Below are 144,179 nucleotides of genomic sequence, written 5' to 3'. Positions count from 1 at the left end.
GAGTTTATCTTTTTGTAAATTGCCCTGATATAGTTTAATTCTATCTTACAGAGAGCTTTCTGCACAGCAAGGGAAATCCTTAGCTCTTCCCTTAAGCAGGGCTGAAACTGCTCTTAGCTTGCAGTTACTTGTAGGTTAAAAAGTGAGAATTTAGAGTGGTTTTCCCAGTTTCTTTCAGTTAGAAGTGGGGAAGGGGAGCAGTGTAGCCTGTGTCAGAAATGTAGCATTTTAGGTTGGTTTGTTTCCAAGCAGCTGTTTGGGGAGATGCTCAGCTCCCTGGGCACCACAATGGTGGCAGAATGGGGTTTTGTGCCAGGGGAGGGTTCCAAACACCAGAAGGCTGTCACCACCCAGTGACTCTGCTGCTCCTCACAGAGACAGCAGACAGGATCTGAGCTGCTGAGCCAGCAGCCACAGACTTACACATGGCACATTCCCTTCACTTCAGCCCATGGCTCACCCCCAAATGACCTGCCCTGCCTTCAAAATGATAATTTTGTGCCCCTAGAGCACTCTGCTGGCCTGGCCCTTAGTGAGGCAGCAACACAGGGGTGGGGGGCTTGTGCTGTCCCATGGCTTTAAAGATTTGTTCTCAAATAACTGCTCACAGCTGACTGAGTTGAGGGCAAGTGAGGAGAAGGGATCCCATTCCTGTTTGCATCCAACCTGGCATTTAGCTTAATTTCCTGTAGTTATACTTTGTCATTTGATCCTGTCCCTTGATCCTTGCATGAGGGACTAAACAACAGTGGCCACCCCAAATTACAGTGCTGGAAGTGATAGAAACACATGCTTTGAAATGTACAGTTCTGCTAGAAATAGGCAAATAATTTTAAATGTGTTTTAAAGATTAGTTCAGAGTGATTCTAATTATCCTATTCTAAAGCATATTTGCAAAAATTCCTGGACATGGGTCTTTCAGGCCAAATTTTATCTCAAAATGAACTCCCACAGCACTTGATATCATTGTGAGACCATTAATTATATCTTGGCAGAAACTGAGCCCCTATAATTAGGCTGATGCATCTGACAGATTATTTTTCACAAAAAAGTTGACCACAAATAGTTCTCAATCAAGCTAACAATCTTCCCATTTGTGAACCCCTATGCAAATGTAAAAGATAGAGTCCATCTTGCCTCTCTAGAGGGTTTGATATGATTTGGCACAACTTCCAGAGGAGCTTGAAGCCAATTTGTTGGTGGAATGAGCTAAGAGGTGATGAAAGAGCTTTAGGTCTTGGGCTATGAGAAGGCAGCTGGCCACACACTTAGATAAATGGAAAATAAAAGACATTATTGGATGAAATTACAAATATTCCCAGAGGTTTAGTGTACCCTGGAGTGCCTTTGCTTTCAGAGTGCAAAGACAGCCAAATGTCCCTCAGGCTCAGCCTTTCACTTCACATCCTTGAAAAGTTACTTAAGAAAAAATTACACAGCTTTTTTAAGTAGTTCACCATTTTTTACAGCTGGCAAACATGGGGTGTTTGACCCAGTTTGCTCTCAATAACTGGAACTTGCTCCTCATGTGCCCAAATTAAGGCCATGTGCCCTGGCTTAAGCTCTGCTTAGTGAGGTTTAAGCTGAGGGGTGGAGATAAGGACATGCACAGGGGTACAGAGAGGGACTGAGCTGGAGGGAGCTGCAGCCACATGCCTGCATCTGCTCAAGAATATTCTGCCTGTCTCACCCTCCAGCACAGCACCCTGGTGTGGAGCCTACCCTGTCCCTTCCTCATGTGGGGCCTTCTCTCTCCATGGCAAAGGGATATTTGATGAATTGCTGGGCAGTTTCAGAGATTTTGTTTTCTTTTTGCAAGCTTTAGTTTAGATTATATTAAAATATCATTTGTGAAAGAGGATATTTCTATTGGAAAGATGCAAGTTTTCTGCACAACTTTGTCTGTTCTATCCCTACAGAAAGGCATATATATATATAGATATATATATATTTAAACAACCAACATAAAATCAAAAGTTAAATTGTTGAGGGGCAGGAAATGTGCTAGAATCATTGTCCAAGGACAATATTCCTACTCAATGCAAAATCACTAATGCCTTCTAGTTACTAACTAGAGCTGCCTCAATAATACCACAGGTTGGAAATGATCCTTGAGATTCAAAGACACTTTTACTTATTTCATTTGATTTGTCAGATAAATGTGATAAATATATAAATAGCTGCTGAAAGTGAACCCTCACATGGAAGAAAAAGAAAGTTGGACTGCACATAGACTGAGGAGAAAGTCTGGGCTGTAGTATCCACAGAGGAGCAGATGAACAGCTTTTGTGAATGAGACTAATGACAAAGGCTTTTTAAATGTATATTCCCATAACTGCTATGAATAATAAACATTTCTGTTGGTACAATGCCCACTCATTTCAGCCTGATGAGAATTCCTACAAGGCTCCACTGTGGTAACTTCCCTCACAGACCAATGGCAGTCTGTGCTTTCCATTATCCTGGAATACTTGATATATTTTCATTACACTGGATACCTTGGCATGACTGATGTGCTTCTGGATGTCTCAACAGCCAAGGCTTCTTTTTGTCACAGAGCTGAACATTAGGATGTTTGGTAAGAGGTATGAATTTCTTTGTACCTCAGTGATGTGCAAAGCAAGCTTTTTGCATAATTCCTGCCTTTTCTCCTCCCATGGAAATATATTTTCTAAAACTTGTGAAGCCGTGGGCTTATTTATTTCAGCCTCTTTTCTTCCAGACACCTTTGTGCCCCTTGAGAATATTTTTACTGCAATACCTACACCCGTGATCTCCAGATGAGCACTCTGAGACAGTGAAGTGTCATTACCTTCAACTTTCCAAGCAGATAGACTAATGCAGGAAAGGAATTCGTCTCCCTTAACTTCAGCCTCGTGAGAAAGTCGAGCATCTGCTACAAGCTTGTTTTACATGCAGTCCTCATGGGCAGAGATCCCTTCAGGAGGTGATAAATGCTGTGTCTCTGAGGCACTTTTCTCTAGAGTGGGACAGTTCAGCCTCTGGAGGTGCCTTGGCTCCGGCAGTCCCAGAACACTGAGAGAACAATGAGCACCACCAGGATGCCTCATTTCTTAATTCAGTGCCTCTGCCTCCCTGTACAAACACATAGGAGAATGAGAACATGAATTGTTCATTCCAACACTGTAGCTTTTGCACAATGAAGTTTTGCAGTATTTTCTGATATTTATTCTATCGTATTCATGCTTATTTCTGTATTGTGTGTATTGCATTGTACTGTGTGTCCAGTCTTCCACGGTGGCAACAGCACTCAGGAGGTTCCCCTGGAAGGTTTTCTGGCAGTGACCAAAGCTGGAGCAGGTCAAGAGCCGTGTGTTTTTGCTAGGAGCACTGTTGGTTCAGACGCTGCTCTGAAGTTCACAGATCAATTCTTATTTTGTTTTCTCTGTGCACAGGTATCATGGCTTGGTAAAGGTTGATACAGCTCTTGTCTCAATATGCCAAGACTCTGCAGAGTAATGTATGCACAACTGTGAGACCTCTGCATGCTGGGAGCATTTCTTATTCCTTTTATGGCTGTAATTCTGTATCTTCAGGTGTGGAAGAACTGCCTGCCAGCATCTGTTTCATTATCTGTTGATAGTTAAGAAAAGTTGAATCTTAAACAGTTCTGTGCCTAAACTTCTTTCTTTCCTAAGGAAGAGAACTGTATAAAAAGGAGACATATTTTTCAATGTATTTCTTTGATGGACTTAGAGATGTGAAAGACTTATAAGGCTTGGGAAAAGGCTTGGAAAACAACATGTTACCACTACTCTTCCACTGTTTTATAGATGTTCAGGTTTCTGAAGCCCATAAATACATACATTGTCTCCTTTGGGTAGTGATTTCAAATCAAATCAGAATTTGACATAGTTCATAAATACAGATTTCATTACCATTCATTGTTAATGGTACATATTTGAACTTTTCATCCATATTCCTGTTTATGTATTAGGGAAGCAGTGATTTCTGGAGTCCACAGAAGGCAATTTGCAAGCAAGGAGGAAAGAAGACTCTTCATGATTTCCAATCTGAGCAGGGTGACTTTCTAAAGATGGAACAGATTGGAAAAAAAAAAGTCACAGAACAGGCAGGATCAACAAACAGGCTCCAGACAGTGAGATCACCCCTGCCAACTCCAGCCTTGGCTCCCACAGAGCCCCTGGTTGTGCACCTTCAGATTAGAAAAGAAGCTAAAATCATAAAGCACTAGCTCAGCTGTGGAAGATTATTAATGGGCAACCTCTTCCTCTTCACTCACACTGAGTGACCCCTTGCTGAAAGGAGTGGGACTATTTGGGGAGAAAGGTAATTGCTCTAAGTGAGCAGCCACTGTAATTTTCCAGCCCTTTCTACACTGCAAAAATAGCCCTGTCTGTACAGTTATATAAATGGATTGCTGGGGTAAAGGGAGCAAGGGTCTGCTTCTGAAGCAGAAGGAGGAGGACCTAAAGATCCAAGTGCACAGAGCCCTCAGCACCAGTTGCATTTAAATAAAACGAGTCCTGTGGGTCAGTCCTGTATAAAATGTCCTCATTTCTGCTCCCCAGGTCCCAGCCTGGGAGGGTTGTGGTGATACAGCAAGAGCAGCCTGGCAATGCATGTTTGCTCCCAAAATACTGCTCCCTGTGGATGTCCAGGCAGCTTGACAGCTGCATTGGGATGTTTGCATGGTTTGTGATCTGGCTCAACAAAATTATTTGGGGCCTTACCTTTGCAAGGAGGTACCTTTTCCCAGGGCTCACTCAAGTTTAAAGGAGAACTGGGCCAGTTCCAAGTGTGACCATGGCCAGCTATATTCCCTGCCCAGGAAAAAGTAGTACTGGGAGTTTCTGTATTTTCCTGGTTAGATTGTAGTTGTCAGATGATACTTTTATCTGATATGTCAGTTTAAAAGAGAAAATATTCATCTTGTAATTTGGATAGTGACTGCAAAATAGGATGTTTCTTATAATTTCAGATGTGCTTTTCCCTTTTGTCATCTGATTCTGTTCTGCCAGTTTCTGGGGAGATGGACTGAGAAGCCATTCACTGGACTATGTAAAATGAGCCAGATATCTCTTGTCTTCAGAGATCGTTCTTTTATTCCTTTCAATCACTCAGGTTGGTATCATATTATTGTATCATGTTACCTTATGTTATACTAATTTCTGGTTTCTGGTGCTGTATCTCTTAGAGTGTTTTGGTGAGCTGAACAGGCACCTTCTTACTGCTGCCAGTGTTTGTGACAATTATGGAAAACATTGACTTCTGCTTGGCATTAAATTGCATTTCAAGGGTTTCTGCAGCACATAAAAAAGGAGACTTGCTTATCATGGGTTGCTTTTACAAGCATTGATAAACAAATGCTATTGGCTTGTGCTGAGACTGACCATGTTTCAATGAGAAAACATAAATAGTCAGAGATATTTATTCATTACATGGAGAGCTTTGGCTTGAACCAGCTGCCTATGAGACATCCACTTCACATCCTGAGGTTTCCCAAAGCAAATGTTCAGTCTCCTCATGAAGGCAGGGCATGATTAAGGGTCTCTCAAAAGAAGTGAAACAAAAAAAAAAAACAAAAAACCCAAAAAACAAAAAAAAAACCAAAAAAACAAAACAAAAAAAACCCAACAACACACACAAAAAAAAAACCAAAACCCAAAAAATCGAAAAACAACTCTACTGATATGATGTAGCCCTATGAAAATGGGCTGAAGAGGAGTCAGTTCCTTACACATCTAAAGGATTTAAGTATGAAAAACTGAGCCTGACTATTTCAACATGGTCCATGGATACCTGCAAATTGCCACAAAGTGAAGTCCCAGATACAGCTATAATGGCTTTCAGAATGGATGCCATCAACAATCCCTGACAGGTTTCCACTGCTGAGTATGTTTAATTTTACTCACAAGAAAGTGCACCACCCATGGATCTCATGCCATTTTCAGTTTGGCACCCTTATAGAACAAAACCAGTGTGTTTCATGTAAGCTCTGTCATGGAAGGAAAAGAGTTTCAGTACACCACTCATTAGCATTTCAGATAAAAAAAAAAAATCATACTGTAATTAAAAAGAATGGGATTAAGCATTAAAGCACACATTGTCCCTGTGAGGAGCTGCAGGGGCAATGGCAGCTATTGCAGCGTGGGGAGATGGCTCAGGCAGGGTTAATAATGCTCCTTATTAGTGTGAACCAAGCCCAAGTGACAAAACAGGACTGAACTCACCCACGTCAGAAGCAGGTGCCCCTGCACTGACTGCAGGCTCTCAGCCAGCCAACATTTGTCTCACCTCATCTCTCAGAAGACAGCGCTGCTGACAGATCCTTTTATACCCATCCCTTTCTACATGCAGAAGATCCCTTTTTCCAAACACAGGAGCATCCTTCTCAAAGTCAGCAGAGGCTGGCCAAGACCTCTGCTTGGTTTGACTTCATTTTCCCAAATCACAGCACAGGGGACACATCACATCATAATTAACCCTTTGGTCTGCTGGGACCCAGAGCCACACTCTGAACCCACTGTCAGCCCGAACCACCCTAGCAGGCACCAGCCAGAGCTTTTTGCTCTCTGAGGCAGGTGTTTCCAGCTTGCTGTTTGTGATCTGTGAAGAGGTTAAAGCCAGCTAATGCAATTTGGTTCCAGTTCAGCAGAGCTTGTAAACACGTGGCTTAATTTGATTGGAATCCCTGGGACTGTTGTGTTGTGTGTTATTTCCCATGTGCTTTGCTAGCACAGCAAAACACTTCCCAGCTTTGTAGGCCTCTAGCAGACAGTAGGACTGTCTAGACAACACCCTAAACAACCATTGTTTTTCAGCAGTTTTTTGGTGGGAGCCAATCTATCTTCCTCCATGCATTTTGCAATGTGGCTCTGCCTAAATGCACTTCAGGGAGCCCAAGAACAGGCTCTGAGTGCACAGGATTTACACACCTTACATCACTGGATCCTGAAGTCCCAAGCTCTGGTTTTTGCCACCTCTATTAAGAGAAGTTTCAGAGGAGGCTGATTTTACAGCTATCTCAACCAGACAGCTGTGTTGTATTCCCTGTTTCCTGCTCCATATTGCATGGAGCAACAGAAATTACCTACTCTAAGTTCATGAGAAAAATGAAATTTCTTCTGAGAGAACAGAATATAAATTAAGAATCATCAAAATCATAAATTTTTATCCAAAAATATTATTGACTTTAGACCACAGAGCTGCTTTGTTAGTACACTGCTAGAAACTGAACAAGAAAGGGATGCAGCTTTTAAATTTATTATTTACAACATTTTAGAAAAGCAGCACATTTTTCTCATCTCTGCAACAGAAATTGAGCAATCCTGTGTTCATTTTCTGGTTGGTTGTGCCATTCCAAAAGAGCAATTTCAATTAAAGGGACATATGACCTTCTTTTGTCCTCAAAGGAGACTCATTTAGTCCTCTGGTGTAATGCAGCTGGGAGCAGCAAACAAAACCTTGTAAGCTATTTATCTAAGTGTAATGTTGTCTACTAAACCAGAGAAAACTGTCTCTATCTGGGTGTGTCAATGTAGGGCACAGGGATCTTGTGAGAATATCAGAAGAGCAATCAACAAAACTTAGGTGGTTTACAGCAAAAATGGAAAGTGCTGCAAATATCTGCGGTTATTTTTCTACTCTTTGGACATAGTTTCCAATTCTAGGTTTTTCCTGGCATTAATCAATCTAGATCTTTGATTAATATATTTCTGATTTTCTATAGATACAAAGGACTGTTAAACTTAGTTCTTGGGCCAGTGCATCATCTGCACCACAAAAACTGCAAAGTAGAGCATGTGAAATGAGCTGAGGTCTGTGCTTGGGTGTGTGTGTACAGAGAGGGGCACTACAGATTGCCAAGGAACTCTGCAGCAGGATCACACAGTTCACCAGCTAAACTAGAAGGTCAAACTTTATTTATACCCACATGGGCAGGGATGGGGCCAGAAAAAACAGAAAGGAAACAATATAAGAGCTTTAGAATATATGAATCATAGAAATATAGAAAGTTAGGTAACTAAAATAAAATGACATGCCTCTGAAATGATGCAGAAGGGCTGCACTCTCTAGGGGTGCCCTGGAAATGCCATAAGCTCATGGAAATAGGAGAGCTGGAAAAGGCAGAGGAGGAAAAGAAAAAGAAATGAGTGCCTGTGTCAACAACACAGCCCATGGATTCAGGTAATTACTTTGCAAGAGTGAGGGAGGGATTCTCTTGTCACTTAAAGAGACACAAACCTTGAGGAAGTGGAGTCACAGTCTTTGGTCAGGCAGACCAAGCTATTGTCCTAATGCACTGAACAATCAGAAGTGATGAGAGATCTGTGGGATTTTGTCTTTACTTTGTCCTTCTAAATCAGGGGGGAAAAAAGTGACTTGCCTTTTATTTAGTGGGTTTTTTGAAGGAATTAGCTGAGACTGGAGCTCTTTATTTGTAAAGACAAGGGGCAGATGTCTCTGGAAAAGAAAATGTTCCCATTGTCTTTCCTGAAGGAATAACAAAATGGGGATGATTTCTTCTCTATCTCCTTGCCACGGGACAGGGGTGAAAAAAAATTAAATCTCTCAGTTCAGACTCCTAAGTGAAAAAGCTACAGAGGAAACATCATTTGACTTTCTTATGTTTTACAGCAAATTTGCAGGTTTGGATTTGCAATTAGTTCACAGTGCAGCTGCCTGAAACTAAACCTGCTGGGGGAGTCCAGCTCTAAACAAACCCTGCTGTAACCCAGAGAATCAGAGGGAGAGGGAGAGGGAGAGGGAGAGGGAGAGGGAGAGGGAGAGGGAGAGGGAGAGGGAGAGGGAGAGGAGAGGAGAGGAGAGGAGAGGAGAGGAGAGGAGAGGAGAGGAGAGGAGAGGAGAGGAGAGGAGAGGAGAGGAGAGGAGAGGAGAGGAGAGGAGAGGAGAGGAGAGGAGAGGAGAGGAGAGGAGAGGAGAGGAGAGGAGAGGAGAGGAGAGGAGAGGAGAGGAGAGGAGAGGAGAGGAGAGGAGAGGAGAGGAGAGGAGAGGAGAGGAGAGGAGAGGAGAGGAGAGGAGAGGAGAGGAGAGGAGAGGAGAGGAGAGGAGAGGAGAGGAGAGGAGAGGAGAGGAGAGGAGAGGAGAGGAGAGGAGAGGAGAGGAGAGGAGAGGAGAGGAGAGGAGAGGAGAGGAGAGGAGAGGAGCATCCTCCCTGCGGCGGGGGCCGCGGTTGCCATGGGAGCGCGGATGTTTTCCCTTCCATCAGCATCTCGTCTGCCCCCAGCGCTCTGCCCTTACAGCCCCGCGGACCCGCAAATGCGGCTGACGTGGCTTTGGGAGCTCTCCACGCTTGTTGGAAGGAGGACCTACGGTTCAACCCTGCAATTCCTTTCTGCCCAGCTGGATTCATTTTTTTCTTTTTAGAGGGGGAGGGGGTGAACCAGGGAGGATGCAGTGTCCTGTTCACCATTTGAGCGCACGCTGCATGTGCAGGGCTCTGCCAAGAGCCGGCTCTCGGTGCTAGGGAGGATGCGGGACGATGCGGGAGGATGCAGGAGGATGCTGGAGGATGCTGGAGGATGCAGGAGGAAGCGGGACGATGCGGGAGGATGCGGGAGGATGCGGGAGGATGCAGGAGGATGCTGGAGGATGCAGGAGGAAGCGGGACGATGCGGGACGATGCGGGACGATGCGGGAGGATGCGGTGGAGGATGCGGGACGATGCGGGACGATGCGGGACGATGCGGGACGATGCTGGAGGATGCGGGAGGATGCGGGAGGATGCGGGAGGATGCGGGGGAGGATGCGGGAGGATGCGGGGGAGGATGCGGGACGATGCGGGAGGATGCGGGGGAGGATGCGGGGGAGGATGCGGGAGGATGCGGGGGAGGATGCGGGAGGATGCGGGAGGATGCTGGACGATGCGCGGAGCTGCCGCGGGCGGCCCCGGCCCCGCTCCCGATCCCATCCCCATCCCCGCTCCCGCTCCCCGCCGCTCCCGGCGGCTTTCCCGAGCCGATGCCGCCCTCTCGTGGGCTCCGGGGAGCTCCGGGCACCCCCGGCTCCCGCAGGAAATGAAAAAAAGCCACCATAAATCCGGGCTGCCCGCTGCTCTCCAGGCAAAGCCCGACCTTCCCAAAGGCAGAACTGGCAGGAGCGGCGCTCCTCAGGTTTTCCTTTCTTTTCTCCATTCGACACTCTCTGGTGTATTTTCAGACCGGATTGCAGGAGATGCGGGTGCCTGATGGACTGCTCGCACAGGCAGAGAGCGCCTGCCCGGGGCAATCGGCACAGGCAAACCAACCCTGGGGCTGCTCTGCTGGTTCATCAGCGGCCTGAGGAAGCCAGCCAGCTCTTCCATCCAACCCAAGGCACTGGGTTTCCCCTCGTCTCTAGCCAAAAAACCCTGCCAAAGCTGTCCTGCAGACTCAAATTGCATGTGGTGTTAAGCAGTTCTTAGGAGAAGGAAATTCTCCCTCTGGTAGCAAGTCTCCAAGGGAGGGAATCCGGAGTCAGCCTGAGATTTCAGACACTGCTTTAAATCTTGTGACCTCATCTGGCCAAAGCTAGTAAGGCTGAGGGTGTCCCTGCCCTGACAAAGGTTTTTCCTGGTGCCTTAGGCAAGGTTTCTGCTGTTGGGACTTGACCTGAGTGCCTGGACAGCTCTGGGATGCTGAACAGCAGCAACAAGGATGTTTGCACCTCACCTGGCCCCAAACTGCAGGGGAGCAAGCAGCCTGGGGAGCCTAGGGGAGTGGACAATATTTTTCTCCCCTAAATTAATCTTTCCATGGAAAAGGAGTGCAGGAACACCTAAGATTTCATCTCAAGAGCAAATCCTATTTATTTGCTGTTATCCACAATCCCCCTGGATCAGGAGGACCCAGCACTCCATCCCCCAGCACATCTGTGCAGCCGCTCCCTGGAGCTTGACAGCAGTTTGGGCATGAGGAAACAGCACTGCAGGGCTGCTGGTCTTGGAAGGATGACACCCAAAAATTAATGAGCATTGCTACATAAGTCTGGAGGATTTAAGCATGGCACTAGAGGGACCTGTGAGCATTTTACACCAAATGTGAGGGGTAAGAAGGCACCACAGGAACAGCTCCAGTTCAAACACTCACCAGTGTAGGAAAAAATCTTCAAGTGCAGATGCTCTTCCCAAGGACTTTATTGCATATCAAAGGCAATAACAATTTATTTCAGTGTATTCACTGTTAGATATAATAGCCAAACAGAGGTATGAAAGACCCAAGCTGACACTCTGGTTAAAATCCATTGCTCTGCCTAATCATTGTACAGCTGAACAACAAATCACCAGAGTGGCTATAAATCGTGTATTTGCATAAATAAATAAACGTAGTCTTGTGCAGACAGGTTTCCCATTGCATAATGTGGCTTTTCTAAGACCCTTCTGGGGACTTCTGAGTACTGCTTGTCAAGCTCCCAGTTCATCCCAAAATGTCACTTTTCCTCCTGGTTGAAAAGCACCAACATTTTGTTTTACCTGGTCCAGAGAACATCTGTGTGCAATTGGGCTGACCCGTGATAGAAAATGGGATTCAGACAAAAAAAATAGAAGAGACATCCTGGACATTTGTGGCCATGGAATAATCAATTACTCTCAATACAAATTTAGGAGGACTCACCACATTTTTTGGGGCCCTGCCCCATCCTGCCTCTAAACTAAAATCTTTCCTGCAGCTTTTTTGTGGTGCAAGGCTAAAAAGTTCCTGCTTGCCATCCCACTGTGGATGTAATTATTGCTATATATTCTCATTTTAGCACAGTTTGGTATGTTTGGGAAACAAAAGTCAGCAAATGCATGTGGTGATTAACCAGAGAGTTCATATTTTCTGCATAAGCAGAGGGAGCAGTGAGCTACTGATCACCTCTCTGTGAACCTTTACATTCTGTTTGCTCTGTCTCAGTCTCTTTGGTGTTCATTATTGCTTTCTCTCTCTCCTGCTTGATACAGTGAAGTAGACCTGAATATTTTGTGATTCCTTTAATAGGCTCAGTGCAGCAAAGTGCTTCCAGTTCACATACACTTCTTTTGATTTCAGGGAAAGAAAAACAAAGTTAAGGGCATTTTCATTAGTGGCTGTTTGCTGACTCAGTCCCTTCTAATTTTGCTCACAATCTTTATAAGAGTTTATCCAATAGTTTTTAAAGTAACTTTGTAATCGTGTCTTCACCTTAGAAAGTTCTCTTTTGCCACAATGTGTATCTACAAAGGGTGAAGCTGCTTTTCCCCACACTCAGTGCCAGGATCTGCACTTTAGGTGAAAATAAAGAACAGAGAAAAACAAGCTTGAGAGGTCACCATGAGAAAGATAATAGGACAAAGGGATGAAAGACTTGGCAAACCTAAATCCCTTTTTTATTATTATTTAATATTTTAAATCTGATCATCTTGACTGTGTTTAGGTGTACGTGTTCATACTACACAGGTGGTTTGTTTTTTAATATTGCTCACAACATTAAACATCAATTGCCAAGTATCCATCCAAAATAATGAAATATGACATTTAAAAGACATCTCATTTATTATTCTATTTCTGTGGGCACCATATGGCCCAAAAAATAGACTCAATTTTTCTTCCAATTTTAAAAATGGGTTTTCCAGACTGTCCAGCCTTCTGGTCAGTGCCTGTTGTTCCAGCTTCTTCAATGCCAGGAGTCACAAGTCACAAAACCCCTGAAGACCTGCAAAGCCAGTGCTCAGGAAAGTGAGGGTGTTGCTTGTCCACTGTTAAAACATATTTGTGTGCTAAGCCTTGGATGTAGTGATGGAAATTTCAGAAGTAAAAGAATTTTTCAACAGTTATTTTTAAGATTTTCTAAATATTTTACCTTATCAAGTTTTTCTGTAGAGCTCTGGGTAGGTGCTGCCTTGCACATGTGTGACATCCCCAGCAAAATCCTACCTCACCCTGCACAGGGGGCATCAATAGCACCCCCTGCAGAGGTAATGGCAATTAAAATATCAAAGCAATAATTTGTCCAATCACTGGTAAAAGCCAAAAGAGGATCCTGGGTCAGCTTCATCTCATTGTGTCTTCCTGATGGTCCTCACCAAGGCCATTTGCTTGACAGATTATTTCAGGTCTCTTTGCCAACACTGGAGAGGTAGGATTCTGATCTCCTTTTAACTGCACAGCACATCTTCTCCACACACAGATGTAAAAATCTCATCCTGTTTCTTTTTATTTCAGAAAACTATTTCAGACTCCACTAGCAACTGTGTCAGACCATGACTTCTCTCAACCTGTCTTATTTTGCCTTTATTTCCACCTCTGCCCACCAGATGTGGTCTGATGCTGGTTTAGGGAAGCCTTTCTGTCACAGTCCAGCTTATTAATTCCAGCAGAAAAAGTCAGGAAGAATGCCAAACAAATTCTGCATGAGCTAGCCATGTCTCTAGAGCTCCCACTGCCCTTTAACTCTGACCTCATCTCTCCCCTCACAAGTCCTTCCAACAGAGGCCAACCACCACACAAGACTGACCTACCTTCAGTCCATGTCCTCACAGGAGATTACATGCAATAAATAGTGGCCAACACAAAGCACCTCTACACTTATTGATGTAGATGCAGATTTGCTGGGGTTTCGAGTCATTTCATTGCTTAACTGAACAAGGGATCTCCACCATCAGTACTTTTGCTTGTATCTTAAGCCCCAGCTTGGCTACAGCTGTGGAATATTTTATTGACTTTTGCATAATTTTTCCACAAAGACATTTTTGCTTTGGGCAAAGTCAAAGGCTTTGTGCAAAGTCAGAGGCTTTGGGTTTTTTTCTGTATTATTCCCCTGACTTGGTGGTCTAAGTCATGCATGAGAAATATGGGTTTCAGCATAATTGCATGCCTAATGAAGCTTGAAATGAATGGTGTTGTCCACTGATGAACGAATGGTGGACATTGACCCACATCATGGCTTTAAGCCTTTTTAGTTGGGATTGATTAGCAGCAATTAGCACACAGCATGTGGAGCCCCAGGTGTTCTCCTCTGCAGAATCAGATATCACAGACCCCCAGTGATGCCCAACACCTGGCCCCAGGGAGCTCTGCAGCACAGGTGTGTCTGTCCTGGGTGAGCCCAGCCCCAGGAGCTGAGGGCACTGCAGGAACCTGATCCTGCATGAGTGAGAGCAGCGCCACACAGCTGGCACTGTGCTCAGAGATGAGACTGCAGCTAATGCAGGGCACCCTGGACATGCCTTTCCTTGCTCTGCTCTTCACCTTGGGCTGGTCTGAGTGAGGAAACAACCCCACAGACATCCTGGGGTTTTCTGTGTGGGGACTCAGTGCCTGGCTGTGCTTTGATCTTCAGCAGATGTGTCTCCCACACTCACAGGTCAGCACAGCATAATTTACATTCCCAGTGGCAAAGCTAAGAAAATGAGAGGACTCATCTTTTCTTTGGTTCAACAGGTATGAGAGCAACTATTTCCCAAAGTGTTTCAACAGTGCTGAAGCATTTGAGATGTGCACAACAAGCAATGTACCAGTGCTTTTTCTAAGCTCTTTCCCAGCAGGGTCCTGCCCTTTAACCAACTTCTCTGAATATTGCTGTCTTCTTGGATCAACAGCTTGTCCTGTTGGGAATGTATACCTGAATTTTATTTCATAAAATAACTTCTTCTCAGTTAATGGCTTGGTTCAGCATAACCTGCCAAATGCCCATTTGTAATATTTACACCAGTTTATCCCAAATAAAGCTCTTCCCACAAAGCAAACATTATGAAAAACCTCTAAATAGGAGATCAGAGCAATTTAATTGACCAGTCATGAAATACAGACATCTGGGTGTGAAAAGTAGTTTGTTTCTTTGCAGAGGAGCCAGTAATTTCTCTCAGCACTGAAAGATAACCAAGCAGAAATGGCCAGCCTGTGCCTGCCCACAACTCCTCCAGACCCTTCTCCTTCCTCTTGTCTCCACTCACTCCTTGCACCCTGCAGCAGCTGGAATTTGGCCACCTCTGGAGAGGTGCCTCTCTCCAGACCCACACATTTTCCCTGGCCAGGGGCAATGCTGAGGCTCAGGGACAGAGCCCAGCTCCAGCCAAATCCAGTTAATTGCTTCTTGTCTGCAGCATTCACTGTCCTGGAGTATCCATCAGTTGGAGTGTGCAAATCTTGCACCATCGGCCTAAAATCCCCCCAGAGAGTCTCTGTCAATATTAAACATTCTGCAGGAGGTTTATCTTAGAACACATTGAAGTTGTAAAATAATGTCACAGAACATTAGAATAACACAGAAAAAATATATATTTTTTTTAATCTACAGGAATTAACTACTCAATTAATTCAGCATGGGGTTGAGTCAATGATATTGAGGGTGGTCAGATCCATCCTGTGAGAGGATATTTTTCTTCAGGGTGCTGCAGGTTGTGGATGGGTGGGACTCAGGAGTAAGAAATGCCCCCAGAGCATTGCTGTCTCCACAGATTGCTGTCCAGTAGAAGCTTTGAAAGCACAGGTTCCTAGAGACTGCCCAAGAGAGAAAAAATCATCACATCTTTCAAAAGGCACAAATATTTCTGGAGTCCTTGCAGCATTAGAAGCTGGGATATCTTTTAAAAGAGTTGGTGCAATTTTGGGTTTCGATACTTTTTATGTGATTTGGCTTTGAGCAAGAGCTGAGTTGGGGAATTTGAATATGTTATTCTAACTGGAGGTCAGGGAGAAAAAGGAAGCAAAGAAATAAACATCATGTCTGTTAATGTCTAAAATATTAATTTGAGCTTGAAGTCCAGTAGAGTTGTTAAAGATCCAGTACAGCTCTGGAGTTTTGCTTTTCTGGCTCCAGCTAAGCAGCAAGGAAGATGCTGGTGCCTTTATTGTATTTTAAAAGCCTCATTATAAAGCCCCATTCCTTATCCTTATCCAATGAACTGTCTGGTCCTGGGCTGGAGGACATCTTTCACACTTGAGAAGTGACCCATCAGGAAAGCAAATGCCTTGGCTTTTCCAGGCAGGCTGTCAGAGGTGGAATGGAGCTGGGTAACAGCCTGCTCCAAAGGAGGTGGCCACTCCAGACACAGCTCTGCTCTTTTCCCTGGAGAGGCTTTCCCACAGGGTTTAGGGGCAGAGTGCCCAGGGCATCCCACAAATTGCATCCCTAAGGAGTCTGCTCAGCAGGGAGTGGTGGAGATGATCCAATCCATCCCTGTTCCAGTTCGTGAGGATGCAAACTGCCCCAAAATTAATCAGGGAACAGCCCCAGCCAATCAGCCTGACAAAGTTGTGAGAGGAGGAGAGAGGAAGAGGAAAGGGGAGATTCCAAAGGTGCTGGTGCCAGAGGAGTCACTGACTCTTGGGGGAGAGCAGTTGTCAGGGTGGGAAGGGGAGGCTGCTGCGGAGCAGGGACAGCACTTACCCCTGCTGAGGGGGTGTAAGTCCACTGCAAACCACAGATAGGCTGCAAAAACTAGAAAATAGCTCTGGTAAACAAAGAGAGAGAGTCAGACAAGCTCTGAAACTGGGGAAATCATCTAAAATATTGTCTTTCCATTTTGTACCTTAGAGAGTGAAATGCTCAACAAAAAACTTGATCTTTTACTTTCCCAGAATGCATTTTTTTTTTCTTTTTGTTTTACCGCTTTTGAAAAGAAAACACCTGTCTTGAAAACATAGGTGGCATCTTTTACTTTTCCAGAGGTATTCAGTGCCAACAGAACTGGCATCTACTTTGCATGCCCATCCCTGGGCAAGCAGGGCAATCCCAGGATGGGATTGAGTACCCACCAAACTGGAGAATTTCAGAATTTCGGAAAACTGAACACAGTCCAGCCTGATCACAGAACTGTTTGGGTTGGAAGGGATCTTTACAGGCCATCTAGTCCAAACCCCTGCAGTGAGAAGAGACATCTTTAATTAGATCAGGTTCCTCAGTTCCCTGTCCAACGTGACCTTGACTGTTTCCAGGGATGGGGGATCCACCACTTCTCTGGGAAACTGATTCCAGTGTTTCACCACCCTCATCATAAGAAATTTCATTCTTATAGCTAACCTGAATCTACCATCTTTTAGTTTAAAAGCATTTCCTCTCATCTTATCACGACAGGCCCTGCTAAAAAATCTGTCTCCAGGTGTGGGAGTCAAGTACCAGAAGCTGGAGAGAAAGAGGCAGTGGAGTGACAGCCTGTTACTGTGTGACTCTTTATTGTCACAGTTTAGGCCTAGATATCTTCTTTACTTTTAATTGGCAGCTGGGGATTACCACCAAGTCTTTTATTTGTGTTTTGGAAGCAGGAGAGTTAATTCAAGCCAGCTGTGTGGGAATGTTATTTTTCTTAGCCTGTGAAATATCTGTAATCCACTATTTGAGGTCTGTTACAGCACCTAAAGCCCTGATGTTAATTCTTCAGGTTAAGCTTAGCCAGCTTACAGTTTTATCTCTGAATATCTACATGTAAGCCAGTGGTGCCTCAGCTGCAGTGGTGGCTGTCAGGGGTACACATCCTGTTCTCTTTCTCTGTCCAGATAAAACTGAGATTGTCAATTCCCTGGAAAACGTCGTGATCTGGGCTAAATCTTCGTAGCTACAACCCTTTCTGGCATGGTTATGAATATGAAGCCTGTCACATTCCTGCTCATTGCCATGCTTTCAAATGTCTCCATTAAATGTCACTGAAGTGAAGGAGCTGAACATCATTGTTTCAGTGAACAAAGGACCAGTGATGTGCCGTGCTGCCCGTGGGACCAGCAGCCTCAGAAAACTGATTCAGCTTCTGTGGCTTACAGTGTTCCATGAATTCAGGCAGAAACAGATGTGGAACTCCACCTGGTTCACTTTCCCAGCATCTCCTCTGTGCCTGGGCCACTGCCTCTGTCCTGGACAGCGCTGGAGCACCGGGAGGAGAAGATGCTGGTGCCTGTGGAACTTTCCTCCTCTGGTCTGTGAGGAGCTCATGAGGCTTGAGAAAAGGAGTCCCACCCCAGAGTGGGGTCAAACTCCTGGCAGCAGCATTTCTTCATGCAGTAATACCGGTGTAGGTGGCCCTGTCCTCTGTCCCAGTCCCATCTGTACAGGACAGTGTCGTGTCCTGCTCTCCATCGTGGTGCCCACAGGGCAGTGTGGGACCCAGCAGAGTGGCACTGGTGGGCCCCTGTCCCCCAGAACTGAGCCAGGAGCAGGTGAGGGACAAGGAGATAAATGAGCACAGTGACACATTCAGCACCCAGGGGGCTTGGCAGGCTGATCTTGCTAGGAGACAACGAGGAAAAGCAACACCTGATTTTCCTGTCAGGAAAGCAACACCTGATTTATACCACATCTTACAGTGCCAGCACTGTGGGTTAACTGGATTTTGAATAACTTATTTCCAAACATTGTACAAATATTTCATATGTCTCCCAGCCTGTGTTTTGGTGTGGAAAGTAAAAGAGGGAAAACATTTATTACAGGAGAGTACTAGCACAAGCAGCATGTAGGTGTGGAAGGAGATCTGTATTTCTAATTGTCACAAAACATCCTGTCTCCAGAAGCTTGTTCCTGAGGGTACCATGCATTTTTACATAAATCATTATTCTTGGACAGAAATCATAAATACACTTCTGGAAATACTGTAGGTTTGTACCAGCTGCCTCAGGCCTGACTGTAGAGAAACAAGAATAAAGAAAAAGACTACTGAAAGCCCAGGATTTCTTTTCCTAGAATCATGCCCAAAATTTCTGTGTTTTTCTCAAACTTACTACAGCTGTTGGATTTTCCGTACAACTGAGATGCAAAACTGCCAATTCTTCTGCCTCCACCAAGAACCCCACTTATGACACTTTGTCTTTAAAGCTTTGGATTGCAGGTCCTTAAGATTTATGGAAATCTTGGAATGTGCTGATTTTAAATGAGTGAGCTTCTGCTGTCCAGAGCTGCAGAGAAGAAAGTGCACCTGAAACTTCTCTAATACAGCAAAAGAAATAGCACAAATGCCTCTTTTCTTTCTATGATTCTCCTTTGTTCCAAAGAGTTTTAATCCAATTTTTTCTTTATACAGGGTCTGTGTATCTTAGAACATATTGAAGTAGCAAAATAATGTCCAGGCCTGTCTGATGGTATATATTATATATATATATATATATATATATATATATATATATATATATACATATGCTTGGCAATATGCCATCCCCCAGACCTGGAAGCTCTGAGAATAAGGCCATGTGTACCCCGTGGTTTGGGGGTAGCCACTGGCCAGGTTGTTTCCTCTATCCCCTGTCTGCACCTCTGGTAATCAGGTATAAACACCATAAACATCAGCAGATGGCTTCAGCCTTGTCCTCATGGGCAGCTGGAGAGGGGCTGCTGGGCACTGAGAGGTCACTTCTCAGGGGCTACAAAATGTCAGCTGGGTTTCAGAACTTCTCCTGACAACTCCCAGAGCATGATGAGACAGAGGTAAAGAGGATGCAGCATCCCTCTGAGACATCAGGTGTTTCTGATGGTGATCCTCCCCATCCTCCTCCTCCTCACCAAACCCACTGCTTGGAACTGCTACACCTCTTGGGGGGGGAAGTGCACGCTGGTTCTTGGGAGAATTGCCATCCCTTGTAGTATCTCAGCTTTATATCCCATCCTAATCAGATGGATTGTGGCCAGAGATGCATGAAAATGCAAAGTAATGAGGGACAGGTATGGCCTTTATCAATGCCAAAGGCTGAAACTGTCATAAAGCCTGGCTTTGTGTCACTTTGAGTGGTTTCACCAGCAGCTTTTCACTCCCATCAGAGCTGCACATCTGCTGTGGCCACGGGCTGTCCCCAGACCAGAGCTGTCCTCACAGGATCAGAGGTGTTCCATGGGCTGTGTTTGCCACACTGCCCAGGAAACCACGCTGCCCTGCAGCGCTGCATCACTGGATTGCAGTTTTGAATAACCATTTCCACAATTAGATCTTAGCCCTGCCCATCCTATGCAGTCTTCTGAAACCAGAAACATTTGAGAAGACTAGTTTTTTTCTTGCTTGCCTGCTTTTGCAGTAGCTGTTGCAGGCACCTACATGCTATTCATGGAAAGAAAAAAAAAAAAGAAAAAATTAAGCTAACTACTACATTAACTGTACTAAAAAAGTACATCAACTGCTAAAAAAATTCCTAGAATTCAGAAATTACTTTTAGGAAATTAAGTTATTACTTAATGCTTAACAAGTATTCCAGGATTTTGAAGTTTTCTATATTTATGCCACCATAGCTACAACCCTGTACAACTGAAAACATCCTCCCTCCTTTTTTTTTTTATTTCTTTCACAGGTGCTTAAAGATACCTGCTGCCTTCTGGAATTGGCTGCTGCTAGATAGTCAGAAAACATATTTGTTAAATACCTAAACATTCTGTTTAGTAATGCATTGGTTTATTTTTATTAGGTTTTTCCTTTTCTGAATTAGCATTTTCATTTTAAAGACTTTGCCAGCTTCTGGTGTGATGGATTGTGGAAGCAGCCTTAGCATGTGAACTGTGTTTACTCCAAATTCCTGATGGGCAGAGGCTGAGGTGTGCTTGAGCCTTAAGGATGTTGTGTGTTCATGTGTGTACATTTGTGTGGGAATTAAAAAAAAAAGTAAATCACATGCACACAATTCCTTTGTTAAAGGATCTGGGAACGAGAAGGAGATTTTGACTGCAGTCATCACTGGGAAGAGCTCACTGCACATCTTCCTGTCTGAGAGATTTTGTGCTGCAATTTTAACAGGTTGATGGCAAGCACAAAAATGCAGGTCAAACTAGAAGCATGAGAGCTGGATCATCACCTGAGCTGTCCACATGTCTCAAACTAAAATCCAGATGATCTTTTTTTCATTTGAACAAACTTAGTGATGGGCTCAGGAGGAAATTTCCCAGAAGGAACAAATACAGTCAGCACATCTGTCTTAGGAGTGATAGAATGGGATTTTTTTTCTCTTGGGATCTCAGCAATTCCCTTTACAAGTCTCAGCTATGCCAAAGAAGCACTGAAAAGTGCATAAAAATGTAAGTAGGAGCCCTGATCCTGTCTCCTGTGCTCGTGCATCTCATCATTCTGCAGTGATGGGCAGGAACTCATCTGGTCCAATTTCCTTTTCAGTTACAGTTTTCTCCAAAGCAAAGTTTCATTTTTTCTGTATTTTTCTGTATTTTATATTGCCTACCATTGTCACACATTTACCTCTAAATGCAATTTAAGCAGAATGAATTCTGCCTGTGAAATACACCCTGCTCCCTGAGCTGTACTGACAACTTAAATGTCATCTCATTAGACGAATCAGGAGAGCTGCATTGTACTCAGAGCCACTCCCTCCTTACTTGGCCTGACAAGAAGAGGTTCTCTTGGTTATGGGTGGCTTAGAAATCAATTAGTAATGTGTTTTCATGTCCACAGCCATGCAAGCAGAAGATCCAGCTTTTTCTCCAGGCTTGGAGAGGAAGACCCTGGAAGCCAGCACATCCTGTGGGTCAGCACCTGCTGTGCCAGGAGGGAACAACTCTCACCTGCAACTGGTTCTGCTTGCCCTTGGCTACTACACTGTGGCTTTTTACTTTTTTTCCAGAGGGAAAACTCGATGAAAACAAACAAACAAACATATAGATAATCAATATGTTTTGCTCCATAAGTATCTAAATTATGTGGCATAACACATGAACAGATCTTTTTTTTTTTTTCCTGTGGAAAATAAGATAAAAAGATCTAGCACAGTTCTGATAGAAGAATATTTAATGAGTGGGATTATTTCCCATCAGATTAGTCACTAAGAGATCTGGATGTGATCAGCACACCTCAGGCTTACCAGGACTCTGAGGAGATGGCAAACACACTAGAAAAGAGGAGCTATTAAAATTACAACAAGCATGTGTCACAAGCTGATGGTTTAAATAGGCATAGAAAAAACAAAGAAAACATATAACAAAGTATTCTGGGGGTGGTTCACATGTCCTAGCCCACAAATACACAGGAATTTTTATACCTAATACTTTCTTGTACTTCTGTTTATTCACTCTCTTTCCAGGGATCTCCTGTTGATAGTCATTCCCTTACCACATAAATGTTTTCTCAGTAAAAAAAATATGTCTAGGTATTATTTTTTAGAAATATATTTGAAAGCCACTCAAATTGCAGAAGAGATAAAATTCTCCTTTCAAAGGGCTCCATGATTCACCACTGTGTAAACTTCAACACCTGCAAACACAAAATGTCCTGGAGGTGAAAGGTTCAGGCAGATATCAAAGCACAAATACAGGAGGCTCCCACAGTTCAGAAAGTGTACTTTCACACTGGAGAGCAAACACAATGAATTGTTTATTGCTGTAGGCTCCTTCTGATAGCTCCATGATGTTCAAGATAGTAAAATTCAAACGTGTCAGAAGTCAAAATCTAAAGAGCACCAAATAAGATATTTGCTTACTTAAGCACTGTACAATTGATACACAGAAATTACCTTTACACTGAGGCATTGCATTAGGCAAGGCAAGCACCCCCAATTGCTAGAGACTGGGAAAGCTGCAGGAACTTGTGTCAGGTGGCTCTGTCGTGTAGAAAAGAGGAAAAGTCCAGAAAGAGAAATCAGAGTACAGAAAAATATGAAGTGAGAGCCACAGTCAGAGCTCTTGCTGGTGGTGCTTTCACCTCATGCTTGAGCACTTCAGCCTGTGCTGCGTCCCCCAGACTCTGCAGCAGGTGGAGAAGTCACAAACTTCCTCAGGAGGGGCAGAAAGCAGCTTTTGGGGACACTTTTTTCTTCCAGCAGCTTTTGAATGCATTGCAGACACACAAGAGAAGGTGCTGTGAATCACTCTCAGCCTCCACTCCCAAACCCCGGGGTAGAAATCATGTCACCCTGCACTGGCTGCTGTCCCCTGTCCCTGCTGCCACCCAGACTGGTGGGCAGAGGGGTTTCCCGGGGAGAGCAGCCCTGGTGGGCACTGCTGATGGAGCCACGCCTGTCCTGACCAGCACTGGGTGGCTCCAGTCCTGCCACCACAAAATAAATGTGCTTTAAACCCTCAGTTCCCTTCTCACAGGTGCAAAGTGAGGTTTGAACTCATAATGACACCTGTGGCTCATAACACTGCTCACAAGATTGAAAACCACTTCTACAGCTCCTTCAGAAATATCTCCAAAAACAGCTGGGGAAGTCTCACTGATCACCCTAGCTCTTAAACGACTCATTAAGGGGAGAGACATCAGGCCATGTGTTTTTCTGCATAAAGCTACCTGCAAGCCTGCCTGCTGCTGCTTCCCGTGCTCCCAGCCCTGTGCAGGAACGAGCAGCTTCATGGGCTGGTGACAGCAGGGACTTTGCCACCCTGTCTGGCACCTGTGCTGAGACAGAAGAGCAGCCCAGTCCTGGAGCCTGTGCCAAAGGCAGAAAGCAAACACATCTGCCTCTCTCTGCTGCAAATCTCACATCTGTGCCGGAATTTTGGCTGGAGATAAACCACCAAGGCAAGGAGCAGGCAGCTCAGTGTGAGAGCAGCTCCCCTGTCCTCCCTCCCTGCTGTCCTGGCACTACAAATTGAACTTTGATTGCTTTGCTCTGCTCCTATTGTGGATAACCCTTTGAGGCCCTGCACACTCACCCTGCCTGCTCTCTGCAGGTGAAGAATCCACATTTATTGATCAAGAACTTATGTGTAGGCAGGGGTTTCCATTTCCCTTCTGGGCTGTATGGTTTGTGGGGTTTTTTTTTGGAAGCTGGGGGTGACTACTGCTAAACAGAGCTCTGAAAAAACTGCATAAGGTGGTGCTGATGGATTTCAGCACTCAGTTGTTTTTCTTTCACAGGAAGCATGTTGATGGACTTGATCAGAGATTATTTCTGGTTTGAGGGGGTTTTTAAATGAAGATCCAGATTAAGACACTTTTTCTCTGAAGCAGTCAAAAAGGTTTAATATGTTTCTAAGTTGCATGAAGCAGAAGTAATCAATATTGTTTTAGAGAATGTTTGATATCACCAGATAAGCAATAGTCACTATCAAAAATACTGCTGAGACAGTATAGTTACACGAGAGGTCAATGAAGTTATCAACAATTCCCATGAATTTAACCAATTTATTCACATTTCCTAATTACAAAATCTGCAAATTCATTTGCTCTGGCCAATTTCTAATAATTGATCATCCAAATTTGCATGATTGTGTGAGGAAAAAAGATGTTCTAAGTCACTTTTAGGAATGAGCACGATGTCAGGATCTGAGATCCTCTGCTTGGATTTGCAAAAAGCAAAATAGTCAATTAACATTATTTACTTATTACTGGAATGTGATTCCTTGGGTCACACTAGAAAATGTCCTGCATCTACAGGGTACCATCCAGTGGAGGAGTTGAAAGAAAAGAAGAAATGGCACCTTGGGAATGACTCTTCTCAGCTCATCTGCCTGACAGAGGCAGGGAATTGTGTCTGTGTGACTGATTTCTATCTGGTGGAACCTGGGCTGGGGTTGCTGCAGGGAGAGGAGGGCTGGCAGAAAGGGTTGTTCAGCTCCCAAACACTAAATTTGCTTCTCAGGAGGAGTGCTGAGGGTTTTAGGTGTTCAGTGAAGCAGTCAATTATGTAGGAGAGAGATGAAACTGTGCTCATGGCTTCGGTTCACTGCATCCTGTACAGGATTTGCAGTGAAGAACAACCTTTATTTCTTTTTGGCTGCTTCTGTAGATTCCCAATGCTGTTTTACCTGATAGACAGTGAGGGCAGGACAAATTTCTCTGAGGTAGTTATAGCAAAGGTTTTTGATGTTTTGGGGTTTTTTGTTGTTGGCTGGAGTTTGATGGCTGTAAGTGGATTATTTATTTCTTCTGGTGTTTCTACCAGGGTTTTTTGCTCTCCCAGACCAAATCTTTTTTGCTATTTTGATGTCTACACTAATGATCTCCACTCATCTCCCCATATGCCTGTGATGGCAGGTCTGCTTCTAAAATCCTGCTCAAGCTGCAGCCAGGCTTTGTGATCTATAACAAACCTTTGTTCTCCAAAGGTGGTATTATGTTCTGATTGTTGTCATTTCTTATACAAGCTTTGATCTAACCTCAAGTGATACCAGCAATCCATCAGCTACATACAAGCCCCTCTTTTATGGAGCTGGTAATTAAAGGGACATTTCGTTAATACCACTGAAAGTTCATTTTTATAACAGGATGCATAAAAATTATCTGATATTGGGATGGTGGTGACAGAACAGAGAAAAGCTGATAGCAGCAATGACATTGCACAGTATAAATCTGCTTCAAGTGCTTTAAACAACATGAGCAAAGTTCAGGTGCTCACATCAAGTCCCACTCGCTGGCTGGGTCACACATTGTGCAACACCCACCCTTCCCCTCCAAAGGTCAGAGGGAGCCTGAATTCATGTGGGGTCTAAAACCTGGAAAGAGGGTCTGGGCAAACCAACAGGAGCTGCTAAACCAAGAGTGCCAATAAGTCAGTTTAACATGCTCCCAGAAAGACCAGGTAGGTCTGGTACAGGGACAACCTGAAATGTGCAGGTTGAGTGCTAAACCCATGCCCTGCTGGGGCTGAGTCCAGCAGAGGGGACACAGAAATTTCTCCCAATTTCCAGAGCCCAGGCAGCTCTGCCATGGCTGCTCCTTGCTGTCACCTGTACCACTTCTTGGGGTCTTTACAGGACTTTTGGACAGAAATCTTGCAGACATCTGTTGGCAGCTCTTTGGACAGCATTGAAAGCACCACGAGTGCTGCCCAGCAAAGTCTCTCACCACATCAAGATGGGATGAGGGAGTCCCAGAGGTTTGAGGAGCACCTGGAGCCCTTCTTCTAGACCTCCCTTGCAGGGTCTTCTCTACTGACTTCATATTGGAGTTTATATTGGAGCAGAAAGTGTCAGTCAAACAAAAGTTCCAGAAGGATTTATTTAAGTTTGTTGAAAATGTTTCAGGGCTTCTTTTACTTGAAAGCAAATACAGACATATACATTTTAAAAAATACTTATTACTACAGTCAGTTACTATATTTTATCCCATATTTATTACAATAAACTCCTTTTGAAGGCAAATGAGTCATGAAGATAAGTCAGAGAGAAAGGGAAAAACTTCATGTCTGTCTTGACACTGGCATTTGACTAATGCACATAATTAAGACAAAAAATAGAGACCTAAAGAGATTAAAAACAAGTTACCAGCATAATCTCTTTAGTCACACATGTTAACTTTAACTTGAATTACCTCTATTTTGTTAGTGGGAGATGTATCTGCAGCTATGTTTCTTTCACATCTTCTGGAAAAAAAACCACTCCCACACAGAGGGATTGTACATTTTTAAAGGCAACAATTCAGTTTTGTGATCATTTTGCCTTCAGAAGATGTTTGTCAAGATGTGGTCTGAAATCTGTTGTTGCCACTGAAATGTAACTTGACTAGCTATGAAACTGTACAGATATCTAAAAATCATTGTTTTCTTTCAGAGAGGCTGTGTGTGGGGGAAGGCTGAGTCTGGAGAAAAAAATGGGTTAATTGCACTTCACCTGCTGCTTCCTGGAGCATTGTGTTCGTATCTTCAAACACCTGCAAGAAAACTCTCCTCACTCTGAACCAAACAGGCACTGCTCTGTGTGAGAACTGCCTGGGCACATCTGGCTTCTGCTATTTGTGCTGTATTTCACCCACTGATGAAGCCTGCCTAATGCTCATCAGTAGGATGCTCAAATTTTGATGAAAATTGAAACATTTTCTTCATGTAAAAGTATTTGACAATTCTGAGACATATAGACAGGAGTATCTGATGCTGTGAAAGATCAATAAGTGTTTTAGTCAGACTGCACAACCATGCAGAGAAGTTACTTTAAAAATGTGAATGAGGCAATTCACTCTCCTTCTCAAACTATCTTCTGAATTTTCATACCACACATGCCTAATTCTGTTGCATTACACAACGAAATAAAGAGTTGGAAATATTTTGCAAAATGAAATTATTGATGCCACCCTAGCAAAGAAATAAAGAAAACATTTATCTAATTCTTTGGTGGCTAAAAAGTACTTAACATTTTATTCCACATGTCTGTAGAGCCAAAATATCTTTTGGCATCTTGAGGTAGCAAAACTTCATCCAATGAGTGCAAAACATGTTTCTCTGGGGGAACAGAAAGTTTCATTGCATGTAGCTGAGGGCACTGCTCTTGAGGGAGCAAGTCTCAAGCTTGTGTTTTGTTTATTCTTCCAGGTGTAGAGGAACACTCTGAAATTTTAATTAATGTTTTAAATATATTCTAGTAGATTTATCTACCTTTTCTTCATGGCTTTAAGAAAACTCCTGACCTGCAGTTACCTGTTTTCTCCACTGCAGAATCACTGAATGGGTCACTTGGAAGGGACCTTCCCCTGCTTAAGCAGGGTCATCCCAGAGCACACATGGCACAGGATTGTGTCCAGAGGGTTCTGGAATATCTCCAGTGAGGGAGACTCCACAGCCTCTCTGGACAATCTGTTCAGTGCTCGGTCACTGCACAGGAAAGAAATTCTTCTTCATGGTCAGGTGGAACTTCTTTCATTTTCTTCATTGCCTCCTGTCCTTGGCACCACCAAGAAGAGCCTGGATCTCTCTTCATGGCACCCCCCTTTCAATATTTATATCCCTCCTTAAAGCTTCCAGGCCCCCAAATGCAGTCACATAATGATGCCTTCTGCATCCAGAGCTGTGGAGGAACTGAGAGCTTTCTGCAGGGGAAGGAGAGTGGATAAGGAGGTCCTGCATCAATCAGTTGCTGAAGAGCTGGAGCTCTGCCAGTGTTGGGGGCTGAGTCAGAGCATCCCACTCCCCTCATCCCCTTCCATGTCCCACAGCCACTGTCCTGCACTCAGGACAGGCACTGCACCAGGAGGTTGGTGGGATGCTCTATAGATGAGTGAGAGGGAAACATGGGTCAGCAAGAGGGTGGACAGTGAATTTTTGTTGTCTGTGTTTGTGTATCAGAAGATTCCTGGTTGTGATTATAATGCAAAATGAACTAACCAAGTGCAAAAAGGCATGAGTGATGATAATTTGCTTCAAGGTGCTTATTCATTGATTTGAATTCTGCACAGTGCCTGAAAAGTGCTGGTCAGGAAGCATGAGATCACTAGGACTGTTGAAAACATGCCAGTGAAAATGAACACTGATGAGTAAATATTCCACAGCCATCTTCGTGTACAAACCCATTTTTCATACCAGTGAAGACTGTTCTGCAACATCAGACTTCTGATGGTTTTCAGATGGTTTTGGATACACATCTAAGGAAGAAAATTATCTTGAGAAACAAAGAATATATATCCTAGTCTATAAAAATGAAGATAAATACTCAACAGTGCCATCCACAGTTTACCAATTTGATTCTAACCAGTTTTTGCCAACATGTTGAACAATCTGTCTGTGAATCCCCAGCTGGGACTATTCCAGTGCATCAAGATAACTGTATTTGGGGGGCCAGAGAGAGGTGAAGTGATTATAGGAACATTCCCTAAGGGACCCACTGAGGGCATGGTATCGTGATGTTTTACTTTCAAGACCTACTCTGCCATGTCATGATTTTAATGCTTCTTGAAATACCTCCAACAGAAGTTCCAAAACACAAAAGAGCCCCCAGCACCCTGTGATGGAGCAGGGGCACCAAGCACAACCCAGAGCCACAGGAAATGCCAGCTCAGTGTAAGGAAAAAGGGATTCACTCTGAAAGTGGCCAGACCCTGAAGCCCACAGAGTTTATGGTTTTTCCATCCTTCAGTTCATTCAAACTACACAAGATCTGCTTTGGGCAGGAGGCTGGGTAACCCCTTCCTTGCTGTTACTGAATACGCATTTTCTCTCCTTCCTCTTGCACAAAACCCTTGAAGACAATGATCTGCCATTGTTTGTTTGGAATTTGTTTCAGAGGAAAATACTCTACAGCCTGGAACATTCTATAGAACTTTTTTTTTTTTCTTTCCATAGGTATGGTGTGCAACATTGTGTAATTATCATGTGCTACATGGTATTTTATAATCTCCTTTACTGATAAAGTCCTTGGGCAGGGAGAGAAGAACCGGAAGGGGAAGAAAACCGCAATCTATAAACATCATTAGCCATACAAAATACCTATTGACCCTAAATTTAGCCTAAGATGGTCTAAGATACTGTTCCAAAATAGAAAATTGTTATTTGAAAAGACAGTATCACCTAGAGCTGAGTTCTGAAGTTGCTCCACACCATTCCCTGTTGCCCCAAAAATGGAGTCCCAGTAGAACTACTGAGTCTGATGCCTGGGAGAGTTTCTTTTTCACATTTTTTTTTTCACATTTCAGCTTGATGCAACCCAGATTGCTAACCCTATAATTACCAGAATTAAAATACGTGTGAATGCAAATTTCTGTGATTTAGGCTTTGCAAAAGGCTCTGGTGCTCCCTGGAAAGCTCATCTTCATTCATGCAGAGTGCTAATCAAATCAGATGATGAGTTAATGGCAAAACTTTCAGCTGACAGTTACACTGAAGATGACAGGTTCTAGGGTATTTTAGAGGAGCTCTGTTGGTATCATTAAGATACAAGAATTACATTAGTTTAGAGGTGGCTAAGTGGTGCTAATTATGACCTTGATAATGACAATCAGTCTTCTAGGAATAATGCACTCTTTGCTTACAGCACTTATGTTCTATTTACCTTTCAAAATGCACTCATAAAACAAATAGATAACTAAAAAAACCTGTACTATGCACTCAGATGTAGAACAGATAATTTATTTTATTTTTACAAAAACAATTTATTTAATGCTAGAGATTTACCCTATGTTTGTGTTCTAATTTTTGGATACATTGGCAGAATAAGTAACATTGAAATAGGAAGGAATGCAAAATATCTGTGTCTTTCACAACAATTATGACTGATTTTACTCATCTTTTGGGGTATTGAGCAGACACAAAATAACAACTGTGACTCTTGATGGCATGACCTGAGAAGTTTGACTTCCTCACATTAACAGCTGGTCAAATTGAAAAGCAAAAGACTGGTAGTACAAGAAAGGGCTTGGTGGACTTGGACACTTATTTTTGGATACTTCATGTTCTTTCATCAACAAATTGATCCATTTTTGTCCATTCCTGGGGCAACCCAAAAATATTTGTTGTTGCTGACACAGATATGATCTCAAGTGAAAGCTTTGCTTTTAATATTCCACTGTATTTCTCAGCAACTTTCAGTCATTTTTCCCTGGCAAATTAGAAAGTCTGTGTCTGTGACTTTCTATACCTTCACATTTATGATCATGCACTTTCTGCAGGCTCAGCAAATTATTGCTACAAATCAATCACTGAGGCAGACATAAATCAACTAGAGAGATTGCTAGGAAATGGTTTCAGCAACAGAAGCTTCCTATATTCATCCTTCAGTGTTGTTCTCGTTTTTTATACTGCATAACAAAGAGGGCCCACTGGTGAGCATTTCCTTCTTAATCAACTCTCCTTTCTGAGCAAAAATTGATTTATTTCCAAATAAAATTTTATCTGCTTGGAATTTCCTTTAGTTTGGCATTCCTTTATTTTCTGTTGATTTCTCAACACATTTCAAGTCTTTATTTAAAAATGTGGTATCACATTCAGGAGGATCACTCTCAATATGACACATTAACTTTCTTCCCTACTTCTTGCATTTTCAGCAAATCTATTAGGTTTATTCTGTTGTTCTCAAGCAAGGCTTCAGGGTTTGTTTTTTTCCCCCAAATTCTAGATGTCTGCAGGTTTGAGTTAAGAGAGAATTATTGATGTAAGTGCTCTTATTGATGCCAAAGACTAAACAGTCACACAGCTCTGACAGGCATCACTACCTCTGGAATCTGCCAAAGCCCAAGGTAACCCTTGGTAACCCCTCAGGAATTTTTTCAGTCTTTACTACAATGGTTGAACCAATAATTTCTATAATTCACTCTTGGATATCATCTCTCATCATTGGAGCTGGTCTAGGTAGAACCATTTCAGTCTCCAGTGGCCTTTAACAAGATTCTTACAGCTCCTTTTAGCACTGGAGATTTGTTGGCAAGCTTATCTATCAGCAAGTTATCTAGATGCACACAAGTTTCCTGTTGTTATCACAACGGATGTTTTTGTTGCTTTCCTCCAAACTTTGCTTCTGAATTATGAGGGAGGTGCCCCTGAGTGAAGCTTTTATTCCCTGTGACCTGCCCACCGGAGCCAGCAGAGCTCTGGGAGTGGGTGTCCTTATCTCCCTGGAGAAACAGAGAGTTTTTTCCTGTTGAGCACAAAATGTTGGAACATTAGGTTTTCTGGTTCAGAATCCCAACCACTCTGGCAGCCTTGGTCTGTTCCCTCAGTGCTCCCTTTACCCTGGCGTGGAGCAGCAGCAGTGGCAGTGATAATGAGCTTCTGTGGCAGCAGATGATCTCCCAGAGCAGCAGGGACCTGTTGTTCTGCCTCACTACCGTGTCTGGCACTTCTGTGTCTGCAGAGATTGCAGCACTCTTACTGAGCTCTGCGTTTGCACTTTGTAAAGCACCTGTTCTGGTTGGTGAAGAGGATCCATTGTTCTGTCTCCCGCACCGTTGCTCAGTGATTTATTGATGTTTCTGCACTCAGTCACTGCTGCCATAGAACCACAGAATGGGTTGGGTTGGAAGGGACCTTTAAAGCAAAGCCAGTCCTCTCACCCTGCAACAAGCAGGGACATTTTCAACTGGACCACGTTGCTGGGAGCAACCTGACCTTGACTGTTTCTAGGGATGTGCCATCCATTTCCTCTTGGAGCAACCTGTTACGGTGCTTCACCACCCTCATTGTAAAAAATTCTTCTTTATAGCAAACCTAAATCAGCTCTCTTTTAGTCTAAGCTTGTTCTATTCTTTGTCCTGTCTAACAGGCCCTGATAAAAAGTACATCCTCATCTTTCTCATAGTCCCCTTTAAAGTACTGAAAGGCCTCAATAAGGTCTCTCCAGAGCCTTCTCTTCTCCAAGCCCAACAATCTCAGCTCTTTCAGATGTTCCCCACAGGAGAGGTGCTCCAAACATTTTTGTAGCCCTCCCCTGGCTCACACCAACAGGTCTACATCTCACCCATTTGGCACAATTAACAAAAAACAAAGGTCCTATATTTTCCTTATGGAAGAGAAATTTCCAAGAACACCAGCCAAAAAGTACTGCAGTCTTACTGGATTCATTGGTCATACCCAGGTATGGAATATGATTGCAGAATTGGGCATCTCTCAGAACTTACACCAATATTTAACATGAAACTGCATGAAGATTTCCTGTAATTGTGTGGACTTTAAAGGTCTCCTGTGCTTGCTTGGAAGGGGATGGAAGGGGATGGAAGGGGAAGGCTCTCCATTTTTTCCACTCCATAAGGATGACATTTACACTTTGGCAATAAAACCTGTACGCGCTGTGAAGCGCATGGCAAGGAATATCACAACCATCGTGTATTCCAGAGCAGTAATAGTAGCTAAGTACAAACAGAATTTTGACAGCCAAGTATTACTTCAGGCATTGTCTTTGGGAAGATATCCCGTGGAAAGGTTAACCCCTTGTTCCCTGGCTCATGGATCAAGTACGATTTGACTCGAGTAGGAGGTGAGGCTTGCGGGCTGCCACAACCGCTGGCTGCAGGAATCTCCTCCTGCCGCGGTCACTGCGGGTCATTAGCCCGGGGTTACGAGAGCGCGGCTGGTTCGTACGGAGCATCCTTCCCGAGACACCCGAGACACCCGAGACACCCTGCCCGGGACACCCTGCCCGGGACACCCTGCTCAGGACACCCTGCCCGGGACACCCTGCCCGGGACACCCTGCCCGAGACACCCTGCCCGGGACACCCTGCCCGGGACACCCTGCTCAGGACACCCTGCCCGGGACACCCTGCCCGGGACACCCTGCCCGAGACACCCTGCCCGGGACACCCTGCCCGGGACACCCTGCCCGGGACACCCTGCCCGGGACACCCTGCCCGGGACACCCTGCTCCAAACACCCTGCTCGGGACACCCTGCCCGGGACACCCTGCCCGAGACACCCTGCTCGGGACACCCTGCTCGGGACACCCTTACAGAGACACCCTTACAGAGACACCCTGCTCGGGATACCCTGCTCGGGACACCCTGCTCGGGACACCCTGCTCGGGACACCCTGCCCGGGACACCCTGCCCGGGACACCCTTACAGAGACACCCTGCTCGGGATACCCTGCTCGGGACACCCTGCCGGGGTGCGGCACGGAACGGGAGCGATGCGCGCCCCGGGATGCGGCAATCCCGGTGTTTATTCCTGGTGTTAATTCCCGGTGTTCATTCCCGGTGTTCATTCCCGGTGTTCATTCCCGGTGTCCACTCCCGGTGTTTATTCCCGGTGTTTATTCCCGGTGTCCATTCCCGGTGTTTATTCCCGGTGTCCATTCCCGGTGTCCATTCCCGGTGTCCCGGTGTTTATTCCCGGTGTTCATTCCCGGTGTCCATTCCCGGTGTCCATTCCCGGTGTTTATTCCCGGTGTCCATTCCCGGTGTTTATTCCCGGTGTCCATTCCCGGTGTCCATTCCCGGTGTTTATTCCCGGTGTCCATTCCCGGTGTTTATTCCCGGTGTTTATTCCCGGTGTTTGTTTATTCCCGGTGCTGCCGGGCGCCCCTCGCCCCGTCGAGCCGCGCGCCAAGCACTGGGGGCGTGGCCACACGAGGCCCCGCCCTCAGGCAGCGCCCATTGGTGGAAGCTCGGTGTGGCCCCGCCCAGGGGCGGAGCGGCGCTGTCCGAGCAGCGGGGGCCGGGACGGAGCCGCGGCCGTGGCCGGGGGTGGCACAGGGACAGCGGGGACAGCGCCATGGCCGAGAGATACGACGTGATCGTGATCGGGGGCGGCATCTCAGGTGGGCCGGCGGGGGAGCGGCGCGGCATCCCGCGGGGCATCCCACCGGGAATCCCATCGGGAATCCCACCGGGAATCCCACCGGGAATCCCGCGGGGCATCCCACCTGGAATCCCACCTGGAATCCCACCGGGAATCCCATCGGGAATCCCACCGGGAATCCCACCGGGAATCCCACCGGGAATCCCGCCCGCAGCGCTCCCGGAGCGGGGCCGGGCGGTGGCGCGGGGGTGGCGATGGACGGGCACAGCTCCAGGGCCACCGGGGCTTCAGGAGCGCTCGGGGAGGCAGAGGGGACACGATCCGTGTCGCTGTGTCAGGGACAAATCGCTGCTCCCGCCTCGCTGCCCGTCGGGAGGAGGCTGGAGGGAAAAGTGTCCCGGCAGAGCCCACAGGTGCGGGACACGGCAGGGGGACGGGGGCTGGGAGTGCTCATCCCCACAAAGATGCTGTTTTGACGTGGTTTTATCAGGCTGCCCATGCAGCGGTGGCAGTTGTTTTGTTTGGAAAAATGCTGCAGAATAAACATCTGGGAGTATCTCTAGGTTCGGTTTGGTTGCTGTGAGCTGTTCTGGAGGCAGCCCGATTCCCCAAGTGCCATGGGCTCCTCACACCAGGCAGAACTTCCCAAAATACTCTTCAGATCTGCTTTGACACCAGCAATTGCATCACGGCCTCTCATCCTTGTGCTTAAAAAAAAAAAAAACCCGTTAATGAATTATTTTTATGTTACCTACAATGAGAATGTTGCTGTCTTGGAGAAAATTGGTGTTTAGGTTGTCCCTCAGGTCAATTTTGTGTTGGCAGCTTTGGCCAGGTCTCAGGTTTTAGGCAGCCCTCACTACACTAATGCTTCAGAAAAGGTGAGTTTTATGATTGTGTGACTTCAGTGATATTACAGCCATTACTGGTGTGGACAAAGTTAGGTTTTACCAGTACTGAGAGCGATTCAGAGGCTTTCCTTTGGTGTAATCTGCGGTGAATTAATGCATAAAACAGTAGATGGTTTACATAATTATGTCATTTCATTTACTAAAAGAACAGTGTTTAAATAATTATTTGTGAATATGTAAAGATGCAAATAATCTGTAGCATCACTAAACAGAAAGGAAGACTTTGAATCTAGATTTCCTTGCTTTTTAGTTTTACCAGATGCCTGGTAATTTTCCCGCTAGCATGAGACATTCAGTCTTCATCCTTAGGGTTCCTGTAATGCACACACACAGTGTCCTTAGGGAATTGCCACCCATTCTGTGTGCAGCTGATGGCAACATCCTCTTAACACGGGTTTTAGAGCTCTGAGAAGCTCCTGTTCCCTTCAGGGTGCCTCGTTCCTCCAGGTCCCAAACCTGTTGCAGTGTTTCAGAAAATGCTTTGAGTATTTCTATGCGGTATCTTGCCTCACTAGTACAAAACCACAAAGTTACTTTGTAACACCTACACCTTGGACCAAAACCTGGTGTGGGGATTGAAATGGAGCCAAGCAGAAAATTTCATGATGCTCACAGTCCCCAAAAATTTGTCAGTGGCGTGAGAAAGGCAAATAAACATGTCACAGCAGTCCTGGGGTACAGGAGCATTTTTCATGCCAATGGAAACCCTATGCCAGTGGCATTAAAATTAGTGTTTGCCTGTTATGAATTAGAACAGGCACCAATTTGAGAAAACAGACATTGAAAAATAGACAATAAATGCCTCATTTAATAATTAATCCATCTTTACACTGCCATTCATAGCTGGGGATTAAAGTCTGATCAGCCTCTGGTCTGTTTTGCTTTTCTCACAGCTTCTCCGTCACTACCATTCCTGTACCAATATGCCTACACCTCAGTTCTGCAAGAGGTTAGACAGTGCTGCTTTCTGGTCTTAAAAAACAATAAAAAAGTAATCTTTATCTAGAATTCTGCTTCTGATGGAATAGACAGTAAATCATGCTCCAGTATGGACAGGATTTCCTCTCAACATCTCTGACTCCAGTTTTGACTTTCTGTTTGTAACTCTGGAATTGAATTTGCAGTTGACTCATCTGGTGAGATTTCTGTCTCCTCTCCTACTGTGTTTTAAATACAGGAAAGGATAGGAAATCTGTGATAAACTATTTCTTTACTAGAAATACGTGAAATCTGTATGAGGTGTAAGCAAGGTGCTTATTAAGTGTGAACATCCCAGTGCTGACACTGTGGCTTTTAAAAATATTTGTCCACTATTTGTGAAATGAAGCTCAAATCCTGACAGGCAGCTCTGGAGTTGTCTGTTCCTCAGAGCAAAGCATGGTCCTGAGAGGCAATTTCTGAACAAAGCCTGATGGATGTTCTGCTCATCCATGCTCCTGGCACAACCCAATATGGTCATTCCTGGGACACAGAATCCACTCTGCCTGTAGGGAACTGCAATTTAGGGGTGGAGGGAGCTTCTGCAAAAAGTGCTTTTGGAAGAACTCTCTGCTTGGGTGGCTTCTACCTCTGAGATTTTCCTGCTGTAATCCCCATGGAATTACAGGCAAACTGCCCAGGCTTCATCAGCAAGTGCCTTTGGATCCCTACAGAGAGGGAGCTGCAGAGGTTGGGATAGATTCCTCTTTCCTTTTGGTCTTGCATGTTAAAAATGTGGATTGTGGCCAGGAAAAGCCCCAGGCACGTTTGTGTCGCTCTTAATAGATAAGGTCCCCTGTAATACATTTAATATTGATTACAGCATTTTATAGCCAAGCATATTAAATAAACTGGTGCCTGAAGTTAAAGACTTTCCCCATACCCACAGGGAATTTATATGGCTTGAATATTGCTCCCATTTTCTATTTATAGCATTTTCTACTGAACTGAAGAGTGTTGTTTTGGATTGATTTTGACTTGATTGATTCTACTTGGTTGTGTGTTTGTTGAAACCCAGCAAGATGATGGCACAAAATGTTGTAAGGAGGTCCTGGATGCTCAGTCAGTCCTCAGGCACTGCTCATTAACAACTGGACAGCAATAAATGCACAGAGAGTTTTGAGAGAAACCTCAGATATTTCAGCTTGTCAGATCTGAAAAAGGATTGCTGTGACAAGTAATTTCTGAAAACTTTATAACTGACCTTATTGGGGCATATTTTCACATGGATAACAAACAAAATATGCTATGTTGACTCCAAGGTTACCTCCCTGCCAAATTTCAAGTTGCTGCTGCAGTGTCCAAAATAGGAATTAAAAAAAGGCATGATTTTTCAAAATCAAAGAATATGTTTTCCCTAGACATTAGGAAATAGATGGTCATTTTTGACCAAGATTTTCCAGCAGAAGAGAATCACAAAAAAACCACTCCCTGAAAAACACACCCTGAAAATTCAAGCTTAAATAGTTCCAAATTTGGGAAAAAAAAATAAAAAATGTAAGCAAAAGACCTTAAGTTTTTTCATGGGAGTATATTCATGTGCCAGCCTCACCTCATGTGGAAGACAAGTTTATCAGAAGATTGCATGGGGAATTAATAATGGTTTTCTACATAATGTAAACCAGAAAGGCAGCAGATATGGAGAAGTATGTCCAGAAGCAGAGAAGTCCAAAAAATGCTGTATGCAAATATCTTTTAGAAGAAATTTCAGCACATTGTGTTACAAGTACAAAACACAAGGGAAAAAGAGACGTAATTGAATCTTACACTTAAGACAATAATTTGCTGACATGGATAGTTCTAATTTCCACTGAAAAAGATGTTTGTTCTTATGTAGAAACAAGGAGATTGTGTGGGTACATGAAATAAAAGCTGAGATTTCCCAGCCATGTGCAGGAAACAGCGCTGCTTTCTGCTGAACTTAGAGGAGAGTCCAAGGGCCACAAATTGTTGGAAAACAATTGTATGTAAAAACAGTAGTGATTGGTCTTTATATAGAAATAAAACATATGATACATTTATTAAGACTTTTTTGTTTTTCTCTCTGTGGAGAAGCGCTCAGTGTTGGCATCTCCAGCTCCACAGAGTGTGATCGACAGCCTTACCCCTCGAGCTACCTACGCCTTGGCTTTGGGCTCTGAGAGAAAGACTGAATAATGAGGAAATGCAGATTTTCCTTGCTTGCCATCCTGGCAGCACCACTTCTGTTGTACACTGCCCTGTTTGTTTTGACAGCACGCCAGGCTGCTGGTGGGTGGTGGTGTCAGATAAACTGTCAAACACACAGTTGTTGGTGTGAGACAGAGTCAGTCTGACCTGTACAAATCTGGACTAGTTTTCAATAGATTTATTTTTTTCCCTCTGCTGTTACTTCTGTATTTACCTGGGATTTGACCTATAGGAATGCAATATTTGATTCATAAAATGTGTTCTCTGTTTGTCGCTTTGTGTTTGCCCTGTGCTGGGTTCCACCTACCCAGTTCCTTCCTCCCTTCTTTCTGGATCCAACCAGAAAGCTGATAATCAGTGATGATGTTGTCATTTAGTACCAGAGATTCCTAAAGACCATTTTTGGGGATGCAGAAATAAATAACAATGTTTCACAGAGCTCTGAGTTCCCAATGTACTCCTAGCAAGCTGACTGTCATTGTGAGAAACATTTACAGCAGGGACAAAACTCCCAGAGCCCTGTACAAAGTGTAATGGATGCTCTATACAATAATAGCAAATAAGCAGAACTATCAATTTCCATTTGCCTTCTTGTTCATAATGTGTTCTGCTGTTTTGCTACTGAAATCCTATGAGTGTTTTTTGCCCCAACCAGCAAAAGAAATAGCCAAGTGCTCATGACAGATCCCTGAAAATACCCTAACATTACAAAACCAGGCATGGGACAGGCATGATGTCTGTTCTGGGAATAACTGTTATTGGTATTTGTGGTGATGACATTAATCATAATTTAGCAGCAACACTTTTTCACATACTTTTTTAGTTGAAGGTCACCATTTAGGTAGCAGGAATTCTGCACAACACTGACTAAAAAAAATTGTCAGTAGTCATAAAATGTGTGTAATTACCTTGGTTGTTTCCATTACTAGGTGGCATCAAACTGTCATCATTTTAACTGCTCATTTTAATATGTAATGGGAGGAAAGGTGCTTCATATCCTACCCTGTGCTTATTAACTTTTGTCTGCCTTTGTTTTGGGGGAGGGCATGACTTTGGGGAAAGGATGTTAACTGCAAGAAGCTGTGGGCATGAAAATCCCAGTGGGTGTGTAGAGGAACAGATTCATTCTTAGGATAGAATTCCCTCTTCCTGCCCACTGTATTTCTGTTAACATTGTCCATGAGGAACTGTCTTTGTGCCTTCAGAACAAGGCTTGATCTGTAGGAAGCATTTAGACAGTGATGCCATTGAAACCAGTAAGTGGCTTGGTCTCCTTTGGACAATGTGCTCTGTAATAAAAAATATTTATTCTCTTTTGGTTAAGATCTTTGCTGAATCGAGTGGATTTTTTTTTTCCTAAAAGGGAAAAAATACTGATGAAAAAGAAATTAAATACATTTACCTGAAAATGACAAAATACATAAACTCAATCTCTCTCCAGTACCAAGTATTCTACAAGAAGGGGTGTGAAAGGAAGTATGGCAAGATAAAACATGGTTTCTGACAAGCAGAAAATGAGTGATGTTATGGTATTAGGCAGCACTGAAATAGAAATAAATGTAGGCTTGTGAACCACACTGTGCATTCTTGTGGATTTAAGATGCTGTTACTGAATTAATAGCATTATTGTTTTATTTTATTTTACACATATATTCACATATATTCAGTGGCAACTAAGAATCTTTAAATCCTTAGTGAACAGAAACAATTCTTTCATTCTCAGCTTTCTGTGTGTTGTTGCCCATTAGTGGCTGCTCTGGTCAATCTGATGTAACTGAGCACATTTTAACTGTATTTTAAAACTTAAATAAATGCTATGATGCACACAAAAATTCCAATGAAAGGGTAATTAGGGTTACAGGAGAAGAATAAAGAGGTGACAAAGGGAGATTTTACCTTATGGTCATGGCAGAAATGTTTTACATCTCTTATTGACAGGTTCATTTTTACTTGCCAAAGGGATTTCTAGCAGGAAAAATGAGAGCTGATTTTAAGGTGGTCATTGCCAGGTTTAATTACTCAACTGTGTTTAGAAAAAGTTAGGTTTTTCCATCAATGAAACAGTAAAAATAATCACAACATTAGAATGCCATTACACTGGAACTTCAATAGTAATATATTGCCAATTATCTTATTTTACTCTGATGCATATTAGAAAAATGAGCAAAAAAAATCTGAGAATTAGTTCCCTACTCAAGATCAGAAAAATGTTGGGATTTTACAGGAAGATTTTTCCCCATTTCCTCAATTAAAGCTTGCTAGAAGACTACAGTAATGAGTTAATCATCTTTCTCACAATGTGGCTATCCCATGCCATGTACACTAGGATGGATTAATAAGAATTTTATGAATTCTAATAAAGTTCTGTATTTACAGAGCCTAGATTTTGAAAAGTATGCAATCACTATGACATTTCCAATAAAGTAACTTTTTTAAAACTCTCAGTGTGCTGTAGAACTCATCTCTGCTCATGTGTCCTGTATCAACCCCAGCACTGAGACAACTTGGAATTATCCTCATAAATCTACTCTTATAACTTCCCTACAAAACAGGAAACCATTCTCCATAGTACAGGACTACTTTGAAATCAAGTTCAAATCTCTTAAGTCCCAGTGATTTTTGTGACCTGTGGAGGTGAACTTTTCTTCTCTGTGAGGTAGAAGTAGGGTTTTGTTGTATTACTAAATTCAGTATTGTTCAGTATCCTTATGTTTCAGTCATGGGGTGTGTCTTCTAATCTGCAGGCTGGCATCAATTCATTTTAGTTTCTTTTCTTTTTTTTTTTTTTTTACTATATACCCAGTGTTTTGATGAACTTCAAAGGGCTTTGCTTGTGGTAGGATTATTACAGTTTTCTGGGATGAAAGCAGCCACAGAATAATCTGTAGCAGCAGCAATTCTGAGTCCTTAATAGCACTGCAAAATCAATAGGAACAGAGCTTTCCTGCATGGCATCTTCAGAGGAAGGGAGCTGCTTGTAAGATTTCCATAGAAACCCTTGTGGAGAATGTCTGGTCTTGTTTGTTCTCATTTAACAATAAGTGAATTTCCACAGCCAGATACTGCAAATGAGGCATGGTTTTGGCAGGCTCCTTCCATTTTGCTGAGGCAAGTAGTGTATTTCTAATTCATGGGATTAGGGGGATATCTGGAAGGAGTTTGTCCAGTGGTTTGGGGTGGTTTCCAGCTTTCTCTCAAGGCTGCACTCGGAGGAGGTGGAGGTGACACAGCCCCAGGCTGAGCTGTGACAGGAGTGTCTGCAGCACGGTCACACACTGCGGTGTCTGACTGAGCACCGAGCCCAGTGCTCCCTTTGGCCTGGGATAGTGTGCCTGTGAGGAATGCTTTGGGCTGGAAGGAACCTTAAAGCCCATCTCATCCCACCCCTGCCGTGGGCATGGACACCTCCCACCAGACCAGGCTGCTCAAAGCCTCATCCAGCCTGGCCTGGAGCATTTCCAGGGATGAGGCATCCACGAGTTCTTCCCTGCTCCTTGGCAGTTGCTGAGGCTCGTGATGTCCTCTGGCATGGAGATGGTGTGGAGGAAGTGAGAGGATGGCTCCACGCAGCCTGAGGGGAGCTGAGCAGGCAGGGATGAGGCAAGGAGCAGGAAAGGAGAAGGTCTCACTCCTTCCTCTCTCATTCTTACCCCATCAATCAAATGGTCACTCTCTGGTGTCCAGTCCTGTCCAGGATACTGGAACAGCAACAAAAGTCTTGAAAACTCAAGTTATGGAGAAGATGAAAGGTAAATATGCAGTCAATTTAGAGTTTAATTGTGTGTTAAAAGCACGGAGGTTTCATGACCTGTACTTTAGACAAACCTGTGGAAGCACCTGGACCTGGTGCACTTCAGTCTCACCAGGATGGAGCTGAAGAGGTGGGTCCAACAGACAGAGATGGGGATAGACATGGAGATGCTGTGAATGGGTGTTGTTCCTAGTTCTCTGTTTTCAAAGAAAATAGTTTCCATGCTTTGAGCAAATAAATGTGCAGTAGTAATCTTAAATAAACATATTTTGTTTATTGTTTTTACTGGTGAGTCATGCCCTCTCCCAGTTCCCAGTAAGCCATTGCTATCTCATTTTATTTTTTGCTGTTTCCCAGCCCATGGAGCTTCAAAGCCTTTTTCTTTTTTTGAACCAGTTTCTCAGATGACCCTTGGGTTAACAATAATGAAACTTTACCACCTGTAAGTCTGGAGTACATGTTTAACAGGCAAGCAGGTTAGAGAACCTGAACATTACAACACGTTCTTCATCCCTTAGCAGCCCTTCTTTATTTGGATATATCCCATAATCAAGCTATAATCCAGTAGTGAACTTAACTTCCAACTCAGTCCAGTGTAACCATTATTCTTCCTAAACAATTGTGGCAGGAATAGAGCTGTTGTATTCAGCATGAAATTATGTTCTTAGGCACAAAGGTTTGCATTTAATTTTGGTTTTTTTCATACCTAGGCTGGACATTTTTAGGCTTCATATTCAATTTTTTCAAGGCATATATATCTACAGTAAACTTTCTTACAAAAGAATTACCCACTCATGTCTGAGTGTCCAGTGGTATTTGCACGGAATAGATAATGCAGCCTTTTATTTTGTGTATGTAGGTTATCCACTATTTTGTGACAAAACCCACTGTACATTTTAAAATCTCATTTTTCTGCATATAAAAAATTACATATTTGTAAGAAAATATTGCAGTTTGTGTTTTCAACATCACAGATTTGTGAGTTCTACATTTATGTTGGGGAGGAAGAGAAACCATCTCTCAACAGATTAAATAATTAGCTAGAAAATAATTGTTTCTAGAGTTTCATGGAGGAAAAAAATTAGATCAATTTATAAGATATCCACTCCACTGAAAAATTGCTTGCAATTAAAATTTTAGAATATTAAATAGATGGAAGAATTAAGTATACTTCTGCTCCAGCAGCAATCTGAAGAATATGGTTCAAGGGTGAAAAGTTACTTTTAGATGAGTATGAAAATTATATATATAATTTCTGCCTGTGTAAGACATTTGAACTTCCTCAGTTCTGTTTTCCAGTGAATGGCATTTCACTTTCCCATTAAAGGTTTCTATGCATAGAAGTTTATGGTCAGTTCTGCATTGCCCTTAGAATAAAGGAGCATATTTAACTCTTCCCAGGATGATTCCTCTCCTCTGGTCTTTTCAGACATGCCTTCTTTAGGCTCACAAGCAGTTGATTTTAATCACATTTCAAGGTAGTGTAATAAACATGAATTTAATATGGTTACTCCTGCCTGCAGGCTATCCTGGAAGTTCTGATCAATAGGGCTGCCTTTTGTGTACTTAAGGAGGGGAAACAACTCCAAAGAAACAATGCTTCAGTGCCAAATTGGCCTGCAGGGCTGTGGGATAATCTGATTTCACCAACTCATGATTGCTTTTTACAATTTCAGCTTGCATCTGTCAGAAGCAAAGAGGTCTCCTGTCCTATTGAATTTCAGTTGTCTCCAGAGTGGCTCCATCACAAAGTCCCATAATTAGATGATTTTTGCTGAGACCATAATTCCTTTTATAAAGTATCTACATGCAGCCTGTTTGATTGTCATGGTCAAACTCCATTGCTGAAAATGAATCCTGACAGTGAAGCAGACTTTCCTTCTGCATGTGAATGAGGACAAGGGACAGCAGAGGAGCAGGGGGTTGATGTGGGAGAGGAGCTTTATTGATGTCACTGTAGCACTGCAAGTCCCCCAGGCTGGCTGCTGCCTTTCCATAGGCTGCACAAATGAAGAGTAAGATGTGTGTCTGTCCCTTAATAATTGATCTTTTGCTGCTTTTAAAAGGCCAAAATGCCAGCCCAAGGAGGAAGCTTCAGTCTGTGAATGCTGTGAGTGGTTACAATGTGCAGCTAAGCAGCAGCCACATGATTTCTGTGGTGAGATGCCATGTGAAGTTCCTAACTTCTCCCAGGGATTTTTGGGAACAGTCTATTGAAATCTCTGACCTTGAAGCTTAGGTTCAGTTTTTTGACCATTAATGTGGCTGATTGCTGCCACTTGCTTTAATTCTCTTTTTTTTTGATAGGTTTGTCAGCTGCCAAATTGCTGTCTGAGGCTGGGGTCAGTGTGGTGGTCCTTGAGGCCCGGGACAGAGTTGGAGGAAGGACATTCACTATCAGGGTAAGTGCTTCCTGGGATGTGGACTCTCACTTGTGCTGGTCTACACAAGTGACAGATGTCACTCCTATTATTTTGACACAGGGAACTGCGATTATTTTGATTCAGAGAACTACAGCTTCAGCTCAATCCCTCAGAAGGTGACAGAGCTTCTTTGACTAGTCCAAAAGTCATCAGTCAGCATGTGTTCACCAAGAATTCCTGCTTGGCCAACCTGACAGCCTTCTAAGGTGCAGTGACTGGCTTAGTAGATGAGAGAAAAATTAATACTGTCTACCTAGACTTCAATAATGTGTTGAAAACCATCATCTGGGACCATGAGTGTCAGAAAATTACCCCTCTTTTTCCCATCTCCCTTTGCATTCTGTAAGAGGCATGATAACTTAAAGCCCTGTAAGAAGCAGCCTGAGCAGGACTCATCATTATGCTTAGATGTATGTTTTAAAATGTTTTAAAATTATCTGAAGTAACACTCCTTCTTCCAAAAATGAACTGCATCTCAATTGCCCTTAGAAAAAAATAAATGAAAGAAATGAAGAGTGACTTGTGGCACAGGGTAATGTAATACAGACATTACCTCTGCTTCCCACCCTGGAATTGAGGGAGGTGTAAATTATGTCAGGTGCCATTGCTGGGGAGCCAGAGATAAACAGTGGTGTTCCAGCAGAAATCATTGTGTGTGAAACATGGAGCATAAACACCATCCTTCTGTGACACTGAGAGTGCCAGGTTTAAAATACTCACTATAAACAGTGCTCAAAGGAGTTACTGTCTTGGGAGATCAGCCTGCTGTAATAGTGTGCATCCCTGAAACCTTCTGCCTTCTTCCCAGTTCCCAAGTGAGTGGGGTGCTGGTCTGAGGGGTGCATTGAGCACCTCTCAAGGCAGGCATGGCTGGGGGTCCCTGTCCAGACAGCAGCAGGCTGGAGCCAAGGAGTGCAGTGCTGGGAAGGAGATTAATGTCCTGGAAAACTGCAGTGCAGTGCTCAGCACCTGCAGCGTTAAGTCTAGGCAGGTATCTGGGGAGAGAAAACAAGCCTTGATGCTGGAGATGGTTTCAGCTGCAGAAATGTTTTGCAATGACAAGAAAAGCAACGTGAATTTCTTGAGTACCACCAGGGGTGGTGACTCCACCACCTCCCTGTGCCCATTTCCATGCTTGGCAACCTTTTCCATTAAAAAAAAAAATTCCTCCTGAATGTCATACCCATACATTCCATACACGTTCAGCATGGAATAATTCTTTCTGCTTCTAGATGTTTCTATTGAGGAGCTTCCTGCACAGCTTCTGATTCCTGTATTCTTTTCCACAGAATGATAAAGTGAATTATGTAGATGTTGGTGGATCTTATGTGGGACCTACCCAAAACCGGATTCTCCGACTGGCAAAAGAGCTGGGGGTGGAGACCTATAAAGTGTATGTCGAGGGCCATATGTTCCATCATAAAGGGGTAAGTGTTGCATTTCCATGCTGAGGGACCCAAATTTCCAAAAACTTGGAAATTACTGACAGTCATCAAAAGGGTTTCATTTAAAACTCACCCTTAGTAATCCAGAAAGCACCTGCTTGAAGTGTTGTTATTCTGTTTTAGCTTGTTGGGTGTGTGACAAATGGTTCTTACTTTCTTTTTAAAAGTGTTCAGAAAATGCAGCTGACAGCAGATCTGGGATGCCTTTGGCACATTGTCTTTGAACATACCCTCCAAAGAAGCTTTGCATGAAGTTCAGAAAATACTTGTTCTGAAATAAAAGCTAAATTTAAATTTAAAAAAATGATAGTATTGATGGATAGTATTGAATGATGATACTGGACAAAGTGTTATGGAGCTAGCCTGGGACTAGGACAATATATTTTGCCCACATGACTGGATTCTCATGAGATCTCTCCCAGTCCCGTGGAGTGGGATTCATCTCACAAATGGGTGTTTGGAATTAATCATCAATCTGAGACTCTGAGGTTCCCTCCCTAGCTAATGGTGACACAAGCCCTTCCCAAGAGTCACCAAAAGTTTCTCTGAGGTGTGGGGCAGCAGCAGTCCAGGTGGCCACTCTTGAGCAAGTACTGCTGTGGCTGAAGTGACCAGGAATGAAACCTGTCCTCAGAGCAGATTTACAGCCCTTGTGCCAGATCTTTGGCCCACTGATTTTTTTTGCACAGGTCCTACCCAGGATCTGCTGCCAAAACCAGTACAGGGTGAGAGCAGCAGGGAGAAGGACTAAGAAAGACCTAAGATTCATAGGAGTGAGATGTTACTGTCTGTATCCATAACTCAAAGTATTATTTTAATTTGCAAAGACTATCACTTTCAATTTTTTAAAAAATATTCTTTAGTTTTGGTGCTTAACAGACTTTGGCAGAACCAGACTTGAAGCCTATATGAGTCACAGTTGACATACTTGATATAGATAAGCCATCCTATATGGTGGATCCTTAATTGGTATCATTCCTATTACCTTCCCACTTTTTTCCTAAGAATTAGAGTAATGTGTTCATGCTGCAAAGTTTTACCATCTGCTTCTGCAAGCACTCCTTATTGGGCAGATTGATGCCATGCTCATAAAACAGGCACATCTTGAATAATTGCACAGCCACTCCATAATACTAAAAAAGTTATTTGTCACCCCCTCATGCAAAATTGATGTAATTCTACAGCAAGAAGGATGGGCTGGTTTGTACCAGCAGAATGTTTGTCCCACTCTAATTTAAGCTCAGGCATGTATCTCTCAGCATCCTAAAAGGCACTTATCTTCTTTATGTTAAATAAAAGCCTCTAATGGGTTACATTACTTTGAGCCCTTAATCCATTTTGACACCAAAGCTGCAGCTTTTTATTGTCCCACATTGCATTATGCACGTCCCCGCTAATGACCACCTAATTTTGTATGTTTTCTTTGAAGGGAAAGCGTATTTCTAAGCAAGAGGCAGCATTATGAGCTATTCAGCTGGATCACAGGCTGTGGATCAATTCTGGGTTTTTCATCGTGGTCCTGCTGAGCTAATCAGGGTCCCAAGGGAGCTGTAGTTGTTGGAGCAGGGTGAGAGCAAAGGGGTTTTAAGGTCTCCCAGATGTAAGCACTGGATGAATAATAATGATGCTTTTCTTCCTGTAGGTCTCATTTCTCCCACATTCCCTTCCCAAATTGTAGCCCTTTTCTTCCACTGTCTTTTCCTAAGGTTTCCCACTGCTTTTTCTCCTTCCTTTTTCCTTGAGACATTGTGCAGCCACCATGCCCTTTGATTTAGGGATGTGTTGTTGAACCCTCTCTTATATTCCACTTCTAGCTGAAGCTTTTAAACTCCAGCTGTGCAGTCCTGGCTGTTGGCTGGGCTGGTCAGAGCCCAGGGCTCTTTCACCTGCCTCTCTTTTACCTGCCTGCTGCACCCTGACCAGGCTGGCTGTGAGGTGCAGGTAGGGCTTTGTGCCCTCCCAGCTGAAGATGCACTCATCATGTTCATTACAGTTGCTCCAGGAACACAAGTACTTGTGGCATTTCCTAGATGGCAGAAAGGGTTAACGGAGAGATTATTTGATATTAAAGGATCATATCCACCAGAAATTAAATATTAATCTGAAAGATGGATGTTTTCAGCTTCTTGGGCTAATACACCATCAGCCATGGGCCACCTGCTGCCTTTCAGGTTTGAAAGGTCTGATTAAACCTTCTCCCCTTGTGTCTCAGCTGTTGTTTCTGTCAGCTGGTGGCTGCCCAGGAGTGTGTAGCCGGGGCCAGACAGGAAGGTCTCCTCCCAGGAGCTTTCTCCAAAGTCTGCAGTGCGGTGTGGTTTTGTCAGAGGGGAGAGGAAGTGCTTTTGCCATGACTAAGCACAGCTTTAAAAGTGTTTGTGACATCTCTATGTAATCTCTAGCACCCTTGGATTTAGAGATTTTGGGTCTTTTCTTTACCATAACAATCAGTTCAGTTTGTCTTTTTCTGAAGATTTCCAGGATACTGCTTTGATTGAGTTGGGAGAAAGTGGGAAAATGGTTTCTCCGAGCAGCGGAAGCAGCCAAGAGAAAGTGAAATTCCCCAGAGGGATTTAATGAGCCACTTCTTTCTGACAGGAATTTTTCCCATATGTGTGTGGAAAAATCCCATGTACTGCAAGCTTTAATAACCAAGTTTCTTCATTGGTGCAGGTTTCCTTGGTAGTTACAATTTCTTTGAAAATTCAAATATATAACTATTGTTTACCTTTTTTTTTTATCCATTTGTTCTTTCTTTTCCATCAGTTAGCATGGTAACATGGACTCCTTTAATGTCAATGAGGAATTCTTTTGATATCCTGTCCTTGTAAATCTGTAACTTAAATCTTCAGTGTTTGTTATGAGCCTCTATCCAGCTAAATTTCCCTGTCCCATAATTCAGCCAGAGTGCTTTTGGACTGAGAAAGGGCAGATGTGCTGGAGTTCTCCCTTCCCTGTGCTGGCAGACAGCTTTTTGTTTTAACAGAGGTCCTTGAAGCTCTGTGCTGTCTTCACCTTTTTAGAAGACTCTAGAAAGTCGAGGCATTGGTGTGCTAATAACCTTCTCCTGTAGCTGCACTCCTGCAATATCTGGCAGCAGCACATAGCTCCAGGATATACAGTATTACTTAATAAGGAATTATGATTTTCAGAGGGAAGGAACACTTGATAAAATATGAGGATTTCTATACAGTGCTTCAGATTAGCCATCTATCCTTTCTTTCCTTCATCCTGCCTTTAGATTAAGAGCTTGGGGTGCAAAAAGTAAGTCTGTGACTAAGACCCTGCACATCACCACAAACTTGCTGCTCAGACACAGGGATCAGACAGTCCCAGGCACAGCACTGCTCCCAGGGATAGTTTGATACCTGCTGGAGGTGGGGACAGGGAAGGATTCTCTCCTGAGGGATCACACCTCGGGGAGCTGCTGCTCTGTGCAGGGCACTGCCCCAGGCAATAACAAACCCTGCATGGGGGTGCTCCTCCTGTGCTTCCTGCAGTGTGTCCTGTCCCTGGCACAGCAGACAGGAGGCAGACCTGCCTTTCTCAAGTCTGGCAAAATTGTCTGCTCCTCTGGCACAATTTGAAACTTGGGGTGGTGTCACAACTTGGGGTTAATTCCTGTAGTTTTGGCTCCAAGCCCCAGCATGGTCCTGGGCAGGGAAGGGACCTGGCAGAGCTCATCTCTCGCTGCCCTCTTTCTAACCACTGAGGGGTGGTGCTTGAGCATCTTGTTTTCTTTGGATTGGTGTGGGGTAACTAATCCAAGCAGGCAGCAGGACTCAGATCTGACTTGATACACCAGGAAATGAAAATAAGAGTTTGATAAACTCTGTGGGCCAGTCAGGCAGCCATGTGCCAGCATGGGAACTAAGCCAGTGGGTTATTTGCCTTTCAGTTAAGAGAACAGTAGTTCTGAAAATAATACATCCAGAACACTATAAATCTGTTTAAAAATGGAAAATTGCAAGACCTTCCCTGTTTGCAGTGAGCTCCTCTGTGAAACTTTCAGCCAGAGCTCTTCTGCCTAGCAAGGAGACAATATTAAAACCAAATTAATATCTTACCAGCCCCAGCTCACTCGGGCTAGATTTACTCCCTGCTGTGGAAATACTTGTGCCAGAGAGAAAGCTGCAGAACTGATTCGTCTAAGGCTATTGGGCTCACACTGCCTGATGGGAAATGGGAGTTTCTCTCCTGGAATTTGCTAGAGCTGGCATTCCTCTGATCCCATCTCTGATAGGTACAGCCCTGCCACACAAGGATCACTGTGTCTGTGAACCATTTCAGCCTCTCTGAATTCAGTCTTAGCCTCTTCCAGGTCTGTTAGCACTGTTGTATTTTTCCAGCTTTTCCTGCCATTGGGTTCCAGTCTCACTGAGGTTGTGGGTTTTTTTGCATGCAGAAGAAAGCAACAAGTAACACAACTTTAGACTTTTATAATTATCAGTTGGCATTTCATAGTTCTCAGGGGATAAAACATGTATTCCCATTGATCTCCCAGGGCTATGCCATTGACCAAAGATGTTTTGAGCTAAGTAAGCTAAGGATAGGGGAGCTGTTTGCAAGTGACAGCACTCTGTACAAGTACAGTCACTTATCAGAAGGACTTTTGAAAAGAGATTTTCACTGAACAGTGAAAAACTGGGAACTTCTTGCTGCTGCTCCTGATTGGACACAGGCTTATCTTTTCCCTTTGCCCCCACGCAGTATCAACAGCACAGAACAGCAGTAATAACAACTGCTCCTCACCCTGATTTGGGTGGCCTGGCAGCACTGCACCTCCTCTCTGCTGAAGGGCAGAATTATTGGTGTTAAAGCATGTCAAGGAAGAAATGTGGATTGCACCTCCGTTCCCAATCAGAATGAAATGACTAGCAATAAATGGATTTTGAGCAGAAGTGTTTGATGATCTTTTAGAAGTGCAACACAGTGCTGCAGCCTGGCAGTGAGAAATTGTGCTCAAGGGAAAGGAAGAGTGTATTTTGGATTCCCTGCTGGGAGTTCACAGGAGAATTTACTCTTCTCTTGCCATGGCAGAAATGTTTTGCATGCACATGTGCACCTGGAGAAGGCTGGAGCAGCATCCCCCCTGCCACCTTCCTTCAGGGCAAGTCTGCAAAAGAACAAAATAGGGAGAAAAGAGAGAAAAAAAATGTATGTGGTACAGAAGGTTGAGATTACCTACTCAGAAATCCAGAGGCGACCAACCACCTCCTGGTGACTTGAAACATTTGTTGGAAATGAAAAAAAACAACCAACTCTAAAACATTGAATTTGCAAATCTCAGGCTGAACTAAGTGCTGAGACCACAACCTGATGCTTTGCTTGTCCCAGAGCAGAATTTGTTGAGTCTGGCTGGAACAGGAGAGTGGCTTTGCTGCTGCCCTCACTGAAGATGGTGAGGAGGAGCAGCACAGAGTGACCTGATGAGCTCCAGAGCTGGGGCACTGCTGGAGCCCTGCTCTGAGGAGAGAGGACCAGGCAGGTCTTGCTGTGGTCCCTTACCCACATACATTTGCCTCCCCTACTGTGCCTGTCCTGGGTCTGACAAAAGTTCACCAAGGTGTAGGAATTTTGGTATTTTACTGCTTTTGCCAAGTCTGAAAGCTCACTATGATCTCTGAGTTTCATCTTGCACCTTTTATCTTTGTTATGATCTTCGCAGAGAAAAATGTTCTGCAGAATCAGAATCAGAAGCCCACGTGCCTTTACACACAAATACACAATTGTCAGAGGGAAACATCAATGAATTCTCTCTCACCAAGTGTGAGGAAGGTGTGTTTGGCTCCTGCTTCATGTCCTCTGTCCCTGGGTCCCCTTTTCCTGCATTTGAAGCACTGCAGCCTCTCTCTTGGTCTGTGACTCCCACCTGTGACAGCCAGGTGTGATGGGTGGCCCTGAAAAGCAGATTGCAAACTGCTTTAGCACCACAGCTCCTACCTGTCGTGGTCAGAGTGTTCCCTGCATCCTCACTCCTACTTCTGACACATCTGGAAAGGCAGACAGCAGAGGTCTGATGGGAAATTCACACTGACTTACATGGGGCAAGGTCCAAAGCAATTTAATAAGAAAAAATGTTACCTGCTCATCCCCTCCTCTCTCAGATTAAAGTTATCACAAAGAAGCAGCTGCTGTTAGGTTGTTTCTCTTATCATTTTATCACATGATTATCTGAAACAGTTTCAGATAATAGCAGTTTCAGCCGCTGCTGCAGCTCTGTGTCACACACATCATAAGTACTGACACCATTTTTGCAAGTGTACAATATTTTTCTTCCTGCAACCAAAAATTTCCCATTCAGATGTTTTCTTATAGGCTGGGTTTCTTCCATGGAATGATAAAGAGGCAAGCTTGCTTTTAAGGTGAGGTGTACCATAAAGGTGCCTAAATAGTTTGAAATGCATTCAATTTTAGACCCACACAAATTTCATTATGCACATTTCAGCAGCAGGCAAGTAGTAGATTCATTTAAATGTAATAATGAAGGGTTCTTAGGAACAAGGAATATTATCTCTTTGGCCATGGCTTGAGTATCCTTAGCCCAGAATTTGACAACCTGCTCAGAACAAATGTACCCCTCCGCACCCTTTCAGAATAGTGGATATAAAAAGGTGTTATTGTCATTTTTAATGCCAGTCCAGCTGTTTTTAGCCCTCCTGCTTAGCAACATGCATTCCATTGCTTGATGCATACGCAGGAGAACGAAAAAGAAGAAAACAAAAACCCAGCCAGGTCTTTTGGGGCAAAAGGCCAAACATGTGATGACTCTGAGAATTTTGTGTTCTTGAGTAATGAAGATCTGCTCTGTTGTATTTCAGTTGTTTGTGGTTTTATGTGTATTTCAGGGAAAGTCACGAAATTTCACAGGAATTTGCCCTTCAACATGGAATCCCTTGGTTTATCTGGATTACAATAACTTCTGGAGAACCATGGACAAGATGGGAAAAGAGGTAGGCTGTGAAAATTCAGTGTTTCCTACAACGCTCACGTCACCGTGAATAAATCGAGTTTTTGTTTTCTTTCTGGCAGGGTTTTTTATTGCTTCTTTAAAATTAAAAAAAAACAACAAAACCAACCCTCAACAACAAAACAAAACAGAAAGAAAACATCCATCAGAATGATTTCTGTATTTCGCAGGAATTGTCAGAAATAATAGGTCTTCCTCACTGAGAGGGGGGTGGACTAGATGATTTTTAAAGGCCCCTTCCAACCCAAACTGTTCTATGATTCTGTGAGAGGAGACAAAAGGATCTGGAGGTATCTAAGATATCTGAAAAAAAGAGGTTGAACTCAGTGTAAGTATTTTCTCATGACAGGAAAAAATATCCCATGAGCTGGGAGATTAGAGGTTTTTTTTCTCCTTCCCTTGTGACAGCATTTTGAGTAAAGATGATTATTTTTTTTTTGTAGCTGCCTAAGCTAGGCTCCATTTTGACTTCACAGGAACTTTATTTTTAAAGTTCAAGATATAAGCAGTACAACTGCAGCCCCTGGAGCATTATGCTCTCTTTCAAATATTCATCAGCTCCCATATAATCTAGACATAAACCAAGGGCTTTACCTTACCAGAATCTTCAAGCATAACTCACTGCACTCCTGCAAATTCCAAATTGATTTTATGTGGTTTTGCAGAATCAAATTTATGTATTATGCTACACATTTTTTTGGTCAATAGTACATTTTCTAAAGTTTTAGGAATATGGTAGTATCCTCCACGTCATGTTACTTACTGCAAAGAATTATTATTAATAATTTAACTGCCTAAAATATTTGAAAATATCTAGATTTTTTTTTTTTTTTTTTTATTCTGCAATTAGCAGAGAGACATAGGAGCCTTTGGATACTCATTTTAGAACTGACTGGATAAAGAACTTTCCCCTCAACTTCTACAAGACACCAAGACAAATAAATTGGAATTGCTTCTGGACAACTAAAATCCAGATGAGTCCCAACAGAAGGATATGGTTCACTGGTCAAAGACAGATTTGGTGGTCATGGTACAATTCCTGCCCTAAGGTGTGAATGGAAACTATTCCATTTAGTGAATTTCCAAAATTATCCATGTGCAGGGGACAAAAGTAACTCCTGGCCAGCATATCAATTAAGTCTGTGCTACTAACTAGCTATGACCAGGCAATGGTGAAGTACTGAATAATTCCTTGGATATTTCACCTCTGTCTCCAGATTCCTCCTGATGCTCCATGGGATGCTCCACATGCTGAAGAATGGGACAAAATGACCATGAAAGAGCTGATAAATAAGATTTGCTGGACCAAGTGCGTAAATCTTTACCTGCTTTGAAGTTCCAGCTGTGGAATGACGGTGGCTTTTTGTCAGGTTCTGTGGTAGAGCTGAGCACAGAGCAGGAGGTGTTTGAGATGGGCTTTGGTTGGCTGGCAGGTGGCATCAGAAGTGCTGGGGGAGCCTGGGGTTTGCTTCAGCAGGTCCCTGCACACAGCAGTGGTGTGTGAGCTCTTCCCACCATCCTTTCACTTCAAACCATTGGATCATTGAACTCCAGCCAGCACTCCTGTGGCTCTTTGCCTTACACAGTAGTTTCCTATGAGACATTCAGGCCCTGGAGGAGGGTGAAACCTGCCCTTCCAAATTCCAGGGCTGCAGTTCTGCTGTTTGGAGTATTCCTCTCAGGATCTTAAACTCCACAGGCCACTGCAGCCAAGGCTGCCCTTCAGCTTTGCATCATCCCACAGGTCCTCCTTGTTTGTCAGTAGCAGATCCAACAGAACATCAACAAGAGCTGGTAGGAAGAGGGCTCAAGGTGTTGCACCATCTATAAAATGACCAATGTGTTTTCTGTGAGGGACTGCACTGTACAAATAAAAAAAGGAACAGTGTCCAATCCATTGAGGTGATGACAACTGGGAATTCTCTTTCTTTCCTTTCTCTGTTCAATCATTGCTCTTTATAAGGCAGAGAAGTGTGCTCTTGTGAGCACTCATGTCCCTGCTTGCTGTGCCAGCCCCTGTGCTGTTCTCTAACTCTCTCCTCCCTCCTTTTCAGTGTCTTTTATTTGTGTGGCTGTGCTCTGTTTGCCCTTTCATTCTGACTGCAGTTTAGTGCTGTGCCTGCAGCTTCCTGACCAAATCTTTCCATTTGAAATTCGTTTTTATGGCTTAGGTCTTGCTCCAGCTCCATGGGATATGCTGTACAGCCATTTGGACTTGCTTGTGCTCGCTGTGGCACTGGAGTTTTCTTTACAATTCATTTCATGAGCCTTTTGCCTGCAAACTTAGTTACTTTGAGCTGCTGTTGCAAATGCACTGACTCTTCCTCTTCTAGTTTTACTGCTGCTTTTAGCCATGGAGCTGGTGGAACATAAGCAGGACTGGGTTTGTGGAGATCCCTCCTTTAACAGACTTCTCTGCTGGGCAGCTTCTACTGCCAATATTGTCAGTAAAACATCCAGTTTTAATGGATGTGCTTATTCAAAAACTCAGTAAAAACCCATTTTAGATTTTTTAAGCCAAGCCACATTTTTCCACACAGTTAAAAAACAGTGCTTAAAGAGAAAAGCTCTTCCATAGCATTTTCTGTATGACTCAGGACCAAGATTACAAAAGATTTGTTTGTCCTGTGTCACAGATCAGCATCTACTGATCCTGTAGACTTCTTTCACATTTCTTAGGCTTGAACTTGCTGCAACTGCTTAGTGTCTTGGTGCTCTCAGAATTGTCACAGAGGGTTCCTGTGTGCAGGCTGCTTTCATATCCTGGCTAATGAAATAGGGGTGAAGGAACTTCATACTTAGGGAAATGAGGTTATAAAAGTTTATAAGTTACATATTTTAGCACAGATAACTTGCAAAGTTCCTTCCTTTATCAGATGATTATAAATTCATGTTGTTTCATGAAGCTTCATCGAAGTCAAAGTCCTTTTACCTTCTTTGCAAAATTATCTCAATTTTCTTAGTAATCTGTGGCCACAAATGCAAGTACTGTGAATAGCCAGATCCTCTGTTCCTGCTGCTGTTTCTCTATTTATGTTCTGGGGATGTACTGTGGTAGACAGGTGACCCTTCCCTTATTTTTATGGCAATGATTGCCAATTTGGTTTCTGTGTCTGGGTTATTTACCAAGTCTAATTCTTGATTTCACAAAAGATCAGTGCAGCACTGTTCCTGTCGGTGGGGAATGTCCAGGCTGTGTGGCTGCTTCAGTCCCTCAGGACCCATCAGACCCTGGAACTGATGTGCTCCCCATGAGAAATGTAGAAAAGTTTCACTAACAGATAACAAAAAATGTTCTTCTGCTGAGAAAAGTATTTATTCTGATGAAAGGAATAGCAGCTGGGAAACTATTTAACTAGAGGTGAAATCAGTGGGAATTCAAACTAAATGGGTAAATACTTGGGGAGGGAGGAAGATGCTGGTAGGAACCCATTTGAACAGACTCAGTACAGAATGAAAAATAAAACAGATATTAATCATCTTGACTTTTCTGACTTTGGGAAAGCAGCCCTTGTTTAGTGTGACAAATAAAATCCTGAAAGCAGTCAGGAAGTTGTATTTTCCCATAGTCTTTTCCTGGTCCTGTGTCTCATGCAGAGCTGTCAGAGACTTCGCCACCGTCTTTGTCAACGTCAACGTCACGTCTGAGCCTCACGAAGTCTCTGCCCTCTGGTTCCTGTGGTATGTGAGGCAGTGTGGGGGCACATCCAGGATTTTCTCTATCACCAATGGGGGCCAGGTACAAAATGTCTCATTTCCTTCCTCCTCTCTCGAAATCGTAATGAGCAAGTGCACTCTTGTACCCATGCAAACCCAGCAATTAATGAAAAGATGAGAGCATGTGGGCCCAGAGGGAAATGTGTTCTCATGGGGTGATACAGCCCTAATCCTAATTAGGATTAGCCCTAATTTTATTAGCTATGATGTGGAATAAATGTGGACTATTTAAACAGTTGGGGGTTTTCTGCATTCACTTCAGCACAGTACTGTTGTTGCAGTTGTGTTGCTTTTTTGCCAATTTATTTTCTGTGGGTTGCTTGGCACATTTGAATGTTTACAGAAGTTCAGAACAAGTGTACTCCAGAGTGAAATGTGGGTGTTTTTTTTGGTGTTGAAGCCTCTAATGACAAGAGTTGGTTGTAAATAGCAAAAGGCCCTTCCTTCTTGGGCCAGCTCACATGGCAACAGCTTCCATCAACCTCTGTCCATTGCTGTAAGAACCACGTGTCAGGAAGGATGTAAGCAGTGCTGATGCTCTCCTGTGGTAGGAGACAGACCTGACTAAGAGTCTTCCTCCTCAGGAGCCCCTCAGTCATGTTTTCTGTCCCACATCAGCAACTGCTGCAGCAAGAGTTAAAAATAAAATTAATCTCGAGATACTCATGGCTAAATGAAACGTGTGGAGAAGGGAAAGCTACCTGGGGAGAGCACTTTCTTTTCTTTGTAGCTGGATTGTAGCTGGAAAAGCTGTCTGTGTTCCTATCATGCTTCCTTCTTCCCTCACCCCAGTCAATTTTAGCTGAGCACAAGCACTGAGGAATTCTGGCTTAGTGGCCCTGGCAAGTCTTATAAAACCTGCTTGGGTAGCCATTTCAGTCTTTCAGCATGAAACTTTCTGGATCCTTTCCTCCCTGCCAGTACCAGCATCTTACACATAAAAGTGAGCTGCTTTATCTACTGCTGGTGGCTGGTAGATGAAAGAGGTTTTAGTGCTTCCCCTGACCCTCTGCACAGACATTGCAGGGAAATGTGTGTCACAGATTGTGACATTTCTTCCTTTTTTTCCTTTGTGTCTTCCTAGGGACAGAGAAAGCTCATTACCTCGAGACCAGACCCAGTTAAAGATCTGTTTTGCTTCTGGGCTGGCACAATGTTTCACTTTACAGTCGGTTTCTTTGTCAACACTTGGAGGTTTTGATAGCACCGTGGTGGGTAAAAAACTCAAAACCTGTTTTGAATGAAGTGATATGTTTATTTATGCTAGAAAGCCTGCATTAATGTTCATGTTCTCTAGGCTTAAAGAGTCTTTAGGCCAGGTCATTAGGGAAGCCATTGCAAAAGTGGTTCAGTCAGTGATCCCCACTGAGGCTCAGATTTATGCCCTCACTCTTCTGAAAGTCTGGGTGTTTTATGCACCCTTAGGACCTGAAGATTTGGCCTGGAATTTTATGATGGTGAGCAGAAGTCATATGCAATGTCATTGTGAATAATGCTGTTGATTTTTTGTTTGTGTTTCTTTTCTCTTTGGTGTTTAGGAGAGGAAGTTTAAAGGGGGTTCTGGTCAGATATCAGAGAAAATAATGGAACGCCTCAAAGGCAGAGTTAAACTGGAGAGACCTGTGATCAGTATCGACCAGACAGGTGATAATGTCCTTGTGGAGACTCTAAACCATGAGATATATGAGGTAATTTGATCAGAATAAAAGTGGAATATGCATTTAGTAGGGGGATACATTTGCTGTAGCTCTTGGCCAGATGTAATCAGGAGGTACCCATTTGTGTGTGTCTATTTCTTGGAGTGTGCTGACACTCCATGGACCCTGCTTTCCAGATTTAATGACTGCCTCTCTTCTTGGTGTCCTTCTACTTGGCTTCTGTCATTACTCTGACTTTTCTGCCTTAACTTTCTATGTCTTCATATATTTTTATGTTTTAGTTCTGCATTGAGACCATTTCAAAGGAAAGAAAAATAACCTTCCTATTTATTTGTGTCTAAGTTTGTGGTTCACAGCACAAAAAAAAAAAAAAAAAAAAGACATTTCAAGCACATTTAATAAGATTTTTCCTCTCTACCATGGTGCTTTGAAATGCTCCATCAGCACATGATTACCCACAGTGGCAGCCCCAGCCTGAGAGCACCTGGGAGCAGCAGTGTTGTGCCATAGTGTCACCCTACAGGGCCCTGCACTGCTCCAGTCAGACCCAGGGCCTGTGAGAATGATGGACCACATTCAGAGCAGCTGGAATCACCATCAGTATTCCTTGTCCTGAAGTAACATCCTGTGAATATGCACAAATGTGATTTTTTTTAGCATCTTATAATTGGGAAAAATGTGGGCCATATTTTCCTGGAGATGATAAAATGCAGTTTTACCTGAGCCATAGGATGTCTCTTGTCCCATTTCCCCACCTGTCTCCAGCCAGGTTTCAACTCTGATCTCTTTTTTCCAGCTCCTTTTTTCTGAGATGTCAGAATGACTTTTGTCACCTGGAAATAAGTGTGTGGGAAAGCCACCTAGCAGGGTCAGATGTGGGAAAGCTGTTAGCAGCTATTAAAGGTGTCTTTCAAACTTGTCCCGTGGGATGAGCTCGCGGGGAGGCAGCGCCTTGTGCTGACTTTGTTCTACATTTCAGGGCAAGTACGTGATCAGTGCCATCCCTCCAATCCTGACAACAAAGATTCATTACAAACCAGAGCTGCCACCAAAGAGAAACCAGTTAATTCAGCGTTTGCCTATGGGGAGTGTCATAAAATGCATGATGTACTACAGGGAAGCCTTCTGGAGGAGGAAGGGTAGGTGGGGAAAGTGGAGGACTTGGGAACTCTGTGCAAATTTTGAAGTTCTGCTGTCAGAGAATGGTGTCAGAGTGCTAATCAGGGAATAAATCCAAGGGGGAGTTAAATGTGCAAAACCCCAAAATCAAACATACAGAAAAGTGAAAAGGAAAGCTCCTTAGAGAGCAGAACTCTTTCTCTGAGCTTGAGTGCATGCCTTGTCCCAAGGGTGAGTCCAGATCCAAACAAGATCCCAAATCCTATTGCAGTTGGCTGAAGTGGGATGACCAGGAGAACAAGCAATGTTTCCCTGGGAAACCTTGCTGAAATCTACAGAGCACAGAAGCATCAGCCTCCCTGCAGCATCAGCTCCCCCCTCCTCCTGGCAGGGACAGTTAGGTCAGCCAAAGAGAATTCACAGCAGATGACAAGCAGAGCTTAAGGTATAAGCAAGACCTTTCCCTGATTTTAATCTTCTGTTCTGCAGACTTGATATCTCAGAGGATTGGGAAAAGTAGGTTAGCATTTTGGGTAGCTCAAGACATTTTTTCCATGCTGTAATATCTTGTTTTTCTCAGCTTTAACTGATACCATTTTCATAACTATTTGTATGAACAGATTAGTTCCACTTTCTTCCTACCAATATTGAGAGTGGTGAGAATATTTCTTAAAGTAATATAATTTTTGCATGTTTCAGGGCATAAACTGGCCATTGAGATTAGGCAGGAATGCAGTCAGGTGTATACATTGTTCTCTAGATGAGATTTTTCACATGTTCATCTGAATCACATCATGATGTGATCTGAGATTAGACAGCCCATGCTTCTGTACATTGCTGTTATGGAACACCATTCCTAACAATCTTATCACCAGAAAAATCAAAATAGTGTAAATTTGAGCCTGCAGTGACCAGATGCAATTACACTGGGTTTTGTTTTAGTCAAAGTTATTCATGGAATGAATCACCATAGCCCTGACTAGATCAATTTATTTTTAATGTTTATTGTCCCCAAAATAGAAAGCCAAAGGGACTTGCAGCAATCTGTAGAAATTCCATGTTAAGTAACAATGGAATTTTAAAGATTTTTACAAGTTTGTGTACAAACAAATCTTGATTTCCCAGAGTCAGAGAGAAGAGAATTGAGAAACTGTTAGAGAGACACTTCAGACATGTAGGTGTTTTTGGTAATAACAGAATTACTGTACAGTTCCTTTTATGGATAATTTCACTTGCTCATTACTATCAGCAACAATGATCATCAACAGGTTTTTCCAGCCATCATCTTGGGGTTTCTTTTCCCTTAGGTTATTGTGGTTCCTTCATCATTGAGGATGAAGAGTCTCCAATTGGAATAACCATAGATGACACAAAACCTGATGGAACTTTTCCTGCCATTATGGGGTAAAAGCTGCTGGCCCACACTCACAGATGTGTATTTCCTCTTGTAAGAGACAGTGGGAGCAGGAGGGAGAGGGGAAATGACCAGGTTACATCAGTGTTTGCCACTTCCACTGTTTGCACAGATGGAGAACACTTCTGCCAAGCCTCTTGTGCCTCTCTAGTCCATATAAACTTTCTGGAGAAGGTTCTAATAAAACAGCCTAATACAAAGGATGTGGTTGGGAAGGATTTGCTGAGTTTAGCTGTAGGTTTTTTTTAAGCATTCAGTTCATGGTTTTGTTTTGGTTTTGTTTTGTTTTTGTTTTTGTTTTTTTTTGCTTTGGAGTAGATTTAGAAATAACTCCCTCTCATACCTACCTGTGTGAACCTGTATTTGGCTTATGTTGGGCTTTTATGTTTAGTGCCTGGTCCAAAATGACACTGCAATTGTCCAAGAAATCCTCATTTGTCTCCACTGAGCTGAGGCAGGACAAGGAACATCAGCTACTGGAGCAGGGAGGCAGCTGTGCAGTGAAAAAATCAAGATTCTGTAGAAACTGACAAGTAAAAATGTTACAGTTTGGACAAACAGGGGGGAAAATACATGACAGCATTGACTGTCTTTCAAAACAGCTGAAACCAAATGAACAAACTATCTTTACAAGTCTTTCCACTGTAATCTGAGGTGAGACTGCCAAAAAAAGGCCAATATAAATAAATGTCAGGCAACTACTCCTGAAGTGTCTGGCAGGGGAAGCTCACCTTTTCTACTGAACTGTACATGTTTATGGGCATGTTCAAGGCTTAAAAAAGGCTTCCATGAGCTGAGAGCAGCAAGCCTCCTCCAAACCCCATATGGCAAACAGCTTCCAGCTTTCTTCCTCCTCACGGATTTATGTGACTTTCTAAAAGAGTGTAGGAACATACTTCATCCCCTGGATATCTCCACTAGGGTCAGATGAACTGACTGGCAAATCTGTTTCCTTCAAGATGAATAAACATTGATCCCAGTTCTTGCAGGAGTGATCCATGACACTGTGCATGCCTGTCAGAGCAGCAGGCTGCCAGCACTTGCTAACACCAAGTGGCACAGGCAGCTGCCTGCTGGAGTTCAAAAGCTCAAGAAAGCTCAGGGTCTCAGTCCTTTTGGATCAGAGCCCTCTGGGAATGCACACCCTCCCTTTCAGTTAACTCTGCAGGTTACCCTGCACAGGCTTTTTCATGTGTGGCCTGTAATTGTTAAATATTGAGGGATGATGACAAACATGAAGCTCATTACATACCAGAAAAGTGCTTTGCTTTTTTCTCTTTTTAGAGTAATTTTGAGCAAGAGCTTGCATATCAGCTGGGGTGATGTTCACATGCCTTATTTTTATTTTCAGTTTCATCCTTACCAGAAAGGCTGTCAAACTGGCCCATCTCAGCAAGGAAGAGAGGTAAGAGTTCAGAAGCTGTAGATTTTCAGAAACAAATTGTTTCTCTGGGATGCTTCCCTACAGGAATGTGTGTGAATTATGTGTGTGAATATGCACATTTATACATGCTCAGTGCAACTACCAGCACTGTAAATTGCGGCAGAAATTGACATTTTAGCATAAACAGGCCAAGATGCTAATGCTAATATTCATCCAGTTATGGATATTTCTAAATTTCCAAGTCCTGCCCACTCTTCCATGCTATGATTTACTAATTCTGGGTCTCAGTGTGAACAGAGAAGGTTTTTCTAACCATGTTCCCAAACTACATCTCCACTGAATGATGCTTTAACCCAGGGATACAGGAGTGCTGACATGTCTCCTTTTGGGTCTTCAGATTCAGACCAGGTGATAAAATTTTTAAACTTCTGTGTTTGCAAAAGCATAGTTTTCCCATTAGTCAGTGAAATGAACAAACAGTACTTTCTAAATGTGACTTTTGGTACTGTGCAAGTGAAAGAGGAGCTCTGCTTAGGAATGTGAGCAGCATTCTTCAGCTCATATTTTATTCCCAGCTATAGTAAATCTGTAGGGATTTAATTGATTTATATTGCTTTTCTTCTGGTCTTACACCAGTGAACATGAGAATGAATTGCCTCTGCATCCTAAAATAGCTGTACAAAGATTTATTTTTGTAGACCTCATTGCCAAAATCAACCTTCATTTCCCATTCCCTGAGTCCATTTTAGATGTAACTTTCAGGCATCAGCATTTGAAATATGTATGTTAAGAACTTGAAATCAGACTTAAAGCCTTACCTAATTTGCTTTCCAATGTGTTGCAATAAATTTTGTTTTTTTATAAGAAAGATGTGAGTGGGGAGCTTCCCCCTCCCACCCTTTTTTTTCTGACTCTGATTTTATTTTCATACAGGAAAAAGAAGATCTGTGAGGCATATGCCAAGGCACTGGGGATGAAAGAGGCTTTACAAGTAAGGAATTAATGTCTGTTTTTGCCTCTGTTGCACAATAATGTTTCTCCTTTGTTCTGGGTGATAAAGGCAAGTTCCTTCAAGTGACAAAGTTCCCTGGCACCTTGAAATGTGTACCTAGAATTGCATGTTGTGCCACAGTTTGTGTTCCCAAGGGGAGGGCAGCACGGAGTACAGGAAGAAAAGAACTGCCAGTCTCACCCTGCACAAGAAAAGAGAAGGCAGTGCATGTTTTAATTTGTCCTGTCATGTACCCATGGGAGACTGGTGTTTCTGTAAAAGCACAAAATTTTGTTTTGTGCAGATGGATAGGATTAGCCAGATGACATGGCACTCCTTTGTCAGGTGTTCTTAGCCTGTTTTTTCCCCCCTCTTCAAAAGAAATATGTTATTTCCAATTTCTCTGCCAGTGTTTCAGTGTTTTCTCTGTTGATACTCACAGCCTGTGCATTATGAAGAGAAAAACTGGACCATGGAGCAATATTCAGGGGGCTGCTACACAGCCTACTTCCCACCAGGCATAATGCATTCCTATGGCAGGTAAAACAGAGAATGCTTTGCTTTCAAATTCACGTTTCTTAGCTCACGTATATACCTTATGCAAAAAAACCTATGGCATATTTAGAATATATGGGGAACTTCAACACTCTTTCCACTCCCCTACTCCTACTCTAACAAGGATCTTACTATTTACTTTACTAGGAGCAGAATTTCCCTTGTGCCTTTCAAAGAAACAAAACACAGTCACAAAGGGAACCTGCTAAAGCCACAAAACTTTTCCCCTCTGGATTATTTACAGTAGTTTGTGCTGTGCAGAATTTGCAATGGAACCCTCTGGAGACCCCCAAGCCCATGAGGACACATACCTTGGACAGATGAGGGGTCTCCACTGACTGTGTAGGTGGTCCAGGAGAAGCCCAGGAGCTCCTCCCCATGTCCATCATGAGAGCGTGTGGGGAGGAGTCGTCACATGTACAATCCCTTTTCTTGTCACTGATCCAAACACTCAGGCAGTGATGGGTGGGGTGTCTGGCCTCCAGCAGCCTCTGGTTGTCAAGCAGACAAGGAGAACCTACTGGGGGATTAGATTATTAGATTATTCCCGGTGGAGGAACACTCCAGCTGGGCTGGCTGGAATGCTTGTGCAGCACTGCAGGGCTGAGGGACTGGCTTTATGACCCTGTGGGGTGAATGCAGCTCCCTGAATGCCAGGCCTTCAGCAGCCAGACAAATCCAGCCTCCAAATAGAGGCTAATATTAGTGATCTATCACTGCAAAAACATCATTCACATTCCACAGTAATGGCAGGATAACAGCAAGGCTGCCGTGCAGAAGACAAATCTATCAGCTGCACTGCATTGCTGGAGGCTGTTAGGATTATCCCTTATCTCAGCACTAAAATAAGGCCTGTATTACTTTGCATGGGAAAAGCTGGGAACACTGATTTATGCCTTAGGTTTTTCTCTCTCTCAGATCTTTAATTCTGGGTGCAGAAGCGAGCAGGTGGTCCTGCAGGGACAGCAGGTCTGCAGGGACTCTGGAGAGCTGAAGCCACACACTCCATCAAAGCCATAGATTGCTTTTAGAAGGATCATTGCCTTCCTGTCACTTGTCACCTGACATTCTCCACTTGTTTTGAAGGATCATTCGCCAGCCTGTTGACAGAATCTACTTTGCTGGCACGGAGACAGCAAGCCAGTGGAGCGGATACATGGAGGGGGCCGTGCAGGCGGGAGAGAGAGCAGCCAGAGAGGTACACTGCTCTGCTTCCAACATCTCTAGCAAAAGGCTACAAAGGATTAAGTACAGCTGGGAGGGTCTGATTTAGTGCAAAGGCTCCTAGAATTGACAGGGAGGAATCCCAGAAAACAACGTGGCCAAAGTATTTTTATTTTTTTTTTAACTTACTTAATTAGTTGTTGAATAAAGTGAAGCCAAGAATCTCAACTAAGTCAGAATGTTACTGAACTGGAGACTTAAAATAAAGCTTATGCCATGTGCTGCATGTCTAGAGGAAAAAAAAACCCAACCTGATCCTGCTTGTAGATACACTACCTCAATTTCTAATAAGTTAATCACTGCATGTTTTAAAACTAATCTAAGTAATTTCAAATGGTCACAGCTATTTCCTGTGCAGAAATCTGAAAATCTGAACATTGTTCTCATTTCTGATATATCCCTTCTGCTTCTATTTTTACAAGACAGTCCTGTTAGCTGAGCTTTATGAAATTGTAATGTGCAGCTCTGATAATGTCTAAATCTCCTCAGAATGACACACAGTGGGCTGGGTTCCCAGTCACAGTGAAATCCCTTTACAACAATCTGGAGGGAGGGGAAAAAAGCATTAAAGGATGCACATTGCAGTTACAACTGCTGCATTGCAAAGCCACAGAGTTGTTGTTTAAGAGAAAATCTTAAAATCCCTTTCACTTCCATTTGACAGAATGTCACATTTGCCTTATAATCCTTATTACTTGCTTCGTTTCAAGTCACCTAATTTTTCTTTTCTCCGTGCCTGTGAGCAGTAGTTACAAAGACAGTGAGCTGTCTTCTGGAGGCATTCATTCGCCCCCAAGAATCCCCATGATTGATACAATCAGTTTATTCTCAAGAAAAATCCTTGATGAGCTTTGTACTGCCTGAATAGGAGAGGGAGGGCTCCGTAATTCTGTGCCGTGAGAGCCTCAGGGCTGCATCTCTCCTCTTTCTATGTCCCAGAAGCATCACTCCTAACAGGTTTTGTGTCCCATGGTAGTAACCTCACCTTGGTATTTCTCAAACTGCCTTGAGAAAAAGCATTTTAACTCAGAAAAAAACCCCAAAAGTAAAAACCTCCCACAGAAAATATTTAGAGACGCTCTAGTAGAAATCACTGTACGTTTTCTGGTTCAAGAGACATTCATCTTGTCATAGTTACACTTTTATCAATGTCACCTTGCTCTGACTTCCTCTCCTTCTCTAAAAGTGGAAGAGTTGTAAGGGTTATAATTTTTTCACATAGTAGAAATAATTTTTTTTCTTCTAGGTACTGCACAGTATGGGGAAGATCTCCAAGAGTGAAATTTGGATGCCAGAGCCAGAGTCAAAGGTAAGCCAGAGTATCACTGTCACCCAGTCAGGCACACACCCCTCAGTCAGGTGTGTCCTTATTTCAGGTATTCCCCTGCACCCTGCTGCCAGACAAGGCTTCAGCCACCTCACATGCTGATGGTATTAATTTCTGTGTCCTGTCCAAGGAATAATATTACCCATGTCTGAAGGGTGGGTGACTAAGAGCCAAGGACAATGATCTCAGAGCCTGGGGGACTGAAAAATGCAGCCTAATTCTGCCCAGTCCCAGGCCATGGTTTAAAGCAACTAGAACCTCATTCCAGCCACAAGTAACTCCATCTCCACTGTCCCATGGCTGGTCAGGATGACAGAAAACACATCTCACAGCCATGACTCTTCCCTGCACAATCTGGTCCTTGATAAAAAATCCTCATGGAGGGTGTTTGTCACCTCCCTGCTCTTGTGGTGAGGGGGGACCTTGTGGAGTCACCATCTCCTCTCTCCCCCAGGATGTCCCAGCCCGACCATTCACCACCACCTTCTGGGAAAGGAACCTGCCCTCGGCGCCGGGGCTGCTGTGCCTGCTGAGCTGCACCCTGTGTCTCACCTCTGTGGCTGCTGCGGGGCTCTTCATCTGCAAAAAGGGACTTGTCGCTCGAAACTAGCGGGGACCACGTGCCCAGTGGAAGCTGCACACCCCCTCTCCTCCCCTTTTACCAGATGAGTGTTATTTTGGAGAAAAGTGGCATGGACATCTGGAAAGAGCAAAAGTTATTCTCCTTGTGATTTTTCTTTTTAGTCTCATAATTAATGCATCGAATCCACTGCAGTTGCTACCAGCTAAACAGGAATAAATCAACTGTGGGGGAGTTTTTCAAATTTGTCCATTTGTTTTTTTGTTAGACATAATAATATCAATGATATATTCCTAATACAGGCAAGGCAAAATGCAGATCACATCTTTTCTGAGTTGCAGAGGGGTCTCAAAGAATGCTTCTGTTTCCACTCAGTGTTTTATTTTGCACCACATGTGACAGTAAATGCCCTCATGCATTCACCTCAGTCAGCAGCTCAGAACATCTGAGATTATTCCCATACCATCCCTGCTGCACAGAAGAGATTACCATGCCAGTCAGTTGTAGAATTGCCAAATTAATTTTCAAATGCATTTGATTAATGATTAATCATTGAAACGTGAAATTTAACCCCGAGCTGGGTGAAAGGAGGTAATTAGCACAAGGCACAGCACTGAAGAGGGAGAGGGGAGGCATCAAGAAGACTTCATTCTGCCCACTGCCAAGGAAACATCTGTGCACATCGGCTCCATCCATCCATCCATCCATCCATCCATCCATCCATCATCCATCCATCATCCATCCATCAATCCATCCATCCATCCATCGTCCATCCATCCATCCATCCATCCATCATCCATCCATCAATCCATCCATCCATCCATCTATCCATCCATCCACATCCATCCATCATCCATCCATCCATCCATCCATCCATCCATCCATCCATATCCATCCATCCATCCATCCATCCATCCCATCCATCCATCATCCATCCATCCATCCATCCATCCATCATCCATCCATCCATCCATCCATCATCCATCCATCCATCCATCCATCCATCATCCATCCATCATCCATCCATCATCCATCCATCCATCCATCCATCCATCCATCCATCATCCATCCATCCATCATCCATCCATCCATCATCCATCCATCTAGCCCAGCCTTGTGCTGCCACAGCACAGTGAAATGAATAAGTGAAGTTAAATTCCCCTGACTTGCAGCAGGTGCTGGCTGTTATTTTCCAAATGGCAGCAGCTTCCTGGCTCCCTGATCATTCACTGCCCCTCGTTTCACTGCTAACCATAGCCCCTTCTTCCAATAAGGAGAAATGTGTTTGAGGTTCAAATTATTGCAAATTGTATTGTAAATTACAGCAATTGGATGCATCTGCCTGTTCCGCTCTTATTATGTACATGAAACACTTAAAATAATCACTTTAGTATTTTACTAAAGTCTGGAATGTATGTTTCACAATATATCATCATTATGTGGTCTTTTTGCCATGAATTCTGAGCATTGTACGTGTCCATGAACTCAACTGTCGTTCAGCATGGGTGAAATGTGCCTTTCAATAGTCCTGAAACTTTGATCTTCTTATAAACTTTTCTTCAGATTCTTTCTTGCTTGTTTTCTTGTGAGTTACATGAATTGCTGGTTGGCTGGAGGGCTCCCTGCTCTGTGTGCTCTCCCCAGCTCCAGCTGTTGCTGAGCAGGGATTCCTGTGCACAAGGACTGCCCCGTGCCTGGCACAGCCACAGTGCCTCCTGAGGGAGGGAGCACGGGCTGCTGATGAGCCTTTTGTGGTGTGAAGCAGTTCTACACTGCCACATGCTCCCCCCACGGGGACATTTCCACCACCTGAAAAACACTGCCTGTACCTGTTAAAATATAATTTATCCATAGGTATATTTCAGAGCCATTCATTTTCAGGCTTTCTATAGACTTGACATCAGAACTTCTGTGTGCACATGAAAAAGGGACCCCAAATCATCTGCAATGTACCCGTGAGCCAACGCTGTCCAGCTTCACTTTCCGCCTTATCCACGCACATTTCTGTTGAAATTAGTTTGGGGTTTGAAATTCCAGTGCAATTCAGCTGAACTCATCTCAAATTGTGAAACAGGGCCAGGTACAACATTCCCCCCTTCCCAGGGAAGGGCATATCTCACTGCTGTGGGATTGGCAGGCGGCAATTGAAATGAGAGAGATTGATTAAAATTGGCATTTCTGAAACTCCTGCAGCTCCCAGGCACCAGGCTGCTGCAGAGAAAGGGCAGCATTTGTCAGAAATTATAGACCAGTTCCCATCCTGCTTTAATGCCCTTTCTGACAATCAGACCAATTTCCCTGTTTAAACATTAAACATTTTGCTTAAATATTAAACAGCCAGGCATCTTTCTTAAACCAATTTTGGAACAGAATGGGACCGAGTTTATCACCACTGACAACTCCCCAAGGGAGCTGCTGCTGGTATTAAAGCCATGAGGATGAAGCACCAGGGAAACACCTCTTTCTCTTGGGGACCAAGCAGAGCCCTCACCCAGGCTGGGGAGTGGGAAAGCCTTTGGACACCTTCCCTAACCAGGGATGCTCAGTGCTCCAGTTTTTGGAGGAAGAGCTTTGCACTCCCTTGGCAGAAATAGGAAGTGTTCTGTCCTCTTTAAATACAGGGAGAGATGGGAGAGGCTGAGGTCCACACCAAGTCCTTCATCCCCAGGGAGGGAGCTAAATTGCATTGACACCCTGGGAAATGGGAAAACCTTAGGTGAAAGGGCTGCTGGAAGTAAAGCAAAGACCAGAGCAAGCACTGTCAGAAGGAGTGGCAGAGGGAGAAAAAAGCCCCTAATACTCCCCAGCAGCAGTGAAATAGGAAGCACCACAGAGCACATAGATGAGGCAGTCCAAAATGAGCAAGTGGGGATGATACATGTGAGAAGGTCTCTGTTTAATCAAGTTGCTGGATTTGCTTACAGATAGCACAGCAGCTTTGCCCTAGCCCTGGGGATGGAAAAACACTCCTGTGAGACTCTCCCTCAGCTTTTCTGGCTCACTCCCCTTGGCTGCAGCTCCTGTCTGTAAAGGCTGACACAGTTGCTCCCCCCTGGGTGCCATCATCCACCCCATGGGGACAGGGACCCTGAAAGAGGATGGGCTGCTGGGTCAGCAGGAGCTGGATGGGCAGGAGGTGCAGAAGAGCCACTGGCTGGTTTTTTAGCACCATCACCCTAGCAAGGCTTTCCTTCCCTCATTACCTGCCCAGCCCACAACCTCCTGGCATGGGAACTGACAAACCAAACCCCTCTGGTTGGAAACTATGTGACAGGTCTGGGAAAGGGCAACCACTCCAAGGAAGCAGTGCCAGGTTGCAGGGGCTCCATGTTTTGGAGCAGGGAATGTGGATGTCCCCCAGGGCACACTGTGGCCCTCCAGTCATGCTCCTTGTGTGAGGCAAGGGGGAGGCCTGACAGACACACCTAGGTTGTTAAAAAGGTACATCCAGCCTCAAAATGCTGAGGGACAGGGTGCCCAGAGAACTCAGGCATGCCCCATTCCTGGAAGTGTTCAAGATTTCCTTGGATGTAACCCCAAGCAGCTTGTTTTTGGAACTACAGGATCTTTAAGGTTCCTTCCGACCCAAAGCATTTTGCTGCCTTCACTTGGTCTCTTTGCTAGTCCTTCACCAGCAGTACTTCTCAATTCACATTTCATTCAGCCCCCAGGTTCATACTTCATCTCTTTTCCCAGGGTCAAACATAAATCCCAATTACTGGCAAAATTAGCATTATAAATTTGAACAAAAATACCGCACAGGGGGATGTGCCAACACAGTCTGACACATCTCAACATCCAGGTTTCCCACCTGTTGGTTCCCATGTCCCACTGACCAGGACTTTGCCTGACAGCAAAGGCTTTCCTCAGCCAGAAACGACACTGGGGTCAAGCTGGGGACTGGTTTTATGCTCTCTGCACAGAGTTCAGCTCCCAGCTCCAAACATAGAACAAACCAGACAGTCCTCTACTGTGGAAACATGGCTGTAGTCAGTTCTCTTCTTTGTGGGCTGTTTCTCCCCTGCAATAGTTGCTTTTCACACACACACAGAGAAAGGAAATTTCATCTTGGTGAAAATCCAGGAGGGGAAATCAAATGTGCTCTTTGTGAGTGAACTGTAACTTTTTATTTTCCCACTCAGCTCCTGCACTTGCCAGCAAATGCCAACAAATGCTTCAGGCTCCAGCTGCAATTCCTGTTCTGCTCTTTATTTGTAGCATTTGGCTTTCCAGGTTCTGTTCCCTGTTCCTTGCTCTCTTTCTTTTGGTTTTTTTTTCACTCATCTTACACAACAAAGACAGAATAACCCAGGACACACAGAAGGAGCAGGGAAAAAGTTTCCCAAGCGAGAGCCCTTCATGGCTGAGAGGAGAGGGAAGCTTTAGCTGGCACCTTGCTGGGTGCCAGAGGAGCCAGCAGTGCCTTCAAGCCAACATCTCTTCTTCCAGAGTCCCAGTGATATGGTTTTCCCTGGTCTATAATGAACAGATCAGACAGGGGCATGAATTTGCACTGCCTCTAACCTTATCAAGCACAAGAAAATATAAGACAGATGCCCTTTGCCATCTGTTTCTTCCCACAGTTCTTCTTTATGAAATATAGAACTGCCACTCACAGTACAAGAGGACAGCTGCCACCTAAGATGGGGTTGAAAATGGAGCAAAGGATGCAATTATTGTTTATGTTGGCATTTGGACTTCCATGACCAGACCACACACTTGAAAACTCCTTGGATTATAGCCTGAGCCCCATCATTTTCATCAAGACCTTGGTTAAATCCAGGACACCTGGCTGAATTCCAAAAGGCAGAGGCTGGCATTTCAGGACTTCTGTCAGCAGCCACCAGATGCAGACAGCTGAGCTGAAGCAAGGCCAGCTCAGCAGCATGGCACAGCAAGGCTCAAGCCTGAAATAAAGGCTGTCATCTTCTGGGCTACCTCATAGCAGTTTTTTATCACTTCATGAAAAAAAATGTGTCAGGAACTTCACACTTTGGCTTGTAGAAAGGTCTCTGTGGGCATTTCTGCACTGGTGTTTACCCTTCCTGTCAAACTCTGGAAGAAATGCACACTAAAGGAAAATGATGCAAGTCCCCAGCTTTAAGCATAAATTCTCAGCCTTCTCCAAGCTCTGATGTGCCACTGGAGGAAGCAGAGAAAGGCAGGCTCCATCCCTCTGCCTCCTGGCTCAGGCCAGTCCCTGGCAGAAATCAGGGCAGTGAAATGGCTGAGGCACCAGGCCCCTGCCAGCACTGCAAACCTTCCTCCAAAGGCAACTTGAGTTATCCTGCTTGGCAGAACAAAGGAGCTGGAAGAACAGGGTGAGATCAGATCCCCTTCTCAAAAAAGGGAGTTTCTGTGGGGGCAATTTGCTTTGCAGAGATGGATAGAGGTGCTGGATCAAATATGCACGCTCTGAAAAATTGCTCTGGCCAAACTCCATCTCATAAAGAATTATTGGGAAATAATACAGCTTCTAATTAAGTTAAATATTCTTGTTCCACTTTGGACTGAATTGGCAAGTGGAGGCTGGAGTAATGTCTTCCCTTGATTTTGATTAAGTACAAGCATGCATTTCAATTGTTTAAGATAATGACTGCACAGCCCAATGGGACACCTCCCTGCCTCAGACCTGGAATAGAAATTTCCACATCTGAAATTATAATGTAATTTCTGCTAAATGCAACACTGCTGTGCAAAGTGTTTTCTTACAGCTTGGAGCATATGCAAATTTGGCACAGCCTGAGGGCTGACAAGGATGCCTCAGTGCATTATTGATATGTTTCCTTTTGCCTGCTCCTTCCCAGCCAAGCACCAGAGCATATTCAAGATAAATCCCAGCAGGGAGAGGGGCAAACAGAGCCACTCAACAAACCAAACCATCCAAAGGCTGGTGTTTCTGCTGGGTACCACCTCCTCAAGTGCTTCTTGGAGTCTCTGCTGCTGCAGGGAAATGGCACTCAGAGACACTGCCCCTCTCAAAGGTGCTACTAAAATTCAGTGACACCGTGCCCTTGGGCAGACAAGGCTGGTCTGTGTTTGCTCAGCCTCTTTCTGCTGTAGGTCAGATGAATGGCTCACTTAGAGTTGGAAGGGACTTTTTCTCCCCCAGAAAGCTGGAGGGATGGTGGAAAGGAGTCTGCAGAGCCTGTAGATGTCACAGTAAATGGAGTTGGATGCATATGGATTATTTTGTTAGGGTCATTCCGCTAAGAAAGGATTAGAAACATTGCTATCAGAAAATTCACTGTGCACACAGCAAAACCAGCCCTGGAAAAAAGCTAATACCCTTTGCTTCTAAATTAGAAATGGCATCTCACCTTCTGTAAAAACACAGAGAGACCAGCTTGGACTCAAAACAACTTGGTTTGCCTCGTTCAGCAGTGCCAGGAAGAGTGGAAAACTGGGATGAGCCAGCATGGCACTGGGTACAGTCCCAGTGGACGAAGCAGTGAGTGTTTCACAGGTATTTGGACAACAGGAAAGACATGGACCTGCTGGAGTGGGTGCAGGGGAGGGTCACTGAGCTGATCACAGGGCTGCAGCACCTCCCTGTAAGAACAGGCTGAGAGAATTGGGGCTGTTCAGCTTGGGGAAGAGAAGCCTCTGGGGAGACTTCAGAGAACCTTCCAGTACCTGAAAGGCGTGGAAAGGGACCTTTTAGCAGGTAAAATTGTCTTGTGATAGAGCAAAGGGGTTAAAACGAAAATAAGATAGATTTAGATAAGATATAAGGTGAAACAATGGAACTGGTTGCCCAGAGGAGTTGTAAATGACCTGTTCCTGGAAATGTTCAAGGCCAGGCTGGATGGGGCTCTGAGCACCCTGGTCTAGTTGAAGATGTCCCTGCCCATGGCAGGGGGTTTGGACTAGAAGACCTAGTAAGATCCCCTTTCTACATCCCCTCCAACCCAAAATATTCTGTGATTATTTTTTAAATTATTTTTTGAGCTTTTCCTAGCCTAGCTTCAGAACAGCTTATTACTGCTGACTGTACAAGTCATGCACACTAAAATCAGCTTGCAAAGTCTCTTACTCAGGTGTCCTTTTTTTACAGCTTATCTTGGCATTAAGCTGCTAACTGAAGGCTTCTCTAGCAAACTCTGCTAATATTATGACTAGAATATCATGGTTCTGTTTCCAATGACAAACAAATCAATCTCTAGCCTGCCTGGGTAAGGGACATCTGTGTATTAACACATTAAATATGTGCAGCTACCTATTAACATGCAACATTAACTTGCAACGTGTTAGATTCATAGAGCCCACATCATCCCTGGTGCATTTCTTCAAAGCTAAACACCCCAAGAAGTACCTAATTGCCATCAGCTGTTGCCTGGTTTGGTACCCAAAGATCACCTGTGCCACAGGGCAGGCTGGTTTAGGACATCTTTCCCTTGGGCCTCTGGAAGAGCTGTCTCCTTTTGGGACAGCAGCTGGAGGCTGAACAAGGTGCTCTAGAATGTCTGAATTTTGGCTCATGAATTGCCTTCCAGGTGGGTAAATATGTGTTCTTTGCAGAAAAAGTGTGATGCAAGTAAATTCCATCCAATTACTGAATTTCAAAATCCCATCCATCCCACTTCCACAACCACACCACAGTGCAGAACCAACCTGAGAAAAAAGTGTCTTTTTTCTAGCAGATACCAAATTGTACTTTGGTCCCACCATCCGAGGCAAATTTTGGCTATCATTCTTGGATGCTTTTTTTTTTTATTTATTTTTCTCAGGCAATTCCACAGACTCAGGGAGAATTTATCCTGTCTTGACCCAGAAGGCAAAACTCACCAGTCCCTCCAACATCTTGGGATTTACCCCAGATGAGCAATTGGTATAATTACACAAGACAAGAAGAAAAAATTATCCTCATCTCTTGTAGTAGCACAGAATTATGCATGATGTAGCCAAATAATTTGCACACACATCCTATCCTCTTCTAAACAATGAGTAGGATTTCTAATTGGTTTCTTGGGAAATCATATTTGTATCTTTTATAGATGTTAAACAAAATGGATTTCTTCTGTATTAATCTGTCCACATTAATTTTCTCTACACTGGACTGATGGAAATAATGAAGTATCTCTTGGCTGAGTCTCTCTGAAATGCACACTGAAAGCTTTGTAAATAACTAAATTAATAATAATACCATTTCAGTTATGTCCTCTGGGATGCTCCAGGATATGTCTGAACAAAGACTTAAAGAGGTAGGTCAAATCTGACTCCACTTTCCACCCCTAACCTCTGTGAATCACATATTTAACTATGTAAGAATTATCATTAAAATCTACATCCATCATACAACCTTCACTCACATCAATAAAACCAACCAAACAAAGCAAGACAAAAATTGCCCACACAAAAATCAAAATAATATCATCACAACACAGAACAAAAATTGGCAATTCAAACAAAATCCATCCCTTGTGCCTTCACCACAATTACAGCAGAAATTCATCATGAACATTCAGCACTCTAACATTGTTCAGTCCATGTTTTCCCCAAACTTTCCTAGCTACTATCCTTATCTCAAAACCATCATGACCCCAGGTTTCAGTACCAAAAACACTGTGGTGGGTTAACCCTGGCTGGATGTCAGATACTCACCAAAGTCACTCTGTCACTCCCCTCCTCAGGTGGACAGGGGAGAGAAAATATAACAAATGGTTCATGAGTCAAGATAAGGACAGGGAAAGATCACTCATCAAATACTGTCACGGGCGAAACAGGCTGAACTTGGGGATATTAATTGAATTTATTACTAACAAAATCAGAGCAGAATAATGAGAAGTAAAAATAAATTGTGAAAATAACTTCCTCCCACCCTTTCCTCTTTCCCAGCCCTCCCTCCTCCCCCCCAGTGGCACAGGGAGATGGGCAATGGGGGTTATGGTCAGTTCATCACACCTTGCTCCTGCCACTGCTCAGGGAGAGGAGTCCTTCCCCTGCTCCAGTGGGGGATTCCTCCCATGGGAGATTGTTTCCATGAACTTCTCCAGCATGAGTCCATCCCACAGGAAACAGTTCTCCATAAACTGCATCACTGTGGGTCACTCTTCCACAGGGTCAGTCCCTCGGGCACAGCCTGCTCCAGCCTGGGTCCCCCACAGGGTCACAAGTCCTGCCAGGAAACCTGCTCCAGGGTGGGCTCCTCTCTGCACAGCTCTGCAGCTCCCAGCCAGGACCCTGCTCCAGCACAGGCCTCCCATGGGTTCACAGCCTCCTCTCAGCATCCCCCTGCTCCATTTTGGGTCCCCTCCACGGGCTGCAGGTGGATCTCTGCATCCCTGTGCCCTCCAGGGGCTGCAGGGCACAGCTGCCTCACCCCGGCCTCACCAGGGGCTGCAGGGGAATCTCAGCTCCAGCCCCTGGAGCAGCTCCTGCCGCTCCCTCTGCTCTGGCCTTGGTGTCTGCAGGGCTGCTCCTCTCATGTTCTCACCCTGCTCCTCTCTGCCTGCAATTACATCTGCACTGGAACTTGTTTTCCTTCTTGAATTTGTTATCCCAGAGGTGTTACTGCCTTTTCTGACTGGCACAGCCCTGGCCAGCAGCGGCTCCATCCTGGAGCCATCAGGGATTGGCTCTGCTGGACTTGGGGGAGGCTTCCAGCACCTTCTCACAGAAACCACCCCTGTAGCCCCCTGCTTCAAAACCAGGCCATGCAAACCCAGCACAGAAGCAATGCTTTAGTCACAACCACTTGCTGGCTGCTTTGAGGGCTGTGCAGTGCATTGCTGCCTCTGACACGTTTCTTAGGGGACAGATGCTTTAGAGAGTGTGTGAAGGATTAGTTGAGGCTGTTTGCTTTCATTGTGTTTGTGCTCCTTTATAACTTGTAATGCTGAAAGTTAAGCCTATACAAAGAGCACTGCACGCTTGATGTTTCTCACATGGATGGTTACACTTTCTCCAGTATTCATGGCCAGCAGTATTGTGCAACTCAGGTCCCTTCCCAGGAGCAAATCTGTTCTTCAGTTCCATTATCTCTCTAGTACTGACACTGAGCTAGTGGGTGGAATTAAGTGATCTTGGTCTCCCTTTTCTTCTAGGGTTTTTATGTTTACATCAGCAAACATCAATACCCAGTATTTAGTACAAGGTCTACTGTTCAGTTTGAGCCACCTGCCCTATAGTAATAAAAAGCTAATTCTTAAGTGTAAGAGAGTCGGTCATTATACTACTACCAACGTAGTTTGATTTTTTTTTTATATAATTGTGTATTTAAGAGGTTGAGTGGGATTTTTTTGCACTGTTTTGGGGGGTTGCTTGGGTGGCTTTGTATTTATTTTTTTTTTATACTCTTCTTTTCTTTACAGAGCTTTCTTTACTAATACAAACTGAAGTTACCTCACAGGTTTCAGTATGAAATGCAAAATGCTCTATCAGTAAGTAATACCACTACAACCAACTCAAAAAGGCTTCCACAAAAGAAAAGTCTCAAACAGCATATGTGACATGACAATATTTATTGATTCTAATTAAGGTTAAAAAAATTTCACAGCTGTCAGATAAAAATATCTGCAGAGCCTATTGAAAAGGGAGCAGAAGAAGGAAACCAAGTGAGACAGTCACCACAGAGGCACTTTAGAAAATGCTACGGTTATAAAAGGCACAAATTCATCACACACACAGCATATATATATACTCCTGCAAAGTGAATTCACTCTTATTTAATTTTTTTTCCAAAACACAGAGGCAGGCACCACAGAGCACTGACCTGCACACGACCACAGCAGACATGCTATAAGCGGCAGTCTATGACTACGCCTAAACAAATTCACTGGAGAGACACTTGGAAAGCCAGGCTGCTTTGGCCATCCCATTTTTACAATCTGTTCTTCAACAGAAGGAAGATCACCTTGATCTTGAGGTGGTAGAGACAGGAGAGGGACTGTTAGATCACCTGGACACAGGTCAGGTTTATTTGTGAACGTTTGTCACCTGTGATTTGAGGGGGTTTGCTTCTTACCCAAGAGCAGATCTGTTATTTAATCTTGACTCCCTAGTACTTCTGGAGGTCACCCAATTCCTTCTTCCTCAAAAATATTACTTTTTCATGTCTCAAAAAAGGTAGAAAAAAAAAACCTTAAAATTTCTGCACATCTGTAAAGCCTACTTCAGTGAAACAACAGTCCCACTGTGGGAACAAAGATTTCTTTAAGCCTCATAGTTTCTTGTTCAGGCCATGGGTTCCACTGATGAACAGTGCTCAGCGAGGTACTTAATTACCTGATTAATGTCTTCTTATTGAGAGCAGATGTGCTATTTGGAATCAGATTTTGTGATTTGGAATCAAGATCTGCACTGGGGGAAAAAAATGCACAAATTAAATGGAAGACAAGGGGGCTGCCTCAGATTGCTTACATCCTTGTTATTGTTGAGTAGTTTATACAATTAGATTTCAAGTACTTTTGTTAACACAGATTTCTATGCCATGACCCATCATTCCTTGCAAAGTACAGTGGCTATCAGAACAGTGTACAAGAAAGTAAATTTCCTTTTTTTTTTTTTTTTTAAACTCTTAAGAGCATTACAAAATCTGCATGGTAACACAGTTCAGTCCGTAATAGACAAATACAGTTATTTCCATGGTTGTTCCTACTGTATATTTTACAAAGCTGGTAAACTCTTGGAACTTTCATGATACCAGTTGTTTCATCAAATGGGTTAATAAATGAAGAATACAGCACAACTGGTTATCCATTAAAACAGACTTCATTCCTCTCTTCAAAGGGTTGGCATGGATTTTAATTTCAAAATTGTAAGCCGGTGCTAACAGTTCCCTCTACCCATAGGGAAGCAGCTTGATTCTCTGCCTCAATTCCCTCATCACACTGGCATCCATGTACACAAGGTGCTGTGTATTTCTTTTGTGTGGAAAATGTTGAGAAAACAGTGGCAAATCCTTTCTTTAATCCCATAGTGGTGGCAAGGTCCTCAGCACAATCACAGCAAGACACGGCTGTAAAGACAAAGAGAGCTTTCCTAAAGCTTTGGCAGTCTGCAAGGAAGAACACAGAGACTTCAGAGTGTTAATACAAATGTCACAATTCAGACCTCACAGCTCCAACCAGATTTGATTAGAAATCTCAGGGAATCCAAAGTTATTTGGAGATTCCCTGCCTCTCCTACTGTGGCAGAATAAGATGAGAAATGTTTTGTGGGTTTGCTTTATTTGTTTTTCCATTTCTCTTTTGCTTTGAAACTAAGAATAAGAAAGGTAAGTATAGAAACTTTTTGAGGTTGTTTTTTTGTTTTAAATTGGCCAGTCTCATGGAAAGCTTAGGTTATGATTCAGTTCAGTTCTAACTATCTAATTTCTGGTTTTGATTGGAATTTCTCCCCCTGTGGCACAGAACATGATTTTGTTAAACTGGGAAAAATTTCTGCCAGATTCAGGAGCAAAGAAGAGAGAAATGCATTTTGAATGTGAACAAAACTGATTTATCCTCATTAGTTTCATGAATTTGCTCCCCTTTAGAGAATGTGGAGTATTTCTAGGGCAGAAGCAGGACCTGAATTCCAAGCAGTTTTGGCAGAAAAATCATCTGCAAATACAACAACTCTTTATATGTAATGTATGCATTCACTATCTAGCACTTAAAAATATTGGGGCCAAGAATTTAAAAATGTCTTCCCAAATTTAGGTTCCTGTGTTTATTTCTAGCCTGAGAATTGTGTTAGTTGCAAAAGCTCTGAACTTCCCATTCAGCTTTCAGTTCCTAATTCATCTAGTAAATAAATCACAGGGAGAGAAAGCCACGCAGAAGCTCTGCAGTAGGCAAATGTCCCAGCAAATTAGAGCTCGATGTGATACAATGAGAGAGGCCATATGTACACTGCTGCACTCTTCTTCTGCCTTAAAGATCTTTATGCCTGAAAAGTTCCCCCATGCATTTTAAAAGGCTGTTATGAGGCAATTCATTTGTGATAAAATCCAAGCTGCTGCTACAAGATGATGTTTAACTGGCACATCAAGTTAAAAAGAACAAAACCTAAGGGCCAGAAAGCGAGGTGCTGCTCACAAATGTTACAGCTTTCCAAGCAGTTCAGTAAATTTCCATGGGACTACTTGGAGAACAAAGTACTGCTCTACACAAGCAAGATCAGCCCAAAGAGTCTGCCTGAGACTGGTGATACAGCTCCTCCACCGTCTGCTCACACCAGTTGCTGAATTTATTATTATACTTCCCTCCACGGCTCTTTACTGCAATCCAATATTTTTTACATATAAATTGCTACTCCTTGAAGGGAGAAGTGCAGCAAACAGGCTCTGAAAAATTCCAGACATCTCCAACTTCATGTGCACCAGATCATGCTCTCAGCCATACCTGTGTGCTCCTTTTTGTTTTGTGCACAGGTAACACACCAGAAATATCTAGAACAAGGTACCAACACGCTGACAAGCAGGCTCTGAGGTTTTGGAAGGCAGAATTTTTTTACTTCTCCCCCAGCCCTGCATACTGCCTTCTTTACATCTTCCCTTTTTTTCCTTCCATTGTCTGAACAGTACTAAGCTATGGGGAACAGAAGCACTTGCATGTGACTCTGAAATCCACAGTTCTCTTTGATGTTACTACATCTAGATCCCTGATTATTTATCAAAAGTGCATCGTCAGTGCAAGCAGCAGGCAGAAGTGGAAGTGCTAATCCCATCAATATGCTTGTTAGGAAAGACCAAAACTCTGAATCAGCAAATCTGTGTTCAGCATGAAGGAAGAGTTTGGGGGCAGAGAAGGTGGTTTTTTGTTTGGTTTTTTTTGTTGTTTTTTTTTTGTTTTGTATTTCATTTTATTTTATTTTGTTTGTTTAATACTAACACTAAATTTTCAGGCCCATTGTGCCCTAGCAGGCAAGAGACAGCCTCAAGGTGCTCGCAGGGACAGACCCCACTGGACAGGAGCTCTGCTGTGCCAGGCAGCTGTGAACACATCTGGGGAGCCTGAAATTCACCCACATTGCCAAACACTGTCTTTTAGCTCACTGTAGGACATATATGGCACTGGAAATGCCAGCATCCTGTGGTTGCCCTTGCACGGTTCAGATGGATAAATTAAGCCTGGCTTGTCCCTTATGTGCTCCCTGGGCTCTGGACATCTGGGTAAGAAATAAAAACACTAAGAGCTTCTTACCAGTGATTTGCATGAACTGTCTGGTTATTCTGTAAGCTATGGATTTCTTTTCTCAGCCTACCACAGAGGAAGGCAGAAATCCTTTGTTTACAACTAGAGATTTTGTTGTACAGTACAGTACAAATAGGGCCTGTGGAGATGTGTAGTTCGGGGTCTGGTTCTGATGTAAAACAACCAGAAATCTCATCAGAATAGGTTTTAGGGAGGTATTTTTTTCACTTCTGTTCTGAGATCTGGAACAAGACCTCAAGGTGATAACACTTGGTACCCTGGAAATTCAACAACCAAAAAGGTATTGCTAGAAGTAGGCCTGGACTCTAGGGGTTCTTTTTCCCTTTACTATATCCCTTCCCTCCAGCCTATTTTCTCTACTGTTTTCACCTCTTCCTCACATTCTGGAGACAGAAAGTACATGACAAAATAAAACCTCTGAAAAAAAAAAAAAAAAAGAAAATCCCTCAATCATGAGGCTTTGAGTCAGCACCTTTTTTCAGTTTCGAACCAGAAGTCCCTTTTTGAAGGCAAATAACCCAGCTGCAGCCACAGAGGTGAAGAAAGTGGAAAATCCAATCAGCTTTAGCAGTCCTGGCACAGATGGCAAGTTCCTCTCCCAGAAGGTTGTAGTGATGGGCAGAGGTGGCACGTCCTGTGGGGAGAGCATCCATTACCCACATAACATCTCCACTGTGAGAGGAGGGATATAAATGGAGAGATTCTTGCAGCAGGAGCAGAACTGGGCTGAAGCAGTTATATCTTATCAAGAAGAAGCATATCCAGATTTTCTGCTCAGTTAAAGGGAAGAACAAACACATGGAAAGGATCCATAGCCCAGTTAAGAAGTGCAGATCTTTCCAGTCCTGCCTTACAGATTTGTCAGGTGGGTTTCTAAACTCTTCCTTTTTCAGGGAAGGGAGATTTTGGTGAATAAGGGGAATTTTATTGTGGCTTTGATTTAGTGAACTTATATAAAAATAGACAAAAAAAAATTATCTCATCAGCAAAACAGCAGAAAAAAAACCCGATCTATTTAACTACATAAATACTTACAACTGATTCAGGTTCTGGCTTCCAAATTTCACTGTCTGGGATTTTTCTCATAGCAAACAGTATCTGAAAATAAATGACATTCTCAGTAAGTACCATTGATTCTTCAAGACAGAAAAAAAGCAACCTGGCTTCAACTGTTGTTTAAAAATGGCATAATGACTGAGTACATAAATCACATACAAATCACATTCAAATTTTAGAAGAAAACTCAACCTTTTAAAACTTATTTCTGGTGAGGGCTGATATTTCATAAGACCTTCCTCCTGGTGGAACATAGAAACAGTAACAGAAAAATCTCTTTATGCTTAGCTAGTCCATGCAAGATACTGGAATTTGGCCAGTCCCAGGGGAACAGGATAATGTGATTATGACTAAGAGTTAAGCAGACACTCATGGCAAAGTGAGGCATGAAGACACCAGCTACAAGGAACAGCTTGTTTTCTCAAATTTTATCATGATGTAGGAAGAGGAACAGCACCCTGGGAGGGATGACAGACCACTACTCTCAGACAGAGAAAAGCAAAAACCAGAACAAAAACCTTCACAATGAGAAAATTACCAAAGTATCAAAGACAGCAGAGATGACTAGCAAAGACTATTTGAAATTATATTCAGTGAAGACAGCAAGATTAGCTGCTTCTACAGTGAAGTAGAATGGAGATGGTGATAATAACGTTTTTTCTATTCCAGGGACTTGTAGATTTAACATCTTTTATGAGGAGCTTTTAGTGTAGACAAGATTCATGGGCCCTGTCAACTCTTCAAAGAAGGAGAGTGAGAAGCACCGAATTTTCAACATGTTTTCCTTTCATAAGTAAATGAGGAAAGAAAAACATCAAATTTTTTACCAACCAAGTGTACTTATCTGCTCCTCTGTGAGGCCTATGGAAGCTCTGCTGTAATGTCCTCACATTAGAGAAGTCTTGAGGCCTCTGGAGCTTTTCAGGAGCACCTTAGGTATAACTTTCTCAAATGGGATCATTTATGAACAATTGATCTCTGTCTCTTGGGGCAGGGGTATGGGCTAGATGAACTCACCACATTTCTCCCAGGATAATTTGTGTTCCTTGAATAGTTTTTAACCACAAGGTTCCCTTCACCTCATAAAACAAAGATTAAATTTCCTTTGCTGCTCAATAAACTGTAATGTTCCTGAAAATACTCGGGGAATTGGCATTTTCTCAGAAGAAAAATGTCTAAGTCCTTGTTTAGTGACTCTGTGTCAAGGCTGTCTCAGTGGAACATGACTGTTGTGTTGGAAAGTCTGAGGAAGGACCAGGCTTGCTGTGCAGAGCTGCAGCACTGAGCTGTTCCCATGCTCCATCAGCCAGGATCTCACAGCATGATGATTCATAGATTTGGGAGAAAAATGACTGGGGTAGAATTTGGGATTTTTGTAAAAGAAGAAATTATTTAGTCCTAGAAACAAGGGGAGAGTTTGACAAAATAGCCAGAGCCCTTCCTAGCGTTCCAAATCTAAGTGCAAAACCTTCATTCTTGTTGAAGTCAATCCCCTTTGCAGGGATTTGCATCAGGATTCAGAACACCTGAAGCTGTCAACACTTCTCATTTCCCCCCCAACCACAAGATCTTTCCTTTTCCACAGGACATTTTACAGTGTCCCCTGAGCATCTGTACCTCTCTGGCTGCTCTTTCTCCAGCCTGGACAGCCCCTTCCATGTATCCACTCCACTCAGTGGCTGTCTCTGTGCCAGCAAAATAGATCCTGCCAACGGGCTGCCGAATGATCCTGGAGGGGGACAAGCAGAAACTCTCATCAGCTGTATCAGGAAAGAACTGAAATGTTAATGTTGGTATTAAAGTGTTTTAAATGACAGCAAGCACTTGAAGATAATAGCACTGGCTGAGTGGAGCTGGAGGAGGAGTCCGGGTTGCATTTAATTTCTTACAGTGAACACACCAGTGTTCATATTTTTTAAATGTTTACACTGTTCATAGGTGAAAATGACAACTGTAGGTGAAAAGGACAGCTGTTTTGAGATGAGATTTATACTATCCCACAGTTCCAGCCCATGGCATAATATCAATGCCAGGCATTACTGGCACAGTGCAGCATTCTGAAATATATCACCATAATAATTGAAGTAATAGGTAAATAAACAAAAAAATATTGTTTTAACTCTGTTTTTGCCAGAATCTGCAGTAATTATCATTTTAATTACTTCAAATACTGAAGCCTCCATAAGATCGTTGTCACAACTTCTTTATTACTCTAAGTTACTTTTAAATTATAAGAACTTAAATATCAAAAGTGCAGCTCTCCTACCACATTAAAACTTGTGCATCTAAATCAAATCACCAGCCTGAAGTAAGTCTTTTTCTTCTTGGTAAATCTTATTTTCACGCAAAAACTTGAGTGGGAGAGGACTGTATACAACAGCACCCTGATCAGTATATTAAGCTTCCACTGCTAAAAAGAAAGGTCCAAAGAAATTGCTCATTGCTAGCAATGTTGGCAAGAACTAACTCTCTGTCAGTATTTTTAAATCAGCAGCTAAAGGCATGCTTGAAATGGTTACACTGATGTCAAACACCCAAAGCCATTTTTGTAAGCAGGCTGGGGAAGCTTCCCAACTCCCTTCCCAGAACCTCCTCAGCTGAACTCACCCAATAACAGGAGTGGATAAAAGCTCTAATGATACTGTACTCATCCATCATAAAGCCCAAAGGAGACAAGTGGAAGGTTATCCCATCTGTTTAAAACATCCCCCAGTGATCTTAAAGGTATAAAGCGAACAGTGACAGAGGATTTATGACCCTTTCTGAGGATATTTATTAACTTGGTCTTATCTTACCACTCCAAAGCCCACTATAAATAGACACTGTACCTTCCATACTGAGTCATTATGCCTGGTGGGAAGTAGGCTGTGTAGCAGCCCCCAGAATACTGCTCTTCACACCAGTTCTTCTCTTCATAATGCACGGGCTGTAAAACAGAGATTAATTCACTCAGGGAAAGGACAAAGTCACGAGGAAGTTAATAACAGAACTGAGGAGAGAGCAGAGAAGAACAGCTCATCATTTGTTGCATTTCAATGTCTGACAAGATGAGCACATTTAACAAGTCTCTTAATGCAGCATGAACGCAACACAACAAGCCCTAATTTTTTAAAAATGGGAATACACTGTCTAAAAAAATAGTTAATATGGCCATTGTAGAACATAATCCTCTTAATCTGTCAATGTTAATTTATGCTTTGTGCACACATTTATGCTTTGAGCCACGTGAAGCAAAATTAACCTCTGGTGTATATAATTGTCATACTCGTAATGTATACATTGGGTACAAATGTACACAGTTAAAAATGCAAAGTGTGACATTGGGTACAAATGTACACAGTTAAAAATGCAAAGTGTGGCACTTGCATGGTTCTGTGTACAGGATCGTTGTGTGGAAAATCATGTGCTCTCCAGATTGGTGTCTACAACTTTTAACCCTGTAAAATTGTTCTTAAAAGTGTAAGTAGCGTTAATCACATAATCCAAGTGTGAGATCAACAAGGCCTAACAATCATTTACATTTACAGGGAAGAGAAGGCAAGAGAAAGGCAAAAGAAAAACAACCCAGCACATGAAGCAGTGGATCTTAACAACTAGTAAGAAAGAAGACACAACAAGGACAGAGAGGGAAAGCAAGCCTGTCAAAGTGTGACAGCAGCTGAGGTTTATGGTGACAGGCACTGAGAATCCCACCCAAGGACCAGGACAAGAATATATTAACAAAAACATCTTTTAATGTTCCATCAATCTTTACAATGCTCATTCTTATCCTCACTGTCAAACACAGCACAATAATTGCCATCTCTTCTCTCCACTCCTCTAGTGAGGGCAGCAAGTGCTCCCATAGCAGGTACTTTTTCCAAAGGTACTTTTCCCAGAGATTTTGTGCTTACGTGTAAAGCTTCCTCTGATCCCAGCACCTTTGCATAGAGCTCACACAGCCTCGTCTTCCTGCGAGACAAATGCAACAGAAGATTTCAGTGTGAGGAAAGAGAAAACAAATCACTTCTAATATACCCTACTTCTAAGAGGACAAGTATTATATCTGCTTGAATTTGAGGTTCCAGCTTTTTAGGATCTATCCCAATTCATCAGCCTCTGGAGCACTAGAAATAACCAAAGCTCCTGTGCTGCATAAGTGCTGGTTTTCCAGCAGTTTTACAAGCTGTTCTCTTAAGATAACTCCAGCAGCCCAAACCCCCAAATTAGCCAAATGGTCTCCAGGCTGCCAGGAAAAAAAGTAGTAAGGCATTGCATTTTTTTGTCTTGGCACATAGTCTAACTTACAGTCTGTTCCTACAAAGATGCAGGTCTTAACATACTGTGGCTCTCAGGGAATCAGTACTTAATTTCTGTTTATATAAAATTTCCTCAGTTTTAAGTTTAGGAGTCTATAAATCACTGAATATACTTCATTCTGTAGCCAACGCAAAGTGCAATTAAGTTTGTTCCTACAAGCCCTTGGGTCTTACTCTTAGCCATGCTGCACCAATTCCCAAAAGATCAGGATGAAATAAGCATTATGGAAAACAAACACAGCTCTGGAAAGATGTTTACTTCTGGAAGAAAATCCAGTGCTCCACAAAACGCCGTGCTGGGGACAGAAATACAGGAGTCCCAGCTCTGTAACTGTGAGGGGTACCCTTTCAGCTAAAAAAGCACATGGGGAAACCATACATAATTGCTGTAAGAAGCAGCCCAGCTCTACAGGAGCCCAGCTATACCCATGAGCAGCTGAGGATGAGGGGAAGCAGGATGACTTGAAGGGCTTTGAAGGTGTTCTCACATGCAGGTTGGAGCTTGAGCAAGAAAGAGAAGGCTGCTACAGTTCAGGAAGAGCCGTGGCCCTGGGGTGGTTTTGCTGCTGGCAGGTGTCAAGCCCAGCAGCAGAAGGGGAAAAGGAAACGACCCCTTCCTTTTGCCCTGGGGCAGAGGACAAGGGCCAGACTGCTCCAGGAGCATTCATGGGCCAGAAAGGCTCAGAGAGCTCCAGGATCTGAACATGAACAGTCCTCTGCACTCAGGGGTGACACAAATCCAGCAACTGCCATAAGGAAAAGGATTATTTCCCAATTTCTCTGTAAGTGTGGTGAGCACTGTGCCCTGCAGATCACCAGCACCTACCCAGTGCCTGAACAGAACCAAACCATTTCAACAGCAGGACCCAGACAAGCCCCTGCTGAGGCCTGCCCACCACCTCTCAGAAATGCCATCAATTCCTCCTTTCAGGACAGGTCAGAAACACCACAGGGCTCTACAGGAAAGTGAGTTATCACCTTGGGACCCATCTGCTTCTGCTCCTCACAGCACCATGGCAGGGATGAGAAGGACCCCTCTAGACCTGCCTGTGCCCTGTCCTTTTTCCACAATGACTTTCAGACTCTCCAGGGAGCCTGGGAATGGCATACCAGTGACAGGCAGGTATTGTCACTTGTGGCCAACTGCAGGGCTCCACAAAGGTGCAAGTTCACAGCTGTGTGCTGAGTACATTGCAAACACAAATTACTTAGTTTAAGTTAGCTGTGCAAAGGAAAATATTAAGCTTCAGGTCAAGGGCATCTTCAGACTCTTAAGAAGTGTAGACATTGGAAGGAATTATTCATCAGTAATGGGGTATTATTTGACAAGGAAAAAACCCAAATGAGCAAACAAAACAAAAACCAGACCAGCAGTTTCTAAAGGATTGAATTGTATCAAAATAAATCAATCACTGAGGACATTACCCCTAGAAAGAGCAATCTTTGCTTCTTGCAGGTCTCCCTGCAAGATCTCCACTTTTTTCTAGAGAAGTTTAAAGAAATTCTTATTAAGAGATTTATAGTTAATGCTAGCATGGAACATAATAGTACTACATGGAATATGCAGTGAGTAAAATCCTCATTTCTTGGCTTTGGGCTCAGCTGTGAAATTGCTACAAGCACTAAATAAGAGGAATGTTATTCCTGGAGCTCCCAAAATTGGGTCCTGTTAGGAGTCACACTGTGCCCAGTGTGGAATAAATGCACATGCAGACACTCAGCTCTTTTCTTGGTCTCTTACTCCACAGCAGTGAGAGGCAGGGCACAATCTCACCACTGGCACCTGGCCTGGGAAGACCAGCTGGAAGGCAGCAGTGAAATTTACTCCCTTCAGCCTGGCTTAGCTGTAAAAATATTTCCATTTTCTCCCACAACTTCCAATTCATGACTTAGGATAGCTGTCACAGACTCTACATCCTACTCTTCATAGCCAAGGATTGCCCAAAGCCTCACCCTGTCCTCAGCACAATGGAGAGCCCAGGTTTTGTTAGTAGGTGAGCACAGCACCTCAGCAAGGTACACCCTCTGCAGGGTGTCACAAGAAGCCTGTGCTCCAAAGAGATCCCTCCCTGAAGCACCACAGCCCTCTCCTAAATTACACAAACTGGTTGCACCATGGGGAGAAGGTCTGGGTTCATGTTCTGCCTTCTTCTGGACCCCCAATTCCACTGGAAGGAGAGTTGTGCCCTAGGGGAGGACAGGAGCTGCAGGCTCCTGCCTTTTCTGGCTGTGGCCAAGGCCACTGGAGCCAGAGGCAGCCCTGCACCAGGGGACAGCCAGCTATTTCAGAACCATCCTTTACCAAAGCAAAGCCCCTCCTAGTCTAAGGTTTATTCTGCTAGATTTCAAAACTCTCGTATAAAACTTGGCTGTTGGCAGCAGCAGAGTCAGATAATTGTGGCAGTGCTTTCAATGCCCAGGGAAAAGGTTGATGCCTTGCAAACAGACAGGACAACCCTAATTTCATAGAAAGAAAAGCTGTTCTCAAAGACTGCAAACACTCAGCTGTATCGAGGGTATTCACACACAGTGTAAGACACCATTTGGTGTTTAGGATGGCTCAAAATTCTGGGCACGCTGGGTTTCAGAATACCTATGTGACTTTTATTACCTGGCACCTGCTGGGCCTCTGTCTCAAAGCCTCAGTTCTTGTCCACTCCTGCCAAAATTAAAAGGGCTCTGTGGTACCAGGCTGTCGTTTGAAAAGACTGGGACATAAACAGCTCCGTTCAGAACCATTATCCACAGACTGCCAGACTATCTGAGATGACTGCATCTTTAGTTAGACCAGCTATTACTGTAAAAATGTTTACTTGGGACCAGTGTTCCTTTATCATACCTCAAAATCAAATGCATTTTCTCCCTGTCAAACCAAGGCTCTCCTCACAATCCACAGTTTCTACTTGCAGCTTTGATTTAATCAGATACAGTGAATCAGTGAGATGGAAAATAAAAAAAATCATTACTTTATAAATTCTATTTCAGTAATATACCAAAGAGCACTACTCCATGCAGAGATTTGTTTCAAGACAGTAAAATGACCTTCATCTGTGCCTGAAGGGCATTTTTTTCCCCACACTGAGGGTGCAGAGATGGAGGCAGCTTTCTGATCCCTTCATGATGCTGAAGTTTGCTCATGGCAGCTCCAGGTTCAAGTTGCATTAAGTTACAGATACTGAAAAGACCCTCCAGGGTGAACAGAAAAGAAAGATAAAATCAAACACAGAGGGCAAACCTTTCCCTTCTGACAAGCTTTCCAAGAGCTCAGGGCACCTGCAGGAAGCCAGGGAGGCAGCAGTGGAGGGAGGAGGCTGGTCCTGCACAATTTCCAGCAGAATATCTACACTGCTTTCATATTCAGCACCTTAGAGCTGTTCCTTAGCAAGAGCCACATGAACAGAGAAGCCTTGTTGGACAACAAGAACCAGGACAGAGAGTTTCAAAAGGGCAAGAGCTATGTGGGAATTCCGTGGGTCATTCATCCAAAACCAAGGTATCTTCTTCCTTAGTGTCAGCCTACTGGCACAAGTTACAGACAACTTCCTTCAAATAAGGGCATTTTTTTTTTTTTTCCTGCTCTGGTCATTTAAAACAAAATTTTAACTTGAATTCCACACAGATCTCCAGGGTTTGTACTTACCTCTCTTCTCTTGTGAGACCTGTCAATCTTCTGCACTTCCGAGCAAGAATGAAGCTGTAAGACCACAAACAATTTATCCCCATTATGCTGCTACATTTCCTGCATTATTTAAAATGCCAATAACTTATGATGAGATGCTGTGATTCACAGTAATAGCTTTAGGTTCTCTAATAAAAACATCCATTTCACCTCTCTGCATAATGCTCTACCTGCTGCTTGCAGGACTCATTTAGGAAGGAACCACTCTGAAATTCATGTTAAAATATTTGCATGAGCTGTTTCCCATTACTTTAATTTTATCCAGCCTTGGGTGCAGGCACATAGCAATGATGTGAAACCTGGGATTGAGCTGGAAATCATTTTTTAATAAAACTTTTAAGACTGATCATAGTCTCTAAATCATAGATCATATTGCTAAAATAACCAGAACAAAATAAAATTTAATTCTAGAAAACAAATTTTCATTTAAAAAACTGAAGTACTTGGAGAAAACTTTACATTTTTGCAATCATTCTCTTTTTTCTTCTCTTTCCTTTCCTCTTCTCCAAGTTTGTACTTTGCCACACACAGAGGCAAAAGATAACGGTGATAAAAAGGAGAAAGAGAATTTAATTTTTTAAACTGGCAATGAAATCACAGAGGAAATTTCTGAAGTAAAACAATCATAAAACATTATCATGACCTGAGAAACTCAACTTTTAATTATTTTTAAAGTATTTTCTTTCAAAAGTATTGGGTTTTCTGCTTCAATTATTTCCTCTAAGACAAAATAAAAAGCATTAACTAGACAAGACACTTTCTTTGTCCTCCCTTACCCTATTATGGCAGGAAAGCTGCCATCAGGCTTAGTGTCATCAAGTGTTAGACTAATTGCAGCATCCTCATCTTCAATGATCATGGTACCACAATACCCTGGCAAGAACAAGGTGGAAAAGCAGTCAGGATCCATGAATCAAAATGCAGGAGCTTACAAGAAGTTGTAAAATACTCAGTCACCTCCTGCTGATCCATCCCAAGACTAATAGCCAGCACATGACAGGATCCAGAACCCTCAAATTCATGGTTCTTCCCCAAAGATGGGGGTGGGTTATATTTGTAGGCGAACAGATGTGGCCTCATTATAGCAAATAATGAGAAGTGGATGTTACTGCATTGCAGTTTGCCTTGGATTCAGTAAATTCCAAAGAGGACTCATGATGGAACCATTCAGCATGTTAAAGGAGCCCAGGATGACTAGGCCAGCTGGGGATGTCTGTGTGAAGACACCTTCAATCAATGCTGACCAGTCCATCCAGAAATCAGAAGTTTTACAGATCCAGCCATCACACATCACTTGTACCTTTACATCCCTGTACAAGTGAGAGAGGCTCATCTCATACCCAGGTGCCACTCAAGGAGAGGATAACAGAACAACCAAGGCAACAAGCAACAGGCATGAACTCTCCCTTCATGACTGACTCATTTTTTTATTCCCTCATCCACCCTCCCAACCAGTCTCTCAAGTTTCTCTCACAGGGGAAAGCAAAAATGGCATAGAAGAATATGAAGTCTCCTTCTAAGGCTTAGCATGCTCTGAACAAAGAGTCTGTTCTGTTGCCAGGTACTGTCTTCCCTCTCTCTGTCACTACTGCTCCTTTCAATTAAAATGCAATACCCTTCTTCCTCCAGAAAGTTTCCTTGTAGTACACGATGCACTTGATGACTGAGCCCATGGGGAGTCTGTTGATGAGCTGGTTCCTCATTGGGGGCAAAGGTGGGTTGAAATGAATCTTCAGACAAAGAGCTGGGGGAATGGCACTGATCACATATTTGCACTGGAAAAGAAATTATCCATAAGCCAAATACGTCCTCCCCTACTTCAGCACAAGCGTACTGCTCTAATGGTCTTAGCGGACATCTGGGGAGGCTGCAGGGTGTATCTTGTGAAGCAATTTTGGCATTTAGCGTAAGAATTGCAAAACTAAACCCTCAAAAAATCCTACTCATTAGATAGCAAACAATCATTACATAAACAGCCATCTGTTCCAATGATGGGCAGCAGCCCTTCCCCTGGTGTTTAAAAGAAAGTGCTGTGCCCTAAGAGTCCACTTGTCTCCCTTCCATCTGGACTCTGTTACAACTTGGAAACCAAGCTTGCAATGTCTTGCACTGAAAGTTTGTTGCTAAATTACATTTTACACCTTACAAATTACCCTCTAATTCAGAAGGTAACTGAACACAAAGAGATGCCAGGAAAGGAAAAGTCTGAATCCACACTTTGCTTTTAGGCATCACTTTAAAGCTCCTACGCTACTGTTACTTCAGGACAATGAGAACGTGTGACTTTCTGTCACAGCCACTTAAATCTCTGCTGCATTTTCGTACAGGGCTTTGGAGAAGTCAAAAAGGAGAAGCCAAAGGTTTTGTAGCCACCCATCCTACCAGTAATGATTTCTTAGTGGATATGCCATTACCTCATATAACTCATGGTCCAGGGTTTCCACGATGACGCTGTCCCCCGACTGGTCGATGCGCACCACCGGCTTCCTCAGCCTCACCCGCCCCCCCAGGCGCTCCATGATCTTCTCACTGATCTGCCCAGAGCCCCCAACAAACTTCCTCTCCTGAAGCACAAAAACAACAGCACAGCAGAGCAGTGCTTATGGACGTGTACCGCGACAAGCATTTCTCTTGGCATTGAAAACACACCCCCTTCTTCCATTGTTATCAAAACATTTTTGGGGAATTTTTGCACTCTCACCTGGAAATGTACTCATTTTACTTTCTCTTTCCAGCAGCTTCTCAAATCCTTCCCATATCTGACCACCATTTGAACTCTAGTCAAACTAGAAGTAATAGTAACCTCATAAGAAAATCCCTTCTCCAAATGTGGTCTCCAAAAAGATTCTACAGGTCTGTGTGAATCAGCAAGACTTCTGAAAAGTGCTTAAACCTTCAAACCTTTCTCTGAGTTCACTCATCCCTGCAGAGCTCTGTGCAGCAGAAGCAGGAAACCTGATCTTCATAATAAATAACAAAATGTAAGAAGTAACATAGCTCACATCAAAAACGTCTGCTGCAGTATGTAATTCAACCCAACTTAAACTCAAATCATCTCTAACATAATACAGAATTCAGATAATATTAAACATACTTAATTTATCTACAGTAATTGCTTATCTATGCATAATTATGCATTTTCATATGGTTAAAGTATTTGCATTTTTATTTATGATTAAATAATCAGCATTTCTAAAAATATATCTTTTTCTAACACAATTAGTGAAATTTGCACTTCTTAAGTAGAAGATGGTTAACAGTCTTTACTTTCTTCAAATGCAAAAGCAGCTCTAATGTAGCAGATTGCAAACATTCCAAAGCAATACCATATTTAAGCAGGGGTGTTAATTTTCTTTAGACTGATTTTAAAATCTTAATGGTGTTAATGTTCAGAAATTTGCATCTTAGGAACCTAGCTCTGGGCTACAATTTCAGTATTAACTTGCAGCTGACATTGCCATCTCCATGAAATGCTTCTGCAGTGCTAAGGATGCCTTCAGCCTCATGACAGAAATAGGCGTAAGTAAAGTTTTCTCTTTTCAACGTGGATAGATATGTTAAGCACATGTTTTAATCTGTATCCAAAAAAAAGCCAGATACAAATCCTCTGATCCCGGGGGACAATGCCTTCAGTAGGCAGCAATCTTCAACACTAGTTTTGCAAGATCCGGGTTAAAGAGGAAATGAATAAAACTAGTTATCAATGTGCTACTGTCTCAAAAGTCATGGATGTCTCTGGAGTAAAATAAACCAGCAAAAGGATGAAGTTAAAGCAGGGCCTGCCAAGAGCTGCAGGAGGTGACAGTACCTGTCCCCCGTTGGTCGTTGAGAATATTCTTGCTGTGCCCCCACACTGCTTCACGTACCACAAAAACCAAAGGGCAGAGACCTCGTGGGGTTCAGAAGTGACATCCACATTCACAAATAGAGTTGCAAAACTCTTGGCAGCTCTGCAACAAGGACAAGAGAGCTGGTTAATCTAAAAACAGAATAATGCTGACAAGATTGTTCTTGAGTAGGCAGGAGCCTCTCTTTGGCAACCTTCTCTTCCACTGTGGGGGCAAAGGATTCCTTCAGCTGAAGTGAGGAATTATCAATTCCTTTTATGCAACATTTTTCAAGTAATCCTGAAAAAAAATATTAATGAAACACTCCTGTATTCCAGAGAAAATGGGGCATTGAGAGACACAAAAGCCCAAGATAATATCACTTTATTCTACTAATGCAAAGTTAGGCTGTCATCCTAGCCACAGGATAAAGCACAGCAAGCCCTCCTGTCTTCACTGGACTCCAAAACCACCCTGTCCCCCGTTCCTGGGTCACAAACCAGATCTACAGCTCTGTCTGCCCCTGCCTGTCCCCTCAAGAACACAGCACAGAGTTATTATTCAAAACTCATGGGAAAAAAAGTTAGAGGTCTTTTCTAAGCTAACTATCTATTATTTAAAAACCTATGGATTAGTCAGCATCTGTTCACTGCCCACTCCTCTGCTGTGCCCAGGGAGAGTTTTGCAGCTGGAACACAACAAGGAAAGAAATATAAGTAGGAAACCATAGCAGAAGAGACATCACTCATGCCAGAGTCTGGAAGAAAAAAGAAGTGAAAGGATAATTTTGGTAGCTCAACTCAGTATTTTAAAGTGTCCAGTGGCAATGAACACAGAAGCAGAAAGTTGATCTGTGTCTGAAAAGGGATCACTGCTTTATTTCATAGCAGCTCTATTGTAAATTACTGTATAAGCCTCTACAAGATTTTGGGGTGCACTAAGACAGAGTTAATTCATGCTCAGGGAAATATTCCTCCTGTTCCAAATAAATACTTCCCTCTGCCTTCACTCTGAGGAGGAGTTTAAAGAGACATGAACAGGACCAGAAGCTGCTCAGTTTAACTGCATTATAACTGAGATAGGGATGAAGATTCTACGGATAATTCATGTGTAAGGCGTCAAAGGCAGTGCAGAATTCACTTCTGGTTGCTTCTTTCTTTTGGTTTAGTCTTCAAACTTAAGAAAAAAAAAGTAACTCTAACATGGTATTTCAAAGAGCTCTAGATCTATATAGAAAAAAGCATCTTCTTTCTTTCCAAAAAATGCAAAGTTCCACTCAAGTACAAAGCCAATCCATTTTCTGAAAAATAGGTGAATTCTGAATTCATTCTTGACAGCCAAAAATAATACAGAAATTTTTTGTGAGTTTTTCATCTCTATAAACACATACTGTAAAAAACTCTATGAGATGTTTTGCCTAATGTATGTAAATGTATAATTAATGTATTTATTAATATTTTATTAAAAGATGCTATTACGTTGTGGTTACCTTCTACCAGATTCTGCCACCTTCTCCCACTGCTTTTCAGTTCCTGATGTTTTATCTAGAAATGGCAGTATGATTTCAACCAAGAGCACTCAGGATATTTCCAGCACACAGCTCTAGCCTGTACAGTCTGTTAGATAAGAGGAAAGAGTAGAAGATTGCCCTTCTGGATCATTACCTGCCAGGGTGGGAAGTTTCTTCAGCATGTTACCTCAATCTTGAACAAACCAAGCAGATCAAGCCAAGATGCACATATAAAATCTGAAAAGCATCTTTAGCTGATGCCAATATTCAGGTAAAATGTCAAGTCTTATATTCCATCAGAGCTGGAAAAAACACAACTGGGGTCACATGGGCTATTGGATACTGGGTGAGCACCAGTGTGTGGTGTTTTGCTCCCTTGCACAGTGCTGCACCCTGTCTGAGGCTCAGCACAGCTGTCAGCACACATTTCCATCTGGTTTTAGTCAGAATGAGCCATGGTACAAATGAGAAAGGTTTTCTGTAGGCTTATGTGCAATTGTCACTCTTGTGGAAGCAAAATCTGAACCAGAAGATTTCAAGTGTTTGGACAACAGTCTGTCCAACACAAACCACAAAGGCTGTGTCACTCTCTAGAGGTTGCCTGAAGCCATAAAAATGCCCCATAAAGATGTCACTGGCTGCACCAGCTGTAGTGGGCACTGACAGGTTTCTTCACTCAGCTCCAGCTCCTGGCAGCCCTGTGCTGGGTGCTCAGAAATTCTGAAGAGGTTGCTGTAGAAATCAATCTGCTCTACAGCAACCAGAATTAATGGTTTGTTTTTGGTTTTTGGTTTTTTGTTTTTGTTTTTTTTTCCTTCAGTGAGAAGAAAAACAATCAAATTGCTGTTGAATGGCAAGTAAAGAAAAATTGCCTTGAAGTATACATAAAAACAGGAAGCATTTTCAGTTTCCCTGGGTGGTATATAGTGCAACAGTTAAACAATAGAATGATGAGTGCTAAAGTGATTTAGTGCTACTGAAAGACAAAGGTTATCTTTACAGCACCTTGGTAAAATCAGCTGGCCCAGCACAGAATAAATGTGCATTGTTCCATCAAGAGTTTGATTCAAAAACCTGCTGCAACCATAACATTTTTCTCTTAAAGGCTAAACACACAGTAAAGAGCAGGGAAGTGCACATAACAGATTAGGGTACTACCCATCTCTTCAGAAATAACCCTTCCCAAATATACTTTATTTTTATTGTTATTTTTGTCTAAAAAGTTAAGGAAATGTATCAGAATCTACTGAGTGTGCTGACAGGTGTCGTGGTCCATTATTACAGCACTTTCTCACCCCTTTTCTTTAAAAGGGCTGTATTTTGGTGATAGCTATACCTGTTTGCAAAGCAGTAATGCTTATTTGGAGCTCTAAGGTATATAAATTAAAGCCATTATATTTCATATAAAAAACCATTTCTTACTTTGTCCAGCATATTTTATCTATGAAATCTTGCATAGTCATTTTGTCCCATTCTTCTGCATGTGGAGCCTTCCATGGAGCTTCATTTGGAATCTAAGGAGAGACAAAGAAAAGCATTTATCAGCAAGTGAAAGAGTGGCAAAGAAATACAAATAATCTTGTCTTTAAATGCTAATTCAGCCTGAAGATTTCTGGCAGGTAGCATAGTGAACTTAAGAGAGAATGCTTTCAGAGGAGGGGCTTGTTTGTTTGCTTGTTTTAACATTTTTATTTTTTTTAAGATTAAAAACTAGTGAACAATTTTAGAGGTAACAAATGTCTCTAAGTTATTCCATATCTTTCATATTTATCTCAACAATTAAGAGTCTCAAATTTTGTAGCTCAGTCAATGGAAAATTGGTAACAAACTAGAACAGACAAGTTGAATTTCAGGGTAGAAAAGGGCAAATGTTTAAGTTCTACAAGCCTCTTAAAACATTAGTTACAAATCATCAGGAAAAGCAGTAAAAATCCATCACAGGCATAAAACCTTGACATTCCCATAACCAGAAAAACAAAGGGATGTGTGCAGACAGCCTCAGCAGCACAGGACTCAGAAGAGCTTGCCAGGAGGCCACTCTCAGATGTGCTCTGGCCATCAGTGTGTACCAAAACGTGTGGCTGCCCTTGCCAACACTGGGTTTGTTCAAGCCAGAGCAGCTTTGCCTGTCTGCACCCTAATCCCTTCCCTCTGCCCCTCGTGGAGACAAGCTGAGCTGATTCAGCTCCATACCTCCTTCCCCATTTCATCCATGGTCCTCCATAGGTTGTTGTAGTCCAGGTAGGCCAAGGGATTCCACATGGGAGGGAATGGGCCTTTAAAGGGGTAAGATTTACCCTACAAGACGAAAAACAAACAAAAACATCATAACAACCCCCCAAAAGATAACCATAACCATGGATTCCAGGAGTGGGAAGAGGCACCAAAAGGCTAAGTGTCCACAAAAAGCACAAATTTAATCAATCCATGTGACAGCTTCTGATGGGCCATTGTGTGTGTGTGCAGGACACAGGACAAGGGGCAGAAAGTGAAACACAAGACTTCTGAACATCAGGAAATGCTTTTTTACCATGAGGGTGCCTGAACACTGGCAGTGATTGCCCAGAGAAGCTGTGGGGTCTTCCATCCTCAGAAATACCCAGAGGTTACCTGAACATGATCCTGGGAAACCAGCTCTGTGTGGTTATTCTGGTTATTCTGGATGTGCAATTTAGGTGTGATACACAGCTGAATTTGCAAGTCAGACTTTATCAAGTCAGTGCAGAACTGATACTTTACCTTTGAAGCCTCTTATTCAGCACTTCTGGGCAACCAAACTAACACCCTGCAGAAGAGTCACTAATATCAGAGCAATAAAATGAGATTAAACAGCACTGTTTGACTGATGTCAAAAAACAACAGCAAAAAAATTTGTCTATTTGCTACTGAAAAGGAGATATTTATTTATTCATTTATTTATTTCCTTTTCCCTCCAAACTTTTAATGCAAACACTTAATTGCATTTAGCAGTTTGGGTTTGTTTTTTTTTCCTTTTGAAATCAGGCAAAAGTAGTTGTAATAAGCTTTATTGTATGCTAAAAAAAAATAGTTTCAGGTAACCTAAAAATTACTAGCCCTGCAGAAAATGTAGCATTTACTAATTAGACTTATTGTTCCAGTCCAAGACCCCTAGCTGTAAATTAAGGTGGGACACTGTGATCAATACCAACATCCTAATTACATAATTCCATATTTAATAATCAGATTTTTTGTATCTAAATCTCCATTACTAGATATTCAGAAAGTCTAGCTTAATTAAGAGTGGAAGACAATGGGTAATTTGTAGAGCTGCTTTATTTACATGGGATTTCCCTGGCTGACTATATGGATGGCAGCCTAATAGCTTTAAAAATTCACAAGGAAAGGCTCATTAGCTTTATGTGGGCACTTTTTTTTTTTTTCACAATGCATTGTGGAGTCCATAAGAAAGATAACTAATAAAGGCCATATTGCATGCCACAGCTGATTTTTCAAAATTTGTATTAAATTATGCATTTAAGTGTGCACTGTGTGAGCATGAATGTCAAGCAGTAGAAGTACTAACTTTTAGTAGATATTTGAGGCAGTGCCACACCAGTCCATCATTAAAAAAGTATTTACACTGGCTTAACAAAATCATACTGCACCAGGATTTAATATTTGTAATCAAGTAACAACAATAACAGTGTCTTTTTGAAGAGAAGTATCCAAAGACCACTTACTCAAAGAAATGTCAGGTCTGGTTTGGTCTCTTTATTAATACAGCGAAAGAAGGGACAGAGAGCACATTATTCAAATTTTCAGGTGTCTGCAGGCACCAGAAAATACAGTAAAAGGGCACAAAGGGATCCTGAAAGACTCAAAACTTGGTCTGAAAATAACAAAATGAGATATAACTTCTAAAAATGCCGGCTAATACCTTTGAGGACTTTTAATTCATAGAGAAGGATACTCAGAATCAGTAAGAAAAACATCAAACCTATGAGTAAGAGAAAATTAGTTTACAAAATTCCCAAACAGGTCAGAGAAACTGAAGAAGAAACTGTTTTTTCACCTATTCTTTATGGACAGAAGTCTCCAATGGAATCCTTGTCAAAAACACCAAGGCAATGAAAGTTAGGAAGAAAGCAAAATGGAGAGGAAAGTATTTAATTCTTTGGTAAATGGACAAGAAGTAGCTACAAGGCAACAAATTAATTCTGCAGTGCTTTGGAGGATAAATTATGTTTTTTACAATGCCAAAATCCAATTTTTTTAAGTTTTCAATCAGAAGTTCTGTCACAGCTAGAGTACATCTCCGGTCACTTCATGTGCCAGAGGCACCAAAGTTGAAAACCTAGCACTTCCAATTTAAGGATGGATATTATGGCACAGGTTCACCTAGAAAACAGAGGCTTGTCTTTATTTTTTTTTCATTCAAAGTGAAACCAAAGTGCATTTCTGCATCTTTTGTGCTCAACTGTATGAAAATATTTGAGTCAGGAAAACAAAATCATGAATTGGGAAAATATATCCCTGTAGATGGAGATGAACCAAAAGTTTGTTTCATTAGAGGCATTTGGTCCAAGCATGAACATCTGGGTATTATTATGGAATCTCTTCACACGGAATCAATTTACAGCAGGGCATACATCAATTCATATGTGGCTGCCAAAGGGCTGTGAGAGAAGAGCAAAACCTCTCCTGTCCCAGGTGATAACATCTGAACCATGTTGGAAATTGCCTTTTGGGGCACATTAGAATTCCATAACTGGGCCTGTGGCCTCAAGAAGTCAATTTTACTGTGGCTTCTTCTGAACTCTGGAGCCTTCATTATAAATATTCCAAAGCCAGAGCTTAACAGTTTGGCTTCAAGTATCTGCTATTTCCCAAATTTAGGTTTATGAAACAAGCATACTGCTGTGCTCAAGAAAACCAGGACAGCATCAGAATGGGTTACTCTAATTATTGATTTTGTTCTGAGCCTCCTGGTCTGCCAGAGGCAATCCTAAGCCAGTTATCCCCTCTGAGTTAACTCAAGTCCTGTGAATTCCCAGCAGTGCTTCCTCATGAGCGCACGGCTAAGAGACACACAGACCATATTTCTGTTTTACTGTTCTTCTATTTCACTGCATTTGAACTGCCAAAAGGAAAACCTTGGGTATGTCTCTTGTGTAGGAATCTGGGGTGGTAAGTCTCATAAAGAACAGGAACAAACTTCTCCCTGAAAAAAAAATAAAAACAGCCATCAAAGGTAGCGAGCTTGCTGTGAAAGTTACTCTCAAGAGCTCCTAAGGCAGCTCCTAAGGCCTGATCCTTATTTCTTGCACAAACAAAACTCCAGGAGCTGTCAATCAGAATTTTGTTTGAGAAGAGACTGCCAGACTAGGCTCTACACAGAAGCAAAAATAGCAGCAGCAAAGAAAGACTACAGATGGCTCTGAGTAGCTACCAGCAAACCAAAACATTTCAGCTTCACTTGTGCTGAATTTGCATTTTTGCAAACACAAAAACTTTTCTTGTATTTGGGCAAAATTTGCTTATTTGCTAGGAATAGCATTCTCTGTGCCTCCTGGTGGTGTGTAATCTCTAAAGAATAACAAGGCACTTGCATGCCCCAAGATGCGCAAAACATTTCCTTTTCAAATATTTTTATACCTAAATCAGAGCTGTATAAAACCGTCAACAATAACCATCCCTTCCAGTCATTTGACACGCTATTTCAACACCAGTCCTATGATGCTCAGAAGTATTTCTTGCCCTTCTTTTATTTGCATATAAAATTTCAGAAATGGTTTCATGATGCCACTTGCACAGCTTCAAAAATCCGCAACAGCAGCATCAGCACTTGCACATCTGCCTGCCATTGCATGGATCACTCGCTGCTCACAGAGGCTGTTGCTGCAGAGGGGCTGAAGCTCACTGAAGAAGCTGAAACTAAAGGGGGAAAACTCGTGCAACCCAGCTCTCCCAGGAATAAACCAGCAGGGAAATGAGAAACCTGGTGTTTGTCACAAACTTTACAATTCCCCATAGATTTTTCCTCAGCCATCTGCTCCACGTCAACCAGCACTTGGCTGAGTTATGATGGAGCTGTGCAAGTCGTGCAGAAATAAGATTTCTTTATACATCAGGTCTGTTTCAGGTCACATAGCTGACATAAGAAATGGGTTATTACAGGGGGAAAAAAATCCCACAACATGACAACTGAATATCAGTAGCCCCTTGAATATCAGCCCCAGCACTCAGGAGGGCGCAGGGAACAGATCTCATGCATCTCCATGAATGTGACAGTGAGGAAATGCTTAGCTGAGAAAGGACTGCCAGGAAATATCAGGATCTCAATGCAGAGTGGGATTCTCAGGAGAAAACCTGCTTTTGCAGGCCCAGGACAACTTCAGGCTCCCCTAAACACTACATACCCAGGTATGTAGTGAGATGCAGCACGGTGAACTGAAGCCCCTGCTGACAATGATCCATGCATTTTTCATAGCACAGTATAAACATCTTATAAATAAAGTCAGCTCTCGCTGAGCACTGATATTCCCTCAGCTAAACCATCTAAACCTTGGACTGATGCTCACTTCACTGAGGCTGTCAATGCATGTTAATTCACAGCCACACAGGTTTATTGGCACGTAGTGCCCTCTGCTGATTCACAGCACTGGTACCTCACACCCCCTGTTCTCTCAGTTTAAAATCCCAGGAATGTCATTCAAACAAAGCTCTGCAACTGTAAGACCCCAAGCTGTGACAAGGAAAATCAGAAACAGAAAAGCATCACTTCAGCCTGTAACTCTGTACCTGTCTCAGATCCTGTTTCTCATCTGCTGCTTTCTCTAAAACTATAATTTTGGTTTGGTTTTTTGGGGGGTGCTTTTTGGTTTTGTTTTGGGTTTTTTGGGGGGAGTTTGTTTGCTGGTTTTGGGTGTATGTGTTTGTTGGTTTTTGGTTCATTGGTTGGGGTTTTTTTTGTTTTGAATTCATAACATCTAACAAGACATTTTTGAGACTAAGCCTCTTGTATAATCATAATTCTCAATTAAAAAATGGCAAGTAGCTGGACCAAAGTGAGAGAGATTTTACAGCCTGCTTAGAAACTGTAACAGAGCTGAGCTTCATTAAAGCTCCCTTCATTGCAAAGCTGTTCAGGATTTCAAATGCTTGGCTGGTTACTATACTGACAGATACTCTAAAGGTAAAAGGATCTGTAGGTTAGTAAATATAATTGCAGCAGAAAAAAAAACCCAACATATAATTGATGGTGCAAAGCTAGAACATTTAGACATGCTAAAATATCCTCCAAATATATTTCAATATTTAATTTGAGTTCATCAGCTGTGGATGCCAACATGTCTTGGGAATTTCATTAAGAAAACTAATTCCATTTTAAGTATTGCAGAGCCAGACACAGTGGCTTGAAATGCATTCTGATAAGGAAAGGAGTTAATTTGGAACAACTTGTTTCTGTTGTATTATGGAAATAAAGTTCATCTTCACCCTGCTGCACTGGTCATGAAATCTGTTAAATACTTGTCATCCTTAAAAAAAGCAGAATTAGAGAAACACTATCAAAGTGGTATAGAAAGTGAAACTGAGGATCTTGAGATCTGCTCTGAATTTAAAGTCTATACATAACTATATATATACATAACTATTTGTTCCAATCAGGTCTGAAAATAATTAACCAACTCTCCTTCCTACTATACTGAGATTTTTTTTTTGTTTTCAGACACCAAAAAACACCTTTAGAAAAATAAAGTATCTTATGAAGCACAGATTTATAGAGACTTTGTTTCTAAATACTCTTTGATACTGGGCTTGCATGTGGCTTTCAACACTTGAATTAAATCAGTCAACAAAATGTATAAATCAGTTGAAAACATTTCAAAATTTCTAGAATTAGTCTTAAAAAAAAAAAAAATCTTCTTTCCCTTCTAAAAAGCAGATAAATGGGGCAAAAATAAATGAAAAACAAAAAGAAAAGTGAAGCTTCATTTGAAAGAAAGCCTTCAAAAAACCATCTGCCCACAGCATAACTGAGCAGACACGCTGTCCCACAACCAGAACACTGGGTTTACATAGAACATGACTTTGGGGTCACTAAAAATATGAAAACTTACATAAAATTTTACAGATGTGAAACCCAGTATGGTCAGCCAGTTGTTCCAGTATTAAATACACATTTCTCTAACTCTGTTTTCCTGTAGACATTAATCATCTTCTCAAGGGAAACAAAAATCAGTTCTACAATCAGATGCAACTGAAGCTTTTCTGCCAGCAGCCTCAATTAAATAACCTAGGTGGGAGCACAAGTCCTTTTCCTTGTCTCCTCACAAACAGACTGTGGAGTCTGGGAAAGCTAAGACTCAGGAAGATATTTTCCCCTCAAATTTAATTAAGAAATGCATACTTAATTCACAGTTCATTTTTTCTTACTGCTTTCATCCTTATGATACCATTAGGTCACAGCTTCCAGCCTTCCATTCAATATTCTTCCATCAATAAACATCCTTTGCAAGACATTGCTTTACAGCTCCCCTTGACAGAGATCACTTTGCAGATTTACTGCCCATAATTACTTCTTTTAAGCTGCTGTAATACAAATATCTATATTTTAATTTAAAAAGTCCTAATTAGGAAATTTCTTCTTGCAAATACTGCCAACTGGCTGGCACAGAGAAAAGAGAAGATGCCCCTCTATTTACAGGGCAGGTCCAGTGAGACCAAACAAGTCCAGCTTTTCCTCTAGTACTGCCAAAGCTGCTCTTCATTCTCCATCTGGAGGATATCCCTTCTGGGGGTCTGCAAGATGCTTTCACCAACCTGAGCCTGGTCAACCTCAGACTCACTTTTGAAGCTACAAATGAGAGTGATAATGACACAGCATCTTGTGGCAGGAATGTCTGCATCCTCATCTCCAGTAAAGAGTTAAAATAACACAGATCTGTGTTCCAATAAAGACATGTGAAACTATCAAGGCCCTGCAGAAATTTAAGTGTCTTTGAATTTACTTGGCTCCTCTTTCAAGACACAGATTCCCAGCTTCTTCAACATTCAGATGTGTTCTTCTTAGTACCCCAAATTCTTGTTTACAAATTGCCAGCAAAAAGGGAAGAAAATAAAGGACACAGGGCTATTTCACCTCACTTAAACTGATAGCTACTGAGAGTCTCACAGTCTTTCTCTGACTGCACTCTAATTGAGATATACAAAGAACAATGAAAGCACTTTTATCTAGTCATTCAAAATCCATTTAAGCAGTTATGTTCCATACTACAGACTATGCCAGAGACACTGCCCTTGGACTTGCAGGTGAAAAGCTTAAATAAATCATATTGCTTAGCTTCAGTTCATATATCACAGGTATCACAGAAGAAACACCACTAAATTCTGTAGCTTCAGATACAGCAGTCGCTTATCCAGCTGCTAATTAAATCCCAATACAAGGCAACCATCATATTTCTAATTCATGAACAAGACCACTTGCAAACTGCATTTTAATAAGCACAATAGTGATGAAAATGAATGACACCCAAGAGGGCTGTAAAATTTTGTTCTGCAAGTCTGCTGTAGATGAGTAGTTAACCTGGCAAAATCAGTGCAGATTTGGGGTCCTGGTTAAAGGCACTGTGTGCATAGGATTAAATATTCACCTTCATGAGGTGCTGCAGGCAGGGCTCATGTCATCACTCTCCCCAGAGCTGTCAATTATTCACCCGTGTATGAAGGTGGTGCCAAACTTCACGTGGGCATGAGATGCATTCAGACACCTCCAGCCAGCACTGCTGCAGAGGGATGAGCATGAGGAAACCCCATCCTCTTACTGGGCACTTAACTGCGGTAATGATGTGGTGGCAAGCTGCTCTCAGGAACTTATCCAGTGACTGGGGAGGGGATGCTTCATGTCTCCCCCAGCATCCTAACCTGAAAGACCCCCAGGATAGGTGCCATGGCAATGGGGCCTTTTTGGTGCTAAAGAACCAAGTCCATTATAACCACATGAGGAATGTTTCAGGTGCAACAGGCTGTGAAAATAGCCAGCTATATCAGCCAGCTGTTAGTGTTGCTGTGGGATCTCGGTCTCTTTAGGGCTGAGCCCTTCTGGGACACCCTCTCAAAGGGGAGTTTCCCTTATCTCAGTTCTGTTTCAGAAAGGATACTCCAAAAGGCTCGTTAGCTTCTTGTTTCTCGTGTTTATTAATATATAATTAAAAGACTTGACAGGTCTTCCCCAGAGTTTCTGCACAAATTTACCTACCACAGCTTTGGCTCAAGTTGGCTCATATGGCACAAAATGGCTCTGAACTATGCAGTCTCTTTATCTTTATACTAATAAATTATTAACCTAAATTATTTTAATCTAATTAACAATAGACACGTATATTACTTTTCTTAGTGACCCAATGACCCAACACCTGTGTGCTGCACTGTGGCATTCTCTATCCAATCACCTATTACTACCCAAAAACCTCTAGAAGAAGATGAAGAAGAAAGAAGGAGGAAAAGAGACAACACCTTAAATCCTTTATCTTGTGTTCTGTTTTCTAAACTAGCTTATACTCTAAACTTTAACTTTTTTACCCAGTGACTTCAGAAAACTCTCTGATCCACACACACTTTTAGCTTTTCTATTTAACAGTTATTTTCATGGTGCTATATGAAATTCAGTGTTTTCCTGGATGTCAGAGCTAGGTATCAGAGACAAGGGCACGGTCTATGCCTCAGACTCCAACAGTTAGCACTATCCACAGCCTGCCCTGAGACAACACAGAGATTAGAAGGAACACGTGTTTCTACCATTTTTTATAATAAGGAATTTCCAGGAAGCATCAGTGGTATTATCCCATAAAAAGATCTGGTAGAAATGGGATCAAAGGATGTAGATTTGGCACCACAGCTGGACAAGGAGAGGATCATCCTCACAGTACACGGAGGAATTGTGTAAAAACATTCATTGGGCAAACCATTCATATAAAGAAATGTTTCCTCACAGAGACTGAGGATGGCAGAGCAAACCAGTTCCACAGTTATCTTGGACAATGAACCTGCATTACAACTGAAGATGTGGTAAATTTGTGTTTTAAAAGGCAGAAAGTTGGCATGGATAATGAGACTCCACAGAAGTGAAGTACAACTTGAATTAACAAGGAAAATTTGTTAATTAAACCTTCACAATAATTGGCATGCTTTCATATTTCAGTCTTTCCAGGGACTGTTACATGGTAAAAATTACCTGGACTACTTAGCTTTGCTTTTTTGAAAAACAAAAGCTGTCATTTTGGTGAGGAAAATAAACACCACTAGTGAAAGGTTTTAAATTTGCATATCTAAGGTAGGACCCTGAATCCTCTGCTGGGCAGCTAAGATGTTATCTTAATTTTAGAAGCATTTTTACAGCTTTTACGTCTGCCTACCAGTCCAGTGGGAGAATTGTTAGGAGATGATGACTTCTCAGACAGCTCAGCTTTTGCTTCTTAAAACTGGATTTATGAACCTAATTTCAGTAAGGCTATTGAAAAATCAATGGTGTTCAGGCAGCAATTTGCCTACCAAATACTACTTACAGAGCTATACTAATTTTCTCACTAAGGCTGATGAACCGGTATTTACAAAAATGAAAAGAACATACTAATCTCTTTTCAAAGACCATGAAAAAGGCTGCTTAACAAGTGGAGGGAAAAGAAAAAAAATGTAGGGCAAGAAACATAATTTTGACTTTCTGTGAGGATATCACACGCAATATAAAACCAAAAATAATCTCACAATGGAACCTGGCATTAAAAAAAGATTAAAGGAGAAAAGAACCATGCAACCCAATCAAGCTGGTAACACCTAATTAGCAGAGACCCACCCAGAGATCAACAAAATGCATTCTTTTCATTTTGCAGTACAAAGAAGCTGCATACATTACTTGTATTAAAAAGCCTCTAAAATGAATTTAATTAACTATGAAAGGCTTGATTTTGCCTTTGGGTATAAGCTAAAGCAGAGACTGATTTTACAAGATGCACTGTGATGCCTGATTTTTGTGTAGCAAAAGAAGAATTAAAACCTTTAGGTTTCATTGCCTCTCTGGGCTTGGATAATTTTGTGGTCCAGAATTTAATTACATTTGGCCACAGTCACCAAGCCTGGGTCAGTGAGTGAATTCATATTCACACAGGGGACACAGACCTTTGTGTACTCTGAATCTACAACTTGGGAGCAGTGCCTAGATTTCAAGGAGCACATGAGCACTGTACATTTTCAGAGAAACCATGGACAAGCCACATGGCTCAGAAACCTGTGAGGAATGTGTTGAAGGTACATGAAATGCTGAAGATTTGGCCACAAGACAGTGCATATGTTTATTTTATAGTGCTCACATGCTGATTATGTAAATGTGAGTAATCTTTCAGCTGTGTTAATGTTTCCCCACAATTGTATAAACACAGAAGAAAAGTGGAAATAAAAGATTTTAAACGAATGAAATTGGGAAATGCAAAGGATGTGCTACTGTCTGTGGAATTCTCTTCTCTTGATGCCTTGTTTGGCTGCCAGGGAGTTCTGGCACACAGTTCTCTCCTTCCTCTCTTCAGGAACTCCTACAGGCAATAGAGCCTACAAACTGTCTCCATACAACCTTTAGGCTCTGAGCACAGCTTGGGAGTACTCAGCCTGCAGCTGGGATCTCTGTCCTTGGAGACTTTCAACACTTGGCTGGGAAAAACCCCAAAAAACTGTGATTTCTGGCAGTACTTTGGAATGCCACCATGCTCGGACAGCAGGTTGGCCTGACAAGCTGGGCATCCTGACTGCCCATATCAAGTGTTTCCCCTTGTGACATGACCTCCTATCACTGCTGGGGAGATTTGAAGGCCAAATACTGTGAACAGAAAATTTGGCTTTGAAGATGATGGCAGAGGCACACAAATCAGAGCAGTGTGGATGTATCCATTAGTTCTACCACAGAAATGGTAAATACAGACAGTCACCATATCAAATCACTGAGAGAAAACTTTTCTTTTTTATAATAATTGAGTGGAAAAAATAATGGAAAACATGACAGGACATCTTTTTGTGTTTTCCCAATCTCTAAATGTCTTATTTAACATTTGATATAACACTAACTACAAATATTTTGCCAGTCATTGCACAATGGCTTTTCCTAATGAAAATGGCTTTTCCATAATGAAACCCAGAGTTAACTTCCTTGGGTCTAACCAGGAAAGTTTCCTTTCTGTACAAATGCAACACTGGTCTATATCAGGAAAGGAGAAAGGATGCTCTTTTGCAGAATGACTACTGAGAATACGTGGGTTTTTTTAACAGCTTTGCCATAGCTGTTCTATTTCAGACCATGAACAGATCCCTCAGATCTGCCTCCACAAGACTGTCTGGTTCCCAGAGCCTTTTGCAGTTACTATTTTGCTACTCTGCATGTTAAGTCTCCCCATCAGCAAAACCAGACAAAACCTCTCACATTTCTTTCCATCAGCATAATAATTGTCACTGGCTTAGGAAGCCCATCCTGACAGACTTTCAGCCTGCTTGGAGATACATCCAGGACAGCTGAAAGGGATTTTCAGACACCTTGGGCAGTGCATATCAGAGCTGACCTGCACAGAAGAGTCACAGTTGCACCATTCATAAACTAGGAAATTTTTTGAGAGCTTTCAATTAAGTGGTGAGGCCTGAACCAAGGCATGGGCTAACATGATGTTCCCACAGGGCACACACATTAATGTGTGTGCTTGTCATAATTTGTACTAGTATAGCAATTTCTTGGTGATTTCATTATCAACATAATTATTTTTATAACCAACTCAGATGCTGCATACTCAAACAGGTATTATTTGAGTTTGCATACTCAAACAGGTATTCACCACTGCAGGAAGAGTGGAAAACAGGGAGAAAGGACATCACTACAATGTTCATGTTTACAGCAGCAGCAGCTTGAGAGCATCTCTTACCTTGACATGGTGTATCAGGTGCTCAATCTCATTCACTTTGTACGTCTCTATTCCCAACTCTTTAGAGAGCCGCAGGAGACGGTTCTGGGTTGGCCCCACGTAAGCCCCTCCAAGGTCCACATATTTAACTTGCTTATTCTGGTGTTTCACACACAACACACACAAAAGGGAAGGAAAAAAAAACAAAACAACAAAACCAAAAGGGATAAGTCCTTTGTAAATAGCACACAAGTTAAAAGAGCAATACAGAGGAATGAAATGAAAATTAAATAAAATACTCCCAGAGCATTTTGGCTAAGATTCTTCTCCCCATGGAAAACAAATTGTTTGGTAGAGTTCTGGTGTGGTGATTACTGAGTTCATAACTAGCATGTTGATTACAATTTGGAGTTCATAACCAGAATAGGAGACCCACTGTTACATTACAGCCTTAGAAAGAGGAAAGAGCCTGGCTGGCAGAGAGAGGAGAGTCAGAGACATCTGTGCAGCTCTTGCTCAGCCAAGCACCTCAGCAATGAGCAGTTTAGAAATCTCCTTCCCAGGAAGCAGCACAGGCAAGGTTTTCTAATGGGCAGAGTGAGAGGGGTGTCCCACATCAAGACAGAGCAGAAGAAGGGAGTGAAGGGAGACAGGGTGGTTCTAGTTCCCAAGCAGCCCTGACACTGCTCTGCCCTACACCATGGGCATGTCACAGTTCAGCTCAAGACTTCACAGCATGGTTGGTGTTTCTTCCACAGAGATTTACGCAGTGTCTTTCCCCAGGAAATGATTTTGAAACTTAGCTCATCACATTTTCCTTCCCAGCTGGGTGACTCCAGAGCCCAAAGACCACAGAAATATTATGTGCCAACCATCATGCCAGTCTTTCCCTGCTCTTACTGCTACAACATCAGGAAATTTCCCACCTGCTGGTAATCTGGAAATTTTGCCCCATATGGCACACACTGTAAGTATAAATGGCACTGGGGATAATTACCCTTACGGTGAAGGTTCTTCCACCAACTCTGTCATTGGCTTCCAGCAACACCACATTCAAGCCTGACTCAGTCAGTAGCTTGGCTGCTGAAAGACCTAAAAGATAAAAAAGAAAAGCAGTTAAAGAATACTTCTGTATAGGTGCTGCACAGCTTTTGTGACTTGATAGGGAAACACTCTCATAGCTGTCCATCCAAATCCTGAATTTTTTATTCAAACACTGCCAGAGTGGTGAGGTCATGGAATTAAAACCCTCAAAACCCAATAATCATTAAATGGAACTGAAGCCACCTAATTAAACAGTTTGTTGTCCAGTTTTACATGTGCTGAGCAAGTTTTGCACCGCATGCTCAGGAATCCTGATGCATCAGCCAGCACTTGGTACAATGGTCACCCAGCCAGGCAGAGAACTTACAAACTTTATTTTTAAACAGAACACTGTCCTCCCAAACATTACATTTTTTTATAACCCAAATAACAACCAAAAAAAGGAAGAAGTATTATTAGGACTGTCCTAAATTAGTCAAGTTTTCCTGACACTCGTTCTATGTCTCTGTTTTCCAGTTCTGAGTATTTTGAAGTACTGTAGCAGAGTTCCCAAACATCAGGTCACCGGTTTCATCTCCAGAAGAACACGTGGTCTGACTAAGAAGAGACAGAAAGTGCAGCTGTGTGTGACAAGAAGAATTAAAAGTATGGCTAAGTCTACCCCAAAATATTGCTTTGTTCCTCATCCATTTTTTAATACATTTTATTTCCATCTTGGGACTCTTGAAGCCGAGACATCCAAGTGAAGGAGCAGTAAAAATAGTCGAGGCAATATCTCTTTTTTGTTGTGATGTCATAGATCCTCACATTGGCAGTGGGAAATATCAGTGTCAAGCCCTGTCAAGCTGCTGTGGGAATGAAGGGAACTAGAAAGGGTGCACACGGAGGGAATCCAGCCCACAACCTCTCATTCTTCCTAAGATCATCTCTGCCTTTTAGTTCAGCACACAAACTGAGATTTAAATAAACCGAGGTGCTTACTTTGGCCACATGTGAATTTCTAGTAGGGCAAGAGTTATATTCTAGCAGGTTGTATCATCCTTTTGAACCAACAGGATGTGTTGAATAAAGTTCAGCAAGAGGCCAGGCTGGAAGCCGCACTCATACATCATAATTTATCTATCCTTTCTGGCTCCCTGCCTTGTTACCATGAGAATGCAATCAGCTCCCTCTGTGTGTCCTAGTACATGCAGTTTTTGAGTTGTCAGCCAAGCAGATTGTTCCAAGCAGAAAGCAGCCGTGGAAGAAATGGCAAAAAGCACTGACAGCAAAAACAGATGGTCCAAGATAACATGGCAGGACTGAATGAAATGAAAATGAAGAAAATATAGCAGTCCTGGGGAGAGGCTACAGAACATTCTGGTCATCAACTCATGTACTGGGAACAGGAGAACCCAATCCTGCTCCTAGCCCTGTAGTGAAACTGCTGCAATGTGCTGCAGTTAAGCTCTTTCTTTCCCCATCTGAAAAAAAAAAAAAAGAAAAAGAAAAAGAAAGGAAAAGAATGTTGCAATAGTGTCAACCTATCTATCTAAAGAATTTGACATTTTCTGAAGACAAGCTGCAGATGTTTCCATTAAAACATCATACACCCCTGCCTTTTCTTTTTTCCATTCCTAGTTTCGTGGGCTTACTTATCTTGGATTTTCACATAAATGCTGGTGAGAAAACCAGTAATGAAACTGATAAAGGTCTTTCTCTACTTCCTGCTGAGGAAATTATATTGCAAAAACATCTGGCTGGATCAGTGGTCATGACTACACTTAAAAACATTTGAAGATACCAAGGAAGAACATAATACAGAAACAGCCATGGTATGTAAACGTGGACAACCCCTCCAAACAACTTGCAAAGAGAGATTGGCTCCTGGAGGAAAATTAAGCAACAAAACTCCTAAATAAATCTGACTTATCTTTTAAAGAAAAAAGAAGTTACTCCTCAAAAAAGACAAATATTTCATCAGTTGGGAGAGAATCAATATCAGTTATTAATAATTTACAGAATGAATGCATGAACTGAAGGCTGTTGTCACTGAAGGTCTCTGCTGGCTTTTCATGCTAACAGGTATTGAGTAATCAATTAATAGCATTCAGTTACCAACACTGATTAAGGGATATGAGATTTGACTTTCTTTATTAAAATCTAATGAATAAACATTTCAGTGCAGCTGGGAACAAAGGCAGTTTATTCCCAGGAGCTGAACCAACAGAGAAGTTTGTGAAAAGATAACTATCTGGATTCCACTGAAACGCAGCTGATTCGCAGCCCAGGCACCACCTCCTTGTTTCCTCCTGCACTTTTCATCCACCTGATTGCACCTACCATTTATTGCCCACTGTTTATTTTGGGGCATGTGCCACTTTTCTCCCACCCCCTGCCACATTCACACATGGACCTGTTAAAGATGGACAAGATTTTACTCTTTCCTGAAGCAAAAACAAAAAACCAGAACAGTGTTGAGGGAAGGATCAGGCTTGTTAGTATCTCACTGGCCCATCCATGCTCATCCTCCAGCAGATCTGATCTCTGCAGGGGGAGGAATTGTGTCCTTGGGGCTTGGAAGATGCAGTCTGCAGGGTTCCCAAACTAAGCATCACCAAGGACTAAGCATCAGTTCAAGGGCTGGTGGTCCCCCCTTCTCCTCAGCCACCTCACAGCTCCGCTCTGGTCCCAGGTTTGCCGCAGAAATCATCACAAACAAGTAACAGGAAAAAGATGGAAGAAGCAAGGGCAGAGGCTCAGGAGGTCAGAGGGCACAGCAAAGAACCAGAGTTGGTGTCTCAGCACACACAGAACAGGATAACTCAAGGCTGCTGGTGGCAGATACCACATTACAGTGCAAGTGTCAGGTGGGAATGTCGCTGGATTTGGTATCTCACACACTGGGAATCACAGTACTGCCACACTACTCCATACCTGTTCCTGGAGCTGCAGCCAAGGCCCCAAATGGGCTCTTGGACTGTCAGTATAATAACAGTGAGGGGACTGGGTGATGTGGAGGGACAGCTCTGAGCCAAAGTGGTACAAGGGCAGGTAAGGCACTGGGAACAGCAACAAAAGCATATTAAGATGGAAATGAGCACTAGAATGTGAATACTGGGGTATGAGGTTGAGGTTTGCTCTTCACAAGCTAGAAACTGCTGCAGAAAACCCCACAAACCGCAACCTTGTCTCTGGACAAGAATCAGAGTGATGTCTCTGTGCCCCAGTTGGTGCAAACAGGGCACACATGACACCCGCAAAGAAAATCAGTCACACATGATATAAGGTCTCCTCTTGTGAAGTTTAACCCTTCACATTTCACATTCCAGCACTGCCTCTGGCTTACCTGCCACTCTAACACCTCACTAACAAAAGGCAGATCTTTGAAATTGCCCCCATTCCCCACAGACAAGGCAAAGAGCTGCATTCAAATGCAAAAGCCATCCAAAACTGTGACTGATGATATTATTGCTCCTATTTCATGCACAGTTGTTTTGCCACTCAGAGGCAGCTTTCCCTCCACCCCAGGAGCACATCAGTAGAATCAGATCTGAACTGCAATATAAGGGCTCAGCCAGTTTTGTCACCAGTTCACAGAATACAGAGATTGGGTCCAGTTTCCAGTGCAGGTCAGCTTTCTCCAAGGGGCCGCAGAGAGCCATATATAAATATATAGAGAGGGATACAGCAGAAAGCAAAGAGTTAAGCAGCCTCACCTGCAGTCCTACTTAAAGAACCAATAGGCAGATAATTAATGCAAATAACAAAGAAGCAAAGATGAGTATTTGAAGCCCCCAACTGAAAATACCACCGGGTTTGGAGGATGCTTAACCGGGCAAGCCTCCATCTGTTACCATGGCAACCCGGTACCCAACGGCAGCCACCCGGAGATCCTGGTGGGAGATTGCCTCCCCCAGAATCTTATAATGCAAGTTCAAGTCACGAAAATAATTTCTCTCCCCATCTTGAAGCACTCTGCATTCACACAGATTGGGCTCAAATGTAATCATCACAGTAATTATTTCATCTTCAGCTCCAACTTATTTCTTTCTTGTTTGATGTCTCTGTACCTACTAAACACCTTAAATTGCACCATTTCACTAAACATCTTCATTACAGCCTCACTTCCTAACATCAGCAGTTTTCTTATCCTGAGAGAATGACTAATTCAGATTTTAATATTTATTTTTTTTTTAATAGAAAATCTTAAATATTTATGCTAGGGAAAAATCCAAACTGCTATTTCATAGAAACGTAGAATCATTAAGCTTGGAAATATCTCCAAGATCACAGAGTCAAATCTTTATTATATATGTTTATAAGTCTCTTTTTTCATCTGACCTCCACGTGCTTTACAATGTGGCCCTATGATCAAATATATTTGACTATCTAAAAAGTACTTTAAAGTATATTTTCTAAAAAAAACCTGATTGAAATTTAGTAACATCATTCTATTCTACCTGGAATCAGCAATTTTACTGAAACACCCTTTAATCTTAGCATTTCAACAAAAAGAAACATTACAAAGGACATGACTGGAAGTCACACCTCCAAAAAGCTGTAAATTTCTGAAGGTGTTCCTATTGTACTCTCTCTGTATTATTCACTACCATACCATGTTCCTTCATATTTATTATCTCCTTTCTAGGAAAAAAAATTGCTTCTCTCATTTATATAATAACAAAAGTCATCTACAAATTCTAAATTTTAATTCATGGACGGAGCAAAGAAAATTCTAAACCACAGGGGTTCAATTAACAGCTACTAAAATGGCTGGCACAAAAAAAATTTGTTCACCTTATCTAAAAATTCCTCCCTTTGACTAAAACTGTACATTGAGGAGGAAGAAATGCTGCCATTGTGCTGTATTAACTTGCAGGTCTTAATGCAGAACTTCCTTCAGTTCACGGAATTTGCCAACATTTTCCTCCCTGTATTTATTTTGACACAAAAGATATGTTTGCAAATGTTTATTTATATTTTTTTTTTTTCATGGTTGTCAGCCTGTTCAGCCACATCTAAATCAATGAGTCTGCAGAGATGTGGGGCAGCAGATGCTGCTTTACAGAGCCAGTGGGCAGAGCAGCCTTGGTGCAGCCCAGGGCAAACACTGCAGCAGGCTCAGCAGGATGTGTCCCAAACTGCACCTTGGAAATGGGATAACACTCAGCCTGCACAGCAAGCACCATCCTCTGCCCCGGGGTTCATGGAGAAATTGTGGGGTGCAGAAATGTTTCACAAGACTGCAAAAAAACCAAAACATATTGCCATTGAGTATATGCAGACAAGACTTCAGGTTAAGGTAAATGAACTCAAGTATTTTTAACTGAATTATTCAATTATTCAACAGATGGATTCCATGGATATTTAACACACTGAAGCTGTTATTTTAGTAATCTTTGTATTCTTCTTCTTGATCTTGATATTAAGTCTCATTTTAACCAGAGAGGCTATGAACTTAACTTCTTAATTTAAGTGATGAGTCTCAAAAGAAAAGAGAAAAAAACAAAAAAAAACAACAAATACTCCCAGAAAAAGAAACAAAAAACAAAAAAAAAAATCCCTGCAAACCTAAATAAACAAATTTGAAAATCCCCACCTGCAGGGGGATCTAAAATGCTAAGAAAAAAACAGGAAATCTGTCAAAACCTACAAAAAGTTACAGAAGCTGGTATTGCTGTGGGATCACATAGAAAATACAACTTTCCTCACTATTAGATGTCTTTGTACAGTCTCTGAACTACCACCTTTGATGCTTGGGAATACTTGCAAAATACTTGCAAAATACCTGCAAAATACATACAGCAAATAAATTAATTTGGCCAAATCTGCTGCACTGCACCCAAAGAAACAAAATCCATCTCTTAATGCTGCAGAAGGACATTTGGTGAGAACACCACCATTTGTGGTCAACACAGTTGCAGTGAATGAGGTCAATAAGAAGAAACTCAGGGGATTATGCCCCAAGCAGGTGAGGTAAATTGTGGGGGAAAGAGGAAAAAAAACTCTCTCAAATAGGAATTAAGTTTCTAGCATGTAAAAATTAGATCAGTTAGAAGAAACCAGTTTTCTGTTGCTTAGACCAAATTACTCAAAAATTTAAATAAATTGTTTATATTCAGGGCTCTCAGACCTCCTTCTAAGAAATGTCCCCACAACATCCTGTAATTCAGTGCCATCAGCATTAGTTACAATTTCCATATCACCATGACCCTGGACCAGGGAAAAAACCTCACCCACAACCAAGCTGCCATTTTGCACCAGGGGGATTTCTCCTTCGTGCCCCACAGCTTCTTTATTGCATTGCTGTGCTAGAAACTGCAGTTTAATATCATTGGTCTTGTCTGTGCTCTAATGAACACAATCCAATTACTGCTCCTCTGCTGAGAGATTGAACCTGGCACTGGTCACCTTTACCTCTGTCACTCATCATTAGCCAGCTAAAATGTTTTAATTGAAATAATGGCTCGAGAAAATAAGGCCTGCAAGGCATTATACATAAGGATTGTAAACAAAACAAAACCCAAGATAACAACAGCAACAAAAAAGCAAAACCAGCGTTGGCTCAGGGTCTGGGTGAGTTAAGGTGGTACAGGATTGATTTGTAATCTTCCTCACATTATGGAAATGTTGAGGAATTTTGCTTTTGTGAAGAACACTGTGCCTTCAGTGTGAAGGTAACCTTTTAACTTCTCTAATTTAGGCCATCTTAACAATGGTAATTTAGATATATGACTCAATCTCACCAAAGAAAACTGAAAAATTATAGTTCAGACCCTAAAACCATGGTAGAGCTGACCCAGTGTAAATTGTCACTCTTGATCATGCCTTAACTTCATGTCCAAACAGTACAGTGAAAACTAGCAGGGCAACTCTTTTTTGAACCAAGTATTTTGGCCATGGGGGGAAATACTCTGTTCTCCTAAATTCTATCACCATACTGCAATTAATGTCATTAATAGGAATATCACTCACCTAGAACATTATGGAGCTTAGGAAAACAACAAAATTACAGTTTCAGAAACCCCAAGGAGCAAAAAGAGATATTATCAATCAGTCTATCTGCTTAAAATGTACATTTACTTCAAATATTTGTATAAAGGACCTAACATTTCTGCCTAAGATATGGTACTCTATGAGCAAATATAATTTATTTCTGTTGGCATTTCATTGTCTAGCCAGGGCAATGAGTTTTTCTGTCTGAGCTCTAATTCTGTAATTTGTCACTGAGGTCAGTATGAGCACCCCCATGAGTTAATGGGAGCATAAACTCTAGTCCCAGCTTTCTGTGATCTCTTCTTCTTGCAAGAGACCCTGGATGATCCATCCACGGTGCAGGGAGCAGAATTTATTGAGCATTTATTAAGTTTTTAAAACCAGAATTGCAAACATTCAGCCTACACTTGTCCCAGGCATTGCAGCTGGTGAAGTGATACAGAGCCTGGGTAGATATGAGTGAGATGACCAAAGTTGTGGGGTGCTGAGCTCAAGCCCTGCCAAGCATGGGATGAAGACAATTTGTGGCCTTTGGGTGGAAACCCAACACCTTTGGTACAGTGGGACCCAGGCTCAAGCACTGCAGGCACAGCTGCTCTGCCCAAGGCTTCCCTCGTTTCCACTTCACTTTTACATCTGGAGTTCCCCTCAAAACTTCATATTGACAAAACTGGGCACTCCAGATTTTCAAAGGTTGACTACTTCTAGTATCAATCATTTACTGTGCTTTCTTCATTTAATGGACTAGTCAGGAACAGCCATGCCCACCTCACATTTTAAAAGCCTCTCAGAAGTCTTCTAGGCTTCAGTCAGGAAAAAAAAAACAACAATCTGCACAAAAAACACATTCCTCATGTGCTTTGTTATGGATCCAGGATACACTGAAAAGTTAAAGCTAATATTAATAATAATATTAATAATGTAATTATCATTTATACTCTGATATTATTGCACACTCTCAGACCCAGGGCCTCCTTTAGCTTAGGTCATCCCTTTCTTCTAGTTTACAATCTGGGCTGCCTCAAAACACAATAGACACAATAGAGGAGGGGAAAAAAAGGGCAGAGAGAACTGAAAGTGCTACAGCAAACAGATCATAGCACTGGATCAAATAAAGCTGAGCACAGTGAACTGGCTGAGGGTCTACACAGGCAGTTTCCTAAAAGCATCCTTTTAGGCATTACTATTATGAAGACATCTACAAGCAAATAAAACAACAGCCAGATTTACTCTGAAGAATAATTTTGCCTTCCATACACAGCACTGGGGGAAAGAAAAGGTTAAGCTGCATCTGGAAAATGTAGCAAAATTATGCAACAGTTTTCTCAGAAGGGAAATGCTTATTTGTTTTGCCAAGTCTTGCTCATTCTCAAGTGAAGAATTAACTTTTTTAGGCCTCTGAGAAAAGTAAATACTCAAAAACCACAATAAACTGGAAGAAGTAAACTTCAAAATTAATCAGACTATCATTTTCATATCTTAACAGATTAATATGTAATTTCCCAGATTTCTCAGTATCTAATGACTCACAGGTGTTCACCTAGGCCAGGCTGGGCAACAGCAAAGCCCAGCAGACCAATCATGTCCCCATTCCATTTTGTTTCATGTTTTAATTGATCTTCAGCTAATGATTTTCACACAAATAGCACATAATAATTACAGATTTATACTGAGCACCTCTCTCAGTGTCACTTCCAAACAGCCACACCCCAGAGACTCTTTGGAAAGTCTCATCATAATCACAGCCCACAGGTAGGTGTGTACACACACACAGAGGATAAATTGTAAAGCCTACAGGGATTTGTGAACATTTTATTTATTTGAACAACAGAAAAATTAAGATGAGCCCTGCTGAAAGCCCAAACCATTCCCCAGCTGAGATACCAAAGGCTGAGAATATCATACATGTCATCCCGAGAAGCCCAAAAGAGAACCACTGAATAAAATTACTTGTGATTTCCATCCATCCAAGTGCAGCCAGAAGGAAGTTTGAGCCAAACAATTACAAAAACATAAAACATAAAAAATATAAAAACATCATTGCTATCAAAGAATAAATGCTGCCACTAGAATTATACCATAAATTCTGATAGAATGTGTAGGGGCAAATATAGTGAAGGAATCATAGAAGAAAAGATAAATATCTAAAGTGGAAAATAAAAGCATTTACACCCTTTCCTTTCCTCATCTGTGCTCATTATTTAGCATAAATCACTGATTCAGCCTCTGGCCAAGCTACCTCATAAAAAAATTAATTCATATTGGAACAAAAGAGGTGTCTTGCTCCAATATTTAATACATTCAAACACAGATTTATCACTCAAGCAAAATGAGCCCAGTTTATACTCAAGCTACCCAGGTAATCATGGTGCACACTATGAACCTGCTGTTTGATCAGCTGTTGCTGTGTGCAGTCAACTGAACAGACTCAATTCAATGTTTTATATATGAATTATACTATCAAGATAAAGACCAGCTGCCTGGGAGGCAGGAGGCTACAGGGGCATCTTTCCTCCCCACCCTCCTCATTTCCAGCTCTGTGGACACTGAAAAGCCTGAAGAAGTTGAATAGTACAAAGTAATATCATGTAAGATGAGCAGGTTTAAAATGAATCAAAATTTCAGGGAACTCTGTAACCACCTGAAAAATTAAGTGCCAACAGGTCACCACCGTAACTTAATCTTTGCAAGATGCCCAAGCCTCTAATGGGCCACAGCCAGACTCTTCAGTGGTAAAAATCAGTGCAGCTGTGATTTATTTGGCCAGATGTACCAGCTACTAGAAGTAACCCACCAGGTCTCAGACTCTCTAGACTAGATCACCCATTTTTCCAGGGATGGTTTTTGCTTTTCATTCCCCCATCCTATCCCTTGCTCTCCTCTCCCCTGCCCTCCTTTCCTGTACAGAATGGCACACGTTCTGTACAAAAATCCCAAAGCCCATCATTTCCTTGGGCAGTTCCCTGCTCTCCATCCACTGCTGCTGCTCCTGATGCTGTAAAGAGCCCACAAAACTCACACAGTTGAGTTCTGTGGGGCTGTGGGTGGCACAGGAACAGAAACCTGTTCTTCTCATAAACAGTATTATCACTGGCTTTTGACTAGGTCAATGCAACTCCTCTCTGGCTTGACAGGCACTTTTCAACACCTCTTTTATTACTAACTTATCCAGAAATCAGGGTATCCCCAAATAATGAGACCCTGATGACCATTCTTCTTTCTCTTCCCTTCCGCCCCAAACCAAATGATGGTTTGTGGAGAAAATGAAATTTTCCAAGTGACTTTATGCTGATTTTTCTTAAGCAAGCTGTTTGAACAAAAAACTGACAGGACAGAGAAAGTTGTGCAAAATACAAGAGCATGGGTGGGTTATTTAGAAGAATGCTAATCATTCATGATTTAAATACCAATGGCCTGTAGTGCAGCCTCACTGACCACTGAAACAGCAAAAAAAAAGTTAAATGAGAATCATGTAGCATCACAAAATTATAAACCTTGACACAAATCAGTCCCCAAGGAAAAAAAAAAACAAACTAGTGGATTACATGAATGATCACATTTTGACCATCTTTCAAGGCAGAAATAATAGTAATAGTAATAATAGTAATAGTAATAATAATAATAATAACAACTCACATAAGTTTACAAGGTTGAAATAGTTTATCAGCCCAGAAGGATAATCACATTGTTTAAAAATGGCTATAAAAAATTAAATGATCAAACCTTTAATAAGATGAATATAATTTCCTCAAGAAGCCAAAGCCTGGCTGAAGCCCTGGGTTCCTCACCACAAAAAAGACAAGGACCTATTGCAGCAGGTCCAGAGGAGGCCCACAATGATGTTCCAAGGGATTGAACACCTTTCCTATGAGGAAAGGCTGAGAGAACTTGGGTTGTTCAGCCTGGAGAAGAGAGGGCTCTGGGAGGACAGTAAACAGCTTCCAGTCCCTAAAAAGGCTGACCAGAAAGATGAGGATGAAATTGTTAGCAGGGCCTGTCACAATAAGACAAGGGATAATGATTTTAGACTAAAAGAGGGTAGATTCAGATTAGATGTAAAGAAAAAAATTTCTTACAATGAGGGCAGTGAAATGTTGGAACAGGTTGGACAAGAGAGGTGATGGAAACATTCAAAGCCAGGGCTTTGAATGCAACCTGATCTAGTTGAAGTTGTCCCTGGGCTCTGAGCAACCTGATCTGGTTGAAGATGTCCCTGCTCATTGCAAGACAGCTGGAATACATCATCTTTAGAGGTCCCTCCCAGCCCAAACTGTTCCATGACTACAATTTCTCAGGAATGTGACTGATTTTAGAATCATCCCTGAGTGCTTTGTAAGTACATCTAGACATCCTCAGCAAAGGAAATCCAAAGGAAGGTCTTCAGTAATCTAGGGCCCTGCCCATGGTTTATAACCATGATAAACTTCCCTGCTGTATCAGTGCACTGTGTGAAATAACTGCTACAGAGCAGAGACACAACACAAAGGCAAACAACTCCTGTTTTGGGAAGGGGCAGCGAGACAACGTGGCTTTTTATCATGAAATAACATAACTGTTTAATTACAGTTGTCAGTTGTGCTATGGAGAAAGAAACTGTGGCAGTGGGAAATGTGCCAAAATCCCCCAGATTGTTTACACAGAATAATAACTTCTGAAGAAGAAAAGCCTTCTGAATTGATTAAATTAAGCGTAAATCATAATTCATTGTCATTAGCTGCTATGTAAGATATGTAAATATAGAGCAAAGTCTCTGCTGGTTTATAATAATACAAGCAGCACTGGAAGTTTACTTCTGGGACTATCAGGGCTGTGTAAGCCCACATTGCTCAGGCTGCCTACTTAGGCAGTGCAAACATGAGTATACAGCTTTTTGGCACATCTCTCCAGCTTTGGATAACACTACACACACACACCAGTTGATAAGGGTTCCTCCAGCAGTCAACAGCATCCTTGTCAACACACTCCTGAGATCATCTCAGACTGCCTGAACACTCCAGGATGGAGCCAGAGCAGCAGGCTGCTCATCACAGCCACTGGGACCACAGGCACCAGTGTTTAACCCAGACCTGTGTCACTGTGGTGTCTGACATCGTGTTACTGACTGACACTGATCGCTCATTACAGCAGGGGAACCACAATGAGCTGCACTTCTCTAAAGCAACTCCTGAAACTGATGGTGCCAGGGAGTAAAATGAGCAAATCATGATTTGTAAATATGAAGAATATTATCTTTTGTCAACCTCTTGATGCTGCAAGAAAATGAAAGAAAGAGAAGCAGGCAAGGAGAAGACAGAGAGGATGGCCATGGAGGATGCAGGTGCACATCAGTAGTGATGACCAAGTAAATAATTTTTAACTGTGTCTTCTTGGAAGGAGGAAGAGCACAAAATTGAAATACATACTCTTTCCACATCACTATCTTTGATCAGTTTCCCAAGACAACAAGCTGGCAGTGTCTATGTAAAAAAACAGCTCAGAACATCACACACTTGATCTGAACCAACTCCCTAATGCAGACAAACACCAATCACCATCTCCAACGTGATTAGGTTCCAGTCAAGTGCTAGACCAAACTCTGACAAATCTCACCAACCAAAAGCACCCACCAAGGTGGTTGTCCAAGCAAACCATGCACAGAACTTGCTTACAAAGAGCTTTCAGCCTCTCCTGTTTCCAATCTTGTTTGCCCATTAAAAAAAAAAAAAAAAAAAAAAAAAAAAAAATTCAGCAGCATGGATTAGAAAATCCTGTGGATTTTACAGTTTATAAATTTAACACCAACTGCTGCACATAAACTTTGGTTCTCTACCAGTTATTTCCATAATAACTTATTTCCCATAATAGACATAACAGCAATTCCTTTCCCAAATTTTTGCCATCCTAGCTTACCTTTTTTCCCCTTCCATAGTAGTTTTCACATTTTGCTGAACAGACTGAATGAATCTTCCCTAGCAACACCCTTTCATAATGGTTAAATAAGCTAATGGAAAACCTTTCCTTAATGACACACCACCCAGAGCTTTGTAAGATGAGATGGCTCCTGCAGGTAGACTGGAAAGCTTCTTATCAAATCAACTCTCAGACCAATTAGGAGGTCTCAGACAGTGAATTATAAGAGCTGTCCCTGCTGCCTAGGCTACCAAACTATTTCACATTATGCAGCTGCTTTCTGGTCTGTTTACTGTGCATTGCCAAGTTGGTTTTTTTTAATGTGAAGTGTCTAGAAGTCAAATGTAGGTTCCCTGTAACTGGCTCATACTGCTTTAGCCATGAGAGTGGTTGAGTGCAAAAGGAATAACTTCCTGTCAGAATGCTGTCAGATACAGAGACAGGTGACTGAAAATGTGAACCAAGAGTTTCACCATGTCAGCTGACAGGAAATATCCTGGATTGCCGTTGCCAGAGCGCGTCCCAGAGAGGGTGACATTCCCTGGAGAGGGTCAGAGTCCTCCCACTGACTGATCCATTCTGGCTCTTCTGGACCATGGGCTATTTCATGCCCTTATTTTGGTTTTGTAGGGTTTCTTTATTCTCCAAATGGACATCTAGCATAGGACTCCCAGACTAGTAATGCTCTCCAAAAACATTGTCTTGTTTGGTAAACCATCTTGACTGAAGAGGAGTATTGACACATTGTAATTTACTACAGGAGGGCAAAAGAAACAAGTATCTACTGAATATTATGTATTTCATCTATAACAGATTTTGTTTTAAAAAAATCTGTCCCAGATTTGTTTTTAAAAACAATTTTTCCCTCCGCATTAGTCTATTTTTAAACAGACAGAATACCATCAGATAACAGCCCTCAAAACACCTGGTCTGTTTTGGTTTCATTTTTATTTTTAAACTAACTTTACAGTGGTTCATAGATGTAGTGAGAGCTACTGTAATTATACAGCACATTAAATTGTCACACAAATTAAAAGTGAGGCTTAAGAAGAGTAGAGAGCACAGTGGCATCTCAATAATGCAAAAATAGGTATGGAAATATTTTTAAAACCCAAAGTAATAACTGAATTATTTTATCTTACAGTATGTTTTGCTTCTAGACTTACAGGAACAGGACAGGTTGCTTGTGAACAGCAAAACACCAAGCATACTCCAAATAATACTATAAATAAGAAAACACTTTACCTTTAAGGGAAAAAAATCAATTACTCTCACTTTGATTGTAAAATCTGTGCACTAGAGATTTAAGAGAAGCATCTCCTTAAGTAGGACTGGAATAAGATTAGGATAAAATCTGGCAATTTATTTGAAAGCAAAACAACAAAAGCAGTTCCCAAGGCAAAAGCAGGGACAGGAAGACACTTTTGAAAACAAAAGGAGAAAGTCTAGACAAAATCTCTGAACAGATTTCAAGGTTTTGTTTGAAGTAATTGGTGTCTCAGTTAAGAAGATAAACAACTTTGATGAGGTAACTTTATAGTTTTCTCATAGTTGTTTTGACCCTCATGCTAGAGGAGCCCTTCAAAGTAACAGAGAGGATTCAAAGCAAAGAGAAGAACCTGTCATGATGCACATTTCAGCTCTAACAGGGTCTGTTACGCTTCTGATCTAAACATTCTTCAGCACCAGGCATACTGCATGCAATGTGTGGCTAAGCATTTTCATATATGCTTTTTGACTCTGGGAGATTTTCTTTTAAAATATTTCTTTTTAATGTGCACCCTTTGCAAAAACTTTCAAAGACTTTTGCTGATACCCATAAAACCAAATCTACCCTTAGTAAATCCTCCTGTTCCTCAAAGGTCTTCATTATCATCAATACCATTGGGATTACCTGACATCTTCAGAAAAGCCACAGAACATTACTTTGACTTGAAAGAAATGAAGATTAATTTTGAGTAGATTTTTATTACATAAAATTTAAATTGGCCAGTTCCTTAGTTTTATTCTTCCCTTCTATCAAACCTGCAATAAATGACAGTAAAAACGATTCAGCAAAGGAAATGGCATCTTCAGATAAAAGAACAGAGATTGCCAGGGTTGTGAAGGCCTCTGCACTGTTATTTCCTTATCAGCTTTTCCCCCCTTAATTTTTAGACCCTACTAATTACATCTGGATGAAAAGATGGGCAGAGCTGCTGCCAAAGGGGGGTCTGCACATGGGCAGCTTGCTTTACCTAAAGAAATAACCAGCAAGGAGATATCTCTGTGACATTGTTTATTTGCATCCTGCTGCTGGCACAGCAAGTTTTGTTTGCTCTGCAATTACCTGCTTGGCTGAAGGCTGGAGTGGGTGGCTCGGACACACCTCAATGTGACAAGAGCCTTCTGCTGCTTTTACAGGCAGCAACCACGGTCAGAAGAGCCTCAGGCAGCTCAAAAAATGAGACTTTCTGTAGGAACTCACACCAGCTGTGGAGCAGCAACAATCCCGGTCTCTGAGGAGTGCCTCATTTAAAAGTCATACACTTCACTCTCTGGTGCACAGCAGATCTCTGCAGCAGCCGTGCGTGTTAGCAGGGGTTTTAAATCAGTGTTAGCAGGGGTTAAATCAGTGTAAGGAGATCTAAAACCATAGTTTCATCACCTGGCTGCAAGTTCAGAGATTTACAGGCAGGTGTGAGTCAGAGGTGAAGCAGGAGCTGTACATAACAGCTGAAGGAAAGTGACTGAAGAGAGGTACTCAGTCTAAAGCAATTTTTGTGCCTGTATATTTTTCCAGCCTTTGTGGGAAGACAGGAGAAAAGTTGCTACAGCATGACACAGGAGCATTTTGGTGGGTATTAAATAATAAGAAAAGTAAATAGAAAACTGGTTCCCCCTGCCACTTGCTGCTGTCTGCAGATGGCAAAGAGCGAAGCACACAATTTGCCACAGCTTAGCGCTGCTTCCCTGCCCTGATGCTCTTCCAGAAAAACCTAAGTGGGATGGGCAGGCCTGCCACGAAAATATTCCCATGGCAACCAGGAATAACAAGGGTAGTTTAAAAGCTGTTACACTGACTCTTTCACTCCGACTCATTCAACAGAGGGAACGTAGCACCACTGCTGTACAAAACCATGGCACTGGAAATGTTTATGTTTACGAGGCATGATTAGATAGACTAATTACTTTAATTGAGTTTCTCTGTGATACTTGTAAGTTAAAAATTAGCCATAACACTGTGTTCAGAACCCACTGTGCTTTATAGAAAAGCAGTGGTTAATTTTTTGCTGTTTGTATAAACATACTTGAAACATTCAAACATTATTTGGCAGTTTGTTATCAGAGAATCGTTCTCAGGAAATAATGCCTACGGTTTTGTCTCTACGTTTTGTGTATCATTCAAATTGCATGCTACACACCTTAGCATGATGGTTAAACAGACATCTAGAATTATATATAAGTAAACAGTGGAAATTAAAAGTCATGAGAAAAATGGATGGACAAAATCACATTCTGTAACAGATCTCAAGTAATTGTGGTTTGTTGGAGATACTGCTTGGATCTGTGGATGTGTCAGATTCATCATGCTCTGAGGAGATCACCACATGGGACAGGAGCTATCATTCCATACCTCCCAATGCTAAGGGGCCGAAAAGCAATTTTGTTTGATATGCCAAAGGCATAGGGAAAAAGAATCTACTACCCATGCACAATTTATTTGGCACATGTATTTCAGAACAAAATGCTCAGGGGAGAGATTTGCTGTGGGCAGGCACAGGGGTATTCCAGCCCAGACTGGGTTAAAAACATCTGATTGTCACTCGAGTGCAAGAAGGCTCTGGGCCCCCAGAGCCATCTGTCCATTCTGCCAGGCTGCTCCTGATCTCAAACCCATACCTGTGCTGAAAGGGGAGCTAGAAACTTCCTATTCATCCAGCTGATTTCAGGCATTTTTCCTTTATGCCTCTACCTGAGCTGAACAAAAGGCAGCCAAGGATTCAAATTAATCGCATGTGACCGAAGGCCTCTGCTTAACACCCCTGGAGTGGGTGCAGAGGATGGCAAGTGCTTCTAGCCTTGCTTGTCCAAAAGATCCAGGGGTACTGGAAGAATTGCACAGGTTCAGGGGATGCCAGGACTGGACAGTGGAAGAACCAGAAAAATAAAATGTAAATCTATAGGATAAAATTGAATTTTAAAAAAAAATATATATAGTAAAATGAAAAATAGTGGTAAAAATTAACAATAATGGATATAAACGATAAGTAAAATAAATTATTATGAAAATAAATTATAATAAAAATAAGTAATAATGGAAATCGAAAATACTAAAAATAAAGTATAATAAGAATTAATGATAATATAAATGGAAAATAATAAAGTAGATAATGGAATTAATAATAGAAATAATAATAGAATTAATAATAGAATTAATAATAGAATTAATAATAGAATTAATAATAACAGAATTGATAATAATAGAATTAATAATAATAAAATTAATAATAATATTAGTAATAATAAAACAAATAGTAAAGTAAATTATAAAATAAAAATAAGATAAAAATAACTGAAATAACACTACAATTGAAATTACGAATAGTTTATAACAATAAAATACTGCCTGCACCACACGGCACTCGGCCCGGAGGACGGGGCTGTGCTCAGCCGGCTTTACCGAGCTCGGATGCGGGGTCTCGCATCCCCCGCCGCGCACCCACCTGAGATGCCGCCCCCGACCACGAGCACATCGCATCTCTCGGCCATGGCGCTCCGGGCTCGCTGCTCCCGCGGCGGCTCCGGCCGGGCTGTGCCGGTCCCGCCCCGCCGCTGGCACCGCCCCGCTGCGGGCAGCGCCCGGCACGGCTGCTGCTGCTGCTGCTGCTGCTGCTGGTGGTGCTGGTGCTGCTGGTGCTGCTGCTGCTGCTGCTGCTGCCGCCGCTGCCGCCGGTGCTGCCCCGCAGGCAGGGGCTGCCGCTCCCCTGGGTCTCTCCTGCCTCCCTCCCGCAGGCAGACACTGCCGCTCCCCTGGGTCTCTCCTGCCTCCCTCCCGCAGGCAGACACTGCCGCTCCCCTGGGTCTCTCCTGCCTCCCTCCCGCACGGCTGGCGGAGGGAGTTCTCCCCTGGCTGAGCAGCGCAGCTCCCAGGGCGCAGCACTCGGGGGCTCTCTGCTTGGTTGTGTTGGAATCCACTTCTGCAGCCGCCCTGGGGCTGCCAGAGGGGACCTGTGGCTGCCGAGCTGGAGACTCTGGAAGACCGGCTGGTGTTTTCCTTGAGAGAGCCCCCCGAAATAAGGGCTGGAAGCTGGTGCCACCTGCAGTGTGTGCTGTGACCGTGACTTGTGTCAGTGCTCCTGCCCAACACAGAGCTGTGTGTGAGACCCACTCACCCACGGGACAAGGACTGGCTCATCCGTTTGGTGACCGTGGCACCAAAGCCACCGGGATGCTTTAGGCTGGTCCCCCACACACCCAGCAGGGCCTTCCATTGCTCAGGTTTCTCCTTTACCCTGAGGGTGGCACCAGGAGAGCCGCCTTGGGGATGGTCAGAGCAGGGATCAGGTTTGTTCTGGTGTATCTGTACGGATCCATCCAGCAAGCACCTCGGGCATAGCTCACCTCCCACTCAGCAGGCTCGGGGCAGAAGGTTCCCAGCTCCAAGACATCCCTGAGCCAAGGACAGTTGTTCGGTGTCTCTCATTCTCCATTTCCTGGAGTTCTACATTGGAAAATCATGAGAGTCTGGAGAGGGTTCCCTGTCCCTCCTCCATTATACCTCAAGTGAGAGTTTAGGGGGTCAGAGATACAGACATCTGCGATGGAAGTTGTAAATATTGACTGCAATGGGTACAGTCCTGTATTTTTAGGTAAGATAGGATGGAAGAAAATTAAAGGGACAGGAAATAGAATGAAAATAGAAATACATACTCTGATTAAAAGACTCTGATTAAATCAAACTCCAAGACCTCTTTATTCTGAGAGAAACACAATTATCAAATTATCAGAATAATGGCTGCAGAGACATTTCAAATCCCATATGAAACACTGAAAATTGGGGAATGCTATTCCAAAAGCAGAAGTGAATAATTTTATGGACTCTTTTCAAGGGTAGCTATGGTTATATTTATGTATTTAATGCCAGGTGCCACGGCCTCCTAATGTTCCCAATATATAACATCATTTCTGGGATTCTTCTGGTTCCTATTGTTCTCTTGTGGCTCTAAGAATTAATATATTTTTCTATTTATTTATTTTTAATGTGAGTGTTTGAAACAGAAGGCTGAGTTGCCTAGATTTGAGAGTATGTGGTGCACACCCTAGAGTCACATGAAGGTCCATGGGAATGTTGGAGGGCACAAAGCCCTAAAAGGGCTCCTGTTAAAATAGTGAATAAATCTAGCACTGCCTAGAGCTAAATCTCCCAAAGCCAGGTTGGTGTTTTCTCCCTCTTCTCTCCTGCAATAAGTCTGGTTCAAAGGTTCATTTTTTTCATCCCCATAGCTTCTGAAATGTTTACACCATGTGTGATGATAACCCCAGCCAGTACCAAAACTAGCACACCATGGTACATTTAAACAGGTACACTGTATTCCCTTCTTTGTTTTTCTGTTTGCGGTGTTGTGATGCTTGTCAAGCACTTTAGGATCCTCAAATATTTGGATACACATCTGCTGATCCTGATAACAGTTTTATACACAAGTCCCAGTCCAAAAGTCTCTGTCTTTAGCAGGTATGAGCAGAATGGTGTACATAACTCTAATAAAGCCTCTTTGATGGCATAAAGATGATTTATTTGGGGTTTTTTTTGGTCTGGAACCCTCACATCTAAGCACATTAGGATTCAGTTTCTGGTTTTTATGGTCCCATTACTTCTCTCATCCCATGTGGTTCTAACTAATTAAATAGATAAAGAGTATTCTGCCTGGATTTTGGCACATTATCCTTTGAATGTGTGATGTTTCTGTGAAAGCTCAGCAGCTGAGACCCTCCATGTTTTCTCACCTCAGACTAGACCTTTCTGAGATAAAATGCATTGTTTTCACAAATTTTCTTAGTCTCTCTGACACTGTGGCAATGAAATGGCATAATAGCTATGCTGTCTGGTAGATAATGGACTGACAGCCATGGACTAAATTTTGAAGACTTAGTGGAAAGTTGATGGAGTAGGGGTCAAAGCCAAAGATCTCCACATTTACAAAGTGTAAGAGGTAGAATTTAGGTGCATGATTAATCACTGTCTGGCAGAACCACTGGACAGCTTTTTAAATTACACATCTTCTCAGTTTCTACTCCTTAAATAGCAGTGCATTTAAAAAAAAATCCAGTTTTTCGTTGTTTGCTGTGTGTTACAGTTATTCTTCAACATGTTATGGGGAAAGTCTCTTCTTCAGGACAAGCTGGTTCACATCTCTAAATTTCCTGCTGTAGATGGATCTGGATGCTGGATGACCTTTAGTCAAAGCATCAGAATGGACTCCTCTGTTATCTGCAGGCTATATTAGCACCTGCTTCAGGTGCAGGGGTGTGACTGAAGCCAGGAATTCTTCTAAATTCCTGGTCTGAATGCAAACTCCCACTATGCAAGCTCCCTGTCAGTAATCCCTGGCTGTTCATCCTCCTCCCACCCTTTCCCTGACATTGTCACTGTCCTGACATGCCCTGGGACTTGGTGTTTTCAGGTACCCAGTGAATCTGGTGCTTGCATTCATCCCTGGAGGAGAATCCCTCAAAAGGAGGGATGAACATGGCTTGGCACCTCCCTAATCTGTGGCCAGGCCATGCTGTTCTCCTGCTCAGTGCCTTTGTGCTTGCTGAGTACTGATGCTGCAGAAGACAAGCAGATCTAAACACATTTCTAAACACATATTTTACACAGGTTCAAATTTCCCTCATGCAGTCAGTGCAGAAATTGGGGAAGCATGTCAGTGCTTTTGAAATACTGAAATAATTTTGAAATACTGCACAATTAAATGAGCATAAGCTGCATGTCAGGCTTTCCACCAGGGGAGAACTGCTGCAAGGTGTCTCAGCAGGTTGTCTGGTCTGTCCTTGCACTCTACAGTGGCACCAGCCATGACTGAAATGTATCCTGACTAGCAGAGAATGCTAACTGCAGTGGTAAATGTTAATAGCCAAGAGTACTAATCCAACATACACAGTGTGACATTCATCTAGAGCTAATAAGCAAAAATTGAATATTTTATCAATCAGATTGCGTTCAAAGTAGGACTGATCATTAAATGTTAAACCTACAAGATTAAGCCCATTAGTAGAAGCCATGAGTGAATGTAAACATTCACATTCTGAGCACACACAGAGCCAGAGCACAAGAACAGAACAAGGGTCTGGGTGGCACAGTGCAGCCAGGCCTGCAGCTGCCTGGGGATGGGGGCAAGGGTCATGGGGACCCCCAAGGGACGGTGACAGCCCAGGCCTGTCCCACCCCAGGCACAAGCAGCACCCAAAATTAGGTCCCAACTGATGCTATGATTATTTAATACAAATGCACAAGTTTTTAGAACAAAATAATTTTAGTTTTCTTATTATTATCATCTGTCTGTGTGGACTTAAAGACCTTCCTGGTCATAAGGGTGTAGAGGCAGCCTCCCATTCAGGGGAGGGAGGCCATGTAGGCTCCAACACAACAAGGAGTCAGTCACATGTCCCCTCATTGGATCTCACAGAGAAGCCATTCATCAAGACTGCTTGGATAATGAAACCCCAAGAAGGAGTGGAAAAATCCAATGTGATGTCTCAAAGCATTCCAGCTATCCTGCTCACAGTCTCTGGTTCCCTTTCCAGCTGTTTGTCCTAATGAGCCCACTTTCACAAATCTGTGACTCGTGTAACCACCGTGCTGCTGGATTAAAAACAATAATGGTAATCATGCAAATATATGCATACTCACTAATACAACCAACAAAGAAAAAACAGGGGAAAACCTTTAAACTGACATAAATTAATTCCCCAATGTCAAGCTCATCTTTGCATTGTGCTAATCTCTTCCTGACGATTAGCTACAGTTCAGGCTGATCCAATTTCCTATTCCTTCTCTGTTTTTGCAAAATTTTCGGGTTTGTGGTGGTGTTCACTATTGTTATTGGCATGAATACCTGCATGCAGAGGTGCTTGGCACTGCCATGGTGTCTGTGATGTGGGTTTGTGCCAATTTCTAAAGACAATCTGCGTTTGTTCATGGGCAATGTCAGTTCCTGCCATGCAGGATTCCTGGGGGAATGGGTCCCACAGGTCACCCATACAGGCAAGAGTAATGTCAGAATGGAAAGCAAGGTTTTATGTAGATGTAAAGGAGTTAGAAAAGTTAACACATGTTAGAAGGTACCATATTCCTGCTTCAGACAGAGACAGACTCAAGGGCGGACTTAATCAAAGGGTGTTGCTCAAAAATAATCAGTGTTTTTAAAGTAGTGACCAGGAGACACTGGTCACTACTTTATGTTCTGAATTGAAAATCAACAGTCTTTGCTATGTAATGCCTGTTTTTTTACTGACCCTTGTTTAGAATCTGAGCTGAGTTCTTTTCCTCTTGAATTAGATAAGCAAAAGATAAATATGAAAAGCAGATGAGAGCAGTGACATTCCATCTCCTACCCCTAAACAGACGGTGTCCTGTGGAAATGCACCCACATACCTGAGAACACTCGAGGAAATTAAACACTTTCAGTCCCTTAACAAAAAATCTACCCCGTCCTTCACCAATAACCTAATCTGAAGAGTCCCTGAAGAGACAAGTTATGCCTCTCACTCATGTCAAATGTTTTCTTGTAAATAATGCCTGGTGACATTTTATTTTCACTTGATCATGATTGTCCTGCTGCTTTGCATCTATGGAAGTCACAGCACACTGCTTCCATCTGTCACTTGAAAGATAGTCCAGTACAGCCTTCATTATTAATTCATTGCTGATTTATTTCACCTTTATGAGAGTCAAAAGAAGCTCCTAGGTTGGCATTTCTCTGGTTCCTAGTTCTCTTTATCTTTGCCCCCCATGTTTCTTCTGCCTCACTCCCTAATGTTTTAGCTGTGGTGAAATAGCCCATCATCAGTAGCAAACCTCATGTTATCCTGAAGGAAAAAACATACAGGAAGATATTCCAGAAGCTCCTACAGTGCAAACTTGGGAAAGAATTAATGAACAGGGTGCAGGCTATCATGTATTGATAAGGAGGTTTTTGTGCATGTATTAGGTATTACAGTGTGTGTACATGGCAATGCTGCTGTGACTAATGGGGAACGTTGTTCCCTGCACATTTCCACAGCTCGAAATGGCCCTGTATAAATTGGAATGGCTTCAGTGAAAAGCCCTGAAAATAATATATTAGGAAATATGCATGCTAGTGGAAAATCTAAAGAGGAGAAGGTTAAGAGGTTTTCCTTCTTACAGGTGGGATTCATTTTGTCTTCTGCTGCTTATCTGCACTGGCTCACAAGATCCCTTCTCTGGGCCATGGCAGGGACAGGTATTTATAGAGACTGATCTATACTGTACTAGAGTAGTTAATCCAGACTGGCAGGACAAGTTTCCTGGGATTCCTGGCTCTCTCAAAGGACACTTAATTGATTTGTGCTAAGTAAACTTTCAGGTGATTAGAACCAGTGAACTCAGTCCAACCCCAGGTATGTGCTTGGGGAGCAGAGCTACTCATGCAGTTCTCCAGTGAAGGTGACAGAAGTGCAAACTAACACTTCTAACCTAGGAGAAAGGGAGAAATCAACACAAAGCTTCCCTGGAAACTTACCACTGGGTTTATTTTGCACAGACTGTAGGATCTTTGCCCCTGGAAAGCAGCAGGAGGCTGTGAGTTCAAGATGGCCTGGCTCCTTGCTCCTGCAGGAAGGTTGGGACTACCTTGCAAAGGTCTGTGTTGTGCTGCTCATCCTCAGTGCCCCTCAGTGCCCTGGGACAAAGCTGAAACATCTTCCTGGGTGGGCACAAAGGAGCCTTTAGCATGGGGAGGCTGGGGCCTTGCACATTTTTAATGTCATTGCACATTTTTTATGCACCCACACACACAGGCAACAGGAGCTGTGTGCTGGACCAGAATCAATTTTTCATCTTGTAATTGCCCTTTGCACTTTGTGTTTTCTAAATACTCAAAATCCCAGCACTGCCAAGTGCTGATTTTAATCCAAATTTTTCTGTGCTGAATCTTCTGAGGTCAGGGCTTGATCCCATTCTCTGAGGCGTGGTTTAGATTTTCAATGCACATGTTATTTTTTTTATTCTATATACAGTTTTCATTCTTTTCAGGCCTAAACTTCCTCCACAATCTTCAGTTACCCCATAAATTCCAAAGTCCAACCCTTCATCAAATTTTCCTTGTATACTTCTTTCTTTAACTCATTTTCATTAACACAAACCTCCTCTAAACAACTTAAAAATTGCATATGCATCCTCTTACTAGATGTACAATAGTTTAAAATTCATAGAATCTGGATCTGACAATAAGCAGGGCTTTTCATTTTCATGCTATTTTTAGTCTCTAAAAGTATTTAGGGCTACCTTTGCTTATTGTCTTCCATTTTATAAGTGTCTCCTTCTGAAGTGCTCTGTTATTTTGATGAGCTCAACTTGCAATGGTGCTTTGTTTATATTAGCACTTCTGTACTGGGCAGCTAGGATCACACATAAGTATCTTTGTTTTCTGCAAAATGAGGATGCTGTATTCATTTTATGCTTACACATCTTCTGTTAAAGCAAATCTTCTAGTTTCAATATAATAAAAATTAGTTTAGAAACATCAGAATTTTAACTACTGTCCCATACGGACACTGAATGATAGTTTTCAAATTGGAATATTATTCAATTTTCTCTCACATTTCTCATTGTCAGTATTTTGGTTTCATGAGGTAGCCAGCATGTAGTTAGCATTACTGTGGCTTGTATTTTACAAATAGCCGATTTTAGAGGAGAACACTACCAGACTTTAATAAATATTTTAAATACCAGGTATTTTAAAGTGCTGCTACTTTACAGATGTGATCTAGCAGCCAGACAGCATCAGGGCCCATTCCTCAGCTCAAGGATATATAGTTTCTTTTTGCTGGTGACTGCATTGAATGGAATTGCCAGGGCCAAGGGCAACTTTCACTATTTTACCTAAAGACCCCACCTGGTCCTGATTCTATCTTCATGAACTAGATACTTGAACCAGAATATCACCTAGAATCTAGAATATCACCTAGAATCTAAAATATCACCTAGAATCTAGAATATCTACCATCTAGGTTGCAGTGTGAAAACAGAAGCTTGTCAAGTTTAAACACCTGACCTTACTGTCTGCAGGCTTGGGAGAAGGATTGCAGCGATCCTCCATCTTCTGGCAATTGTCATTTCATGGCAGATGGAAAAAAAGAAAAGAATTCAAGGTGAGCCTTCTGCATTTCCTCTGTTGGGATTAAAATCTTGGTCCTGAGCCACTGTGTGCATTTTTCTGATTGACTCCTTTCTGCATGCAGTGGCCATTGCTTTCCCTCATGCCTGTCTAGGGAATTGCTGATGCCTGATGGGGATGTGTCAGGTATTTGTAAATCTTTGTGTGCAGGCACTTGGCAGTAGGGTACTCTGCAGGGCTATTTCCATCCACTTTCCAGTTCAGACATTGTTTTATCTTAAATCTTAGAATTTTATAGTATCCTGAGTTGGAAGGGACCCACAAGGATAACCAAAGACCAGCTCCTGGCCCTGCAAAAAACAGTCCCAAGGACCCCACCATGTGCCTGAGAGCATTGTCTAATGTTCTATCAAAACTCCAAATGATGCCCTGGGATCAGAACATGCACTGATTTGGGTCTGTACTCTTTTTGAAGTCTTGCTTGCTTCCCTAACTTCCTTTTGCTCTGTCTTGGTTTTCACTATTTACTTCTGGTTCCACATTATTGGCATTCTCCCCTTTTGTTGTGTGAGCCTGAGCTCCTTCAGTCTTTACTCCCATTCCCTGTATGTATCTGCAGCATAGGCACAGTGGTTGGGAAAACTGCTCTGGCATTTTTCTGAGTGACACTCCTTTCTGCTCTTGTACTTGTGGTTTGTTCAGCAGAGGAGTCATTCCTCCGCTATGTTTCCACAAGTTTGGAGATAGGTCACAAAACAAGTTTCATTATTTGGATGTTTTCAGCCTTGCAGACTGTGGTGGGAGGGGCTGGTTTGTCTGCAGCTTCTGCCACATATTTTTGCTTGGCATGTTGCTGATCACTGATGTATTTTGCAATCTTGTTCTGGTGACTGTCAAGAGTCAGTGGAGGGATTCCTGCTGGTGTCAGGGGCTGCTTTCTGAAAGCCTCAGTTATGGGTTTTATTGCTATTCTAAAACAATTGGGTGTGAAAAAAACTGTTTTGCTTTTTGGGTATGATTTTAAAAGAAAAGAGCCTTAATGTGTGGAAGCAGACAGACATTTGTCTCAGTCACAGTGCTTTCTGGAACTGTTCAGAAACACCTGGACAAAGGTACAAGAAATATCTCATCTGATAATTTTTTTGACAATTAAATATGACTTTTAATCTATGTCAGTCAAGTGAAGCAATGGAAGCAGCTCTGTCAGTCAAGTCTTCTGCATTCACAGTCATAAATGCCTTTGCACTGAGGTAAGATTTTAATAAAACAAGTGTATTTGCATACTTTCATACTTGAAGAATGTGTATAGACAACGCCAGAAAGCACTGGCCTTTTGAATATTGGTTAGTGATTTCAAATACCTTGAGTTCATTAGAAAAGTCAGCATTTCACCTGGGATTGACTGACCAATGAAAATGATAGACATAAGCAAAGTAAACACACTATGATTAATTAGCAAATATATGTGGTATTTTGTATTTCTGAAAAAAAAATCCTGACATTTTCAGATGAGGCTCTGGGATTGCACATTATATAACCACGAGGCTTGCTTAATGAAGGAAGGTATTCTGAAATGAGATACCTTCATGTGCCTGTATCTTTTAAACTAAAATAGCCACATCCCCATGAACACTGGCTTTTGCTACATTATAAGATATCAGTCCCTTGGCAAGCAGGTATAGCTTTCCCCATGAACCAGGCGTTTCACACCATGGAATTGTACAGCTCCTGGAGATCACTATGCATAAAACCCTCTTCGAGGTTCAGCCCCTCTGCAGACTGTGCTGCAGAGATGGGCTGGCCAGTAGTGCCTGTATTTATTCAGGTTGATCAAAAGGTCAGGGATAAATTCACCTTTAAACCCATGCAGGCTTCATATGAGCTCTGTGTTGGAGGAGGGCCATGCCTTAAACCACAACAGACTCCTTCCAGGGAACTCTTTTCTGCCTAAAAGCTTGACTTTTCTCTCCCAAGTTATTGTCTGGAATTTTCCACAGCTGGCTTCCCTTTGTGCAATTCTTTCTAAACCACGACTGTGCCTTCTAAACAGGATTGTGAAATTCTGTTGTGTAGTTGTCATCTAGTGGTGCTATGGCAGTGCTGCTGAGCCTACACCCACAGTGGTTTGCTGCTCCTGAGGAAGAGGTGGCAGAGGTGACTTTGGCAGTGAACAGCACACAGGGTGATGCAGGTAAAGCTGACATGAAAGACTTTGTGGTGGCAGGAGTGCAGGCAGTGATGTTTAATTGATCCAAATGTGGAATATTGTCATGACAGCTGTTCAGTGTTGATTGATTTCTTCATTAGGAATAGCTGTAATTTGTAATTTGTAATTTGAATTTGTCTTCCCTCCCCTCTGAAAAGTACTGATGAAAACAGTCCATGCAAGGTGTCCTGGGCTCCAGATGAGAGCTGACCAACAGCTGCAGAAAGAGGCATGGCAACTGTGAATAGGACATGCTCTAATAATGCCAAGCACAGGGAGATAGAAATTTGAGATCCCTTCCAACCCCAACCATTATATGATTCCACAAACCCAGGGCACTGTTCCTCTCTGGATAATCTTGCAGGCAAGCAGTAAATCTTATATGGCCAGAGCACTCACTTTTGGATTTGAGGATCTTCTTAAACTTGGGGACATTGGAACCTGTTTCTGAGGTTCACATTTTAAGATGATATTATGCACTTGTGATAATTCTTCCCCAAATGACCAAGGCTAGATAACCATAGAATCATTTAGGTTGGAAAAGACCTCTTGTGATCATCAAGTCCAATTGTTTATATGCTGTAATGGACAGGAACATAATTTCTAAAAAACAGTTTCTAACTTTCATAACCTGCCTTCATCATTCCACTAACCACAAAATGCATCCTGAACAAGGGCCTGATAATGGTGTTGCTTATTGGCCACCAAACAATCTCATTCTGAATTCTGAAGGCTCCAGGCTTGGCCAGGGGAAATCTCCACTCCTGCCCCTGGCACAAGGAGCACTGCCTATGGGTCAGGGATGGTGATTCCCCAGGAGAGGTGCCTGAGCTCTGGAGGAAGGTCACCATCCCTCCTGTCCTCAAAACGGGCAGCAAGGAGGACCCAGGAAAGCACAAGTCCACCAGCTTCACCTTCATCCCCAGGAAGGTGATGGAACTCATCCTGCATGTCATCTCTGAGCCTGAGGAATCATCATGGGTCAGTAAAAGGTGATGGTGCAGAAGTGGGTGCCCAGAAGCTCCTCAATCAGGATCTCAGAGCTGAAATGCTTTAGCAGGGGCATACACACAGCAGGGTTCACCCAGGGAAAGACTGGGAGTCACCCAACATCTTCACTTAACCTTGGCTCTTTGCCTTTAGCAGAGACTCCAGTCACCCCCACAGGCTGCCCTGGGAGTGTAGCTCCATGTGCCTGTTCTCTATGGAACCAGCATTTGCCTCTCTTACTTTTGCTTGGTAGTTTTCCCTGTGCTCACCACTACCCTCTCCCCCCAAAATATTTTCTCTTGGACTGTTTTGTGAGGTTTCAAAACACATTTTCCTCTGCTCTTTGACTATCCCCTTTCCTATACAGCTTCACAGCTATAAAGCCTAAGCCTCTTATGATCTGGGCACTGTACTTCAGACCAGTGGCATAGCTGTTTAGAGTCATCACTCCTGGAAATAAAATGTGGGGGGAAAAAAGGAGTAAGAGCACGAGCATCTTCAACACTATGGGTTCAATCTATCTCAGATCTACAGCCAGCTGCAGCAGAAACTGAGAGTTCATACTTGCAGCTGCAAGCTAAAGCTAGATTTTCTCTGGCCAAAGAACAGTCAGAAAAAATAGGGTACCTGAGCCTACACTTTAACATGCCAGGTGTTGCCAGGCCTCTGCAGGCTGCCCTGCTGTGTGAAACAAATTCACAGTATATTTACTTTTCCTAAATATTGTAGCTCTGCTGTCTTTTTAGCTCAGTATTAGTGGCAGCTCACAAGTGATTCTCCTTTTCTGCTTCCCAATCAGAGTCCTTTTGATGTAATTTTTCTGCAGCAGCCCCTCCACCAAGGACACAAGCCTTGACTTCCTCCACTTAGTTTAGTGGCACAATTGTTTTAACCCTCTCCTTGGAGGTCATGAATCAAGAGCTAACCCAAGAGAAAGATGCTGTGACAAAATGGTCATGATGCACTGCTACACATCAGGGCATGGAAAGAAACCTGAGCAGGTAATTTAATTAACTGCACCATCTGGAGGCAGGATTGGCTATACCTAAACATTTATCTAAACTTCTTAAAGGTGCCCAAGGATGTGTCTTAACAGCCACCTAGTGTATTTCCACCTTGTCTGTACAAGAATGTTGCTTTCATTATGGATACTGTGAGTTTAATCCCTGCAGCTGCTTATGTTAATATTTTCAACAGATTTTTCCTTTATCCTTCTCTTCTCTAGACTCTACAGCCTAATTAATTCCTTCAATTCTTTCTTGCAAGATGCAGTGTTTTCATGCCCTCTGGTTATTTGAATTTCTCTCCTCTTTACATTCCCCAGCTAATGAACATCTTTCTTGAGCTGGAAAGTGATCCCACTATTCTGGTTGAAGCATCAGTAACACTGAATAAAGTGGAAGGGTTGCTTCAGGTACCTCATGATTCCACCTAGTATTGCATTTAGCTTTCTCATAACAACATAATGTTGACTTATGCTCTGCTGTAACCCACCATAATCCCCATATCTCCTCCTGGAGGAGGTTTGTATTTGTACTGCTGATTATTCTTCCCTGTCTCGCTGTGTCTTTCAGGTCTCCCTTCTGTTTGCTTGAGGCAGTGCCTTCCATTTGTCAGGATTGCTTTGAATACTAATTTGTATTTGCAGCCCCTCCTGCTTAGTTCCACATGCAAATACAATAGGCATCCTCTCTATTCCATCATCTCAGTTTTCAGTGGAAATGTGGAGGGCCTGAACTGATGCAATCTCACTCTTGGACAGTGTTTGTTAGTAGCTACTCTTGGTAGGTACTCCAGGTGTAACTCACCTCTCAGAAGATCCATCTAGCCCATGTTTCCTCGTCTTATTTGTGAGGATATCAGCAGAGAGATTACATTGACAGCATCTCTGTGATTCCTATTGATCTCCACAGCTGCTGTACAGCTGTACATGGAGCTGGGTTCTTTGAGTTAAAATTCTCCTTTTCCTTTTTTCTGTACTGTTTATTGATCTGCATCTGTGACTTTCTGCTATAAGAGTGATAGTAAAATAGTAAATTAGAGTGAGGAATTATTCCTCTTTTTTTCTCTTTTAAGAAATAAATAGGTTGATTCAGCTTGAAGATTAAAACTGGAGAGGCTATGTCTACCTCTGCAATAGGTGTCTAATTTCCTGTTATAGACCACAAGCATCTAGTCAGGACAATCAGACTGGAAGGCTACTCAGCTCACCCAGAGATGTACACTGAATGTCTGCTCAGGTGACTTTAGGCTCAGTTGTCTCACCTGGATCTTCTCCACCTGCAGTAGGAAGTCAAACACAGGCCTGATTCTGGGCCCCTTAATTCACGAGCCAAATAGCCAAATCCTGCCTACTAAATTCTGTGTAACACACAGGATAACATGCTGTCTTCAGGATGTTCTAGTCAAGTTTTGTTGAACATTTTTGGAGTGTAGAAGAAAACCAGAGAAAGGATAATATTTACAGTTCATTACAGGAGTAATGCTGCACCACTGGAATTTGTTATTGCAATAGCAACTTCCAGTGGTGGGTAGTGACCTGCAATGTAAAAGGGGTAGTAAATCTTCCTAGCTAACCTGAGATCAATTTAAATTACTAATGTTGCTTACAGGTAATTAGACATTGTCCTGTAAAAAAAAAAAAAAAATTAAAAAAGAGGGGCTGAGGAGGAAAGTAAAGTAGTAACAGAATCAGAAGCTACACATAAAATTTGTTTCCCTTGTAGGTGGATTTCCTTTCAAAACATCTTCTCTTACATGCATGAGAAGGAGGTCAGGATACTGTTTGTGAGAGATCACAAAATAGTGAAGAGCTTTTGGCACAGATGTAGTTTCAGCTGATGAAATCTTTTCTGGGAAACATGTCATGAAACAATTTGCTTTTTCACAGATTTCCACAACCATTTCTTGCATAAGTAGAGAGAAAGATGAGAAACTTAAGAATCCAACTGAAACAACCAGGCACTAAAAAGCAAGAAAGAAAAGTAGCATCTCCTGATCACTCTTTGATATCCATGCAAGATGCTCACTATGCCATAGCTGGCATCAGGATGCCCTCAGTGTAAAGTTTGCTGTCCCAAACATCTGTTTACCCCAGGAAATTCTTAAGTGTAAAAAACATGGTAGGGAAAATCTGAGTTCATGTCATGATCTTCTGTGAGTAGGGTGGAATGTGCTGGCAGCTTCATGTGTTAGAAAAGTGGGATGCAATGATTTGGCCTTTTCATGTTTTGCAGATTTAAGGACCATTCCTGTCCCCTACTGCAGTCTAGAGCTTTTTCCCTACCAAGGGCACTCTCATTCTTCATCCTCCTATCAGTGCCTGATAGCACTTCTACAGTGTGAAACAAATGGGCCTTTACAAGCCTGGCTTTGTTAGACAAAATGTGACTAATTGCAGTCCCCAGTTGATTTGGGGTTTGCTGCTAGCATAGAGCTTTCTTCCACTTATTTCTGCTCCTACTCTCCAGCATGCCAGATCTCACAGAAAGGATGGAGGAATTAGGAACCACACACTTTGCATCTGATTCTCTATGCTGAGCACAAACCCTGCCCTCCTGTCCCAATCACACACAGTCTGCCCTCCCTATCCCACAGCCCAGTGCAGCCTTCTCCAGTCTCCCAGTGGAATGTGCTGGGTGCATTCCCTGTCCCGTGCTCCCATCCACACAACACCTCCAGTCTCGTTTTTCAGCTTGTGAAGAGCCTGGCTATTAACCCAAGCTGTGAAAATCAGATTATTTCTGTTTCTCTCCTTGCAGGGCTGGCCCAGGGCAGCTGTGTCCAGCAGGAAAAGCAGTGGTAAGTGAGCTCCACCTAAAGGCTTATCCTCAGCTGTCTCCCAGAATGAAAGGAGGGATTCACAGGGATTTCATCATTCCTGATCATCACGCTGTGCTCCACCTCCAGGGGAAAGTGCAGGTTGCTCAGCAAAATCTAGGAGCAGTCAGTAATGCCTTTTGCCTCCATTGCAGCCATGTGCACTGCTGACTTAGCCTCATTTTGTATTTATCACCTTTTATTTTATTGTTTTCAAGGTCATTCATACAGTTATTTTATCTGACAGCCATGGCACTATCGAGGCTTAAATTCATAAAAATACTTTCATGAATATGTAAAAGTAGGGTTGTGCATGTCTCTGTATGTTTCTCTTGTAACTCATCAAAGGACTGTAATATAAATAATTTCAAAAAAAGCTGTGGTTATCCAAGTCAAGGCTGGAAACTACAGCTTTTCACATCCCAGAATAAACACCATCTCATCTGCCCTATGTGTGTGTGTGTGCATATACACATCATATTCCTGTATCTATCATTACAGTTCAAGAGGAAAATATCACAACATTGTGCTCTGAAGTTCATGGTGCCTGCAGATGAGAAGCCACAATTAACACCTATATTTCCCCCTCGAGGCTGTTTCCAAGCTGGAGAATACAGATGAAGAGTGTTGGGCTACCTGCTGCTCATTATTCAAGGCCTTCCATAAAGGAGGAATCAAATAAAAACAAAGAAACAGCATGGGAGAAATCAGGGAGCATGGGAATGGCTTCTCCCAGCATAGGGACACTCTTGTGCATCAAAGGGAATGAAATATGTGAGGCAGTAGCAACTCTAGTCCCTGGAGAAGTAATAGTTGAACATATGCAGCTCATATAAGATTAGAATCACTTTAAAGTTTGCAAAGTCTTGCTGCAGCAGGTGACACTTCCAGTTACTGGGAGTGTTTGGACAGTGTGGATGTTGGAGTCTGAAACACAGAGTGTGAGCCCTTGTTTCTGATGCCTAGCTCTGAGATACAGGAGAACACTGAATTTCATATAACATGAAATTTATGGGCATGTTTCCATGGTGAAACATGAAAACAACTGTTAAAGTTAGATAGAAAAGCTAAAAGTGTAAGTGTATAGATTAGAGATTTTTCTTAAGTCACTGAGTCAAAAAGTTAAAGTTTAGAGTTTAAATTAGTTTAGAAAGCAGAAGACAAGATGGAGGATTTAGGGTGTTGTCTTTTTTCCTTTTTCTTTCTTCTTCATGTTCTTCTTCTAGAGGTTTTTGGGTAATAGTAGATGACTGGATAGAAAATTCCGCAGTGCAGTACACAGGTGATGGGTCATTGGGTCAGTAAGAAAAATAATATACTTGTCTATTGTTAATTGGATAAGAATAGATATAAAGATGAGACAGCCACATGGTTCAAGGCCATTTTGTGCCATCAGAACCAAAATGAGCCAGGTTGCAGTAAATTAAACTTGTGCAGAAAGTCTGGAGAGACCTGCCAAGTTTTGTGATAACATCCTAATAAACATGAGAAGCAAGATCCTAACAGGCTTTGGAGTTTTCTTTCTGACCCAGAGAACTGAGATAAGCAGAACTCCCCGTGAGGGAGTATTCCAAAAGAGCTCAGAGGAGACTGGGAAATCCACATGTGAGAAGAAGTGCAGGAGAAGCGAGGCAGAATCAGAGAGAAAAAACAAATTTAAAAAGTTACATGCGTCTGACATCATCAGGGTGATTGTTTCCACATGTTGAGTGGTGCAGGGTAGGTGAGGAGGAGTAAGATAGGCCGGAAGGATGAAGAAAATGAATATAACTGTGTTTTCCTCAGTTATGAGCAGCTGACTTGTGAATATCTGTTGCTGAGGACTGCCAATATCCTGATCAGGTTCTTTGCAGGAAAGAGTACTCCTCTCCTTGCCTCCCCCATCAGCCTCAGGCAGGAGGCTTTGCTGGCCAGGCTTTGCTCTCACTGAAGTTGCTGATTGCTTTTCTTCTGTGTGAATGAAAGCAGAGTTAAGTCAATATTGAGCACCCTTGAAAAATCCCACTCAGAATTCATTTAGTGTTTATTCAGTTGAGTATTAATGGTGGGATTTCTCTGGCTAAAGAATATCCTTTACTGTCTTTTCATCAAAGTCTACAATATGGTGTCTTAGTTCCCCCTAGCATCTTCTGCTGTGTTTCATCTTCTGATGTGTTTTTCCCCACAGTTACAGTCT

The 144,179-nt window shown here is 42.5% G+C and overlaps 2 protein-coding genes and 1 long non-coding RNA gene across 5 annotated transcripts; 2 read left to right on the top strand and 1 right to left on the bottom strand.

Moving 5' to 3' along the window:
* Positions 1-14,003: 14,003 nt before the first annotated feature.
* LOC147653916 (uncharacterized) lies at positions 14,004-18,882 on the top strand. Its single transcript, XR_015284052.1, has 2 exons — positions 14,004-14,307; positions 14,385-18,882. It is a non-coding gene; the product is annotated as an uncharacterized LOC147653916 (long non-coding RNA).
* A 14,712-nt stretch (positions 18,883-33,594) lies between these two features.
* LOC111926687 (amine oxidase [flavin-containing] A-like) lies at positions 33,595-67,900 on the top strand. The gene is made up of 15 exons (XM_086879632.1): positions 33,595-33,739; positions 43,837-43,931; positions 45,242-45,379; positions 52,243-52,347; positions 53,582-53,673; positions 55,962-56,103; positions 57,620-57,769; positions 58,719-58,878; positions 60,166-60,262; positions 61,624-61,677; positions 62,590-62,647; positions 63,090-63,187; positions 64,289-64,400; positions 65,673-65,735; positions 66,208-67,900. The coding sequence occupies exons 1-15, from the start codon at positions 33,694-33,696 to the stop codon at positions 66,361-66,363; spliced, it is 1,566 nt and encodes a 521-aa protein (XP_086735758.1). The 5' UTR covers positions 33,595-33,693; the 3' UTR covers positions 66,364-67,900.
* An 8,879-nt stretch (positions 67,901-76,779) lies between these two features.
* On the bottom strand, positions 76,780-127,728 carry MAOB (monoamine oxidase B). Of its 3 annotated transcripts, none has more exons than XM_023923926.2 (16): positions 127,354-127,728; positions 109,734-109,828; positions 108,758-108,895; positions 97,038-97,142; positions 96,267-96,358; positions 93,316-93,457; positions 91,922-92,071; positions 91,123-91,282; positions 90,284-90,380; positions 89,469-89,522; positions 85,424-85,481; positions 84,359-84,456; positions 83,148-83,259; positions 81,510-81,572; positions 80,947-81,108; positions 76,780-78,331 (listed from the first exon to the last, which is right to left on the bottom strand). In XM_023923926.2, exons 1-15 carry the CDS (start codon positions 127,397-127,399, stop codon positions 80,953-80,955), a joined length of 1,566 nt encoding a protein of 521 aa, XP_023779694.1. In that variant the 5' UTR covers positions 127,400-127,728; the 3' UTR covers positions 76,780-78,331; positions 80,947-80,952. The 3 variants fall into 3 exon arrangements, with proteins under 3 accessions (XP_023779694.1, XP_023779703.1, XP_086735757.1); XM_023923935.2 differs by having other exon boundaries at positions 76,780-78,292; XM_086879631.1 differs by lacking the exon at positions 127,354-127,728 and adding an exon at positions 113,479-113,593.
* Between the last annotated feature and the right edge of the window lie 16,451 nt (positions 127,729-144,179).

Source organism: Cyanistes caeruleus, chromosome 3 (genome assembly GCF_971803275.1).
Source record: "Cyanistes caeruleus chromosome 3, bCyaCae1.hap1.1, whole genome shotgun sequence".
In the NCBI taxonomy this organism is placed as follows: Eukaryota; Metazoa; Chordata; class Aves; order Passeriformes; family Paridae; genus Cyanistes; species Cyanistes caeruleus.
The sequence above is the reverse complement of the archived record's forward strand: the minus strand, read 5'-3'. Positions and strand labels throughout refer to the sequence as shown.

Bases quoted from the DNA above. Each gene is read 5' to 3' on its own strand.
- LOC111926687 (XM_086879632.1), top strand. From the start codon at position 33,694: ATGGCCGAGAGATACGACGTGATCGTGATCGGGGGCGGCATCTCAG. The intron at 60,263-61,623 runs GTAAAAGCTGCT...TTTTATTTTCAG, and splicing joins ACTTTTCCTGCCATTATGGG to TTTCATCCTTACCAGAAAGG. The intron at 63,188-64,288 runs GTAAAACAGAGA...CTTGTTTTGAAG, and splicing joins ATAATGCATTCCTATGGCAG to GATCATTCGCCAGCCTGTTG.
- MAOB (XM_023923926.2), bottom strand. From the start codon at position 127,399: ATGGCCGAGAGATGCGATGTGCTCGTGGTCGGGGGCGGCATCTCAG. The intron at 91,283-91,921 runs GTAATGGCATAT...TTTCTTTTCCAG, and splicing joins TGGACCATGAGTTATATGAG to TGCAAATATGTGATCAGTGC. The intron at 81,573-83,147 runs GTACAGATGCTC...ATTTATTTTCAG, and splicing joins GAGAAAGAGCAGCCAGAGAG to ATACTGTTTGCTATGAGAAA.